The sequence below is a fragment of the Ochotona curzoniae genome, unplaced genomic scaffold, assembly GCF_017591425.1.
Source record: "Ochotona curzoniae isolate NIBS_2020 unplaced genomic scaffold, NIBS_Ocur_1.0 contig_43, whole genome shotgun sequence".
In the NCBI taxonomy this organism is placed as follows: Eukaryota; Metazoa; Chordata; class Mammalia; order Lagomorpha; family Ochotonidae; genus Ochotona; species Ochotona curzoniae.
In genome coordinates, this window is record NW_024466218.1 from 26,651,453 (window position 1) to 26,773,050 (window position 121,598).

The 121,598-nt window shown below is 46.4% G+C and overlaps 2 protein-coding genes and 1 pseudogene across 13 annotated transcripts; 1 reads left to right on the top strand and 2 right to left on the bottom strand.

Moving 5' to 3' along the window:
* Positions 1–48,215: 48,215 nt before the first annotated feature.
* On the bottom strand, positions 48,216–81,906 carry FECH (ferrochelatase). 4 transcript variants are annotated; one of them, XM_040985033.1, is made up of 11 exons: positions 81,775–81,906; positions 77,936–78,065; positions 71,517–71,636; positions 70,810–70,958; positions 63,991–64,125; positions 60,508–60,614; positions 57,295–57,393; positions 53,848–53,955; positions 53,279–53,443; positions 49,875–49,934; positions 48,216–49,465 (listed from the first exon to the last, which is right to left on the bottom strand). In XM_040985033.1, exons 1-11 carry the CDS (start codon positions 81,839–81,841, stop codon positions 49,331–49,333), a joined length of 1,275 nt encoding a protein of 424 aa, XP_040840967.1. In that variant the 5' UTR covers positions 81,842–81,906; the 3' UTR covers positions 48,216–49,330. The 4 variants fall into 4 exon arrangements, with proteins under 4 accessions (XP_040840967.1, XP_040840966.1, XP_040840969.1 ...); XM_040985032.1 differs by having other exon boundaries at positions 77,936–78,068; XM_040985035.1 differs by lacking the exons at positions 57,295–57,393; positions 81,775–81,906 and having other exon boundaries at positions 77,936–78,068.
* Positions 81,907–86,037: 4,131 nt separating this feature from the next.
* Positions 86,038–99,945, bottom strand: NARS1 (asparaginyl-tRNA synthetase 1). 9 transcript variants are annotated; one of them, XM_040985044.1, is made up of 15 exons: positions 99,832–99,945; positions 99,034–99,113; positions 97,037–97,102; positions 96,857–96,949; positions 96,681–96,770; positions 95,721–95,799; positions 94,527–94,597; positions 93,771–93,857; positions 91,572–91,793; positions 91,270–91,469; positions 90,810–90,945; positions 90,353–90,466; positions 87,980–88,111; positions 87,536–87,667; positions 86,038–87,099 (listed from the first exon to the last, which is right to left on the bottom strand). In XM_040985044.1, the coding sequence occupies exons 1-15, from the start codon at positions 99,872–99,874 to the stop codon at positions 86,968–86,970; spliced, it is 1,677 nt and encodes a 558-aa protein (XP_040840978.1). In that variant the 5' UTR covers positions 99,875–99,945; the 3' UTR covers positions 86,038–86,967. The 9 variants fall into 9 exon arrangements, with proteins under 9 accessions (XP_040840978.1, XP_040840977.1, XP_040840975.1 ...); XM_040985043.1 differs by having other exon boundaries at positions 93,771–93,851; positions 99,034–99,116; positions 99,832–99,932; XM_040985041.1 differs by having other exon boundaries at positions 99,034–99,116; positions 99,832–99,931.
* Positions 95,915–96,088, top strand: LOC121159763 (annotated as a pseudogene).
* Positions 99,946–121,598: the final 21,653 nt, after the last annotated feature.

Below are 121,598 nucleotides of genomic sequence, written 5' to 3' on the forward strand. Positions count from 1 at the left end.
GGGGAGAAAATGGGCCATGGCTTCCAGGGTTGAAATGATGCTGACATGGCCTTACAGAGTCTGTGCTAAGGGGGATGGGAGGTGGGGGGAGGGGTGGTTTTATTTCAAGTTTGTCATATTTAAATGGTCTTCAATGTGAAAAGACCTTACAAATTATAATTTACTGCTTTTTAAAAATTTAGAGAGGTTACCCATCTCAAAAAGTGAAGACACCCTCCAAAAATATTTTTACTATTTCTTAAATTGTCCCTTTGGGTTACCACCCAACAAGCTGAGTACCATGAGTGTAATTAATTTATTTAAATTAGTTTTAGGACACCACTATGTAGGACTTGGGTAATTATTTAATCATCCTTCCCTAGTTGCATTTTATTTCTTGTACTTATTTATCAAAATCTAAACCAATGGTGCATCAGAGATGCAAAATCCTATTTAGATAAGACTCTTGAAGTTTAGTGTGCTTTATAAAGCAGTAAAGTTCTGTTACAGACAGGGAAGAACTACAGGTTACAGGAAATTTTAAAAAAAAGCAGAATTGGGGGAATTTCTCCTTCTTGTGTTAACTTTTAAAATAGTTTAACAATTATTAAATTATTTAATTTAAGTTCACAGCCCCGCTGGTACCAGGCGAACTTCATCTAGCTATTGAAGCCCTAAGAGCCTCCATATTGTAACTTATTTATTTAACTTATTCAGCATCTGTGAAAGGTGCACTGTATAGTTTATAGTTTTTATTTAAAACAACAGAGAGCACTGCAGTTTGTTTGCTGTCAGAACAACAGAGCAAAATTTCGTGGACAAGCAATGACTATTCAACCTGAACTTGTGCATTCAGAAAACTTAAATTGAGACCCTGCCTCACCAGCCTGGATTTCGGGGCTTCTATACAGAAACTGGAAAGAAAAATCATAAAGAAAAAGAGAGAAACCCTTACACTAGCTGCTTCCAAGAACGAACTCTGTGTGTGTATGTAAAGCAACAAGACAAAAAAGGAAAAAAAAAAAAGCAGAAAAAAAGAAAAACAGAAAAAACTTTCTATTTCTAGTGAGAACCAAAGGAGGCTACCTCACTGACTGTTTCCTTGTGTAATTTTAATCGTGTTGATGACACCAAAGATACCAAAGATTTCTTTCTCTGTGCGGTCTGCATTTTGCCTGTGCTCTTTTATAATTTGAACTATTCTAACACATGGTATGTACAGCCACAGCTCAGACACCCCAAAGAATTGATTATCTATGCGACGGCGGCTGCTAATTTGGAAAGGGATATTTTCTGTGTTTCGCTCATTTGTTTGCTATCCCCACCTCATACTCAGGGGTTCAAGTTCTGACACTGCATAAATGGATTCCTTAAATTATGATTCCAAATGGTGAAGAAGACTGGTTGGAAATGGCCTTCAGTCCCAGCCATTACCTATGCCCACTTAGGAGAAATCACAGGAAAGAATTCAAACCACAGACACTCTAACCACTGGACAGCAGAGCAGAAAAGAGCCTGAGAAATTCCTGAGCCAACCCCCTCTGGCAGGAAGAGTGACACAGTTGTCACAGTCAAATGACTACCTGGAAGCCACACTCACACAAGCTTCCTGGCTCCACCCCTGCGCAGAGGAGGAAAGGTGGCGGCCCTTTAGCCATCATCAGGAACTGTAGCTTATCCGGCAACATTTCACCCTGTGAGGACAGCTGCAGGCATTTTCTGAGGCTGTCCAGTTGTAACTCCACATGGTCACAGGTGATCAGTTGCTTACTAAAGGTGACCAGCTTTGAAATATGAGGGTTCATCCAGGCTTTGCAGCCTAGAACACTAGGTACTAATCCAAGCAGGGTGACTGCTTTTGAACCTACCAATTGTAAAGCATAGTATAAATAACTTTTTAATTCAGCGGGAGGAAAAAGTTCATTCCTGTCTGATTATTATAGACATTTTTCAGCCAGTATTTATCAAAAAGAATTTGATCCCGACTTACAGGTAGGACATTTTAGCTCCCCAGCTTTTTCCTTTTAGCTTGTGTGTATTTATGTTTCATTTCTAAACCAACTTTGTATTTATGAGAGAAGTTTAAGCCTTACATCAATGTGACACTAAGGGATTACTCATTGTAGACGAAAACTGATCCTAGAGTTTCAGAGGAATTAATATGCCAGTTTAACAAATGCTATTTAAAGTTGCTTCCCTCTTTCCTTCTTACTCATGGAATTAACTGGTCTTAAGTTTCCTTTGATTCCATAAAATGATTAAATCACTATTAATATCCATTCATCAGAATGACTTGGATGTTAGAAAATGAATCCTTCTCAATTTTTGACCAAATGAGTTTTAGACACATACAAAACTCCCCCTCTTGTCCCAACTGCTTTCACTGAGTGCTGGTATTTTGAATTTCTCATAACATAGTTATCTTTGAGCCCATTTAGAAAGAGAAGCTGAGGCAGGAAAGGACCAGTCAGTTCAGTTCCATGCATCAACAGAGGGTAGCTGGCAGAGCTTGGGAGACAGACTGAGAAACTATAGGACACACTCAGTTACTTCTTTCGTAACATTGCCTAGTACCATTGAGAAAATTCCCTCCTGTGTCAACAGGCTCAAAGTTCCCCCTTCTCTCTGTACAAGGGAAAGCTGGAAGACCATTCGTCCAATCAGTAAACTACTTTGGTTTTCTTCCCATATTCCTTTTGGAAACGCAAGTCTCAGACAATCTGAGTGATCCAACAAAGATGACTAAATTCACCGAGCAGCAGAGTGCTCCCCTGTAAGGCAATATAACTTGCCCAGCCTCCCTGAGAGAACCTAGAATGAGCAACGACATCCCGAACACAGAAAACATCCCCCAGTGGCAGTGCCCTCCTCCGCAATTCCCCCTCCCCCAGCCTCATGCTTCACGTGCAAAGTGTGACACAACCACGGGACGAGTGCCTTGCTTGAACCAAAGCAGCGATTTAGCCAGTCTGGACCTCTCTGTGCTTTTTTTAATCCTTCCTGTGAATACCTCAGCTTCAACTGGGCCTCCATATGGTAAATTGGTAGGCTTATTGTACTGTGGTGCTTTGCAACGCAACCCTGCAAAGAACAAGATTTGTACTAATACCAAAGGTTCTTTCTCTGTCTCCTCCTCCTGCCTCCCCGTTCTTCCCCTTTTCTAGTTCTTCATGGTTCCAAAGCTTTAATATGAACCTGGGCATGTTGGCAATGCAGACCGCGCAATTCCTTACCGAATTTTCTCAGATATACCTCATAGATAATAGTGTTTAGAGTAATGTTATTATAGCGTATGTAATAAATTATTCACTGTTTCTTTTGGTAACTGTGATTTAAAAAAAAGAAAAAAGAAAAAAAAAGCTTTATATGTTTTAGGTTGTGCTTTTGTAATAGACAAAAAGGTGCGCTTAAAAAGAAAATGTATGTTTTTTTTCCCCTTTGGATTTTATTTATTCTGGATTGGGGAAAGTTGCAGAATGAGCCCAAAGTTTACAGTTTCATATTTTGCTGAAGAAACAATCTGTGTTCATTTGCTCTGTTGAAAAAAATAATTATTTTCTACATTTGTGCTACTTGTTCTGAACAATTAATTGTTCTGTGTTAGCAGTGTAGTATTATAATTAGCAACTGCCAATCAGTGCTATAATTTTATGCATGGGGCTAAAAATTTAGCTGTGTGATGCATTGTGGTTTTAATAGAAACATTTTCTTTTTCATTTTGAAATAGATCTTTCCCTTTGGTTCGACAGACTTTATTTATGCATGGGCGCCTATTGTTTGTTAGCAGTTGTGGAACAGTTGTGTATCATTAAACTGTGAAAATGTACACAGCCTCAGACAGTGGTAATATTGGTTTTCTTGGGAGATATCTCACCTCAAAAATACCTTCACATCTGTTAGCATTTCAAACTGAGTTAGACTGAATTGGATTCACATTTCATTATGAAAAAGCATTAAGAGTTCATCAACCTGTATTCCCCACATTGGGATCTCCATGATCCAGTTATATCACCATATCCAAGAAGGGTTTGAAAACAACCATAGAAAAAGCAACTCATTGCTTTTTAAATTCCCCCTAAAAAGACTGATTTTGGCTTTGTGTTCATGACCTTAAACCCATGGGGCCATGGACCCTGGGGATGCTAACTCCCTTAGCTCTCTTAGCTCTCTCGGGTCTTTGGCTTGGGAATGGCTATTTTTGACTGAGTGTGATTTCTTCTGATATTTTGTTGTCAGAACAGTTTCCAGCAGAAACTCAAATGGGCATCAACATCACTAATTCTCTGGGTTTTTCTGTCCATTTTTCTGGACATTCCAAGTGTCCCAATGATTTCAGAAAAAAATATATAGACCAGTCCCCCAAATTTACTTCTGTAGCTACAACATGATTCCTTAACAGTGTCAAAGAGTACTGCCACCAACTCATTATCCGCCCCATGATGCTCTATCATTTTGGGCAGAGGGTAAGTAGTGATACTGGAATGCAGTTTGAGGAAAATATCCCTAGTTATCTATAGTTATCTGGGGTCTTAGTTATCTTCTGCCACAGGAGATTGGCAGATTTCTTCTGATATTTGGGTTCAGAGCTTCACTTTCAAGTTCATACCTGTTTCCCAAGCCAATATGTTTGACATAAAGCCAAATCAACTGCCAACCACGTTTTATTTTGCAGAGGGTGTGTAACAATAGTCTGCTATGTAAAATACTAGAAATCACTGACAATACAATTTCATCTGTCAATGAAAATATACTGGGAATGTGTCATTAATAATACAAAGAAAAATGGTTTTAGTTGGCCTTAAAAAGTGGATTGTGATTATGAAAGTTTTGTGATATAGTATTTTAGTTTTCCTCTTATTAATCTGCCAAAGATGGAAATGGATACAAGAATTTTTAAATCACCTTTTGTAAGACAGTTGATGATTGTAATAGTGTTTAACCTTCCAGAAAGCTTTATATGTTCTGCAATAAAACAAATACATATTTGTTTTAGTAAAGTTCTCACAAACCTACAAACTGTTCCTCTTGATGCAGATGTTGTATCTACAAAATTCAAATTCATTAGGTTCCAAAGAATAAGAAGGTGTCTAAACATGAGTGTGCCCAGTCCTTTCTATTACACGTACACATGGGTCTGGCTTACTGGGATATGCCAAGAAGACTTTGTCTTATGAAATTTGAGGTATATTTTGTTATGCCATTTCATGTCCCTTTTTTTTTAACTTTGTGGAAAGTGATATGTTGAATTTAGTGTAAGCTGAGTTTTCCAGACAACGGAAGTAGCTACATTGTGAATGTTATTTTGCTATTAAAGGGTTTTTACTCAACGCTTTGTGCTAATGGATGTCCTTTTCCTTGGAGACACAAAACTATGGAATTATCTTTTTGTGGCCTCAGTGGGGGAATATGGGCATGGCCTGGGATATCAATGAAAGGTCATGAGCTAGAAAGTAGGCCTGGAATACTAGGAAGACATTCTGATTATTTCAACTTTAGAAAGAACTAGGTTCAAACGCTCTTTCTTCTCTGGATCCCAAAGCTTTTGAGATCCCTTAAGTTTGAGCACATGATAGCATGAGAACAGAAACTCCAATTTGTATAAGAAAGAATGAGAACATAGCACTTTTGAATCATCTATAATTGTACACATCCTCTATCTTCCCCAAGTTGGGCTACACACAGCCAAGGCCATGGTGGTCCATTTGACTGGACTGACCTGGGCCATCCATGAAGACAGTCTCCTTCATCCTGACCACTAGAAGGGAATTGCTTCTCCTCAGTCCAGTGGAATTGTTCCACAGCAGGAGCCCCCTTCCCACCCATCTTGTACATCCCATTTAGCTACCCCATCCATAACCTTCTTTGGAGATGATTATTTCAAATACAAATAAAGGCACAAAATCAGGTTTCCCGTTATTTTGTGTTTCCAAACTATATTTTACATAGGCCAAATTCTTCAATTCTCAAAAACACCAGAGGGAAAGGTCCCTCTCTGCCTTGCGGGATCCCCTCTCAGGGGCCCTGCACATTGCCCTTGTGTTGGTCTCTTAGGGGACTGGCTGACCACAGATACTAAGTCAAAAGAAAACATGGCCCACCAATACAGACTTTATCTTAGCATATAAATCCTACTCATAAAATTGTAGAATCTGGAGCTTCCCATATCCTTTACTTTGGCTTCACTGGCATTTTGCTTAACAGCCAGCTCAGTCATGGATTATGACAGGGAACCTGCTACCTGGGAAGAAAAGTGAAGTGACCAAAGACTATTAGGCAGGTAGTCATATTAACAGGTATATCCTTAAAGGTAAATTGTTATTTACTTTCTTTGCTATGTTTTTGGTGGTATATAAATCCAAATGGTACCAGCAAGCTGCACCATGAGAGCTCACAAATTACCTGGCATACTGAATTTCTGAAACAAATATCCAGGCTTCAGACTGACACAAAAATAAGTCAGGGAGCTGATACAGGAATATACCTGCTGTTGATTCTTTTTTAATCCATATCTCCAATCAGCAAATCTTATTTTTCCGCTTCATCCAAGAACAGTTCAGTCTTTTCTCTAAAGGCCTAGGATGCCAAAGGTTTCGTGGGTAAAGATAATTAGAGATTGATTAACATTGTAATTAGTTCTTTTCTTCATTGTTTGCTTTTCTCAAAGAAAGTATTCTCCTGGCCTTCAGAGAAAAGAACCTGGCTAATATTTTTTATCTTTCTATTTGAATATTTCCATCTAAATTAATACTTCATTGGCACAGGTGCTGCCAATTCTTTTTTGGTCAGTGAAATCTTACAAGAGAAACTATCCTTCCATCAAAATAACTGCATACAAGTTCTAGTATCTTTTCTTCCACCTGGTTTTTTGTCTCAGGACATAAGTCAGTCTTGGCTACTTTTTTCTCACTTTGCCCTGGGCTTCAGATGTGTTTATTTGTGGCATTAAAAACACCTATTTTGCATTCTGGCCTGTAGGGCTTTACTCTTGTCTTCCTACCTGTTGGCTGCTCTATGATAATTAAAGGTGACTATAGTGGAGAAAAGATGGAGTGGTAAGGGAAGCCCCAGTTCTGTTTGAAGTTTCAAAATGAAAAATACACCCACGGGGAAATGGCACTAGAGCATGATCCTGTCTAAGAATACCCTTTGCCTTCTACAAAGGGATTCCAGAAAGTCAGCACTTTAATAGCATCCAACCACCTTTCTCACATGGTGCTTCCAGATTCCAAGGGAACAGTAGATTAGAGAGTTGCAGACACATCCCTTGCTCTATTTCCTTGCATCTACAGGAGATCACAGGGGAAGCTTCAAGCTGGTTAATTTTTCGTTATTCCATTTGCATCGCTTCTTGCATTTAAAATTGGGAAAGCATATACCTAAAACACATAATTCCCTTCTGTTTCATAAGAGAAACCCCAACATTGATCCACATGTTTCTCCCTTCACCCTGGACTATGTTCCAAGCATGCTATAACTCAGACTTTGCCCTGTGTCAGACATGAGCAGTCAGATTGTGATGGCAGCTTTGCTGGGGATGGTCAGCAGGATGCATGCCCAACTGTTGCTCTGAAATCCTGGGAGACTGGGGATCAGCTTCATTATCCAGGGCTTGCCCTTAGCAGCTCACCCTCCTTTGGAAGATTTCTTTGAACGTTAATTACATTTTCAATTTTGCCCACTCCCCATCCTGCTGTTTTGTCTGTAACATTGCTTACAATGGATTCTTTCTATTTTTATTCCTATCATTAAATGATAGTACTGTAAATTCTGCAATTAATGTCCAATAAACTGCTTTAATTCATTGACCATGGCTCAGAGACCTTCTTTCTCCTTTCCTGGAAAGAATCACTCTTTTCTCACACTGCCTCCCCTTGCAGGTTCATAAGGTGAGACTGCAACTTCCTTCTCTAAAAGGATGCAGAAACATTCTACAACCAACTAATCTGACATCCTTGTTATCAATCACACAAACTCATGGGTATACTCTAAGGACTATCTCATCTATTCTTAAGCTGTTAAAACTTTAGAGATAACTTGTCCTAACCTTATTCTTGGACAGATTCCATATGAGTCTCCTGTGGTGAACCGAGAGAAAGACTGTGGAAGAATCAAGGCAGACAGACAAACAGATCTGGAGCCACGATGATTCATATGAAATCTAGATTCTGCCACAAACTGGTTGTATGAATGGACAAGTAGTTCAAATTCTGGTCTTCAGTTTCTCCTGTTATACAAAGTGAAGGTCTGGCTAGGTTAAATCTAAAATCCTTTCCATCTTCCCATTTGCCAAGAATTTCTTAAAGTAATTTATATCTTAGGACAGCTAATTGTGCAGATTACTGTTCATAATAACAGGTTTCTTGGGCCAGTGTTTGGTTAAGACACTGCTCAGGATGCCCACACCCCTGAACAGAATGCCTGGGTTTGAGGTCCGGCTCCACTTCCAATTCCAGCCTCTTCCTCCTGAACCCTGGGAGACAGCAGGTGGTGACTGACCCAACACTTGGGTTCCTATTACCCACTTGAGAAATCCAGATTGAGTTCCAAGCTTCTTCTTCAAATGACGAGTCCAGTTTATTGCCAGCATTTGGGGAGTGAACCAGTGGATAGACGATCTCTTTCTGTTTCTGTCTCTTTCAAATAAGTGAAATAAGTATTTAAGGAAAAGAGTTTGTGACTTCACTTTTAACTTATATATCTTAAGCTTCAAAGGAGTCCTATTAAGTCTACCTTTGATGTAATCCATCAGTAACATCAGTAACTCAGCTCATGAAGCACAAAATGCCTTTATCTAAACTAATGATTTTTATCACTGAAGGCAGACTAAAATCACTAAGAGAATTTGAATTATACTAATAGGTAGGGTCCATCCAAAACCAATTATCCCAACTCATTAGGGGTTCAAATACTGGTGTGGCAGTTAGCTTCTGCTACATAACAATACTCTGAAATATAAAGGCTTGAAAAAACAACCTCGGGAGCTGACATAGTAGCACAGCAAGCTAAGCCTCTGTCTATGGTGCTGGCATCAAAAATGGATGTCTCCCTCTTGGGTTACCACTCCCATGGGAGGGCATGAAAACTAGGACAGGGGCTGGAGTGGCTAGACAGAGAGACACCCAACAACATCCATGAGGGCTGGATAGTTGAGCTGGTTAGATGGAACTAGGCTTTAATACCCATTGACATGTATGAGAGCCGAATGGGATGTGAGACAGACTGGACTAGTCTGCTACACATACTGGCAAACCAGGGTAGGGGGCGGGCCTGGTGGGGGTTATTTGGGTCACTCCAACTAGGCTGCAGCTCCCACTGGTTATGTGAGGGCCGAGTGTGTGCTGGGCAGAACCAGGCTGGACTGCAACACCAATTGGTTCCAATTGGCTGGAAGCAGAACCAACCCAGCAATTGCAACCACCAGCTGATCGGGGCGATGGACTATGCTGGGCCCTGTACTTGCTAGTACATATAAGAAACTGGTCTGGGAACACCTCAAAGTGTCTTTGGGGATCCCCCCAATCAAACTGCCGAACTCAGAACCCTAACCATGAAAAGATAGAGGACAGAACAAGTCAACCAACCACCTCAGCTATATGTTGGCAGTGAACAACTGGGCAAATGGAAACTCTACGATGGACTATGTCAATCAGTGGATTCTTCAATGACCTCATCGTGCTTGGAGTGGCGAGAGAGGCAGCAATTCATAACTGCTGAACTATCAAAATCACTTCAGTAAGACCCTCGCAGCATGCCCCACATCAGGGACCTGGGGTGGGTGGGAGACTAGGTGGGGCTTTTCCCTTAAAATCCCCCTTTACCTCAGATATATGAAGGAAACAATATGTAAATAATAGTCATACCCATTTTCCTATAGCCCTTGAACCCATTTACCCTAGTTAACTATGCAAAGATTATCAAAAATATAATAAGAAAAAAATGGATGTCAGTTCAAGTTCCAGCTGCTCCACTTATGATCCAGCTCCCTGCCCCTGGCATGAGAAAGCAGCAGAGGATAGTTCAAGTCCTTGGGCCCCTGCAACCATGTGGAAGACCCAGAAGAAGCTCCTGGCTTCATACTGGCTCAGCTCTGGTCACTGCAGCCATTGGAGAGTGAACCAGTAGATGGAGGCTCTTTGTCTGTCTTTCCTTCTCTCTCTGCAAATCTGCCTGGCCAATAAAATATTCTTCTTAAACAAGAAAAATCCTATTGTACCCTATAAACATGTACACATATTTTAGATGAATTAGAAATAAAACAACCTTATATAATTTTAAAAATTTTAAGAAAAAGACCTTCCAGATTTAAGGTTCGCAATTTTGTCAGTTAACAGTTTGGGATGATCTGGGTTGAACTTACTCATGCTTCGAAAGTCAGCTACCCAGGTCCTGATGAGCCAGCTAGTCCAGGGTGGCCTAAGTTTCAACAAGTGACTTCACTGTCTTTGATACCCCTGCAGGCTGCCTTGGTAGGGTTCCAGAAGATCAGCCAAGCACACAAGGTTCCTGAGGCTTACACAGGGAATTGGTGAAGTAAGTCACTTCTGCATGTCTTGTGGAGAGAGGAAACCTGTAAGTCCAGCTCAGACTCACAGAGAAGGCAGCAGAAAGAGGCTCCATTTTCTGATGGGAAAAACTGGGAAAGCAGTCAAGGATGGCCCAAAGCCTTGGGACCTTGCACATGCATTGGAGACCCAGAAAAGCTCCTGGCTCCTGGTTTCGGATCAGCTCAGCTCTGGCCATTGCAGGCACTTGGGGAGTAAATCATCGGATGGAAGATCTTCCTCTTTGACTCTCCTCCTCTCTTTATATTTGACTTTGCAATAAAAAATAAATAAATCTTTACCAAAAGAATAATTAGGATTTGCAAACTTGTTTGCTTGGTTCTGAAATGACTACCCACAAAAATTTTTGTGAAATGACCCACCCAACTTGGCCCTACACATCATTTGGGTTCTTTCTGGTAGCTAATGGTTGCCATTTAAAGCTTTTGAGATGGACAGATGTTATCTACTTCTCCTTAATTTCCTGCCATTTTTTAAAGAAAGTGAGTCCAGCACCAAATTATTGCCACATATACTTCTTTAACAAATCACAATCGGTCATGCATGTCATCTGCCATGAGAATTCAGCAAAGTCTTAAGTCTCTGTGTTGTTGGGAGTTCTAGACACATATGCCTTGCAACGTTCCAGATGTGAGATCACACAAATCCTTGGGCAACAGCAGACAATACCTAGTATAGAGTGGGGATTTAACCCAGGGTCAAATCTCTTGTTCCTTCCCCCAGTAAAGCAAGACACAGATTTCACTGGAGTATTAGATCTAGTACATACACAAGAACAAGGTAGGGAGGGTCTCCCCAGCCTATATAAAGCCCCTCAAATGTTGCAAATCACCAGAGCCCACTTACCACTTTGGGTGAAAACAATACAACCTATCAGAGCCAGAAATGATTGGTCAATGCTTGGTTCTATAGATAATTGATCTGCCATTTATACTTGTTTCACTTAAAATATGCTTGTGTTTCGCTCAGAATATGCTACAGAAAAAAGAAGTAAAAATAAGGGAAGGAAGGAGGGGTAAAGGTAAAGGAAGAGGAGGAAGTAAAAGACAATAGCAGGAAGTGGAGGTGGAATGCCAATCCCTGCAATGTGCTAAGAAGCCTGGAGTCAGTGAGAAAGGCTTGGGTTTCTGCAGATTTTTTTTTATCAGATATGCAAAAGAATAGTTGTATTCCCTGATCTGTCTTCATTGTTTCTCAACGGTGAAACTCAAGATTATCCACATGGATTAGGTGTTAAGAAATTGTAACATTTGTAGCACTTAAATTTCCCCAAATCTAAAGTAGGATTCTGGGAAGGGACATGAGGATAGACCCTAAATCTGGCATATTCTATCAGAGACTTTCTTTTGCTAACAAAAATGACTCTATGTGAAGTACTGAGGTCCTGTAAGATTTGTTGTAGGAAGGTTAAACCCAGGACCATGGACAGCTTCCCAAACCCTCTTCTGAAACCACTAGATACCATGCCCCACAGGCCTCCCTTCTGGTTTGGTCTTGGTTGGCTCAGACATATTACAAAGTCTAGCAGAAAGAAGGGGACATTGAGTAGCTGATGGGGAGTTTCTGCTGAACCACCAGGCTCCCTTCTAGTCACAGGGCAGAGTGAAGTAGACAGAAGACCTTGAATCCCTTGTTCCTCACTGAGCTGAAGTTGTTCATGGATCACTGTTACAGAGAGGAAATCATTGTCACCCAGAGAAGCAGCAGTATCTTCCATCCAACTGTGACTGAGCCACACTTAAATGTTTCTCTCCAAAATAACTTCTTTTGTAGCACAAGCCTAAGAAACAAGGAACGATTGTGCCCCAGAATCTACAACAGGAAACCTCACACACAAACCTGCCCCTTGTATGACCCGCATGAGAATATCTGTGGTACATGGACCAGGAAATGAGAACCATAGAGTGAACTCGACCAGATACGCAGTAGCTTTCATGGTACATGAAATGAAAAATCCTATCTGCTTTGACACTCTTTTGGGTTAAATATTGCACTGTTTGGCCATTCCTTTTTGATTACTTCTCTCTTAAGGCTTATCTCTTACAAATACATTTTCATTCATTTCTTTTCATCTTTGTTGTCTGTACCATTAGTTCTCAATCAGGGATGACTTCTCTCCCAAGGAACGTTTGACAATGCCTGGAGACTTTTTTAGTGGTCAAAACTGAAGGGAGTCACCGGCACCTAGTGGGTGAAGGCCAGGGATGCTGTTAATTTCACCTAAAACACACAGAGAATCCTCTGCCCCAATGTTAGTGGTTCAAGACACTTTGCTCTATACCCATTCTTGTCTTATTGCAATTTTATAATTTTGTTATCATGCACCCATAAAATCCATATGTCAGGTATACGCTTTAAGATTGATTTTATTTGAAAGGCAGAATGACAGAAAGAAAGGGAGAGGCAGAGATCCTTGACCTACTGTTTCACTCTCCAATAGCTGCAACAGTGCTGCTGGCCTATGCCAAGGGCAGCAGCCAGGGACCACTATCTCAGTATTCTGTGCAGGTGGCGGGGACCCAAGCATTTAGATTATCTGCTGCTGCTTTCCTAGGTGCATTAGCACAGAACCGGAAGCAGAGCAACTAGAATGCAAACTGGTACCTGATGTAGGTTCTAGTGTTATGAGTGGTAGTTTAACTTACCATAATTCCAGCCCCAAGATCATATGCATTTCTAAATTTATGTGTTGAGTATTGTACAAAGTTATCATTTTTTCTCTTACCTCTTTATATTCAAGATCCCTTTTTATATTTCTGTGTGTGCTCTGATCCATAGCATCTAAGTGCTGTGTTGTTCTCTACAGAGAAAGCACCAGCCACCCACTCAGCATCCCCAGGAGCAGGCCCAGGGTTGACCCCCACTTCCTGCCACCACCAGCACTGCCACAGTGCATGTCTCTGTATGGCCGCATGTAAGAGCAACTGTGGCGAAAGTACCAGGAGTGGAATTACTGTACGAGGCAGCTACATAGTGAACTTGATCAAATCTTTCCAAATAGCTCTCCAGAAAGGCTACCCACACCACACTCACACCAGTAGTGCACAATAGATCCTAAATCCCTTGCTTAAAAGGTTTCCTCAGGGTAATCAACTGTGCAGTAGTTAAGATGCTGCTGGGAAGGTCTGCATCCCATAGCAAAGCACTGTGGTTTAAATCCTGATTCTGCCCATTTCCAGGTTCCTACTAATCTACACAATGACAGGCAGCAATTACTTGGGTTCCTACCAAACATGTGAGAGGCATTCTAGGCTGAGTTTCTGACCCCTGGCTTCAGCTTGGCCCAGAACTGGCCATTGTGGACATTTGGAAAATACTCCAGAAGGAGGAAACTCACTCTTTCTCTCTCTAAAATAAAGTTTCTTTTAAAACTGAGATACTCTTGAAAATGTACTTAATCTATGCTAAAGAATTCACCTCCGATTTCTGGATGGATTTGTCAGATCATCTGCCTCACAGAAAGAAGTTTAAGTGACTTGCGTCAAGAGCCTGGAAAAGGAACTAAGAGAAAAGTGTACCACTAGTAAGGGAAGCCATTAGAAAGATGAGAGGACAGGACTCAAAGGTAAAACTTCCCGTTGCAATCCATCAGGGGCTGGGGAGATGGTTGGGCATCTTTGATTACAAAACTTTAAAGAAAGAAAATTATTAGAACAGAAAGAAAATTATTAGAATTAGTCTTCCATTTGAAGACTGTCTTTCTTTCGCAGAGTTTCCACCCAAGTGCAGAGGACAGCCTACAGAAGCAGAAGCATGCAGCCCATCCCTGCAGCATCGTGCTCACATCAGGTCATGCTGTAGGCCTTCAGCTAAGCCAGAGGGACAAAGGATGCACCAGCACGAGGGTATAAAGGAGAAAATTTTAAAATATTCAACAATGGTTCATCAGCTGGGTTTTGGCACACTCAAAAACAGGTTAAATAACATTTTGCTCCGAAGTTGGACAATTCCAATATCCTGAAGCTAAGCAGCAAGGTAGCAAATGGTGAAAAATGACCCAAACTAGCTGGCAGACACCAGCTGGCCAGACAGCAAGGGGCGTCTTGGGATAGGACCGTGACCCTGAATGCCTCAGAGGACCACCTGTTCTCAAAGATGCACAACTTTCTCCTAGTTGAGCAGCTCCCCATGTTAATTGTCCTCTAAGTGTGCCCTGATTCTTCCAACAAAACAAAGAATGGCAGCTGCAAGACTCCCTTATGTCCACCCCCCTGTGGAAGTCCATATTTTATTTAGATCTCCTTGGTTTTTACCAAGCGTGCTCTTCCTGTTTCAGAACCCCACATTACATTTTGGCCTCATGTGTCCTTAGTATAAAATTCTGAAGCAGCTGGACTTGCTCTTTGAGGTCTTCTCTCATCAGAACAGTCTCATTCCAGACTCATTTCCCAGGCCATTTGTTTTTTCTCTTCAAAGCCAAGACACAATCACAAGTGAATAAGCAACTGAAGCTGCAAACTACATCCAGGGCAGGCAAAGTGGGCTGCAGGTCTCAGATCCTCTCCAGGAGAGGGAAGAGGCCAGGAAGCTGGGTCAGCCAAGAGCAATGATTGCCAATGCATTTCCCTGTCATGGCCTGAGAAGTTTCAAAGTTTCCTACCATTCTGCGCTCAACCGATGGAAACCAGTCATCATCGAATAGTGAAAAATTGATTCTGCCTCTAGGTGTTTCTATTCAGCTAGGGGATCCGGAGGAAGCTTTTGATTTGCATTTCTATCACTCTCTCCAAGTTTGATTAAAGTAACCAGTGCTTCCCCGCTGTCCCATTAGTTTTCACAACCACCTTTGGCTTCTCTCCGTCCCGATCAAACTCCATTTTAGAAATACTAGTCATTGCTCAGAAACTTGAGAATCTTTCTACTTTCTCCTTGTGTGAAGTTTTAGAGAAAGATTTATTTTCCCCTCTAGGCTTATTTCGCTTAGCTGAAGTCATTGGAGACAGCAGAAACTTTGCATTTTTATCGGGCTTCTTTCAAATATGCTGGCACTGCAGCTGAATTTCAATGATCGCATTCAATGATTTGCAATACGGAGTATCAGAAAGGCCTACTCCCATGGCCCTCTAGTTAGCAAAGGGCCGGACAGCACAGCACTTGCTGCTTCTCAATACAACTGCATGGGTTCCCATTCCCTTCACAAACCAGAATGTGCACCTTCATTTGAGCCAGCCTCTCAATCAATAGACAAGAAGTTTAAGAGTATCCACTAGGCTTCAGAATCCTCACAGCCCAACTGAGACTCAATGCATACACATAATATGGTTTAGATAACATCATAAAGTAATGGGAGGTCTCAAGGGTGGCAGAGCAGGTTAAGCTGTGACCTGCAATGACAGCATATGGGTGCCAATTTGAGTCCTGACTATTCCACTTCCAATCCAGCTCCCTGATAACAGACTGGCAAAAGTAACAGAACATAGCTCATTGTGGGCCCCTAACACTCATATAAGAGTCTGGGATGGGGCCCAGCGCAACAGCCTGGTGGCTAAAGTCCTCACCTTGAATGCTCCAGGATCCCATACAGGCGCCAGTTCTAATCCAGGCACCCCACTTCCCATCCAACTCCATGCTTGTCTTCTGGGAAAGCAGTAGAGGGAGGCTCAAAAGCCTTGGGACCCTGCACCCATGTGGGAGACCTAGAAGAGGCTCCAGGCTCCTGGCTTCAAATCAGCTGAGCTATGGCCATTGCAGCAGCTTGGCAAGTGAATCATCAGATGGAAGATCTTCATATCTGTCTCTCCTCTGTGTATATATCTTTCTAATAAAAATAATCATAATAATTAAATTGGGCCCAACCCGGTAGCCTAGCAGCTAAAGTTCTCACCTTGCACACACTGGGATCCCATATGGGCGCCAGTTCTAATCCTGGCAGTCCTGTTTCCTATCCAGCTCCCTACCTGTGGCCTGGGAAAGCAGTAGAGGACAGCCCAAAGCCTTGGGACCCTGCACCCGCATGGGAGATCCAGAAGAGGCTCCGGGCTCCTGGCTTCAAATCGGCTGAGTTCCAGCAGTTACGGCCACTTGGGGAGTAAATCATTGGACAAAAAAATCTTCCTCTCTGTTTCTGCTCCTGTCTGTAAATCTGCCTTTCCAATAAAAATAAATAAATCTTTAAATAATAATAATAATAACATAATTATTAAAAATGAGACAGCCTAGTCATTATAGTTACCTATGGAGTTAACTAGTAGATAGAAATCTCTCTCTGCCCCATTCTCTACTATGTAAATAAATAGATGAATATTCTATTTTTAAATTATTTTTTTTAAAGATTTATTTTATTTTTATTGCAAAGTCAGATATACAGAGAGGAGGAGAGACAAAGAGGAAGATCTTCCATTCGATGATTCACTCCCCAAGTGAGCTCAATGGGCTGGTGCTATGCCGATCCGGGGCCAGGATCCAGGAACTTCTTTCCGGGTCTCCCACGCGAGTGCAGGGTCCCAACGCTTTGGGCCGAAAGCTTTGGGCCCTCCTCGACTGCTTTCCCAGGCCACAAGCAGGGAACAGGATGGGAAGTGGAGCTGCTGGGATTAGAACCGACGCCCATATGGGATCCCGGGGCATTCAAGGCGAGGACTTTAGCCACTAGACCACACTGCCGGGCCCGTAAATTATTTATTATTTTTAATGATTTTATGTAAGTATAAGGATTTCATACTTCCCTCCATTTCTCCCTCCCACCATTTTACTCCGTATTATTACAGTAATATAGTCCTGTGTAACAGCTACAAGATTAACACGCTATTTAAACGCAGCCTAGCATTGTATGTATAGACAAAAGCAGAACATTTAGCATGATATTGACACGGTGTAATTAACTTTCACTGGGCTCCTCCTTGTATTTGGATACACATGCCTACTGCAATGGAACTTCACTTCCCTGTACGCTAGTCTCCATTGCACAGTTTATCCAAGAGAATATATGTATGTACTTCACCTATACATCAATTTGTTTTATATTTTGCATGAATGCTGCCTTACAACAGCTGTATATACGGTGTTTGTTTTGGGGGACTGGATTACTTCCTTGAGCACTTGAGTATACTTGAGTATACTTGAGTACTTGAGATGGGCCCACTTTGTTGCAAAAGATAGAATTTCTTTCTTTCTCTCTCTCTCTCTCTCTTTTTTTTTTTTTTTTTTTTTGTTGTTGTTAAATGGGAAGGCAGATCAACAGAAAGAGAAACAGAGAGAAAGAGCAGCTAGGATATGACCCAGTGCCCATACTGGATCCCAGTGCTTGCAAGCTAAAGATGTAGCCACTGATACATCGTTCCGGATCCCAGAATTTCATTCTTTTTAATGGCTGAGCAGTATCCCATGAAGTAGATGAACCACAGTTCCTTTTTCATTTTTTTTTAAAGATTTATTTTATTTTTATTGGAAAGGCAGATTTACAGACAGGAGCAGAAACAGAGAGGAAGATCTTCCGTCCGATGATTCACTCCCCAAGTGAGCACAACAGCCGATACTATGCCGATCTGAAGCCAGGAGCCAGGAACTTCTTCCAGGTCTCCCACATGGGTGCAGGGTCCCAAGGCTTTGGGCTGTCCTCGACTGTTTTCCCAGGCCACAAGCAGGGAACTGTATGGGAAGTGGAGCTGCCAGGATTAGAACTGGCACCCATAAGGGATCCCAGCACGTTTAAGGCGAGGACTTTAGCCACTAGGCCACAACACCCGGGCCCCGACCATATCATTCCAACACAAGTCCTGAAGCCAGCTACAAGGGCCTGGACTTCACTTCTCATGGGAGGGCTCAGAGCCCTGCCAAGACACAATGACTCTGAGTGACCGTGCTGTTGAAAACAACTACAACGGGGGCTGGGTGCAACCACATAACTAGATAGCTTCTGGAAGATTTGCTTGGACGCAGGTGCACAAGCCCAGAGTAGCCTAGGAAACCTTGCCTTTTCTCCTATTTCAAGGAAATGAATAGGATGCTGTAAGTGTCCCCGCAAAGTTTTCCAAAGTCACAATGAAAATGTGCTTCCTTGGGATGTCCATCTCTTTGATGTATAAGTACGCAATGATCACGACAAAAAGTCCCTCTTTCATCTGTGGACGCCCATCTCTTGTCGTACCATCCCCCACGAATGTTGATACAATATTTATTGAGGCTTAAATAGCGCCGTTAAGTGCCCAGGTTGATTTAGAATGATGGAGTGTGTCAATGCAAAGCACGGGAACGCAGCCGCAGAGCAGGGACCCCCAAAGGACAGGCAGATACATCATTAGCTAAAGATCCACACTAGCAAATGTCACCAGCAAGGAAGAGCTATTCTTTAATTAGGGCTTTCTTTACGCCTATTATTAACACCAAATTTTTTTTCAAAAAAAAAATTTCTTCAAAATTCAAAATGATACAAGCACAAGGTTAAAAATTTCAAACAAGAGACACTGGCGCTGAAGAAAAGATAAGCTCTCCATTGCACCTCCCCCACTGCCGTCCTGCCCTTCACAGGAAACCCTTTTAACCTTTTGTTGTTCCTTCTCATGATAAATTACCACCATAATCCTTAACAATGGGCTTGGATCTCAGTTCTGCCCTAGACAATATCCAGGCATTTCCACTCTTCAACCATTCATTTCCATTTCCCACCATCTTCCTATTCTTGGGTTTGTTAAACTAATGCGCGTAGTTCTTCAACTGGCTGCCTGAACACAGTCAGTAATTACACCTTTTTACCTTTAAATACCAGAAACTTACACTTTCTCCACCTTTTCTACAGTGTTTCTTGTCTTATTCCAAAGTAAAATGAAGCAAATTGTATCCCAACACCGCACCACGATGTCAAAAGCCACACACACATTCTCCCCTCCACCTCCGCTGTGTCAAGTACACACACAATTCTCCCCTATAACTGTAAACAAAGCTTGCTTTGATATTAAAAACAAACTAGCAGCCACTTCATTATGGGATATGATCACAGGACTGATAGTTATTGTGAAAAATCAATATGGCGCAAAGGTCCGAACTGTGGAAGAAGAAACATCATCCTGTACCAACCAACAGAATCAACAGAAACCCCGCACCAATAGGTCAAATGAGGTCTTTCTACTCACACTTTAGACGGCTCAGATTCAAGCACCATTTTTACTGGTCCTGTGTTTAAACAAGAAGTTTCTTCTCTAGTTTTGCCACTGCTTTGTTGGCATTCCTAACGACGTTTTCTGGGTCCTGGCAATGATTCCCTAATAGTCACCACTGTTTGGCAGAAACAAGTACTGTTCCCCCAAGCTCCCCAACTGGGCCTCCAGAACGGGACAGCAGCTACCATCTCTCCCACAGAACTTTCCTGAAAGACTTCAGTCCCACCAGCTAAGCTGACGCCTTGGCCTGAAGAGGTCGAACTTGTCCGCGGCCTCTGAGCTCCGGGCAGGTTTCATCACTGCGAGGAGGCCGAAGCGCCAGGGAAGCGGTTAGCGCCGGATCTTCCTGCTTCCTGATCCGGTCGCCCTCCCCTCACTTCCGAAAGGACTCCCGCTTTCCAGTTCCGGTCTCCAGGGTTCCGAGCCGAGGCAGCAGGTGGCTATGCTTGAAGGCGTCGTCCCCTGTGAAAGCACAGGTCCTGGGGGGTTTTAGGATCTTTGCTACATTATTTCCAATCCACAGTGACTGAGGCCACATCTTTGAAACTCTCTAGGTGCAGTCAGAGCCCGACCGAAACTTTGGGTTTGCGTACTGCCGGTAGAAGCGGAGCTTGCAGGGTCTCTCCTCAGCGTGGAGAGGTTTGGAGAAAAGTGTCCAAAACCCATTTCAAGCTAAGAAAACTATGGTGTGACTGTCCCCACCTAACAGGTTGGAATTTAATTCCCATTGGGTGGTGTTAGAGCCTGGATGGGGATTTTAAAGGAACAGGTCAGGCTGGCAAAATGTCTCAGTGCCTGAATCCTCACCTTGCACAAACCAGGATCCCATATGGGCACCTATTCTAATCCCGGCAGCCCCACTTCCCATCCAGCTTCCTGCTTGTGGCCTGGGAAAGCAGTCGAGGACGGCCCAAAGCCTTGGGACCCTGCACCCATGTGGGAGACCTGGAAGAAGTGCCTGGCTTCTAATCGGCTCAATTCTAGCTATTACAGCCACTTGACAAGTGAACCAGTGGATGGAAAATATTTCTGTTTCTCTTCTCTCTGTAAATCTGCCATTCCAATAAAAATAAATCTAAAAAAAAAAAAAAGAAGAAGAGAGTCAAGAGAGATCTGCCTTCCTGAGTGGATTATCCACTTGTGGATTAATGGATAAATGGGTCATTGTGAGCATCACTGGAAAAGCCAGTTTTTGTAGCAAGTGTGGTCTGTCTCAGCACCCACAGGGTGCCCTGTGCACTTGGAGCGCTACAGAGAGGCCCTGTCAGCAACAAGGTTCTCATCAGACACTCCCTGACCATGGAATGCCCAGGCTCAGGCAGTGGAAGTCATAGTTAATTTCTTTTTTTTTTTTTTTAATTTATTGGAAAGTCAAATATACAGAGAGGAGGAGAGACAGAGAGGAAGATCTTCCATCCGATGATTCACTCCCGAAGTGAGCACAACGGCCGATGCTATGCCGATCCGAAGCCAGGAGCCGGGAACTTCTTCCAGGTCTCCCACACAGGTGCAGGGTCCCAAAGCTTTGGGCCGTCCTCAACTGCTTTCCCAGGCCTCAAGCAGGGAGCTGGATGGGAAGTGGGGCTGCCGAGATTAGAACCAGCGCCCATATGGGATCCTGGGGCGTGTTCAAGGAGAGGACTTTAGCCACTAGGCCACGGCGCCAGGCCCTAATTTCTTTCTGAATTCCTCAGTCTGTGAAATTTATAGCAGCAGAAAACAGACCAAGGCATATCTTGAATCCGCACAAGCACCTGCCGGGACTCCCAGTGTGGAAGAGGTTTCTGGGACTCCGGCTGCCAGTTCCGCTTGCACAGGCCACAGGCCACACCCTCTCCTGGTGACCTCCAAGGCCTCCCCAGCCAGCGTCTGAGCCCATTCCACACCCAGCAACAACTCACATGTCCCCCGCTCTGCACTGCAACCCTAAGGGGCCCCACGCACCCCAGGCTCCTGCTGTCTCCTGGGGGCCCTAGAGCCCTGTCAGGGGAGGGTAATGGCAGGAAGCCATATGTATTAAAACAGTAGATTAAAACAAACCAGAGCATTTTGGATCATATTACACATCACTTTCCTCACGTCTGACAACAGGGGGGAAAAAAAATCAAAGGCGGTAGAAGAGACTCGTAGACCATAATGGTCTAATAACTTGGTGATAAAAGTGCTTGTGGGAGCAGCATGGGCGCAGCCTGCTCCCAGCGCCAGCATCAAAGGTCTGTTCCAAATCTACGGTGGTGTGTGCAATGGCATTACCGCTTAAGTGCGCACTCAAGACTTCCTCCAAAATGCAATGGGAGCTCGCCGGAGAAGCATAATTAGGCCTCAGTTGTGGGCCATATTCACACATTGTGCATCATCCTTAAAGATGACAGGAAAAAAAAATGACCCAGGGCTATGTGGAGTGGATGTTAGATCTCTTATTGTCCTCCCTGGTGGGGCTGGGTGGCGGGCCGAACACCACTTAATAATCCTGTCTAGACTAATAGCTTTCTGAATATTGAACGATATGACTTTGTTTTGTTTTGAAATGAAATGAAAGAAGAAAAGCCCAAGAAAACAGGAAGGCAGTGAGTCCAAAAGCTCAAGGTTCACTTGACAGCCTCTGCAGGAAGTCCAACCCATAGGAGAACAGAGCAGAAGGCGTTTCCCATGCCTGGGGCACTGTCAAAGCCTGCAGGAGACAAAGCATCCAGAAAGTCACAGCTCAAGTTCCTCCAGGGCATCACAACAGCCCAGATCTGATGAACTTTCTGGGACATGTAAATCTGTTGAAAGCCACTGCCAGGTGACAGCCTGCAGGATGAAAGAAAGCTCCAACCATTCCCATAGTCCCTGCTCTTCTTTCTCCTTTTACTAACCCCACTCACTCCCATCCCCCAGTATTGGCTCATGGAAAATGCCTTCCTAGGAATGGACCCCAATCCTGCCGTTTGTTACCCAGGCTCTGCAGTGGTCCTGGGCTTGCCGCTGCCTCTCCCCCTTCCCTGGCTCACAGCACCCTCCCGTGGAGAGGAGCTTCCTTCAGGTCAGCACTCCAGGAGAACAGACTTAAATATGATTCCAAGCCACCCTTGCTTCTTCGGATTTCTTAAGTGGACCTCTAGAACAGTGGTGTAGATTTGCCACTTAGGACTACTTCAACTCTTCATGTCCCCATCTCGGCCCTTGGTTGGATGTTCTCTTAGTTCACTCAGCATGTTCATAGACAGTCTTCTCTCCATAACCACACAGCTATCAGATCCATTTCACCGTATGCATTGATCATACCAGTAACCCATAGCAGAGCTTCAGTAACCACTTATCTAGCTGACTACACTGTCCACACATCCAGCACAAACCTGCAGACCTGGGGGATGAAACTAATGAGAGAACAAAATCACTAGGCAACGTGCAAATCTCTCAATTTTTCTTGTTCTCTAAAAAATGTCTGAAGAAGAGGATTTAAGGGCAGGTGTTTCACTGTGAAGGTGCTGCTTGGAATGTCTGCCTCCTATATCTGCATGTCTATGTTCAGGTCCCATTCGCTACTTCTAATCCATAACTCTGGGAGTGCTTGGGCCACTGCCACCCATGTAGGAAACCCAGACAGAGTTCCAGGCCCCAAGCTTTAGCCTGCTGTAGTCAGTCTCAGCTGTTGTAGGCATTTGAAAAATGAGCAGACAGGAACTCATGCTTTCGCTCTCTCTGCCTCTAAAATAATTGTTTTTAAAAATATTTTTATTTGGGCTCAGTGCAGTGGCCTAGCAGCTGAAGTCCTTGTCTTGAATGTGCCAGGATCCCACGTGGGCGCCAGTTCTAATCCCAGCAGCCCCAATTCCCATCAGCTCCCTGCCTGTGGCCTGGGAAAGCAGCCGAGGATGGCCCAAGGCCTTGGGACCCTGCACTCATGTAGGAGACGGGGCAGAAGTTCCTGGCTCCTGGCATCAGATCGGCATAGCACCAGCCGTTGCGTTCACTTTGGGAATGAATCATTGGACAGAAGATCTTCTTCTCTGTCTCTCCTCCTGTCTGTATATTTGACTTTGCAGTAAGAATAAAATCTTAAAAAAATGTTTTTATTTGAAAGTGCTACTTTAACTCCCCCTACTATTTGCTAGGGAACTGGGAAAAGGCGGGCACTCAGTTCAGGTCTTCTCCCTGAATGGCAGGACCCAGTTGCTTGATCACTGTTGCCACCCATGGTTTGTCTTAGCAGGAAACTGGAGCGAGGCACTGAAGCCAGATATCAAATCTAGATGTTTCCTCGGGATGCAGCTGTCTCGACCACTAGGCTAAACACCAGCCTCCTGTTCTTCTTGCATTAGCACCTCCATCTCCTCCTAACCACCCCTTCCAAAAGAACCGCTTTCCTTCATTTATAAGAGTTGGGGAAAGAGCAGTCCAATTCTTTTTTCTTTGCAAGACATGGACAGATGCAAAAGAGGGGCAGAGAGAGACAGTTCTGAAGGCAGATAAGATACAGCCCTCAAGGAGTCCACGGCTCAGGTCGGCAAAGGTCGACCACATACCACAAGTTTCTTTAGGAAAATGCTAAACAATTTGCCATCCATTTTCTCCCTCTGTCTAAAATAGTATTGGCCATCAAAACACTTGTAAAATGCTTCAGAGAGATCGTTGTACATCAATGTTTCTCATTCTATTTTCATGACAACTGTAGGTGGTGTGCAGCAGATTATTGTTTCCGCTTCACAAATGCTAAAACCTGCACCTCAGTAAGAGTCCCATAGCTAATGAATAAGGTATTCCAAGTCAGTGCGAAAGGAATGGATTATTCAAATTCAGTCTTAGACAAACTGCCTCTCTTGGTGGTGGAAAGCATGTAAACCCTCACTTCATAACGCAAGATTAACTCCAGACATATTGAAAGTATAATTCCTAGAAAAATACAGAAGCTGGACAACTTAGGTAAATATTTATCTTCTGCTACCATTGAAACCATTTTCCAAACGTAGAATAATAGAAGCAATTACAAAGGAAAACTAGCAGATTACACAAAGATTTGAAGCATGTAGATGCTAAAAAAAAATTAAAAGCAAGGAAGAGACCATAAAAAGTATTATCCATATATGTGAACAAGGTTCATATTATTAATATAGAAGGCATCTATACAAATCAATAAGAAAAATAAATAGAAAAACGCATAAAGGTCATGAGTAAATGTTTTGAAAAACAGGAAATAGAAATAACTTGCTAAAATAGATAAGAAAGCTATTAAGCTCAAAACAATAAAATGAATTAAACATAAAATCACCAGATATAAATTTTTGCTTTCAAACTAGTGAAAAATAGAAATATTAGCTACCTGCCGACACCAGATTTATTTATTTTTATAAAATAAAAAAATACAAAATTAAAATCTTTTTTTAAAGACTTATTTATTTTTATTGGAAAGGCAGATTCACAGAGAGAAGAGAGATAAAGATCGTCCATCTGTTGGTTCATTCCCTTAGTGGCTGCAATGGCCAGAGCTGAGCCATTCCAAACCCAGGAGCTTCTTCCGGGACTCCCACGCAGGTGCAGGGTCCCAAGGCTTTGGGCTCTCCCAGGCTGCTAGCAGGAAGCTGGATGAGAACTGGAGCAGCTGGGACATGAAGTGTGGTGCCCATATGGGATCCCAGTGCATGCAAGGTGAAGACTTTAGCTACTAGACTATCACACTCCAACCCCCTAAAAATAAATGTTTACAAATAAAATATCATTCTAATTTTCCACAGTGAAAGGCGTTATTTTATAACCAGAAAAAATAACAGAAAGGACTCTGAATGTTGCTTTTTTTCCTACTAACAATTCATTTATTTGTTTTTAAGCTTTTTGAAAAGCAGGGAGACAGAGAGAGAAGAAGATGTTCTCACCTGCTGGTTCACGCCCCAACAGCCAGGGTTGGGTTGCCAGCAGCTGACAACTCGATATGGGTCTCTCCCATGGGCAGGTCTCTCCCATGGGCAGGTCTCTCCCATGGGCGGGTCTCTCCCATGGGCAGGTCTCTCCCATTTCTAGAGCTGTCATTTCTTGCCTTCCATAGTGCACAAGAGCAGGAAACCAGAGTTGGGAACAGAGCCAGGAGTTGGACTCTGACACTCTGATGCGGCATGTGTGTGTCCCAAGCAGCATTTTAACTGCTACATAAAATATCACCTCCTCAATTTGTTTTTATTCTGAAATATTCAATTGACAAGATTTAAGTCTGTGCATGGCATGAATATTTTATGTGTACCTTGCTCATTGTGATTTCCACAAGGACATTAACACATCTTAGGTTTATTTTATTTAGTTGTAAGGCAGAGTGAAAAAGAATGAGAAAAAAAGAGAGGAAAAGAGAGAGATCACCCATCTGTTGATTCACTTCCCAGATAATCAGAGCAGCTAAGTCTGGCCTGAGTCAAATCCAGGACACTCATTTCATGCGGGTCTCGCACGTGAGTGGAAGATACCCAGGTCCGTGGGCCATCTTCTGCCGCTTTCCCTGGCACATTAAAAGGGAGCTGGTTAGGAAATGGAGCAACTTGTATGAGCACTCTGGTATAGGATGCTGCTGTTTCAAGTGACGGCTCAACCTATATACCACTACTGTGACTCTGAAGACCATTAATGTGTTACATCCACCAGTTCCCATACTATACATCAGAGCCCCAGAACTTGTTTATCTGATACCATTTGGGCACCTTCTCCCCTGTTCCCCACACTCTGGCCCGTGACAAGCAGCATGTTCTCTACTCCTACGAGTTTGAAGAATTCGCATTAACGAGATCACACACACACAGTAGTAGTCTTTCTGGATCTGGCTTGTTTCACTTAGCCTAACATGCTCTTGGTTCATCCATGCTATCAAAAATAGGCTTCTGTGATTTTAATGAGGACATCTCCAAAGATAACAAGCATAATGGAAGCTCACCTCTGCTCACATAATTCCTTAGCCGCTACTTACCACCCCATCACATTTTCTCATTTCATAGGAGAAAAACAGATAACATGCTGCTACAACACCCACAGTACTCTAAAAGCACTTCTGAGTTGATCACATAGCTGTAATGGTTAGTGGGAATTAGTCCTAACTAATGCCTCTGTGTCCTGCTTTTTCTATCCAGTATTATTTAATATTTCAGTATTCATGTGTCAGCATAATCAACATGTGCACCACGTCACAACAACATTGCATTCACCAAACTGCTGCCCTTTCGCTCTGGAAACGTAGGGGGAGCTACATTTCCCAGTTTCCCTTGCAATTAGAGATACTGACTGCCTTAAGTCTGGTCCCTAGAGCATGGGTAGGATAATATCACTTAAAGATATGGTTCATGAAACTTTTCCTGCAGCCCTCTCTTCCCTCATCTGTTTGTCAGATACAGGAAATGGTGGCATCATGAATTTCAGAGCTTGAGTGCTGGTGTGCGCTGGAGAAAGCATGTCCCCTACCAGGTTAGGTATGGCAAGCCACCAAGGCTGGCAGTTGTGCCAGTTGGGCCTAGAGTGATGGCTCAGTACCTAAATCCCAACATTGAACGCACTGCTGTCCATATGGGTGCCATTTTGCAGCCCGGTGCCCCACTTCCCGTCCAGCTACTCCTTGCTTGTGGCCTGGGAAAGTATTAGAGGACAGCCTAATGTCTTGGGACTCTGCCCATGTGGGAGATCCAGAAGAAACACCAGGCTCCTTATTGCAGATGGGCTCAGCTCCAGCCGGGCTTCATGGCCATTTGGAGAGTGAAACAGCAGATCGAAGATCTTTCTCTGTGTCTCTCCTTCTCTCTGTAAATTTGCCTTTCCAACAAAAATGAATAAATCTTAAAAAAAAAAAAGACTATGCTTTGGTCTTGACAAACATGGTCTCCTGGACCCCTCTCCTGTCTTGGCCATCCTCATTGTTTTTAAATACAATGACATGATTGTCTCTAAACATGATGGCATTTCATTTGTTCCTTCTGGTGTATGAAAGTGTCCGTGCAGTACATTCCCCAGGGGTATGGCCAGTACATCGTCAGAAGACAGTTTGATAGCCTTGTTACTCTAACATGCAACGGTTCTTCAGAAATCTAGCAACCAGTGAGAGCAGCTCCAGCCGTGGGGGTGTTTCCCACATGCCCTGCCACACTGGGCTTTATCATTTTTGGTTTTTAGCTTTTGCTTTTCTTGAGGTCACTGATACTCGCCACACTCAGCGAGAGTTCCTTGGTGGCACAGGATGTGGCAAGAAGGTTCTGGGAGAGCTGCCACACACTGCCAACCCGGTGGTTGCCGCAGGGACATTTGCACGACCTGCAGGGAAAGGATAACTCCACAAAATGCAGTCAAAAGAACGAGGTGTTTGCTCCAACCGTTACAAAGCAGACCCCGGAAGCGGAGAGGAGAGACAGTGGTTTTCATAGGGAAAAAGCATTCTGTTTCAAAGGCTGCCTTTTGAGCCCATGAAGCCTGAGGCCTGAAGGACCCAGGGCATTCCATGTGGGCATAAATAATAGATTTGGGAGAATACATAATCAGTCAGAGCCAGACAGCTCTGCCTCGGGCGAGATGAAGTTCTTCCTGACTGAGGCGGAGGGGAAGTAGAGAAGAAAGAAGGGGGTTTAAACGGTGGGTCCTAAAGACAGAGAGCCATGTGGGAACCATGCCAGGCACACAGGAGCCAGGTTGCACAAGCTCTGGCCCCTGTTCACCCTGGTGCATCATTTCTGGAAGATTCTCATGCAGGCTCTGTTCTGAGTATCATGAGTCCAATAGCAAATGAGGAAGAACAAGGTGCTGCTTCAGTTCAGTGATGCCGTCATGGGGAAAAATGGACATTAGCCACTAATTTGGGAGCGATGTGTGTGGTTTCACCAACACACACGTAATCATGCTTGGATGAGTGGGAACAACAGCAGTGTGGGGGATACTGCTTTAAACAAGGGGTTTGTGGGTCCGGCACAATAGTGTAGTTGCTAAATTCTCATCTTGCATCTGCCACGATCCCATATGGGCACCAATTTATGTCCTTGCTGCTCCATTTCCCATTCAGCTCCTTGCTTGTGTCCTGGGGAAGCAGGGAACAATGGCCCAAAGTCTTGGGTCCCTGCAACCATGTGGGAGACCCAGAAGAAGCTCCTGGCTCCTGATTTCAGATCAGCTCAGCTCCAACCATTGCAGCTACTTGAGGAGTGATCCAGTGGAAGGCAGATGTTTTTCTCTGTATGTTCTTCTCTCTGTGCATCTGCCTTTCCAATTTAAAGAAATTGGAATGTGGTCCATGTTTGATGTAACTGATAAGCTGCTGCTTGGACTGCTGGCATTCTGTATCAGGGCACCTGCTTTTGCAGGCAGGCTCTGCTCCTGTTTCCAGCTTCCTGCTAATGTGCATCTTGTGTGGTAGCAGTAATAGCTCCAGCATGTGGTTTTTCCACCACCTTCGTGGGATACCAGGATTGAGTCCTCAGCCCTGCACTGGCCATTTGGGGAGTGAACCAGCAGATGGAAGATCTCTCTTTCCTCCTCCCTCCTCCTCACCACCTTTCTCCCTATCTGATGGCCTTTCAAAATAGCAAGAGATCAGGTTGTCAGGAGAGGCCTCTCTGAAATCATGATTTGAATAGTAATGGGAAGGCTCCAGGAGCAAATTTGAGAATGGAGCATTGCAGAAAATGATAATGTATAAAGGCTTTGAGATGGGAGTATGTTGTGACACTTCAGATCTATAAAATTAGTGTGGCTGGAACAAATGAGAGAGGGGGAGAAAGATGACAGGAGAGGGAAGCCACAGTGAGTGGGAAAGCCAGGGTACAATGGGGCAGAGCCATGGGCAGCAGGAGCAGGCAGCTTGATTAACACAGGGCCTCTGTCTTTCCCATGGAAGTGGCTGAGTGCACCAGGACACTATAGAGCCAAGTGGCATCTCACCACAGGATCTCAGGCCTCCGCTACGTCCTCCTGGCTCTCCACTGATTAAGCTTGGCATCCACTTCTCCCTGCCTGCCTGTGGGCCTCTGCAATGGCCCCAGCAGACAGTGGCCTTGCCGTGGACCTTGAGGAAGCCACTGTCAAGAGTGGGTGCCAAGCCCAGTCTATCTCCGGGTTCCCACGCCCTGTGCACTGCACCCTCTTTGCTGCCCAAGCTGCTGCTCTCTCCGTGTAGCCATGGCTAAGCCAGTGCTCCATCTGTACCACATTTCCGGGTCTCAGTCTCTTCCTCCAACTCAAGTAATTCAGGCTGAGAATTCAGATTGGTTATGTCTTCTGTGATCAGAAAGACATGAGTGCCTTGAAGTAAGGGCAAACCCTCCACAGAAATCATCACTGACCAAAGTAAGTTTCCGAGTGGGTGAATGTAGGGACATAAGAGATCTTTTTTTTCCTTTTTTTTTCTTTAAATTTAAAATGCATAAAGGGAGAGAAGGAGAGATAGAAGATCTTGCATCCTCTGATCCACTCCCCAAATGACCACAATGGCCAGAACTGGGCTGATCCGAAGCCAGGAGCCAAGAGCTTCTCCTGGGTCTCTCACATGAATACAGGGTCACAAGGCTTTGTGCCATAAACAGGCAGATAGATTAAAAATGGAGCAATCAGATCATGAAACGGCACCCATACAGGATGCTAACACCACAGGGCAGAGGATTAGCTAACTGAACCACCATACCAGTCCCAAGGAAATTTTCTTTCTAATAGCTTGTTATCACCTAATTTTCCAGTCCAGCAGGTGGGTAGTCCATGTGCTGCACAGGCCCATGTGTGTGCATGCTCACACACACACCCACCTACACACACACAGCCTTCCACATGCTCCAGAAAAAATGAGGACTCTGGCTGGCACCAGCTGACAGATGGCCACTCTCATCCTAAAAGAACTGCCGCCCAGGCCTCCTTTGCATCTCTGAGGCTGTTTCATCACTCTGCCTGACTGCTCCTGTGCCCTTCATTGTATTCCCAGCTCGGGCCCGGAGTGTGGCGGCTGAACTGGATTGATTCTAGTTTTAGCCTTGTCTTGTTTTAAATGCAAGAGCTAAACAGGGCATTTAAATGAACTTGTAGCAAGACTGACGCCAGAATTTGGACGTCTGGTTAACATTTCTCCCTTAGCATCCTCCCCTGTCCCCCTCATCCATTTCCCACTTATCACTACTCTGTCTCTAGGTTGGCTTCTGGGTGAAGTTCACGGCTGGTTAAAAATGACATCATCAGAGTGAGTGAGAGTAGATTAATGTTCACCCCCATCCATCCATCCATCACCAGCAGTCCTGGGTTCATTACGTGTGCACCAGGCACGGTTTCCCACCATGCCCCATAATTCATCTACAGGTCTAATGAACGAGGGTTGGGTTTGTCAGTTTTCCCGGGTTTTGGTGGAATAGACAATTCTTTGGTGCACCTTTTGTCCTAGAGAGAGGATGCAAGGAGAATGGAAAAAGTCCTGACACGGGGACATAAATGTCACAGCAGGCCCATTCATCATTTTCGAAGAGCTCCCACAAGAGCAAGGATGTGGAACTCATACCTTTTCTGCACAAGGTCTTCATTTTGATTGCTATTTTTCAGGGATCATCTCATCCCTCCACTCTCTCATTCCACTATAATTGCCTGGGGTTCCTTCCGTGACAGAGGAAAGGGCACAGCAAGGGGAGGAGAGACCTAGGCATCCATCTGCCAGGGCTGTGGGCAGGCATGCATTATCCTTCCACTACATTCTCTAAGGTCTACTCATCTCGGCATCCGTGCATCATCAGTGGCTCATCTCTCCATGCATTTACTTCAGCAAATGTTTATCACTGGCCTTCAATGTAACAGGTACCATACCGGGTGTTGGGCTGTTTTAAAAGATACTTTCTTACAGTTCCCAGGAGGAGGGCACATGCTGTGCCCTACCAGGAAGGGACACTCCTGGGAGCAGCAGTGTGGACCAAGAGCCTTGGGGCAGGGTTAGTTGATGTGAAAATTTAAACTTAGATAGTTTGAGTAACTTCAGTGAGGCCCCTGCCAAGGGTGATCCTTGGATGTGAGCCGACTTCATCCTGAGCTGCCCATGTGGGGCCAGAGGATGGGGTTGGAGCTGCCTGAACCTGAGGAAGGTGTTAGATGGGGAAATGGACCGGGACTGGTTGGTTTGCATATCAAAGGCATTCTTGCAGCTGAATTATTTGTTATCTCTAGGAATCAGCTCAACCTGTCAGAGGCAGCTTCTCCCTAGGTCCAGGTGGCCCCAAGATGTCCCAGAATTGTAAAGCGCAGAGATTGTAATGAATACATAGGGATTTTCAGAGTGATTACCTCAGCCCTTGAAGAGCCCACAGATCTCCCAACAATTACCATGATTTTGATACCATAACAGTGCAAGGAATTGTACTTGTCTTTGAGGATGTCTGTTCAGCACACAACCTTCCCATTCTTTTTTTTTTTTAAGATTTATTTTTATTATTTTTTCATTAGAAAGGCGGATATACAGAGAGGAGAGACAGGGAGGAAGATCTTCCGTCCGATGATTCACTCCCCAAGTGAGCGCAACGGGCCGATACTATGCCGATCCGAAGCCAGGAGCCTCTTGCGGGTCTCCCACGTGGGTGCAGGTTCCCAAAGCTTTGGGCCGTCCTCGACTGCTTTCCCAGGCCACAGGCAGGGAGCTGGAAAGGGGAAGCAGGGATGCCGGGATAGAACCAGTGCCCATATGGGATCCCGGGCGTGCAAGGCGAGGACCTTTAACCACTTGCGCCACCGCGCCGGGCCCCCTTCCCATTCTTGGTAAACACATCCCATAACCCACAGGATAGGTCCTTCATAGCCAGGGGTCTTATTCATGACCCAGCCCCTAACCCTGGCTGATTGGACCAACATGGTCACTTAGTCTCTCCAGCTCAACCAATTATATTTCCTCTCCCATGGACTTCTATTGAGATTCACAGACCGTAAACCACTGTGGGTGAGTACTGGCTACAGCAGGTAAACTCACAGGCTGAGAAGGCTGACTGTACCATATAACCCAGTGATCCCCAACCATGGCCACATGGCAGAGTCCCCTGCAAAGTTTGTAAGAAATGCTTCAACCAGAGCCCCAACTCAGAATCTTTATAGCCATGGCCGCAGGCCTCACTCATTCTTCATACCTTCTCCAATCAGGCCTTTAGCCGGTGTCCCAAGTCCATGTACCTGGGTGCAATTCCTGGCTCTAGCTCCAAACTCCAACTTCCTCCCAGTGCATACCCTGGGAGGCAGCAGGTGATGATCAAAGAGCTGGGTCCCTGTCACCCCATGTGGGAGACCTGGACTGTCTTTTCAGCCCAAGCTTTCATCCCTTCTCAACTATTCCTATCCCCGCCCCTCACTGTCCATCTCTGCTTTCTCTACCCTCTTCTCTCACAGGTAATAAAAACTGAATAAGCCTGGGCCTAGGCTATCTGAGTGCATCACCTGTAGACTCTACCTAGTCTTGCTGGGTGGTGGTGACATGGGACTTGACCATCATAACTACATGTTCTACACATTTATAGGCTCACAGAATATGGCAACAGGATGCTTAGGGGCACTTTAAATCAGCTTTCTTCCATTGAATTTCTATCTTTTTTAAAGATTTATTTTTATTGGAAAGTCAGATAGATATACAGAGAGGAGGAGAGACAGAGAAGAAGAATTTCTGTCCAGTGGCTGCAACGACCGGAGCTGTGCCAACCCAAAGCCAGGACCCAGAAGCCTCTTCTGGATCTCTCACGCAGGCACAGTTTCCCAAGGCCTAGGGTTGTCCTCAACTGCTTTCCATGACCACAAGCAGAGAGCTAGATGGGAAGCAGGGCTGCCGGAATTAGAACCTGCACCCATATGGAATCCCAGCCCATGCAAGGTGAAGACTTTAGCTACTAGGCTCTCATGCCAGACCCATCATTGAATTTTGAATAAAATGTATTCTCACCAGAAAATGTGTAGTACATTCTAGAAGCCATTGCCAGGTGATTCACCAGGAATTATTTTCAGGAAGGGAGCTGGATAGGAGGAAGGATGGCACTCCTGCTCTGCGTGAGCTTTCAGTCCAGCTGGTGAGGGGGTTTCAATGTCGCTGTTGACGTATAAAATATAAACACATATGCATATGCAAGCACTATTTCACTCACAGCATAAAATTGAGCGCAATACATTCTGGATGGACAGAGGCATTCCAAGTGATCAGAAAGGAAAGATTGCTCTGACCTTGGCTGCTTCAAGAAGACATACTAGGGTTGCAAGGGTTTAGCTTCATATTTTAAAGAAAATTGGGTTTTGAACAATTGAAGAAGGCAGGTGGGATGTCACAGACCCATGGACCAGTGAAACCAGCTCTGAGGGTGCTTGAAAGAGAACTAAACCAGAGGCTGGTCCAAGGGCATTGTCTGCTCTCTCCCCAGGCCCGCATGCAACAGCTCCCTCTGACCTCTCTTTGCCACAACTTGAAAGTTTGTGACTTCTTTATCTGCCATGCAAATCAGAGAAACTTAGAGGCCTAACCACCACTGGCCCAGATCCAGATGAGTTCTCCAAGAGAGCAGGTAGCAGAAGAAAAGGAGAATGATCAGAAAACACAGGAGATCTGGACTCACTATGGCATAGGAACCACCTTTCACAGACAGGGTACAGGAGCTGGCACCGTAGACCAAGCCTCTGCTTGGGGTAATGGCATCCTGTACGGGTGCTGGTTGGTGTCCCAGTTGCTCCATTTCTGAACCAGCTCCCTTTCTGTGCCCTGAGAAGGTAGCAGAGGTGAGCCCAGTGCTTGGGCCCTTGCTCCCATTTGAGAGACCTGAAAAAAGCTCCTAGTTCCTGTCAGATTTCTTGACCACCTGTGAAAGGAAACCACCAGCCAAACACAAACAAGCCTTTACTAAACAAAGGGAAGTTCACTTGGGGCCTTTCCTCTGTGCCATGGATCAGCGAGAAGTGGAACAGACCGCGAGCAAGAGGAAAGAGCAGGGTGGGCTGCGGAAACAAAAGCTTTACACCTCTTCTGCTGTAGATACTGCTGCCCTACCTGGGCCCTAATACGGTAAGAAGTGTTGGCCCTTGTCCGTTATTGGCCTGTCTGTTATCTATTAGCCTTGAGAGATGCAGAGTTTGCACCCACCTGCCTCTGATGCAGGACTGGGTTTCCCCTTGCTGCAGTGCCGGGCGGACCTTGACCTGTCCACGAGGATGACCCTCCCCGATGGCCTGGGGATGGGCCCTTCTGCACCAGGGCAGCTCATTTGTAGCTGTAGACTTTCAGCCGTGCTCAGCTCTGCTCCTTTCTGCTGCCGTGGAGCATTTTCTGTGCCACTAGGGAGTATAAATGCTCCTCGCATGCATTTTTGAAAGACCTTGGAAACCTCTACATAAATCAGTACAAGTTCATTTATGGTTTTAGAATATTCTGGATAATTTATTTGGTGTCAAGCATCCTGAGCTGGAGCCTTTGCTTTATCCACCCAGGGCTCTGCTGGACCTTGCTGCATTTCCCTTGCGTGTTTGTTTTGGTTGGCCCTGAAATGCTAGCTGGCCACAAGGAGCCCTTTATCGTTATTCCAAATAGATCTTCCCCTTCCTAATGACATTCTCTTTGGAGATTTGATTCAGAGCCAGGCCTTCTTCCCCTTTTAAAAAAACCAACAGCTAATACAGAGCACTTGCTTCCAAGCCACACAGGTTGTGGCTCTCAGATTTCAGCCTTGCCCTGCTGCCCTTGCTGGGAGTTGGAGCTCTGCAGTGCCAGCGCGTAGACCCAGCGGATGAGTGCTGCTGTCCTCATGTGGTCAGGGCCCAACACTAAATCTGCTTATAGGGACACAATGAAAATCCTAATGTTTTACACCCAACAGCAGGCTGCCCAGCGAATGCGCATCCTAGCGACCTGCTCCCAGGAACGCAAATAGAGAGATGCAGTTGACATCTGTAGCAACTGGCCCAATGCGTGCATCCTGTGACTGACTGACCTTTCCTGGCTACAAAATGAGATACGGGTGGGGACGCTCTCTGGTTTTTGTTGCCTCGGTATTTCTGCCACCCTGAATAATCATGTGACCAAGCTTCAAACTCTCATCCTGTGAGGACAATTCGAATGACACCTTTAGTGTTTGGACTTTATTTTATGGCCTCAAGATCTCGTGCCCTTTAGAGTTCAAAGGTCACATCAGGCAGCAGGCCAGGAGGTTTTTGATGTAACCTCTGAACGCTGGGCACAAAAGAACAGAGGTCCGCAGAGACAATCTATCTAAAAATGATCCCATAAAGAAAGCAACTCAGTCAGCTCAGAGCATGCAAATCACCAAAGATTCCATGGTGCACCCTGCCAAATCCAGAGCTTGAGCTGGAAAAGGAATACAAACTCCATGATCCCAGCTTATAAATCTAAGTCTGAGAAAAGCAAAGAAATGGATTTACAATCCACTTAGAATGGAAGGATTTGCAAGATGTGACTCAAAAATTGGTTCCCTCCCCTCCTTCTGTCTGCATACAAGCTCACACACATGCCAATCAATAGCACACCGCCTTGGAAAACCAGCACCTTCTCAGTGGACAGACAGGTGGAGAGGGGAGACCCCTCAAAGGCGAGGTCCTTTCCCTTGGCCATCAGCACCCCCTGCTCAGAGACAAGGTTGAAAGTTAGGAAGGCTGGCAGCCCATCAGGACGATAAGGACCTGTCACAGAGGGGTAAGGGTAGCCCCACAGAGAAGGCCACATTCTGTAGAACAGATGTCACCTCCCACACCGCACAGATTGTCCCTCAACAGCCCTTAATAGCTGACACACATGCCCTGGGGCAAAAGGTCAGATTAATTTCCGAAGTGATGAGAAGCACTATTCAACCAGTTAGGGGGCTACACAGGGGGTGCTCCTATGCATGTAAACATGGAAATGTTGTTTTCCTTTTAAAGAAAGACTTAAGTGTGTGTTTAAGATAAGATGCTGCTAGGAAATGAGCCTTGAGAACTTAGCCAAAAAAGTTCGCATGAGGGAATGTTCTGGTCAGAAACCAGAGCTGTTGGGGAGAGAAAAATAGATAAGGCTCTGCTCTTTTAAATGCAGACTGGGTTTGCAAAGAAAAGGTGTATTTCTCCTACAGTGAAAACGAAAAGCTGTGTAGGCACATCTGAATTCTCGTGGCAGGTGCTGTGTAGGAAAGAGAGCCTGGCTGCTCTGGCTCACCCAGGCCCCCTTTAGTTTTGTACTGGTTTCTAATGTCCCTGGGACTAGAATACACATTTTAACCCTATCTGAACAACAGCACAACTCTATCTAATGAAACTGTGCCCTGGACAGAGTGGGTCCTAAAGGCATTTTAGATCGCAGACCCTCACCTTGGATTTGGAAACCAACTCTGGGTGGCTTTGGACGAGTTGCCTCACCTCACTGAGCTTTGAGTGCCTTGATCTGTAAGTTCAGCAGTGCCTATGCTTTCTGCTCCCCACTGGCTCTACTCACAGGCCGGAAACCTCATCCTATCAAACTTGCAGCTGCATGATCTCTGTTTGGGAAATCCTTACTTGGACACAAGACAGTGGACCCTGGGGTTTCTTCACTGTCCCTGTTCTTGAGCTCAAGGCTTTCACCACCCACTTCCTTCTTGAGAAGACATGAGCTACAGCCCACTGCAAAGAGGCACTGTTTTCCAAATGATGCCTGAGCAGCAGACAACATTTTGAAAACTTCTGCAGAATTCGGTGTGCTATTTTGGAAGCCCCACACTGGTGGATCTATGCAGATTGTGCTGATGCTGGGCAAAAAATCCGAGCAGCCAGAATCTCAGACTCTTCCTGGAAAGTTTCTGCCATGAGTGGGCACCAAGGCGGCTATGGCCAGAATGGCTGGAGCAGCGCCAAGGCTGATCACCACCTCTGCTACATGGCACAGGTGGCATGAGTGGGCACTCACCAGAGACTCCAGGGTTGGCTGGTACCTGTCATAAAGACAAGTACAGGTTCCTGTGTTCCTGGGCAACCGTATTAGCCACTTCACTGAGAGATTGCACTGACCTGGAGCATTTGCTTCTTTTTGTAATTAAAGATTTTTTAATTCACAAATAATACATGTGCATTTTAATAAGGTGAAGTATAATTCTTTAATACGTATATGGTGGGACTGGTGTGGTAGCTTACAGGCTAATCCTCCACTTGCAGTGCCAGGATCCCATATGGGCACTGGTTTGAGTCCTAGCTGCTCTGTTTTTACTCAGGCTCCCTGCTTGTGACCTGGGAAAGAAACAGAGCAGGGCCCAAATCCTGAGCCCACACGGGAGTTCCAGAAGAAGCTCCTGGCTCCCAGCTTCACAGCTTTGGACTAGTCTAGCTCTGGCCATTTCAGCTATTCTGGAAGTGAATGAGCGAATAGAAAATTTCTCTCTTTCAAATAAATAAATTTTTAAAAAACACATATATGCAGCACAAATCAATCAAGCCACACAACATCCTCTCCATGTCTTCAATCTCCTTGCGTTTGGAACCCAGTAGCTCCTCTCCCCCAGGGTTTCAGTAGGGAACACCTAGCTGTGAACTGCAGTCACCACAGTGCTGGGGAGCACTATAACCTGCAACGATTTTTAAAGATTTATTTTATTTTTATTGGAAAGCCTGATATACAGAGAGGAGGAGAGACAGAGAGGAAGATCTTCCATCCATTGATTCACTCCCAAGTAGCCGCAACGGCCGGAACTGTACTGACCTGAAGCCAGGAGCCTCTTTCAGGTCTCCCAAGTGGATGCAGGGTCCCAAGGCTTTGGGCCGTCCTCTAATGCTTTCCAGGCCACACACAGGGAGCTGGAGGGGAATTAGAACTGGCACCCATATGGGATCCTGGCGCGTGCAAGACAAGGACTTGTCTTACTCCTGATGCTCCTTCTTGCTGTTGGCTTTTGGTCCCTTGCCCCTAGAGGGTCCCTGGCAAAGGGCTACAGAGCTATGGATCCTCATTCACCACTAATTTTGCAGTGAGCCTGCGAAATGGGAAAAGTTTCCATTTCAAGTTTGAGCAACTTGGGGGGCTTACATGTGGCTTTTCTTATCCTTTGTGCATCTGTAGGTATCTGAACTCTGCCTGCGTGTGTCCCACATGTCCTCGTGTCCCCACACGGCTCTGAGCCAGCTCCCAGAGGGCAAAACCATCCATCAGAGCCAGGTCTCCGCTCCAGTAACGACCGCACTTACACAATTGTTCCTTAACAAGGATCAGCAGGGGTGTGTGTTCCTTCCTGTTTCCACCCTCCTGAAGGTTTTCACCTCTGCACTAACCCACCGCGGACCTGGGCCATGGCCAGGTTGCCCATCAATATTTTAAAGTAGTGGTGTTATAAAATTTATGGAAGACATACAAAGGACAGTTCCCTGAAGTGACGAGCCTGCTGAGAAGGGATACTTAGTAAAAGGAGATTTCCCACTTTGAAACAGTGTGAAATCAAGTGCCCAGCCAGAGAGGCCCTTTATATGCACGGAGCTCAGAGCTTGGTGGAAAGCCTGCACTGGTTTCAAATCCCACCTACAACTGTTAATTTATCTGGTTATCTATTAACAGTCTCCTGGCAGCTTACTTTTATGTTTAAAATTAAGTGCTTGATTGATTATTTTTGAGAACTGTGATGGGCTGTTGTTCTATACTTAAGCCAATCCATTAGTGGGCTCTCTCATTACTGATCTCTCTTGCTTCCTTGCTTGGTTCATTGTGCACGCGTGCTTGACTGTACGCGCACATGTGTGCACCTGAAGGCTGGGGGAGTCAGACAGTGGAGGAAGGGAGTCTTTGTTCTGAAACTGGAGAAAAATGGGGCTTTTTAGTCTCCAAAGCACAGGATTTGCAATACCAGGGACAGGCGGTGGCTTCCCAGCAGAGGTTGTAGAGGAAACAGCCTCCTGGAGACCTTTTGTTCTGGTGAATTCATTCTAGCAAAAATCTTAACATAAGCTTCTCATTTGAAAAATCCTCTGTTATCTGCTTTGGAGGTATCTTCAGAAATGTCCATGTTTTGAGATTTGCTTCTAAATATTTGGATTTCATGACTTTTTGAAAAATTAGGTTTATTAAATATTGAAGAGCTAGAAAAATAGGGCATACATAAGGCAGAGCTCCTAACTCTTTTTTTCTTAATTTTTATTGGAAAGGCACATTTACAAAAAGAGAGACAGAGAGAATAATCTTCCATCTGCTAGTTTATTCTCCAAGCGGCCACAATAGCTGGAGTCAAGCCAATCCAAAGCCAGGAGCCAGGAGCTTTTTCTGGGTCTCCCACGTGAATACAGGGTCCCAAGGCTTTGGTCCACCATCCACTGCTTTCCCAGGCCAATACAGGGAGCTGGATGGAAAGTAAAGCAGACAGGACATGAACTAGCACCCTGGCACTTGCAAAGAGGGTGAAGGGATCAGCCAATTCAACCATTGTGCCGGGTCCAGCTCCCTACTTATGGCCTGGGAAAGCAATGGAGGATGACCCAACGCCTTAGGACTGTGCAGCTGCATGGGAGACCCACGAGAGGCTCCTGGCTTTGAATCAGCTCAGCACTGGCTGTTACAGCCATCTGAGGAGTGAGCCAGCGAACGGAAGATCTCTTGGTCTCCCCTTCTCTGTATAAATCTGCTTTTCCAAGAAAAATAAATAAATCTTCTTTTAAAAGCAGCAAAACAATCTGTAATATATCCATCTTATACTTGTACTGTGTGGTCATTTAAGATCATGTTGTGGGCCTGGCATGATGGCCTAGTGGCTGAATGCTTGCCTTGCACATGCCAGGATCCCATATGGGCACCACTTCCTGTCCCAGCTGCTCTGCTTCCCATCCAGCTCCCTGTATTGGCCTGGGAAAGCGGTAGAGAATGGCTCAAATCCTTGGCCCCTACCCTCATGTGGGAGACCCAGAAGAAGCTCCTGGCTCCTGACTTTGGATCGTTCCAGCTCCAGGTATAGGAGCCATTTGAATAGTGAACTGGGGGATGATTGCTCTCTCTCTGTAATTCTGCCTTTCCAATAAAAATAAACATTTAAACAATAAAAATATGTAATGACAAGATATGTCCATGAGATATCAGGATTACTGAGGACTAACAACAGAGTAGTTTAAAAAGTGTAAGTATACATGAAACTTGGGGGATTAGATTCATTAGTGTCCTAAGACTGTTGCTGTTTTCTCTATTTACCTTACATTCTAATTTTTTCAGATAAATGATACTAAGAAAAGTATTTTCAGAGACAGAGGTTGGCACAATGGCCATGATGCCAGGCAGGAAGTACATACCCCACAATGGAATGCTTGAGTCTCGACTCCACTCTCAGCGCCAGCTTCCTGCTGATGTTGGTTCTGGGAGACAGCCGCGGTGGCTCCAGGACTTGGGCTCTGCTCCAGATGGAGGCTCTGGCTCCCGGCTCTTGCCTGGCCTGGCTCTGGCTCTTGCTGATATCTTTGGAAGTAAAGCAGTAGATGTGATAGCTGTCTCTCCAACTTCCAAATACATTAAAAAAATTTTTTTAAAGCACATGTTTTTACAAAGCTATGTTCAAACAGATAGATATTACTTAATGCAGCAATAAATAGCCCATTTGACATATAAAGATTTTTTCATCACTGATTTTATACACATTGTCTTAGATGATTCTTAATCTAACTTTTTCAGGGGTGTAGAACAGACTTTTGATAAGTCTGAAGATTTCCACAAATACAAACACAATAAACGAGAGTAACACCAGGCATCTGCGCCTCCCTCTGTGTCCCCAGGCAGGTGACCCTAAGGAGCTCCAAGCTCCCAATACTCCCTGTGGCCAAGGAAACGCCAAACTCTCTCTGAGCTACCTGCATTAGTTCTGCTTTAGCTGTTCTTCCCCTTGGTGGGCATGTTTGCTTGGACTCTGCTCTGCTTGGTCAGGTGGGAAAGCATTTCAGCATACAGGTAATCAGGGTGGTGTGCCACAGCTGGCTCACAAAAGCAGAGGCTATGGGCTGACACGCTCCAGGATACCAAATGGGCGCAAGCTTGTGTCCCAGCTGCATCACTTCCCATCCAGCTCCCTGCTTGTGGCCTGGGAAAGCAGTCGAGGACGGCCCCAAACCTTGGGACTGTGCACCCACAAGGGAGGCTCAGAAGAAGTGCCTGGCTCCTGGCTTCAGATCAGCTCAGCTCCAGCTTGCCATTATGGCCACTTGCGGGCAGTGAACCAGTGGACAGATCTGTCTCTTCTTCCCTATGTATGTCTTTCCAATAAAAAAAGTAAATCTTAAAACAAACAAACAAACAAAGGCTGTGACCAGTGACACCCTGCTGTAGCTTGTGGTCAGTCAGGGTTTAACACCATCGGAATTAGCAAATGCCACAAGTCAGGGTTCCTCCTCTCACTCTCTCACAGCCAGTCGTGAAATGCTTCCCAGAACACCCCGCAGTCTCTAAAGGAAAAAAGATCATATATTGAAATGAAGGTCAAACTACCCAGACTCTTGCTTTAAGCAGGATTATGCCTGTATAGACTAAGCAGGCTACAGATGTGTTAGGTAATGATGAGATATGATTCGGAAATTTATGTCCTCTTCAGAGTCAAGAAAAGGCCATCCATGTCTTTCATGTTTGAACTTGATGGAGCTAACCAGTGATTGGAACCAGACACGAGCACGGGGGCTGCTCCCTGCCTAGGGGCCCTGTCCAGGTGAGGCAGGGTTAGGGTGAGTGAGACTCCACTCAGCTGAGTGACTTGGCTCTTTGAGCCATCCCCACTTGTGGACAACTCTGCTGGGAGTGAAACATGATCAAGAGAGAATTCAGCCCAGGCAGCATTAACACACACAAAAATGACAGGTAGAAGCAGCCAGCTGTGCCGGGCATCGGCAGAGGGGCATCTGAGCGTGTCAGAGAAGTGATCGTAGCCAAGCTGCCACGACCTCAGAATGGTACCTTGGGAACGCAATGCCAGGTGAGCCCTGAAGATATAACCAACTCCTAAGGATCCAGGCCTTGTGGCAAAGAGTAATCCTGCGGCCGGAAGCCCAGGAAAGCTTAGCAGGCACGCGGGCTGAAGGGTGGCCAGGAAGGAGGAGCACAGGGAGGCTGAGCCACACCGGAAGGGTGTCGTGGCCACCACGGTGGCCGGTGGCCAAGTTCCGGGGCAAAGGAAGAGGCTGGAGCTCACTGGTAGATGCCGCCTCTTCTTTCCTGCCATGAAATCAACATGAGAAAGACACAAGTGACAGAAGCTGCTTGTCCACAGAGCCCAACTTAAGGAGTGCTTCTGGAAAAGCAGGGTGAAGCTGGGAAGGTAGGAGGGCGATCTTGTGCTGACTTTCTGGCAAGTGTGAAAAGACTGGGCTGCCCTCTGGGAGCTGGCATGGGGGCTGCAGGCCTGGACTCTGCATCTGCTCAGCCTTGTTCTCACTGGGTCAATCCAAGGTCTGGGCATGAAAGGCTGGCTCCTGGGAAACCAAAGCCATGTCCTCTGAGAGCCACTGCCTCCTGCTGAGAACAAACGAGCAATTCGGATACCACAAACTGCTGGCCATGACTGAGTGTTTCGGCTCTCGGGCAGTGTCCCAGGGTGTGAGGGGTGTGCGGCACAACCCACTTTCCAGACAAATCTTCGCCACCCGCAAGTTCTCCCATCTAGCCCTCTGGTCTAGAATTACTGATTGGGATTCACCTTCCACATTCTGTGAGTGAACAGGGGTGGACAATGTCAGAACTACACAGGTCATATAAGGTTCACAAAATTATTTGTTCTGGTCCTGCCAAGGCAATGGCAGGTGAGTCTCAAAATTAAATTAATCTGTATAGCAGGCTAATTTATTTTGAAAGTATTTATAGCATGTTATTTAACTTCATATTGTTGTTAATTTAACTTTATTCCTGTTATTGATTTTGTCTTATGGCTTCTCATTTAAGGGAATGTGTAGAAACTGTGTAATGGAGACTATCATATCCAGATGTGAAGATACAATGCAGTATGCATCTCTATTTCCAAATCAAAGATGAACTCCCAATGAAACTGTTATCTATATCTTGACAATAGGATGCTGGGTTTTCTGCCATTGTCCATACCTGCAATGTCAGGATACACTTAAATAGCAGAATAATGGACTTATGACTGCTTATGAAGGACTATACAATTATAATAATATAGGGGAAGCCAGGGAGGTGGAGGGAATCTTTGGGAGGGGAATAAGGGAAATCCCAGAGCCCATGGAATCGTATCATAAAATTAAAAAAAAAATTTTTAAAGATGTTTTTATTTGAAATTCAGTGTTACAGAAAGAAAGATACAGAGAGATTTCCATGCAGTGGTTCACTCCCCAGATAGGTATTATAGCACAGCAGGTTAAGCCATTTGTTGGGCTGCCAGTATCAAGGCCACTTCAAGCCCTGGCGACTCTGTTTTCTACCAGCTTCCTGCTAGCATATTCTAGGAGGCAGACGAAGGCCCAGGTGCTTGGACCCTTACCACACACGTAGGAGACACAGATGGAGTTCTCGGTTCTGACTGCTAATCTTGGCTACTGCAGGCATTTGGGGAGAGAACTAGTGAATGCAAGATCTCCCTTCCTCTCCCTAGCTCTGTCTTTCCCTAGCTCTCTCATGTTCTTTCAAACAGATGGAAATAAACATTTTTTGAGGTTCATGGAAAATCTGTATTATGAAATAACTACACACAGATCTCAAATACTTTGCGCCAATGACCTTATCATTAATTCCATTTTCCGTGAATATAGAGAGCTTCTTGTACACAATGAAAATGGACAGCAATTCAAGCATAAATCCTCTCCACGAACCGAGTGATGAGCCCTTTGCAGCAACAGTGGAAGGGAAACGAACACCAACCGGTGACCCAACCTTTCCACATGCATCTGATGTGGAACACACAATTTATAAGTAAGAATAAAATGCACAGTACTCTTCACTGTCAATTCCACAAAATCAACTGAATCGCAAAGAACGCTTTTGCAGATTTCTACCAAGTACTTACTATCTGTGGCAAACCTACGGGTGCCACTGATCAGCAAGTGCTGCAGACATGATACACCTTCTAAGTCCCGGCCTCACTGGATGGACTGGATCAAAGTTCTCCAACAGTTGCAGTTCTTTGTAAATGTGCTTTTCACACTGGGATGGCTACTGAGACAACTTTTAAACTGTGCAGGTAACATTTTACCACTGCTTTCTCTAATCCAGATCAGCCAACAGCAACATACATAGTAAGTGAGCAGGAAGCAAAGGCCTTAAATAATAATCCCATTATAATATGTATCATTTTTTGTGATTGTTTTGCTTAACAATCTGAAATTTGGAATCATCTTCCAAGCCAGTGTGGATTCCACTGTACATGTAGAAACTATTCTTTCTAAATAAAAAGGGTAAAAATGCAGATTACTACACACACTCTGTACAAAATCCACTATTTTTTTAAAAAGATTTCTTTTTATTAGAAAGTCAGATATATAGAGAAGAGCAGAGACAGAGAGGAAGATTTTCTGTCCGATGATTCACTCCCCAAGTGGCTGCAATGGTCAGTGCTGCGCCGATCTAAAGCCAGGAGCCAGGAGCTTCCTCCGGGTCTCCCACACAGGTGCAGGGTCCAAGGCTTTGGGCCGTCCTCGACTGCTTTCCCAGGCCACAAGCAGGAAACTGCATGGGAAGCAGGGCCGCTGGGATTAGAACTGGCGCCCACATGGGATCCTGGTGTGTGTAAGGTGAGGATTTTAGGCTACTACGCTGGGCCCCAAATCCACTATTTCTTAACATGACAGGTGGCAGAGATTTGGCCCCTAAGGAAGACTGGAATTTAGCTTGTGGGTTCCATTTTGGGAATGGGCTGCTAAGAGTGGGTGTTTAGAAATGAAAATTCAGCTTGCAAGGACCAGAAACAGTACTCAGGTTGAACCCATGGGCTTCATACAAAGACTCCAACCAGGCTTTTTTTTCCAAAAGTGATTTTAATTCCAATAGCCTAATGGCCTGCTGTAGACAAATTTAGCCAATAGCTGTTGCTATACTAAAAATAGAAGCTAATGATTTCAGCTGAAAACAAATAGGCCAGTACTATCAAAGAATATTGTCAGAGAGCGGCTAGCAGGAGCACATTTGTTGTGCACTTCCTTTTCCCTATAGGAAGGCTTAATAAGATTCCCACATCAAAGCAGATGCATTTCTTCCTCTCTAGGGACCTTGGAGCACTAGGAGTGTGTCCTCCGAGGGAGCCGTCCTCCACCCTGGGTGAGGAGGCTCCTCTTTGGTCAGCCCCTGGCAAGCAGGGAACTTTGGCTGCACTCGGGAGCAGCACCTGCTCTTGCTGGCCATGGCTATGTCATTCAACCAACACCAGAGGCTGCAGGATGTTCCCAGGAAGTATGTGTTATGAAAACTCTGTACATTGGTTTCAAACTTTTTTTGCACCAAATAAACATTGTTTAAGGTCTGTGACCTTTCGAAACTGCTCTCATAGAGCTTCACACGTGGCATCCCAACAGGAAACAGCTTTTATGTCAAAAATCACACGATAACCACACGTCACTCACCTGGCTGGAGGAAACCTGGCAGGAAGAAAATACGGAAATGTTTCCAAGCATGACTGTTCAATCAACTGGGGATGTTTGAGAAAGGCCTATAAAACTGAAACACAATTATGACACCAGGACCTGCTGCAAGTAGGATGAGTAGCAATGAGTGCATGTTGCCTGTGCTGTCCTGCATTATCGTCCATCTCATATTAAACATACTGTGGTTAGCTACTGTGAAATGAAATTTCAGTGTCACTGAAAGTGACCTGAACTGGGAGAAGTTACTGAGCAGCCTTGTGAGTACAAAACCCCTGTCAGTGACATCTGCAGTTTTGCCTTTTTTAGAAATAATGAAATGGTTAGCTTCTGTCACCTGAGGAAGTCCCCCCTTGATGAGGAAGTGAATCATCTTAACTGGTTCAGGTCAACACAGAATTCTCCCTCTCCTGCTGCTGACATCTCCAGCAAGTTTCCCATGCCCACCACTTGGGAAGCACATCCCTGTGGCATCCTCAGGATTCTCACAGAGGAGGACTTTCCGGTGAGGCAGGTGGTGAGAGAAGCTGGGACACGCACCCCCCCCACACACACACACGGCCTCCTGTCCTTATGGCTGTTAGCTACAATTCTGTCCCAGCTGCAACTGCCAAGGGGGTTCCACCTGCACCCCTACCTCCCTCACCTTCCGCGCCCTTCCCACCCCATGCAGGGAGAAACAGCCATGCTGCAAGTCTGTGGGTACCAGGTGACCAGCTGCCCAGCCTGGGCAGGCTGCAGGTCTCACTACTGGCCCCAGCCAGGTGGAGGAGGGGCCTGTCCTCTGCCCCTTAAGAGTCAGAGTTTGGGTAAGCAACCATGGCATCACACGGAGCAAGGTTTTCCCAACAGGCCATGGCTTCTACTTAGGAGCTGATTAATCGATGAGCACAGAATAGATGAGGAAAGTGAATGCAACAACCACCGTGCTACGTGACCTCCATGTCTGTGTATTTTGCCTAAAACAAAGTCAGAAGAAGAAACAGGTCTGTTTTTCATACCAACCGGAAGCGCCAATGACTTCACATCACTGAAGGACTGTGGATGGTCCCTGGCATCGGACAGGGGTGAGGTGGACAGCCTGGAGGATTCAAAGCTCCGTTGTCTATGCCGACTCTGCCGTGAATACTAGCTAACCAGCTTGTCCATACAGAACAAGTGATGGTGGACATGCAGCAAAACACTTCTCAAACACTGTTAGCTCTGAGAAGAGTCTCTCCTGCCAGATGCTCCTGTAGGACCCCTCTGCAGTCAAGCATAAAGCTTCCTACAGCAACAAGCACATGGGTGGGGTCTGTACTCCTGACTCTGTATCCATCAGAACATAACACTCCAGGTGGCCCAGTCACTGCCAACTCTCAGTTCCCATAGCACATGGGGGGCTTCAAAAACGCTAGCAGGGGCTCCTGAGCTGGACTCACCTGCAACATGGCCATAGCGCAAAGGGCTGAAGCGCCACAGTCCGGCAACGAGTGTCCACAGGAGGGAAAGGCTGCTAGAGAACCTGCCCTCCAGCATTACCTGGACCCTCCATCTCCTCTGAGCCTAATTCCCACAAAGGGTTTGGAAAGCAGAGTTCAATTCTAGAGTACCTGTGCCTTGTATCTAGAAATATAACCTAATAGAAAAGCCAATAGGGGACAGGGATGCAATGTATATGTGAGCCAGTCGGAAAGGCACTGATAAATATAGGCAAACTATCAACCCAAGCAGATGACACACTTCCTGTCTTGCACAAGTAAATTCCTTCTACTTAGTCATGTTGACAGAGGGAGGTCATTTAGCCTAGTGCTCGCGGCATTAGCTATGACACCCTCATCTGCACCAGCGTGCCTGCGTGGCACTCCAAGCTCCGGCTCCCACAGACCCCGGGAAGTGGTGGTGACGGCTCACACGATGCGGTTCCTGACCCCCAAGGAACCAGGCTCGGGGACAGACAGCATGAGTAAGACTGGCTAACACACCTTAACGATTTCATAATATTATCAATGGTAAATCCTGAGTATCGAACACCTCTGAATCCCCTGACTCTTCCACTTTACAAACACGCTTTTCAAAAACACAGAATCAAAGAAATGCTCGTTGGAAGAACAAAGTTTCATGGCTCGTATGAAAGAGATCATTACAAATGCATCACGGATCCGTCAGAGACTTTTAATCCATTTAAATCCAAATATAGAAGATTGAATTCTGATCTGGGATTATTTTTACATTTGTTAGAAGGTGATAATGACATTGAAAATAGCCACAGGGAAAAACTCACAGGAAACCCAGTAATGCAAAGACTTGCATTTGAATAGTTGTATTTCTGTTCTGGATTTCTTAAATGTTCTGCCATATGGCTGTGTAATCTTCATAATGAAAATGTATAAACAAAGAATTCAAGGTTACAAAATGTAGTTGATGCCATAAGATAATTCATGAACCAATGTGCAGAAATGAGACAAGGCAGTCAGATCTAGAAGTCACTGGCTGGAAAGGCTGCCAGGACTGGGAGGCCAAGTCCTCTGTGGAGTGTTTCCCAACAATGCTGTTGTTGGGGATGGGAAATGCTGATGGAAGCCCCCATCGCTGGACACTGGACTTCCACCAAGGCATGAGCGGCCAGCATGGTGACCAGCCTCACATGCCAGCACAGCCACAGAATGCCTCTAAACTCTGTACTTGATTCCATTCTAGGGTGAGGAAGGGGTGCCAACTTGACCAATGAATATCCCAGCTTCCATCTGTCCTGGGCCTAGGACAAGATCCATTAGGTTCTTTGTCAAGCTACATTTCATAAACCCAGTTACATTCGCTCCTAAGAGTACAACTAGCTGTACATGGCTATAAACAGATCCCAGTCACACTAATAGCCCACATAGAGCACTCTCTGGGCAGGTGGTTTAGGATCAAAAGAGTAAAATTTGTATTTAAGATAGGCGTGTTGGGCAGAGGATAATTCTTTCCACTTCAAAGGAGTAACTATTCCCAAAGGGAGGGAACACAAAGGCTTCCTGGGGAGAATGACAAAACCCGGAACCCTTCAGTAACAATTTCAGAGTCAGTCCCTCTAGAAATGGGTGAGGGCACCCCATGGAAAAAGGGAATTGGGTTTGCTTTGGAACAAAGACAAGGCTCAGAATCCTATGCATAGTTTTGTAACAGACATTTCCCGTGAACTTTCTTTGGACCCCCCCCGGCACATGTCACGTGACTTCCATGTTGTGCAGGTAACACTTCCGTGATATGTGGAAAGGGCCCCGGTCAACAGGGTCACAGCTGCTGGTTGGTGAAGAAGGCCTTGGTCTCTCTGCAGATGGGATTCACGCAGAGTGGGCAGCCCAGGGTCAACTGCTTGGAGCACAGCTCGTTGGACTGCATGTGCGCATGCACCAAGTCAGCCAGGGCCTGGAAGACAGAGCAGAAGCGCATCAGAGGCCAGGGGTGGCTGCCCCGACCCGCCCTCAGCACTGCCTGCCACAGCTGGGAAGCTTTCCACTGAGTCTGGCCTTCCCGAGAATCTTCAGCCTGGACAAAGTTCAGAGGCATTTGGGAGACAGGATCCCCCTGTTCACCCACTCAGCCTCTCCTCTGAGAAGCAGATTTTAAATCAGACCGAGTTACAGGTGGGTAGAAATAAGAAAATAGGGGCTCTCAAAAGGAAACAGAGAGCGCAGATGAGGAATTCGATTTTATTTTTGTAATTAATTGGAACTCCAAATGTTCTCATATAAGAGAAAACCAATATTCCGCAGGAGCTTCTCAGAGGATTACTCGCTGGCGTGTTCTACTAAAACGGTTGTAGCACCAGAGGTACCTTGGAGAACAGCGGATTTCCATTAAGAGACTCTGCTCTTCTGATGTTTTCCACTCCACACTGAATCAAATGAGAAAAGGGAGGAAAAACAAGACACACGTTATTTTCTTTTTGTTTTGTGGTTCTTATTTATTTATTTTTTCCTAGAGAAAATACTACAAAAACCCCAACACACACCAACACATTCACACAAGTCAAGGCTGGCTTCGATGTTCACAGAATGTTCTCCAAGGACAAGGCTCGGCCAGCCCAGAGCACTGGACTGCCCGCTGACCGGCAGCTGCTGGCCCAGCTTCTGTGGCCTTCCCCTGGCCCCTGACCTGCCCATGCCTGGTCTGCTTCTAGGCAGTATTTGATGGAATCCTCAAGTCATTTAAATCTGCCCAGCACTGTTCTTCAGTTGACTCTTCTGGAATACACCTGTCCGGACTCTAGGTAGAATACTGCCTTAATTAAGCCAGCTTTCCTACTTGCTTTAATTCCCAAGTGCGAAGTGAAGTAAATTAATCTGTGGATCATCAAATGTATATTGAACTTCGAATGGATCCAATTCAGAGGTGGGTTGTTAACTGTTTTCTAACAGAGAAAAATGTAAGAAAAAAATTTGGTAAAAACCTGAGGATCATTTCAGTACCTTCCATTCTCTAAAAATATCAAGTTAACTATCATGTGAATAAGTAAAAACTGTCTAACTACAATTATGCAGGTAGTTAGGATCTGGCCTCTTCCTTTCTTGCCAATTAGCACTAACATCAGGGGGCGTGCATACCTGGCAGGCACAAGGCTGAGGTTCAGCCAAACCTTGGGTCTCAACTAAGGACGAGGCTGGATTCCAACAGTCACAGAAGCGTTAGTCACAACAAGACCCCCAGTGTTGGCACGGGGTCCTGTCCAACACTGACCAGTACACTGCTAGAGGCACTCTGGGGCAGGGCAGTGAACATGACACTACACTCCTGCGAATCCGCCCAGATGAAGCAGTTGGAACACAGTGATGACAGCCCCCTCAGTGGGCTCTTCTCTGGGGGCACACAGACAAGGAGAATGCACTGCCTGTTTCTCTAAAAGGACTCCGAATGTTCTTGCTATGCAGAAATGCTACAAATCTGAAGAGACAGCTATCCTGATGGGCTTTACGTAGTCTATGCATGTGGGAAACGTCACACAACTCTACCATTTCTATATATCAACTAAAAATAATCTTAAAAATTGGAAATATCTTAAACATACATGAGTCATGCTTTTTTAAATCATCATGTAGATCCAAGTGCATTTATTGATTAGGATCCATTGTGCATCTTTAAGAAAGAATAAAAGGGGCCTGGCCTAGTGGGTCAAAGTACTTGCCTTACATGCACTGAATTCCCATATGGGTGCCAGTTCTAATACCGACTGCTCCACTTCCCTTCTCTCTGCCTGTGGCCTGGGAAAGCAGTCGAGGACAGGCCAAAGCCTTGGGACCCTGCACCTGCGTGGGAGACCCAGAAGATGCTCCTGGTTCCTGGCTTCGGACAGGCTCAGCTCTGGCCACTGTGGTCATTTGGGGAGTGAACCAGTGGATGGGAGATCTTTCTCTCTGTCTTTCCTTCTCTCTGTAAATCTGACTTTCCAATGAAAATAAATAAATCTTAAAAAAAAAGACTGCAAAACATCATGGATAAAATATCATTTTGTAGGGCCCAGTGCTGTGGCGTATCAAGCTGATCCTTTACCCACGCCACCAGCTGAGGAGCTCCAGTTTGAGTCCCATTTGCTCCAATTCTGCTCCAGCCTCCTGCTTCTGGCCTAGAAAAGCAGCAAAGCATGGGCCAAGTGCCCAAATGTGGGAGACCCAAGAGAAGCTCCCGGCTTCAGGATGGTCTAGCTCCAGCCATTGTGGAAAATGAAAAATCTTTTTAAAAACATCATTTTGTTACACAGGTGTGACAATCCCATTTCTATTAAAATAGACACACATTTGGCGAGATAAGATCTATTTTTACCAAAACCTTCACAGATGTTAGCTCTAAGGGTAAGCTCCTGGGTGTCTGCTATCTTCTGAACTGGCTAAGATCTTTATTGTTTTCATGATCAAAAAGTAATACATTTTTTCTATAGGGGAGGAGGAAATCAAAGAACTTTTTAGAGTTCAGCAGCAGTTTTAAACACACTACAGTCTCCCATTAAAATAATAAAATAGATTGTGGCTGGGTGGTTTTCTTTGCTATGTGGATTAATTTATTCATCACTAATACTTGCTTTGACTGCTCAAGAATGACCTGGGCACAGTAAGATGGATGAATGTGCACTGTCACTCAGGACAGACAACACTTCATCTCCCAAGCACTGGTATGGAGTTTCACTGAAGTCTCAGCAAGCTCACTTAGCCAAGGTCAGGATGGGATACAGCAGGCATCATTAAGTGAAACCCGGAGGCATCACTGTAACCTCACCGTAGCCAATTACAACAGGCCTGCAAACCCTTCATCAGACCCACCAACAAGTAATTTCAGGACTCCCCAACTTCCTCACTGTCTGATTGATAACTGGTGTGCACACACAGACTTGGAGGTTGGAGACTGCCTCACTTGCACCTCCCATCCACTGTCTCCCCCCTTTATCTTGCACCTGCCACCCTGTCCCAGAGAGGATACAGCATTCTCTGAGGCCAGGCTTCTATCATCATGTTTGGAAAGATCCAAGCCAGGAATCCTGATAGATGAGACAGACATACTGACACAGACACAAAGCTGCAAATGGGACACAGATTTCAGACTGACCCCCAGAGGCCCTGAGAGGTGAGCAGTAGTTTTCCTCTAGTCTCTCTGAGAATCCGCATCCATCCTGCATTACAAGACACCCAGGATATGGTGTCTGTGACTTCAATAACTAGATTGATCACCACACGGTTGTAAGCAGCTCATTAAGTGAGTGCGTAAAATAGGTCAAGGAAATCATCACACGCCACTTCCGTGTTCATCCCGTGCTCTTCTCCTAAATGACAATGCCTCCTATCTGCCTTGACCCAAAGAGGAGCAGTGGAATAGTCCTAAGGAAAAGGGGACACGCTCAACTTAGGCAAAGAAAAGGAGACAGGACAAAATGTTTTGTCTCCAAACTGATGAGGCCCAGTCTTGCCTTAAAGGAATGTAGGCATTGCTACATCCAGGCATCACAGTGATGCAAACAACACACTATGATGCTGACCAGGGTGATCCAGAAGTGTAAATGTCCCTTGCTGACCAGAGTGACCCAGAGGGGCAAACGTCCGTCCCACTGCTGAGATGGGCTGAGATTATCACCAAAGACTATTACACAGACAAGGACACAGGACACACACATACAGTAAACGACGTCTGGGAATGATACCATCGGATAGCTGCAGAGGAAACGTCCTTTTAAACAAGCCAGACAGGTGCACTCACCTCACTGGCTAGCACCTGCGAGTATTCGATGTCCAGCTCGTACAGTGTTTCGATGTGGTCACTGGTAAAGGCTATGGGGACCAGAAGGATGTTCTTCCTCCCCCGCTCACACAACCCTTTGATGGTCTCGTCTGTTTGAGGCCCCAGCCAGGACATGGGACCCACCTAGGAAAGGAGAATGCTGGTGTCAATGGACTATTCTCGCAGAAAGCCTTCTGCTCACCACTGCCCTCCACTACGCATGCACACGAGCCCAGCAGGGACAGCAGCCACGCTTGCACCCACTTGGTTGGGTTCTAACATCTTGCAGAAGATGGCTCAAATACAAATAAGTAATGGCTTCTGGCATTACAACTGAAAATGAAATCTTAAACCACTGGAGCCCAACTGATCACTTGATTTCCCCTTCCACCTGACCTGATGGCAGAGTGCTTTCTGCCCACGGCAAACAATCAGGCTACAGAACAGCCTGTGTGCCAGGAGAGCTGAATCCAACGACTTTACAACCAAGTCCTCCAATGGGCTTTCTGAGGGAGCTGGCTGGTGGCAGACGTGGGGGAGTCACCTACCTTGGACTGCCAAACCAGCCGGTAGGGGTTGGAGTAACCCAGCCTTTCCATGACTCTGTGCACAGTGGCACCCACCTCCTGAGGGTAGGGGTCCCCTCGGTTGACCACCTGCAACAGAGAAGCAATGGGTATTCAGTGGCCAGCACCGGGAGGGGCTCCTGAAGCCTTGTGTGTGTGTGTGTGCTGATGTGGGATCCTCCCATATGAGGAACAATATGACCCCAGCCCAAAGCCAAGTGTCCTAGCTCCATTTCTTCACTGGCTGAAGGAAAACATGGCACTCCCTCGTCTCTCAAGTCCTAAGGAGGAGCGGAGTCCACGTGCCATTGCTGTCTGTGGCAGACTGAGGCCTGCCGCCAGGATGTCAACCTCTCCCTGAACCTCCTGCCTGTGGGAAGACTTCCCAGCATGGGATGGGAATGGCCCCTGGGTGTCCCGTGGGCGGCCGGCTGACTGCGGTACAGAACTGCCGAGTTTAAGGTAAACCCTGCGGGGGCAAGAGGAGGCCCAGAGCTTGGCTACAGCATCATGACCTGTCTTCTACAACCTGTGGCTCTGCGCTCTCCCCACAGCAGTGCGTGTGGGCAAACACGACATGCCAGGGGGTGCGAGAGTCTCATTCCTGAGAGGAAGCAAACACGACAGGCTGTACTTTGCTTCAGTATTCAGTAGGGCCCTCACGCTGCTCCAGTTTCTCTACTACCTCCTAATCTTCCACGCTAATTTCTTATGCTTGTCACCTTTTCTGCCTGCTCACCAAGGACTAAGATTTTCTTCTGTTTTGTCATTTCTGTATCCTATGGGAGTGGGTACAATTTAGCAGATGTTAGAACACAGCAGGTGCCTAATAAGTGTCACTTAAGTGAGTACTGACAAACTACCCTGCTAGTGCCAGTGGTCAGTTAAGAAGCCATTCGACACACAGATACACAAGGCAGGCAGGAACTGAAAGTTGCCGTTTGGAAGCACAATTAGAATCATTACTAAGACCCCAAAAGGATGCCAAAATCAGTGGGAAGAGCTTGAGTAATAATAAAACGTTTGCCTGGTTTCAGAGGGTCTCCCTCAATATACTTTTGACTAAGAGAAGAAAAACAGTCATTTTAAAATGGGTAAATCCAGCCATTTCCACTTTCAACACAAGCTCTGGGGTCCCAGCCAAGTGGGCCCATAACCTGTGCTGCTGAGCTGAGAACATGCTGCAGCAGGCTCATTGCATGCAGACACTGCTCAGGGGCACACAGAGATGTGAGACCATCGACACTGGACAGATCGCCATGGCAAGACCAAGAGGAGCAAGGATGGCCGAGGAGGCCCAGATGGCCAAACTGTGGGCCCCTGAGCTGGAATCGGGAAGGGAGGAGGGACTTGGGTGGGAAAATGAGTGAACTCCACAGACAGGCTGGGAGTTAGCCAAGAGGACTGTACTAGCTTTCCCTTCTTTGGGATAACTGTGCTAAACTTAGGTAAGGTGGCAGAGTGGGCAGGAAAGCACTTTATACTCCGTCTATAAGTCATCTTCGGGGCATGGAGTGCCGGCATCCCTTTGGACACTGGTTCAAGTCCCAGCTCCTATACTTACTGTCCAGTTCCTTGCTAATACTCCTGGGAAAGCAGAACATGGCCCAATGCTCAGGTCCACGTGCCCATGTTGGAGACCCGAGTGAAGCTACTGGCTTCTGGTTTTGGCCTGGCCCAGCCCTACTATTGTTATTTAGGGAATGAACCAGTAGATGGAAGATCTCTCTTTCTTAGTCTCTCTCTTCCCTGTATCTTTCGCTTTGCCTTCCAAATAAATAAATACATTTTTGGAAGTGATTTCAAAATAAAAATGTCAGAAATCACTAGAAGTGAACATGGGGGGGAAGAGTGAGCTGGGTCCGTCTTCTTCCTCCCCACGCCAAGTGAGCTCGCTGCCCTCCGGTCGCACTGGAGCAGCATGCTCAGGCCTGAGGCAGGAAGGGGCTGGAGGCCAAGGGTGGGCCCGGGCAAGGGGGCGCCAGGACCTCCCCGTGAAGCCTCTGCAGCTGCCCCTGCCCCACTGAGGAGCACCACACATAGGGCCTGGCAGGAACAGGAGGAGGACCAGATCGAAGGAGGATGTGCTGACCACCAAAAACGGGAGATAGGAACCTGCTGAAGTGAAACATGCAGGCTCCCAGGAGAGAGTTGCGCCAGGTTCACCTACTTGCTCAGCCACTGCCTGCATAGTTAAGATGCCAGAAGAGGGAAGCACGAAGAGCTTGCTCCCAGTGACCACCACTAGGTGGCGGTAAGGAGCAGGGAGCAGAGGGGACCTGAAGTCCTAGTTGATGCTATTCTCAATGGCACTAAAACCTTCATGAAGTCCAGCAGCAAGCTGACAGAACTGGTTACTCAAACAGTGTGTGTCTTCTCATATCACACAGCACCATGATGCAACAGGCAGAGGCAGTCTTATAAGGAACAGGCCCACCACAACTGGGTACACCCTACATTCACTGCCCACAGGTGAATGCCTCGCTTGAATGTGGATTTTAAACAGCTACCATTGACGCCTGAGGATGAGGAGGGGACGAAGAGCTTGGTGTGACTGGGGATCCCACATCCACACCACAGCCAGCAGCCCGGGCACCAACAGGGCAGGCAGGCAGGCACCACCTTCAGATAATCAGCTCCTTGACTTCAAAGTTTCCTCTGTTATATAAATACTTTTTAAAAATTAATTACATTGCATTATGTGACACAGTTTTATAGGTACTGGGATTCCCCCCACCCCTCCCCAAACCTTCCCCTTAGGGTGGATTCCTCTATCTTGCTGCATTGCCACAGTTCAAGATCAGCTGAGATTCTTTCATTGCAAGCATATAAATACTTTTTTTAAAGGATTGTTCATTTATTTGTTTAAAAAAAGTTACACAAAGAAAGGAAGATACAAAAATGGGAGAAAGAGAGAGAATCTTCTATCTGCTGGTTCACTCCCCAAATAGCTCCAATAGCCAGGGCTGGGCCGGGCCACAACCAGGAGCCAAGAGCTTCTTTGGGTCTCCCTCGTGGGTGACAAGGACCCAAGCACTTGGTCCACCCTCTGCTGCTTTCTCAGGTGCAGTAGCAGGGAGCAAGATGGGGACTGGAGCAGCCGGGCCCTGAACCAGCATGTATATGGGATGCTGGCAGTGCAGGTGGCAGCTTAGCCCATTGTACCACAGCACCCGGCCCCCAAAACTCTTATTTAATGAATGCATCTTCAACTTGTCATTAAGTAAGAAAAATAAAAAGGCAATTTGCAATAAAACAGGATTCAAGAAGTAAACAGAGTCTAGGCAGCACGGGGCAGGCCTGGAAATTCAGAGTTCACCCCTTCAAGGGCTTGGGGTACATGGGGGAGCTGAGCTCCCTAAGCCACGCCCCTGCCCAGTCCCCTCGCAGTCCCCTCCCAGCAGGCCACGTGGCCACGCTCTGACTTACCGACATGGGCAGGGAGTGCGCAGAGAACAGAATGACCACCTCGCTTTGCTTCTCTGGGGGAAAGTGGTCCAGCTCCTTCAGAATGTGGTCTGCAAAGCACTGTGGGAAACCCCCGAGAGCAGAGGAGTGGGTAACGGGAAGGAAGGAATGGGAGAAGTCTTAGAAAGAGAAAAGAGCTGCCCCTGAAACCTCAGCAGGACCCTCAGACCCCAGAACCCGCTCTTCTCAACACTGCCAGTGGTACTGCCTGTCTGCCTTGGCTCACCACCAGACTGGAGCCCAACAGTGTCGGTGTGGGGGGCCTGGGGAATTTGACGGGAAACTTCTAACGCTGGCTAATGGCTCGGTGCAAATGATGGCTGTGGCTGCGTTTCCCCTGGGACGGGCAGGAGTGCACACTTCCAGATGGGAAGCAGAGGCTGTGGCGAGGCCTGGGGTGTGCTGTGCAAGCAGGAAAACGGCGCCCAGGGTCTGTGTGAATCCCTTGCAGGCTGCTCTTGGGCACAGCCCTCTGAAAGATGTGAGCCCGGGATGGCAGGAGACCAAGAACGTGCTCGGGGGGTCCAGCACCCTCCCCGAGTCGGTCCCGACAGAGCATGGCAGGCTCTCTGACCCCCATCTGATTCACAGAGCTGGGGGAGGGGGAGATGTTGGGGCTCCAGGCCAGGCAGTCCCATCTGATCTGCAACTGCAAACCTCTGTCCACCAGACCGGCTCGCCCCCTCTGTCTACTTGGTGCTCTGCAGTGCACGCGGCTAGGTGCTGAAATGCCAGATCTGAAGGGGCTTCCTTTCATCTCACACTTCATCCTTCTCTGCCACTGGACTCCTAAGGAAAGCGCTAGGGGGACGGGTCACTTAACAGGCCGGAGGAGCAGCACCAATGGGACACAAGTCAGCACTGACGCTGTTTTCCAAAGCTGAGTGTTGCATGGTGGTTCCATGACAGAATAACCCTGATCTTAATAAATACACACTTGGGCCTAGCGCCATGGCCTAGTGCCTAAAGTCCTCGCCTTGCATCCACAGGGATCCCATATGGATGCCAGTTCAAATCCAGCTCCCTGCTTGTGGCCTGGGAAAGCAGTCAAGGATGACCCAAAGCCTTGGAACCCTGCACCCATGTGGGAGACCCGGAAGAGGCTCTGGGCTCCTGGCTTTGGATCGCGCAACTCTGGCCATTGCGGCTGCTTTGGGAGTGAATCAATGGACTGAAGATCTTCTCTGTCTCTCCTTGTCTCTGTATATCCACTTTTCCAATAAAAATAAATAAGCCTAAAAAAAAAACAAAAAAAACACCCTCTGGGGTCCACGTGGTGATACTCCATTGGGTGAGATGTTTACAGTGCTCTTAAAAGGCTCAGGCAAAAGCCTGCACGTTTCCACACATGTGTACACACGGGGTGTGCACAGAACACTAACACTGCAGCGCCTTACACTGGTCTGAAGCTGCTCCTGAAGACCAAGACGCTGTTTAACTACAAAGGCTAATTTATCAGAACCACCAGAATTTGCCTTGTGATTGGCCTATCATTGGTCACACTGTGGCAAGCAACAAAACAGTACTTATTGTCCCAGAAGCCTTGAACGGCGCTAAATAAAACGCCGTAGGCCCCATGATGCAGCTGAGTGATGATCCCTGTTCAGAATTTGAAATGTGCCGACAGCCTTAGAGACCAACACACGTGGGATGCCTGGTGCAGAGTGAGGAGGCCAAGCCAGTGCAGGAGCCCGGGAGGGAACTTGGCTCCAGTTAGGCCGGGAGCTGGACAGTGTCACAGCAATCTCTGGTTGGTGCTTACTTCAAAACTGCATTTGTAGTTGTGATTTAGAGTTTTATTGTTGCATATTTAAGAAAACAAAACAAAACAAAAAGCCCTATCTTAGGTAGAGCCGCGAGTTTCCCCCTTTGTTGGAGCGCAAGGTGGCCACAGCCCCTGGCCGGCTCCAGCTGTCCCAGCTCCCTCCGGTGCACACCAGGCAGGGCCACGTCCATCCCCTCCGGCCCATCTGCAGGACTGCAGTCCCTCTGCGGAATGAAAGGCCCCGCGCCTCTCAGAGCCTTCAATCACCGGCCAGGAGGGCGGACAAACGCCTCGCAACTTCCCTTTCATTTCATGAACAGAGACTTCCTCAGTTAAGAGACCTTTCCATCTTTCGGCTTTCCCCCCTTTTCAAAGGGCTGAATTTTAATGCAAATCTAATTACTCACTCCATCAGGGCAGGCAGATGCTGTGCAGACCCTGAGCGCCCGCTACCACATGTCGGCCGCCGGGATGCGGGGGGCTGCAGGTGGCCGCAGGGGGCTGGCCCCGAGAAAGTGGGGGGAGTGAGGGATGCAGGGTGCACAGCCACACCCATGCGTAAAGTCAGCTCCGGCCTTTCCACTTTTTAACCTAACACTGGATTTCGAGGCGGGGTGTTAACCCTTCCCTCGCCGGCCACGCCGGGGAGAGCGGGCCTGGTTTTCATGACGTCCAGCGCCATCTAGTGGCCGGCGCCGTTCAGCAACCCCGGGTCAGCGGACGCCCAAGGAGGAAAAGCAGCCTGGGTGGAAATAAGTCACTTAATGATTCTCCTCCCTCAGGTAACTGAGGGAACAAAACTCCATCTGCAGGATTTAGGGTACTGTTTTACCAACTGCACTCTCGTAACTGAAAGGCAGAGAAGAATAAAGTAACAGTGAAACTGCTGGCTCTAAGATGGATTCTCCTAAACTCATGTGCTGAATTTGCATATACTATTCACAGAACAAGTTGTTGTTGTGGAAATTACAATTCAAGTCTATGAAACTTTCTCAATTGAATTTTTATATTTACTTTCATGTCTCAGAATATATAGATGCCTTAAATTAAAACATTAAAAACAAAACAAAACAAAAAGCTTCTGCCACTTTGCAGGAGTGAGAAAATGGGGCACTGAATTCATCTGCAGGTCGTTCAGGCTGTGAATACACACTGGAACACCATGCACAGTCTAACATGCACCTGTTCATGACCAAACACAAAACTTCTCAAAAGAGACTTGTCAACAAACTGTCAGCACTAATCTCAAGAAAGAGTGAACTCATTTCATCTTCATTTTCTCTTTGCAATAAAATCATGAATTTGCTACTGTTTCAAAAAACAATCCTCTATTACATCATTCAGGTTAAAAGAACAGTGGCTGTCACAAACCTGGGACGTGCCCACAGCACTGGCGGCTGCCGACTCACCTGGATGAGCAGGGGATGTGTGGGCCACCTGTCGATGGTGCTCCACCTCATGCCAGGCTTCTTGCCCGTTCCAGTGTAGTATCTGTAGATGGCATTCAAGCTGCTGCCTGAAACATACAGGGGACCACTCAACAGATGCATTCCGGGGTGGCCGCTTACAAGTCCGACACAGGCAGCAGATACACGTTCAGAGTAGGCCAGGGCCCCTCCACTGCGACAGTGGCATCCCACTGATAGCTTACAATGCACACAGATCGACCCAGGTACCCTACAAAGATGTGATCCATGGCAGATGTGCACAGATGCCGGCCACGCCGAGCGAGGAGCAGGCCGGCCACTGGCTCGGGAGAGGGAAGCAGGTACTGTTGGAAGGGACCCAGTGTGACAACCGAGAGCATGTTAAGCATGAAGGCAAATGGTCCCAGGACAGAGAGGGGAGGGGATGACGAAGACATGAAAACAAGGCAGCTGCCAGCCCAGCGAGCTGGCTAACACCACCACTGTTCTGTCCCAAAGTCATCATGCTGTTAGTTTTTCACAGAGGCTTTGTGGTACAAACTTGTAGTCTCAGTATATGCACAATTCCATAGCCGGAAGGGATTACTTTAGGGGAAGAGACATTCTCAATATCTTGAGGTAAACCTCCTCCATGTAAGGCAACCAACCTCCCAGCCCTCTGTGACTGAGCCCTCCGTGACTGAGCCCTTGGTGATGGGCCCTCTGTGACTGAGCCCTCTGTGACTGAGCCCTCCGTGACTGAGCCCTCCGTGACTGAGCCCTCTGTGACTGAGCCCTCTGTGACTGAGCCCTCTGTGACTGGGCCCTCTGTGACTGGGCCCTCTGTGACTGAGCCCTCTGTGACTGGGCCCTCTGTGAGGGGCCCTCTGTGACTGGGCCCTCTGTGACTGAGCCCTCCGTGACTGAGCCCTCTGTGACTGAGCCCTCTGTGACTGAGCCCTCTGTGATTGGGCCCTCTGTGACTGAGCCCTCTGTGACTGAGCCCTCTGTGAGGGGCCTTCTGTGACTGAGCCCTCTGTGACTGGGCCCTCTGTGACTGGGCCCTCTGTGACTGTGCCCTCTGTGACTGAGCCCTCTGCGACTGAGCCCTCTGCGACTGAGCCCTCCGTGACTGAGCCCTCTGTGTCTGAGCCCTCTGTGACTGAGCCCTCTGTGTCTGAGCCCTCTGTGTCTGAGCCCTCTGTGACTGAGCCCTCTGTGACTGAGCCCTCTGTGACTGGGCCCTCTGTGACTGGGCCCTCTGTGAGGGGCCCTCTGTGACTGAGCCCTCCGTGACTGAGCCCTCTGTGTCTGAGCCCTCTGTCACTGGGCCCTCTGTGACTGGGCCCTCTGTGACTGGGCCCTCTGTGACTGGGCCCTCTGTGACTGAGCCCTCTGTGACTGGGCCCTCTGTGACTGAGCCCTCTGTGACTGGGCCCTCTGTGACTGGGCCCTCTGTGTGGACCTGTGTCTGAGCCCTCTGTCACTGGGCCCTCTGTGACTGGGCCCTCTGTGACTGGGCTGGAGCCCTCTGTGACTGGGCCCTCTGTGACTGGGCCTCTGTGACTCCTAGGGCCCTCTGTGACTGAGCCCTCTGTGACTGGGCCCTCTGTGACTGAGCCCTCTGTGACTGGGCCCTCTGTGACTGAGCCCTCTGTGAGGGGCCTTCTGTGACTGAGCCCTCTGTGACTGTGCCCTCTGTGACTGAGCCCTCTGTGACTGAGCCCTCTGTGACTGGGCCCTCTGTGACTGGGCCCTCTGTGAGGGGCCCTCTGTGACTGGGCCCTCTGTGACTGGGCCTCCCTGTTTTTATCTGCTTCTACCAAATGACAGGCACCCCCCTGCAGACAAGCGCCACGGACACCACCTCTTCCGAGGGAATCTACAAAAAGCTTCTGTTTCTAAGGGGAGCACAGGGAGCTAAGCAAGGGCACATTCTCCACGGGCAGGTGGTGGGACCAAAGCCGAGTCCTGTGGAGGTCTCACCTGGGCCTCTTCCCCAGCCTAACTCAGGATGAGGCCCAGAACAAGCCCACGGCTTCCGTCTCCTTCTAAGGGATTCTCTAACAGGAAGGACCGTCAATCAGTCAGCTGGCCTTCCAGTTTAAAGCACGATTCACGAAGCAGTCAAACCAAATGTGCTCTTGTGCTAAAACTCAGCAGTTTGGACAAGCAGAAAACAATGGCTCCAGAGAAGCCAAACTGGGTCCATTTAACGTTCAAAAGTAACATTTTCATAAAATACAAACCACACTTTTCAGGTGGGCATCATTTGCATTTTCAGATGTAAAAAATGGGCTTCTGAAAGCTCCGCGGGCTCGTTGAGGTCACTTGGGGACACCGACTAGAGTCCTGAGAAGTGAGGCAGATGCGTGGACCAAAACGGAGAAGCAGGCCTGCCAACTGGCACAGGGCACAGCAGCGCCTCCCTGACAGACACGGCAGACTCCCACACTCTGCTTCCTGTGTGCTCCATCCCGAGGCTTGTGGGTGAAGACATGCAGTCCTTACTGACAAGATGTACTACACAACTGCTGAGCATGCGCCTGTGCACCCCCCAGTGGTAACAGAGGTGAGAAACTAGCCAGCCCCTTGTGGTCAAACTAACCAACTGAGCACAGCTCCCATGACAGGGCTGTCGCTTGCTCCGAAGGAAGGCCAACAGTCGGTGCTCAGATCCTGTGAACGTTCCAGTGGGACATTTGCAAAAGATCCTGATTCCAACTCTCGGGGTGGCTGAGGACCGGGGCCTTCCGATCAGCACTCACCAAACCCTGCAGGAGCACAAGCCTCTTAGTCTCCCTACGCTCAGCAGAAATCACTGCATCAACCCCAAATCAGCTTGCTGAGTAAAACGTTCGACCTTGGGTCTTGAAACGGAATGCAAATCGATGCATTCAGGGGGTGACAGTGAAAGCTTCGTCTACAATTAATGACCTGCAGATTGCCAAACATAGATTATTCACCAGCCCCAGTTAAACACAGAGCAAATAATGGGCTGGCGTGTTTTCCCAAGCCAGGAGCTCTGAGAAGCTTACAAAAGGAACCCCAAACTGGGTTTGGTTTAACTCCAGAATGAAGCACAAATACCGATACTTCCCGGGTTATATACAAATTGTTTGAAAACACACACAGCTATTGCCTTTGCTACACGAACAGGAATGATGGTGAAAACACGGTTTACCACACACTGAGAAAGTGCCTTAAGTTGCCTTACGCTCCAGTGCACAACTGCACAGGGTACCTTGAACACTCGCTGCCGCCACCTGCCAGCCAGCGACTTGAATTCTCGACCCGCTGGCCAATAAGTCAAGGGACAGCTGAACCGTAAGACTTCAAATGGACCTTCCTCAACCCTCGAGTTTAAAGGAGACAGACTGGATTTGCCATTCAGATTGCGAGCGATTTATCCTCTCCTGCCACGCCTGGGCGCCTGGGCTCCACGTGCCGTCCCCCCCTCCCTCCCCGTCACAGCAACACCGGTACCTGTGGTGGAGCAGCTGTACTGCGGATACTGCGTGAAAGCAATGGCCCGTTCAAGCCCGTCCCTCTCCATCTCTTCAATTGCTTCTTCCGTTAAAGGATGGACGTACCGGAATCCAATATAGTATTTGTGAGGAGCTATTAGGAAGCATGTGTGGAAAAAGGAGAAAGTATTTGTCTTTGCAGTTACCACACATAATGCAGCTCACCAATAACGGGAGCAGGTTCAGAACACACTTCGGATCTCATTCATTCTTCAGCAGCCATGGGCACTTTCGGGTTCTACTGGATCCCATTTACTTAGCACAATGGCTTTTTAAAATTCATGCTTCTGGGCCTGGTACAATAGTGTAGCGGCTGAAGTCCTCACCTTGCATGCACTGGGATCCCATGTGCTTGTGGTCTGGGAAAGCAGTAGAGGACGGACCAAAGTCTCGGGACTCTGCACCCACATGGGAGACCCGGATGACACTCTGGCTCCTGGCTTTGGATGGGCTCAGCTCTGACCATGACTGCCATTAGGGGAGTGAAGCAGCAAATGGAAGATCTTTCTGTCTCTCCTCTCTGTAAATCTAATTTTCCAATTAAAAAAAAAATCTTTAAAAAAAGAAAAAACCCAAAACCCAAACGCATGCTTCTGTCCTAACTTGCTGTTCTTGGCTGAGGTCAGACAGACACAGAAAAACTATATTTACCCGAGGGGTAGGGGTGGGGAGCAAGTGAACATGCGAGCTGGCACTCCATGCTTCGCTGCACTCCCCAGATGCCCACAGTGCTTGGCCTGGGGCCAACTCTGGTCACTGCAAACGTAGTTCAGGTCTGACATGGGTGGCAGGAATCCAGTTACTTGAGTCATCACCACTGCCTCCCAGGGGCTCCATTAGCAGGAAGCTGGAGTCAGAGCTGGGTTTGGAACCTAGGACTCCAGCCTGAGACACAGTGTCTTCAGAGCTTAGCCGTACCAGCCCGCTAAGTCCCATCCTTAAATTGTAACCTCCTCAGGTGTCCTGGACACCATGGCAGAAAATTCACATGATTTTTTTCTCTCATTCAAACCTCCATTTCTCAGATAAGGAAACAGACACTCAGGGTCCACAGGTCTGCTCAGAGCCACACCCAGCAGTCACCTGGGATTATCACCCAGCAGCCCCAGCCACACCCCCTGCCTGCTGCTCTCACCCGGTCCCCTCAGATGCCAGGTCACCTCTGGTTTATAAAAACAGATTCGGGGATGTATGAACATGCTTACTGACAACAGAGGTTAAGAGGACTAGCTCTTTCTAGTGTCATCCGTACATCCTTCCCGTGACATCAACAACCCCATCCCTTCTTCTTTATCCTCCTACTTCTTCTTTATCCTCCTACTTCTTCTTTATCCTCCTACTTCTTCTTAAAACTTTTTATTTAAAGGCATTCCAGAGAGAGGGGGAGGGAAGGGAGAGAGAGAGAGCAAGGGAGAGATCTTCCATTCACTGGTTCATACTTCGGATGGCTGCAACGGCCAGGCTAAAGCCAGGAGTTGGGAACTTCTTTCAGGTCTTCCATATGGGTTTCAAGACCCAAAGACTTGGGCCATCCCCCGCCCTTTTAACAGATCCATTAGCAGCAAGCTGGACCAAAAGTAGAGTAGCCAGGACTTGAACTGATGCACGTATGGGATGACAGTACAGCAAGTGGCAGTTTTACCTACCATGCCATAATACCAGCCCCTCCACATCACACAACATCTTAGATTTACAAAAGCCTAAAACTGAAAGCTCGCTGAAGTTACCTGGTCTTGTCTTCTTGCTTTTTCATGATTGTGTGTACTGTCTGCTCAAGGATGATACTGAGAATACACCATCCAAATGTAGAGTAAGAATGGAACCAATGGGGCTGGTGCTGTGATGTAGTGGGTTAAACTGCCACCTGCAAGCCCGACATCCCATATGAGTGCTGGTTTGAGTTCCGGTGACTCTGTTTTCAATCTAGCTCCCGGGCAATGTGACTGGGAAAGCAGGATGAGATGGCCCAAGTGCTTGGGGATCTGCCACCTGTGTGGGACACTCAACGGAGTTCTCGACTCCTGGCCCAGCCCTGGTCATGGCAGCCATATGCAGGAGTGAATGAGTAGTGTCCACACATGTGGCAAGCCTGGTTTGACTCATGGTTCTTGGGGAGGGGACTGCAGAAAGTGGAAGGAAGGAGTATGGATGGAATCATTTCTGCTGGCCATCCCTTCCAGGCCACCAATCTTTCTGCTCTCTTGCAAAAACACATGCTGAAATACAGTGAAAACATGCCAGAGGACGTGACCCCATAGGCAAACTCACGGTGACGGATAGCTCGAAGATTATGTGCTCAACCTGCCAACTGTCACAATGCCATCAAGTCCATTTCGAAGCAACTCGGGGATCTGAGCTAAGGCTTAGCAACCCGGTGGAAATTGCTTTCTAATCTATTTTGAGACAATACAATTATCAGATTGACACAGTAAGGTCCCGTGATGACACCCATCAGCAGGCTTCTCTCGTTTTCTTTTCCCCTGTCCAGGAGGTGCAAGTTGAAGTGGAGAGGCCTGGCGCCTGGAAGCCCCTCCCATGGTGCCAACTCAGACAGGGAGAGGCCACCCCAGGAGATAAACATGGGGCGGGGGAGTGTATTTTCAATATGCTTTCTTAAGATAATGCTTCTGAAAGCTGCCCTGTATGCTTTAGGAAAGCTGACAACATACTGTGTGAGCGGGACCAGCCACTGGGGTGGATTTCACCCTAAGCGGCTGCCCCCGGCAGGACACAGAGAGGGAAAGGTGCCTGCCTGGTGTGGATCAGCAGCACGTCTGGCCAACACGAGCCTGGGCCCAGCTGAGCGTGCTGCTGAGGGGCTGCTGTCCCTCCACTCCCCGACCCCCTTGAGCCCACCATGCACACTGGCAAGAAACGACAGAGAAACCCAACATTACAACTTCTCTGACTTGGCAAGGATGGTATTTCCAAAATCTGATATGCCCCTGACTCTTTGAGAGAAAGGCTTCTTGGGAACAGCCTATGGCGTGGTGGGTAGGGGTGCATCTGCCCGCAGCACAGGTATGCCCTATGGACACTGGTTCCCGGCTCGGCTGCCTCAAAGCTGGTCTGGTTCCCTGCTAGTGGCCTGGAAAACAGTGGAAGATGGCCCCTACTACCCACCTGGGAGGCGTGGGTGAACTCCAGGCTTCTAGCTTCGAACTGGCCCAGTACTAGCTACTGGTGCTATCTGGAGAATGAACCAAAAAACGAACTCTCTCTCTCTGTCCCTGTCTTTGTAACTCTTTCTTGCCAATAAATAAATAGATCTTTAAATACACGAGCGTGCATACACACACACATTCATAGAGACTTCCGAATTTCCATCATATCCTGAACCTACACCCAAGGTGGCCAATTCTCACACGGGCTCCATGTTCCAGGTGAGCACCGCTAGGATGACCTCACTTGAAGGGCATCAGGCTCCGCAGAGCTGAGTTCTTCAAGCTGCCCCATTTCCAAGAGGAGGCCTAGTCAGCAAAGCCACACAGGCAGGACTGGAGGAGCCAGGGTCACCTGAAAGCCACGCCCTGACCCGTTGGCACCCACGAAGAACGGAACCATGCCCCCGAGTGGCACTCACACCTGGCAGACAGCGGGATGATTAAAGGAAGGGGGTATTTTAGACATGAACTTGTGATCTGATGACATCAGATGTCGACCTGGCTGTTTCATTCTCTCTTACCACAATGCAGTGTCACCAAACGAAACCACAGACTCTGCATAACTTGCAGTCTTACTTAATTGGCCAATTTCACCCAAAGCCAGTGCCAGTGTCAAAATCTGAATACTGGTTACCAAGCAAAAACTATTTCTCTTTTTAAAAAAATTTGCAGCATTTAACATTTTTATCTGTTTGTAACCATCACATTTTTTTGCCTAATGAGAAGTTTTCCTAATAGAAATTAACAAATGGATGCCACACAGATGTTAAAATTGTATAGTGGGCCCATTGTGGAAGCCTAGTGGTAAAAGTTCTCGCATGCACACACTGGGATCCCATATGGGTGCCAGTTCTAATCCCAGCTGCCCCACTTCCTATCCAGCTCCCTGCTTGTGACCCAGGAAAGCAGTGGAAGATGGCCCAGGGCCTTGGGACCCTGCACCCAGTGGGAGACCTGGAGGAGGTTTCAGGCTCCTGGTTTGGATCAGCTCAGTTCCGGCCATTGCGCTCACTTGGGGAGTGAATCATCAGACGAAGATCTTCCTGTCTCTCCTCCTCTCTGTATATCTGACTTCCCAATAAAAATAAATAAATATTTTTTTAAAAAAAAAGCCCAACTGGTTCCAATGTGTACCCTGGATTAGGACCTGGACAGATTCCCAAGCTCTAGAGAACGCGCGAGCTCTCCCTGCCTGCCTGCCTCGGTGTAAGCCAGCAGGAAGCTCACTCTGTGAACAGGAGGCTGCCTTGCTGCTCTTTCCTTGTACTTTACCCGAGACAGGTGCTGACATTCAGCTGCTGGCTGGTGGGTGCACGTGAGATCAATGGGTCAAAGAGCAAGTAAGTGAGCAGGTGAGCCGAAGAAACGAAGGCGCAAAGGCAATTCCTTGCCATGTTAGGAGAGACGGAGTGATTACTCAGGCAAGCCAGAGCTGATCCACGCTTCTCAGAGACCTGAAACGTATCCCCAACACCGCGGTGGGCCAGATATCTGGTGCAGTGGTTCAGTCGCTGTTTGAAACACCTACGTCCAATACTGGAGTATCTGACTCAAGTCCCAACTCCAGCTTCCTGCTAATGCGCACCCTGGCAGGCAACAGATGCTGGCTCAAGTAGTAGTGGCCCTGACACCTGTGCAAGAGACCCAGCTTGAGATCAAGGTCCTGGCTTTGACCTGTGCCAGTTCAGGCTTCTGAAGGCATCTGAGAAGTGAACCAGCATATGGAAGATCTCCTTTTCTCTCTGCCTTTCAGAAAAAGAGTGTATAAATATTTTTAAAAATCACTTTCACGATAAGGCATTATTCTTCTTTGGCCCCATTCCAAAGTAGAGAATAATTAGTTCTAGAACTTACATGCTAGTAACTTCTCTCCTTGCACTAAGCTGTCACATATTAAAATTATCAGACATTTGATGGTAGATGGGGTGCCTGGTCAAACCTGGGTCGTTCCGTGGGACTCTGTCCAGCTAATGTTGCAGGTGTCAACTACAGCTGGTCTGAAGGGTCTGGACCACGCAACAGACTCACCAGGAGACCAAGGACACAGATGCAGGACACAAAGATGTGCTTCCACCTGTACTCCTTTCCCAGGCGGGGCCACACCACAAGGGCTTGTGATGGAGCTGAGTACCACAGTAATGGGGAAACAGTAGGAAGATCTTTGCATCTCCTATTTCCACTGCTTACAGCACAGCAATAGCCAAACGGATTTACCTTTTACTAGGAAAAACCAATAACAAGCGGGAGAGTTTGTTCTCTGTCAAGCAGGAGTGAGCAGATGGCAGCCAAGGTCCCCACTGCTGCCACTGCCTGTGACATCTGTGACATGTGTTCCTAGACAGCAGACCTGCTGAGAGCCACAGCTGAGGTAGGCAGCAAACCTCACACTCAACAGGACAGTATGGCCACATTTCAGCTGACAAAATAGGCCTTCCCCACCACTAATGTCACACTGCTGTCTTCATTCTGATGCCCTTTATTACAGTGAGCATAGTTTAGTTACCTGAAGATGCACCCTTTTCTCCCTTTCTCTCTTTCTTTTCTCTTTCTCTTTTTCTTTTTCTCTTTCCTTCCTTCTTCTCTTTATTTCAATTGGTTTATTTTTATTGAAAAAGCAGATTTACACAGAGAAAGAGATACAGAGAGAAAGATCTTCCATTCGCTGATTCACTCCCCAAGTGGCTGTAATGCTCAGAGCTGATCTGAAGCTAGGAGCCATGAGCTTCTCTGGGTCTCCCACATGGGTACAGAGTCCCAAGGCTTTGGGCCATCCTCCACTGCTTTCCCAGGCCACAAGCAGGGAGCTGGATGGGAAGTGGGGCATCTGGGATATGGGACCTCAATGCATGCAAGGTGAGAACTTTAGCCACCAGCCTACCATGCCAGGCCCAGGTGCATCCTTTTCAATTTTAACATCCTTGACTTCCAACGTTTGTATATGCGCTGCCATAGTGAGCACCCTCTTGGTCTTAGCTGATGTGCACCATAGACAGTACATACAATGTTATGCCCTGCAATCACTTGTGTCTTGCATAAATTAGATACTGAACCTGCAGCTCAATGGAGCACTTGGTGCTTTGTGCTGCACGCAACTATTGTGCGTGGACATTCTCAGAGGATGGGCACAACCCTTTCTGTGGCTCTCGGTGCTATCAAGAGCTGAAAGCAATGGCCTTAGATTGCCTAGTGGCTTGTGGCTTTGTGACAGTTGGCTGCTTCTGTTCTAAATGCTGGCTTAATTATCTGACTAGAAAGAAAAGGTAAGAGCAGCAACCCAAATCCATTTCCCAAGGATTTTTTTTCCTGTGAGATCATGGGCATGAATCTTTTCATTCACGGTGTGTTACTTCTGCCCCAGAATCTAGCTCAACTGATCACATACCTTGCGCCTCTTGTGAACCTAACATTAGCTTTTATTTGTAATGGGAAAAGCACATGCTGACAGGATAATGCCTCCAGAACAAAGGGAAGTGACCAGGTAGTATGCAGAAATCCCCACGATTCAGGATGCGCTGGTCTACGTCACAGCACGTGGTACCGGAAGTGGTTTGGAGTTTCCTGATTCTTCTGAAGAAACAGGCCTAGGACCACAGGCCAATGACGGAGCACCCTACCTGTGTGAGGAGACAGTTCATCCAGCAGCTTCACCATGCCTTCCCCTTGCTTGGAGGTCCACATCTTGATAGGAGAGCCACCTCCAATCTTGCGGTACTGCTCCTGAATTTTGGGGGTCCGGCGTTTGGCAATGAATGGCCCCAGTTTGCTAAATCATTGAACAGGTAGAGAAGTGGATTTTATTATTCCACTTTAGCAAAGTGAGAGATGTTTGCTACTCAGTTTGAAAGAGAGAGAGAGGGAGAGGGGGAGAGAGAGAGAGAGAGAGAGAGAGAGAGAGAGAGAGGGAGAGAGAGAGAGAGAGAAACTAAAAATTCAAACACATGAATGGGAAAAAGAAAGGAGGAGGGAGAGAAGGATGAAAGAAAGAGAAAGCAAGCAGCCAGGATAACGATTTAGAACCTACGTGAATAATGCGCATTGCTTGCCCCAATGCTAATCAGCCATTAATGGCCAAGTCCAAATAGATCTTTAGGTATCTTTCAAGGTACTTCAGCTGTGGCAAGACAGCTATGACTTCCACAGCCCTGGAGAGGAAAGAGTTCAAGGAGAATCCCAACTTGCCATCCCCTACTGTGGCTGCCCAATATTACAGCCCTCTAACACACAACAGCAAAGAGTGCTGCCGCCATAACCACTGCCATGTGTGCATCAAGACTGCGTCAGACAAGTTGCCAGGCCATACAGGTATCTCTGTGTTTCTTACTTTTGGACAGGAAGTGTCATGAGATCTCGGTCCAAGAAGAGCCTCAGGAGGAAGTCATGAACATCTCCAAGGGTCTCAGGGCCTCCCATGTTTAGCATCAATATACCAGTTTTTGGCTTCCTACGAACAAAATAAGAAGTGAAATTCAGTGGCTGCTTGTCATCCTGCTTCTTTTCCAAGCTGGCAAACCCTCGTGTCACCTGTCTGGTGTAAGAGAAGAAGCCTACAACTTGTGCACAGCCACCACAGGGAGACCTCCCTAAGGACACCCAAGACCTCTGAACCCCCACAGTCCCAGCTCATACTCTGACCGTCTCTGAGTTCCCTTCAGATATAGGTCTTTGCTGTGCTTGGAACCGTTTCCTGCTAAACCGTCAGCTCTGCGCAAAGGTCCAGCTCTCTAGGTTCTGAGAGTCAAAGAGGAACAAGAAAGTGGTCCTGAGGCTCAAGCTCCTAGGAGGGCCTTATGCACACTCAGGAGACTCCTTCTCTCCAAACCTCATGTCTCCTCCTCTGTCTGGCAGGGAGCCCACTCCCTGCCTCCACTCGGTCATCTGAGAGCCCTGGTCACTTAGAAGGGACTGACACAGAACAGAGTCTCTGACAGCTCACATTCTGCAAAGTATTCATCCGAGCCCACCTTTCCTTCTCCTTACTTTTTATAAGCATTTATTTGAAAGACAAAGGAACAGACAGAAAGATATTACATTTGCTGGTCCACTCCCCTAAATGCACACAACAACTGGGCCTAAAGCAAGGATGCAGAACTCCATCCAGGATCTCCCTTGTGGGTGGCAGGGACCGAAGTACTTGGTCCATCATCTGCTGCCTTCCCAGGGCCTCTGGTAGGGAGCTGGGTCGGAAGTAGAGGAGGCACCCACATATGGGGTGTAGCTATTTCAAGTGTCAGCTTAACTCAGCACGCCACTGTGGCCCATCTTTCTTCCACTCCCTTCTCTTTAGTCATTTGTTCTTTCCTGCTGCTCTGTCTCCTCCACTAATTCAGAATGTGGTGACAATGACAGAGAAACAAAAGGACACAGTACTCCTTTCCTTTGTTCCCTGGTTAGTTTTACTTTGTGCATGTTTTAAAAATCGAGTTTCAATTCACAAAGTGGAAAAGTCACCTTTTTAAACCTTTTTCAGGCAATCGGAAATCTGTGAAGCCATCCCAATTTTCTCCTTCCAGATACCTTCATCACACCCCCAAAGAATCTTTGCATCCCTGATGGATACTTCCTGCTCACTCTCTCACCCCTCCTCACTGCTCATCTACTTTCTAGTGCTACAAACCTGCCTATCCATGAAACCTGAACTGTGGAACCCCACACCGGGGCCAGTCCTTCCACGCAGCATACAATGTTCAAGATTTACACACGTTGCAGCATGACCTATTATGTCACTCCTTCCTTTTGCTAAATAATATCCCATTATACAACCAAGTCCTCACTCATGCCTGATAAAGTGAGTGAAATAACCTACCACCATCATCACAAATACAGACGGTGGCCACTTTCTAACAGCCTGCTGGAATGGCTCCCCTGGGTGAAATCGTTCTTAGGACCTCCTAATACCCATGATGTTGTTAGGATTCTGTTTTTAAACAAGTGCTGGCAATACCTGGCCACAATGTTAGGCTATGTTTAATGTCAAATCTGCACAGAAAGAAACCAGTTTCTTAAACACTCTGTCGATGAACACGGTGACAATCTGAACTCTACTGACATTTTCAGATTCCTGAGCAAGGGAATTTTCTAATGGAGCTCCCATCGCAAAGATGAACTAAAACCATCTTTCATGTCGCTGTCACTGCTGAGCCTGTGGGAGCATGAGGGGAGTACAGGGAGCCAAATTGCCCTGCCTCCCCGTTGAGCCCCATTGTCCTAGAGGAAGAAGACTAAATCCCCTTTTTACTAAACCCAGGAACTACACGAGACTGTCCTATTATACAACCCTCCCACAGAGAAGTCCTACTGCTAAATTAACGCAGGTGTTGAGTCCTCTTTTCTTGATACCTGAAAATTCCAGACGCATTATTTTGTGAAGCTGTAATATTCTCTTAATCTTTCTACTTAGGCCACCAATCTTTTCCTGGGATCCTGTCTTTCGCCCTCCAAATCTGTGACTCACAATAAATTAAGTGCGTTTTCCTGTGGATGGCTGCCAGTTAACAGATTACTGGTTGAGAAAGCCCGGGCTGAAGGACTTACCTAAGCCACAGAGGGTATCAGTGTGCAAACGGGATTTAGGCTGGTGTTTTTCATCTGCAACACCTGAGCTCTGAACAAGTGCGGCTTTACGGCGGCTGTTGCTGTGCCCTACACACCATGTTGATCTCACACATGAAAGGGAGGCACGCGATTTGAAGACGCTGCAGTACGCATGCACTTCATTCAAAACTGTGTTGTGCATGATCAATGGTGCATTAGCAAGCTCTTGGCCAACTCCCCTCTACTCCAGAATGTGAAGTGCAAAGCGTTAGTTAAGGGTCTCTGCGCCTCTCCTCTCCAGACACGGCACACCTGAGGCCAAGATCAGACAGGGCAAGTTCCCTTTGTTAGAGCACAAAACAGCAAAAACATATTTGTAACTTCTCACTTGGAGGGCTACAGCTGAACGGGAGGAACGCCTTCTGGAATACTAGAGAAGAGAAGCGTGTGGATGGCTGACGGCAATTAACTGAGCTTTTCCCAGTCACTGGTAGAGAGGAATTTTGACTGTTACTAGCACAGAGAAAATGCTAGGTCTGTGGTGATGGATATGCCCAGTGACTCTGATCATTGCACACCAACTCACTACTGAAATACCACATTTTACCCTAAAGATATATGCAATTATTAGGTGTCCAAAAAACCCCCACACTAACTCTTTTCTTAAAAATGCATTTGGGGGCCTGGTGGCATGGCCTAGCAACTAAAGTCCTCCCCTTGAACACACCAGGATCCCATGTGGATGCCAGTTCCAATCCCGGCAGTCCTGCTTCCCATCCAGTTCCCTGCTTGTGGCCTGGGAAAACAGTTGAGGATGGCCTAAAGCCTAAAGCCTGAACCTGCGTGGGAGACCTGGAGAAAGTTCCTGGCTCCTGGCTTTGGATCAGCGCAGCACTGGCCATTGTGGTCACTTGGGGAGTGAATCATCGGACAGATGATTTTCTTCTCTGTCTCTCCTCAAAGTATATCTGACTTTGCAATAAAAATAAAATCTTCAAAAAAAACCACATTTGAACAGGCTTCAATGTTTTCCTTTTTTAACTTTTATATTCTGAGGTTCTTAAAACATGAACATTTTCCTCTGAACTAGTAAATATACATACGTAACAGCTTTAAGCTCATTAATTAATAATCAACTCTATTCTACTGTCTATATTCAATATCAAGAAATAGAAGCTGAATACCAGCTCTTCATTAAACCTATAAGAAATAGCTGGCTGGTGGTCCATCCTGCCTCCAGAACACAGTCCGGCAAACCAGCGCCCAGTGTGCACATGCACACTCCCATTACATATTTTGTGCATAAGCTCAGAGGAACACAGCTCCCCTTACCAGTTCATACAGAATCTATGATTCACTCACCACAGAGGTGAACGCAGCCACAGAGAAAGATGGCTGCAGAGTCTAAAAAAATTTGCTTCCAAGGTAGGTGTTATTACACAGGGGTTAAGCCACCACTTGGGACACTGGCAACCCATGTGGGAGTCTTGGTTCAGGCCCCAGTTATGCTGCTCCAGATCCAGTTCTCTGCTAACATGCCTGGGAATGATGATGGCCCAAGCGCTTGGCCTCCTGCCACTTAGGTGGCAAAAATGGATGGAGTTCTAGGCTTCTGGTTTCAGCTCAGCAAAAGTACCCAACCCGGCTATTCTCAGCATGTGGGGAATGAACCAGGAGGTAGAAATTCATTCTCTCTCTCTTCTACTTCTGTCTTGTCACTCTACTTTTCAAATAAATAAATAAACCTAAAATAAATTTACAAGTAAGTAATTTACTCTCTTCCCCTTTACAATTAAGTCTGAGAGCCCCTAATGCAGTCTGGTGTGTGGCCTAGCACCTGTCTGGACCAGTCCAAGCACCACAGAACAATGGGGAGGCCTGGCATTGGCATGATCAGAGACATGCATCACTTTCCCAACTTTTAACATCCAATAAAGCAGAAATAATCTAGGTACGCCATATTGTAAGGCTGGAAAAGTAAATTATGACTTAATACATGACTCTTAGCCTGCTAAAAATGTAGAAGAACAAATTTATATGATGATGCAGCAAGTAAAGAGATGATGCTATACAAATAATACACACAGTATTAGCACACTGCAGTAAACTTATACCGGACAAACATTAACAAACAAAATGCTAGGATTATAAGGGATTTTTTTTAAAAGTTTTTTTTTGTCCCATCTGATTATTCTAAAATGAACTATTTCTTTAATAGAATTGGGGGATTAAGATTTTTACTTCAATAACTTAACATTATGACTCTAGGATAATACAGCATCAAACTAACTCTTCTTCCAGGGTTCCATACAGAACCAGTTCTCCCAGTTACACCTGTCATTCCTGCCAAGCCCTCAGTGCCCACGGTTGAAGTGGGAAGGATGGCAGGGGAGCACGGAGACTGTGTCCTACTCAGTACAGTACTAAGATCATCCTTTAGGGGAACAGAGGCTGGGAAGAGAAGATCAGGGGCCCTAGCCCCAAAGCCCTGTCCCCAACAAACCTCAGCTTGCTTAGCATTCATTCTGTGTCCACCAACAAACGAGGAAAATATGAAGCACAACAGTAGAATATTGCCTTTTCGTGGCTGGATAACTTTGATGACAACTTCAGGTGTAGCAGAAATGTCAAGGAGTTAAACAAGTCACAGCTATTTTCTTTCACTCTGCCTGGTGGTAAAGTATGCTCATTCCATGTACTCATCCAAGTCACTTCCCTCTGGGGTCGCTGTACCTGTTGTGGTACAGTGAATCTAACCGCTGCTCTAACACCAGCATTCCATATGAGCACTGGTTCAAGTCCCAGTTTACCTGCTTCAAATCCAGTTCCCTGATGGTGCAACTGTGAAGCTAGTGGAAGCTGGCCCAAATACTTGGGCCCCTGCCAGCCACATGGGGATCTGGATGAAATTCCTGGCTCCCACTTCAGCCTAGCCCAGGCCTGGCTGTCGTGGCCATTTGGGGGAATGAGGTAGCAGATGGAATCTTGCTCTCTGACATGTGCACATTTTCTCTATCTCTCTCTCTCTCTGTCTACCTCTCTCCCTCTATCATTCTGCCTTTAAAAAGTCTTTTCAAAAATACATAACTTCTGATAGCACTTTCCACAGCCACTGTGTAAAGCAAGACTGAGACCACCTGCCATGTGCAAGAAAATGGTCCCACCTGGAGACCAGCACGCTTAGCAAAATAAGCCGGATCCCAAAGGACAAATACCATACGTTCTCTCTGATATAAGGCAGCTTTATGTAAAATTAAAAATAGACAGGTATAGATAATCAAGTATACACATATAGTCGCACAGATGAACTATATAATGGAGACTAGCATAGTGGGAAGTAAAGCTACATTGCAGTATGCATCTCTATTCCCAAATAGAAGCAGGACTCCCACCAAAACATGTAAATAAACCTGTACAGTATGATACTAAATATTCTACCTTTGCTTATACCTACCATGTTATGTATGTTTAGGTAGCAGAAAGTTAATCTTGTGACTATTACTAAGGGCCAATGTTACTGTGATGATTCGGAGGGAAATGGGACAAGGGAGAAACAGAGGAACAGAGGGGTGCGGGAGGAAAGAACCCCTATACCTACAAAACTGTATCGTGCTAAATAACACATATACCTGACCAATTGGAATAACAAACAGACTGAAAACAACCAACACCTGTCTCGAAGAAGACCCTCAGCAATGTCCTGGCTCCCCTACCCCAGAAGTGGCGAGAGTGAAGCATGAAACAACTGACCCCGTCTCTAACAGATCAGACATCACACCCACGGTCTATAATTACGTTCCCTGTGCGCAGATGAAAGGCAATGATGCCGTTTGCTACAGAAACTCTGGGTGGATCGGTTATGCTTTATCTCGCATAAGACATGGACTGTGTAGGTGTAACTACATTAAGTTCCTAAATCCTTTTCTAGCCAACATATCATTTGTATTACATGACATGTTCCAGAACAAAATTCTTATGGGATCTGCAGGCTGGCCGTACTCAACAGCATGTGCTCCGTCGCAAGCCCTGGTGTGGGGTGTGAGGGGAAAGGAGAGCACCCGAAGGGTAACAGCCTCCGGGAAGGGAGGGCATGACGAATGCCACCCCTGTGTGCTGAGTTTCTCCGCACTTCTCCTCTATGGCAGCTGTTGCCACCAATGCTGGCATCAACAAAGACAAGTTCTATTTGTGCCTAAACTAGACTCCTACCTCTTCTCCGGGTGAACTTGAGGCTTTGCACTTTTGGCACGCTCAGTTGTCTCAGAGGTGGCAGTGGCAGTGGCTGCTGCTGTACCCAACTGACACTTTCGTGGCTGATGGGCCCTCAGGCCGCCATGTGCTGCTGTAACAAAACAAAGTGTTAGCATGCAATCCAGCTGCACAGTCATTTCCTCTGCAGAGGTCCTGGGGCGGGATTCCTGCAGTTAGCGCTTTCAGAGCTGCCACGGCAGAGGGGAATTTCCTAGTATTTCTGCCGGGTGGATAAAGACACAAAGGCCTCTCAAGGGGCTGGGGTGTAGGTTCACAACCTCTTGGATGGTCTCTTAGGAGCTGCAAGGAGTCTTCCCAGAAACCACACCTACTCCTCTCTGTCTTGACCACAGACTTTGTTCTGATCCCTCTTGGGAACCACAATGCCTTTTGAATCCTGGAGGAAAGGGGCTGGGTGTCTTGACCAAGGGATGAGCCCCAGAAATTGGGCTCATTTTTTTCAACAAGTTGGTGATCTTATTTCTGCCACCAAGTCTTCTACAGGGAAAAGCACCTGTGCCAGCAAGCTCAGTACCACCCTTGGTCCTTAACAAGAATGGCCTCTGCTTTATAGGACCTACTCTGGCCCTCCCACTGCACCCATGCCAGGGGACCCTGCCTCTGAGTAAAATATCTCGAAGAAGCTCCTGGCTTTTAATCAGCTCAGCTCCAGCCATTGTGGCTACTTGCAGAGTGAATCAGAGAATGGAAGATTTTTCTCTGTGTCTCTCCTTCTCTCCATCAATCTGCCTTTCCAATAAGAATAAATAAATCTTAAAAGTAAATGAAATGGTGATACCTTGCCGCTGGAACTCATGTGAGGGTAAGATAAGGGGAGACCAGTGTCTGCCCCATAATGTACACCAGCACTCATTTCATTTGGAACTTTCTAAAGTATAGCAAGGGCACCTGTCACCTCATTTCCAGCTTTCCAGAGGGGGTACATTCCCAACAGAGCTAATTACATAAGACTGCGCTGAGCAATCCTTACTAGCTCAGAACACACATGCAGACACTGACATCAGGAAGTTCAATTCCACTTGAATGAAGTCTCAAGTCAACAAGCTTCTTTTATCTTCAACAAGTGTAATTCTGAACTACATGCTGAGATTTCACCAGGTTGTTGTCGGTCTGCAATGTCCCCAGGTATGAATGAGACTACACTGGATTCCATGAGGCATGAGAAGAAAACTTAGACATTCCACAATTTGCTTGTTGCTAATGAGATTCCCTTCTGGGAATCTAAAAAAGAAAAAACGAAGGGAAATAAAGGAAGAAGATGGGGTGGGACTGGGCCTTCCAATGAGAATGTCGGGATTTCCTGTAACAATTTCCGAGCCACTTAAACTGTCACTATGCCCTCCCCTTAGAACATTCTGATCACTGTGGTCAGCGAGAAGCAGGATGCCACTAGCAAGGGGATCCTTTCCAGTCAGAGGTCAGTGTGAACACGTCCAGCCCTCTGGCCATCTCGGTGCCCTCCTCCAAAGGGCTTAAGGGTCTAGATAGAGAATGTCTTCTCCCAAAGGATCAGTGACTGCCAGGGTCACTCCAAGGATCAGCTGAAACCCCTGCAGAGACCCCACTCCCACTCCACGAGACTCAGCAGGTGCAGGCAGCACAGCAGAGCAAAGACGGTGTGGGTTCCACAGCCAGAGATCCCAGCAGAAACCCCACAGGGGACGCACAAGCCAGCTGGCTGTGCTTGGGCAACACACTGGGCCACCACACTGGGCCACCACGAGTCTCCCTTTTCTCATCTGTAAAGGGAAGATAAGCCCCACCTTGCAGGGTTGCTGTGACAAGTATAGGGTGGGGGAGGAGAAACCTACATCCAGCCACAAGCATACATGCTGGTGTGCACACACTGCATGAGGTTAAGCAAAGAGGTTAAGAAGGCCCAAGAGCACAAACTAGCCAACTTAAGAATTAAGCCTGGGGGGCTAGGGGGCAGAGGCCTAGCAGCTAAAGCCCTCACCCTGAATGCGCCAGGATCCCATATGGGCGCTGGTTCTAATCCCAGCAGCCCCACTTCCCATCCAGCTCCCTGCTTGTGGCCTGGGAAAGCAGTCAAGGATGGCCCAAAGCCTTGGGACCCAGCAGCTGCGTGGGGGACCTAAAAAAGTTCCTGGCTCCTGGCTTCGGATTGACGCAGCACTGGTCATTGCAGTCACTTGGGGAGTGAATCATCGGACAGAAGATCTTCCTCTCTGTCTCTCCTCCTCTATGTATATCAGACTTTCCAATTAAAAAAAAAAAATTAAGCCTGGGGCTAGCATAATGGTGTAGTAAGTTAATCTGTCTGTAGCACGAGCATCCCATGTGGGTGCTGGTTCAAATCCTGGCTCCTTTACTTCCCACCCAGCTCCCTGCTTGTAGCTTGGGAAAGCAGTAGCCTAGAATTTTAGTAGCCTAGAATTTTTTCTCTTTATCAAAAACATTATCAATACAAATTTTCAGAAGAAAAAGTTACCAAAAAAAGCAACAGGTCCTATATGCAGAGGAGCTTCAAAAGTTAGTGGACAATGGAATTCAAAGAAAATTCATCTGGGGGGCCGTGCACACTAATCCTTAGCCTGCAAGCCAGCACCCCACAGGGCAGCTGGTTCCTCTCTCAGCTGATCCATTTCTGATTCACCTCAGTGCTGCTGGCCTTAAAAGGTGGGAGAGGATGGCCCATGGCCTTGGCCTCCTGGACCAATATGGGAGACCCAGAAAAAGCTGCTGGTGCCTGGTTTTGAACTCATCCAGCACTGACTGTTATGGCCATGGGGGGACAAGGGACAAACCAGTGGATGGAATGTCTCCCTCCCTCTTGCTCTGAGTAACTCTGAATTTCAATTAAGTAAGTCCTTTAGAACTTTTTCCTACCAACCAAAATTTCTAAAGCATTGCAATTAGACCTAGAAATCAGAATGAAAGAAAACAATGACTCAGTCCTTCCTTGCAGACTCTGTCTTCCTTCTCAAGACAACACCCTTGGCTTCCCAGCGCCTTAACGAGCCCACCCTCGGTGTTCGCAGGCCCTTACTCCTTTTCTAACACAAGATAACGTTAGAAATAAGCTGTAATGTTATGTAATGTTATGTAATAAGGTGCGTTCATAGTGGATGCCCTTCACCCCCTGGACGCAGGTGCCAGATCGATGAGCGAGGCAACTTGGAAAACAAACTCAGATCCGTGTTTACCCAAAGTCCCAAAAGTTACTGCACCTTATTTGCGACCGCTGTTCCCTTAGCAACACTGTGAACACTGTGTGACACTGCACCAGACCCTGGCAGCTCCATGGCAAGGCTGGGGAGGTTTTCACTCCCCCCCACCCCAAAGTGCACCAGCGTCACTGGGCGCTCAGGTGTTCCCCGCTGGGAAGGCCGCCCCAGCCAGGTGTGTCTGATTCAGACGAGCCTCAGCTCACCTCACAGGCCCAACCCACCCAATTCACAGCGGGCATCAGAGGCTGTTCGCCCTACCAGTACCTCCAGCAAACGACAGCCCTGCTGCCCAAGTGATGCCACGGGCTAGCGCTGCGCAGGTGCGCTGTCACCAACACGGGCAGAGGGCCTCGGTGGTGGGTGGGCCGTGACTGCGTTAGGGGCCTCCCCTTGGCCTTCCCTCGGTCTCCCCGACCATCTAGTTACTGCAGGGCTCTCCCTGCCTGCGGCTGCTCGGGGCCCGCAGGCGTACGCGCTCGCAGCGAGCCTCCCGGGGAGGGCCCATTCCAGGACCGAGCAGCCCATCGCCTCTCCCGGAAGCGGCAGGCCAAGGAGGGGTCCGGCCTCGGCGGCGGCCACACTTACACGGACAGCGGAACAGGGCGCCCGCGCCTCGCAGGGCCGCTGCCATGTTGGCGCCGGCTGGAAGCATTTCCGGGGCAGCTTCGGCCCGGGCCTGCGGTCCTGGCGGCGGCGAGCGGAGGCACCGGCCGAGCCAATGCCGAAGCCGCCGAGGGATCCCCGCGGACTCCCTGCCGCCGCCCCGGCCCTCGCCCCGCGCTCCCCGGCTCATTGGCTGCGGGGCAGGGCCGGGACACGCCCCTCGCGGAGAGCCCGCCCCCGGCACGCTGTCCCCGCCCGGGGTGAGGGGCTTGTGGTCCCCAGGACCCCCCGGGCCGAGAGCCTGGCCAGGCTGGGGTCAGCCACTGACCCCTCCACCGCTACCATCAGAGGCTATAAACCCAATATAAAATGTCAGATTAAGTTAGATTAATTGGATTGCCTTTCATACACCCTACCTCATTATAATTCAAGCCACGGGAAAACTATTGCTCCAGGTATCAAACCACCTAGCATTTTACTCATTTTATATTACAACGAAGATTATATGTAAAGGATTATCTTTTAAGGACAATGTACTTCTTTACCTAAAGCCTGAACATGAAATGGAAAAGCTGTAGCTTATGTAATGCTGTGTTAGCAAAAATGCAGCCAGGGCTAGGGGGTACAGCAGCCGGGGAGCCCTTGCTTTTGAGACCTGTGGGCTCTAGGGGGTGCAGCAGCCGGGGGGCCCTGGCCTGTGAGGCCCCTGGGCTCTAGGGGTGCAGCAGCCGGGGAGCCCTTGCTTTTGAGACCTGTGGGCTCTAGGGGGTGCAGCAGCTGGGAGCCCTTGCTTTTGAGACCTGTGGGCTCTAGGGGGTGCAGCAGCGGGGGGGGGGGGGGGGGGGGGGGCCTGGCCTGTGAGACCCCTGGGCTCTAGGGGGTGCAGCAGCCGGGGGGCCCTGGCCTGTGAGACCTGTGGGCTCTAGGGGGTGCAGCAGCCGGGGGCCCTGGCCTGTGAGACCTGTGGGCTCTAGGGGGTGCAGCAGCCGGGGGCCCTGGCCTGTGAGACCCGTGGGCTCTAGGGGGTGCAGCAGCTGGGAGCCCTTGCTTTTGAGACCTGTGGGCTCTAGGGGGTGTAGCAGCCGGGGGCCCTGGCCTGTGAGACCCGTGGGCCTTCTGGGTCCTCTTCGCCCTCCGGCTGTTAGGCCTTCCTGCAAGGAGGAGATAACCGGGACTTCTGGCCCTGCCCAGGGAAAGGCTAATGATTATTGATAAGGCAAACACGTCAAAGTCAACCCTTACAACAAGCCAAACATGCTTTATTAACTATATCAACATCTTTCAGATGATTTTTTAAAGATTTCTTTTTTTTTTTAATTGGAAATTCAGGTTTACAGAGAGAAGTAGAGACAGAAAGATCTTCCACCTGCTGGTACTCTCCAGGTGGCTTCAATGACCAGAGCTGAGCTGAGCCGATCCAAAGCCACAAGCCTGGAGCCTCCTCCGGGTCTCCCTGGTGTGTGCAGGGGCCCAAGGCTTTGGGCCGTCCTCGACTGCTTTCCCAGGCCACAGGCATGATACTGGAAGGGAAATGGAGCAGATGGGACAGGAATTGGTGCCCATATGGGATCTTGGCACCTGCAAGGCAAGGACTTCAGCCACTAGGCTCACACCAGGCCCATCAACATCATATCTTTTTAAAGGCCACTCAACACCATTTCATTCTTTTTATTCACAGCAGATGTGTTCCTTTTTATTATCCTTTTAAAATCCATTCAAAATTCTTGAGTCTGAGGCTTCCTAAAGCACGCAGGACTCAGAACTGAAAACAGAATTTTGTATTTTTTCCCCAACAGACAATATCATATTAATTGCTATTTCTTGTCTATTGCTTCTCTATTACACACATCAAACAGACTAGTCTCCCAACAAGTATCTGTCTGACAATAGATAAGACTTGAAAAGTCCTTGAAAACCTAAAAAATATGTGAAAGACAGATTCGTATACAAGTGTACTTATTGCAAAAGGCTCATGAGAAGACAGAATCAAAGGTAGGGTTTGGGGGAGACACTGTGGCCCAGTGAATTAAGCCATCTTTACTGGGATGCCTCCTCCCGCCCCCGGCCCCCAAATCTCGTATTAGAGTGCCTGCTTGGAGTCCTGGTGTCCTGCTTCCAGTCCAGCTTCTGCTGACGTGCCAGGGAAACAGCTCCAGCATTGCAGTTCCTAATACCTGTTGGGTTGGGGGGAGACAGGGAGCCTGGGCTCCTGGACCTAGCTTAATCTAGATACATGGAGGAGAGGGAGAGAAGTTATTTCATGTAAAAATTCTTCGAAGTCTATAATATGCATTTTCCACCAACATTTTCAAGATAGATCTCCAAATGTGTGCATCAAAATATTTTGAATTTTTTCATCTTATTTTCAATTTACTTGAAAGAGAGCAAGAGAAAGAACTCTCCATCCAGGGGCTCATTCCCAGGGAGCCGGATCAGCCAGCACCTGGCCAGGCTGAGGCCAGCAGCCCCATCCTTTCTCCCATGTGGGCGCCTAGGCCCAGAGATCGGGCCCTTCACCTGCTGCTTCCCAGGGCATGCGTTGGAAGTGCAGCCACAACTTGAACCAGACATTCTGATTCCACAAACCCACCCCAAATGCATTTCAAATTCCATTTTTCACAAACTTCTGGAACCACTCTCATTGTTGACTGCATTTTCTGACTTTGAAAACAACATGTGCCAATTCCATTAGCAAACAGAAACTTAAAAGGCACAGTGCCTGGCGGGCTGCAAGCACCACTGCAGCCCCGGGGGTGGCCTGTGTGCCTGCGAGACTCAGCGAGGACAGCATTCGCCTGTCACAGCGCAGCCAGGGCTGCTGAGAATCCTAAACAAAATGGATTGTTGGTTGCGGCTCAGTGCTTCAGGGAAGGTAGGGGATGTGTTTGCCCTTGTTTGTTAGTTGCTGATTGGCAACTCTGAGCCACAAAAACTAAATTTCGATTACCACTCCGTCTCCTTAATCAGAAAAATAAGCAGGGGGTGGAAGGGGCAGGCATGTTCAATGTAAGAAAAACGGTAGTTGCGTGTGACAAGTGGTGAGCTATGAAGACTACTCAGAGAAATCTGATCCATTGTCCTCACGACTGTTTCACAACACAGGCCACCAAGTGCAGGCCCGCGTGATGTGCCTTCAGCTTCCATGATCATGAGCTGGTCACTCCAGTCATGCACTCACCGAGTGTCTGTGAGCAAAGCATCACAGCACACTTCAGGAAAATATGCACCCTCAAGTAGCTCATCAGCTTATGAAATAAACACTCCTGTGTGTAAAGAATCTTAAAAAAAAAACAACCTTATTTTTATTTGAAAAGCACGGGTATAGAAAGATGGAGTGGTCTCCCACCTACATTCACTCCCCGGATGGCTGCAACAGCTGGAGATGGGCTGATCTGAATAAGGAGTCAGGAACTTCTTCCCAGCCTCCCTAACATGAGTACAGGTGCCTAAGGACTTGAGCCATCACCCACTGCTTTGCCAGGCCATAAGCAGGGAGTTGGATGGAAAGTAGAGCAACCAGGACACAAACCGGTACCCATCTATCAGCCTGCTATGCCACAGTGCCAGCCTAGGAGAACCACTTTGTCAGACACGAATCACGCACTGGCTCAGGGCAATGAAATGGCAGTCTGACAAAACAGTCAGTCTGACAAAGGTTTATTTTTATTGGAAAGGAAGATACAGAGAGGAGGAGACAGAGAGGAAGATCTCCTGTTCGGTGGTTCACTCCCCAAGCGGCCGCAATGGCTGGAGCTGCGCCGATCCTAGCCAGGACAGGAGCTTCTTCCGGGTCTCCCACATGGGTGCAGGTCCCAAGGCCCTGGGCCAACCTCAACTGCTTTCCCAGGCCACAAGCAGGGAGCTGGAAGGGAAGTGGAACAGCCAGGACACAAACTGGCATTCATATGAGATCCTGGCATGTGCAAGGCAAGGACTTTAGCCATTATGCTACCATGCTGAGCTCTATTTTCCTATTTAAAGATGCCCCATTTCCTTCTGTCATTGCTCTTGATTACAAAGTAGAACAAAATCTAAGGTATTCAGAAATAACACACCAAAAAAAAAATCCACATATGTATATCTTAAAAATGCATTTCTTTTCACTACCATGCAACTTCTGAAACACCAGTAATATCTAACTTTAAGTATCTACTTCATGTAAAAGGAAACAGATTTAAGAAATGTAAAAGTTCTGACTATTGAGACACTAACCATCCCACCTGAAAAATTTCAGCCAGCAAAGAGTTTTTGCATGTGTCCATTTATTGATTGCTGGGAATACAGTCCATTGAGAATACATGCATGCGTCTGGGGAACCAGGGTGGGGCAGAGGGCATGGAATTAACCAAATTGGAAGCAAAGTCACCCCAAAGGCTGCTGCGGTTCCTAAGGTGGCACTGAGCACACCTGAGACACGGCGGGGACTCGGCCAGTCACAGAGCGCTGAGTCACACTCAGAGGCAAGCGACTTCATCCTAACCAGCTGGGAATCGCAGACAGGGATCCAGCTGGCCGCTCGGCTCACAGGGAGGCTGGGAGTCGGCCGAACGCACACCTTCCCCATGCTGTTCTCACCTCACATTCTTCCAGCAGTTCCATTTTTTACAATTTCTTCCATATCAATTCACAGGCCTCAGGATTATAAGCAGCTATATAACAGCTATCTTGATTGGATTCCACCTCTACTGTTCAGCTACACCTGATCTAATGTTAGAGTTTTATGCCGCATCACTAATTTTCTCACAGGATGTTTGCTGTAACTCACTGATACTATTAAGTAACAGAAATTAAATTCCAGTTACCCTTAAGAGGACAGAAGCATTAAGTTACTGGAATGTCTTAAACCATAATTAAAAACTGTTTTAATTTTATATCTGCTACACATTCATTAACATAACAATTATAACCTGTAACTGAATAAAATGTTGAAACATATCAATAAACTAGTTACATGCCACATGTTTCTCCCAAATTTTGCAATGAATATTTTCTTAAAATTATATCAATGTCGCTCAAGTTCAAGAAACACAGATTGCTTTCTATATGGTAGGAGAAATAAAAAACAAAAAGACAAATAGGTAACGCAACAAAAGAGGGATGATTTAGCTTTTTTCAGGAGGCAGTCTCTTCCTTCCATGGATGGTTTCCTTCCCTTTGTGATTCAGGAGGCATCGGCTATGGCCTGCAGCGCTGGACAAACCGAGGGTATAAGCACACGTCTCGGATGTGGTACCGATTCAGAATCCAGGTTAAGAACCGCTCCAAGCCCAAGCCGTAGCCTCCATGAGGACACGTGCCGTATTTTCTCTGTTAAGACAAAAGCAAGGAGGAATAAAGGCCTAGCATAAGATTTCATTTAACTTAAAGTATCCTGCCATGAAAGGAGTGCTAACTCATTATGGCTAAGAATTACACTTCTAACTCTGTGGGGGCTCCAAGAACCAACAACCTATTTTTCAGAGAAAAATGAAGCATAATACCAGGCACTGGTATGCTTCAGTGACTTTCCTAAAAACCTGGGAGCCATAAGCCACGTCAGCAGTTGAGGTTTACAAGTGAACTGAACGCATCTCTCAGCCAAGACAAAACTGGGCAGAACCACATGCCGCAACCCCAAGCAGGAAACGGAATACTGTCCAACCACCAAGGACCGCCTCCAATTCCCTCTTTCACAAAAGCTCAATGTACAGACAAATATTTCAATAAAGAAAATTTGGGAAATGTTTAAAAAACAATTGTTTACCTGATCTGTGTACCAGTAATAGGGAGCGGGGTCAATCCCTTCCCTCTTATAACCTGCCAGCATTTCTTCACTATCCCAGATACGCATTGAGCCTCCCACAATCTCACCAACATTGGGCATCAACACGTCCACCTTGAAACACAAGCCAAAATGAAGACACACAGTTAATACCAGGTGTCAGACATGGCAGTCCTCTACAGAAGAAATGCAGAACACATCAAGCTCCCACAGTAAAACATTATCCAAAATTTCAACACTAACCAAATTCTCTCAGTTAACAAAGCACACCAACCCTTATCAGGGGATGAGAAATCCTACTTCTTCACATTCTGTCATTTTACACTGAATATTAAACATTATTTTGCCAAGAGCCACAGCTAATTGTAAAAAACAGTCCCCAGTCCTTTAAAAAAGTAAAATTACTACTATTGTATCAGAACTGACAGATTCCGTGAGGCGGGGGTCCTCTGGACATCGCTGCATATAGAAGGACTTGATCTCCACGGGAAACCGACACAGCAAGATTGGCTCATTAATGGTATCTGTCATCAGTCTCTCAGGAGCTTCTGGGATATCCTGGGGGACAAATGAGACTTCATTAACATGTGCAGCTCAAAATGCAACAAGACAAAAGTAGCTCATTCACCACACACCAATATACCCCTATCCATAACCTATATGCATTTGTGTAAGGAACCATTTCTTCAAAAAAAAAAAGTCTCTGTATTTAAAAAACAAACAAACATGGCTGTATAATTAACTGTTAAAAGATCTTCTCTTCTAGGGCCCAGCGCCGTGGCCTAGCAGCTAAAGTCCTCGCCTTGAATGCGCCAGGATCCCATATGGGCTGCCAGTTCTAATCCCGGCAGCCCCACTTCCCATCCAGCTCCCTGCTTGTGGCCTGGGAATGCAGTCGAGGACGGCCCAAAGCCTTGGGACCCTGCACCCATGTGGGAGACCTGGAAGAAGTTCCTGGATCCTGGCTAGGATCAGCGTAGCATCAGCCACTGCGCTTACTTGGGGAATGAATCATCGGACAGAAGATCTTCCTTTCCTCCTCTCTGTATATCTGACTTTCCATTAAATAAATAAATCTTTAAAAAAAAAATCTTCCCTTCTACAGAACAGTTCAAGCTCTTTGAGGAAGGGAAAGAGAAAACCCCAGTTCACCCCAGCTGTGACAAAATCCCATGTAGCTGTTTTCCAGTGGCCCAAAGTGAATGTGGGCCACTTAGTTCCTTAAGCAGGTTACTGGGGAACACTCCAGAACATCACTAGCATACATATGGTGTGTTATTAATCACACTGATCTTTAGACTCTCTTGTTACCTGTACTTCTTCTCTGCTGTAATAATTCAATTATGCCTTCACTGCTAGTAAGACAGTTGTAAAACCAATAACCCATGCCATACTCAGAAGTATGCCCACACTGGAGCAGTTACCAACTGCACGCTGGATGACAATAAATCAAGTTAATCAGGTTCTTTCCCAAAGCCGTTTTCAGTAAACCACACATAAACTCAAGTTAAAACTAAACTCTTGTCCTGGTAAAACTGATGGTGAGAACCAGCCAAAACTCAGTGACTGGTGTCATGTATGGACTGACACGGAGCTGAGCTATCTCGTGGCGTGGCTGCCTTCTAGCCCTGGCCTGGGAGCCTGGTGCTAGAGCCTGGGCCCTCAGAGATGGAGACAAGAAATAGCAGTAAGTGGGAGAGGACTGGACTCGGCTTGTGCTCTGATCGCTTGAGACACCAGAACTGTGCCTGAGCTTTAAAAGGAGTCTTAGGGCACACCCTGTGAAGCCCGAAAAGCAGTGACAGGCTCTGGGAGAACCACAATGAACAGGCGTGCTAACACAGCCATTGGGCTTCCTGAGCCACAGGCGCATCAGACACTTGACTCATTAAGTCCCTACAATGCTGCCAAATACTAGAAGCTGATTGGCAAGGCAGAGATAAGGAGCCAGGGAGCTGCGTCTTGGCCCTTTGGTCAAGGTACAATTGGTCATGGCATGGGTGGGAGCTGGAGGCCAGAGGGAACAGGGAATTCCAACTCTACAGTTCCTGTTCTTCCCACTCAGTCACACTCCTCTTGCAAAACACTTGCGCAAAGTACTCATTTTCAAGACAAAATCCTGTTTCTATACCCAAACATTGTAAATGATTTAAGCAGACCTGATGTATTGCTGTCTTCTCTGAATTACGCAGCAGCTACCCACATTTCTTCTATAAAACAATTAGATATGCAAATTTTACATAAGGAATGGATAGACACATAGGAGAGAGGGCCTAGAACTATGGCACCAATCTCTACCCCAGTGCGTGGGGGCAGGTGGATCCCAGGCACAGCCAACCAGCTGACAGCACCTTCATCTAGGCTTCCTCTTGGTTTTGCACTTCACCCAATGCATATCAGCTCTCAATAGCCTTTCCCATGATGGAGTTCTAAATCACCATTTCAAGGTGGAAGGGGGTGGTAGGGAATGACCTGGTCCTTCACCTAGAACTGTTTCCCCATCTTCTCAATCAGCCCTGCAGACGAAAGGACCTTCACCGTCAGGGCCCACGAAGCATCACAAAAGCAGAACCAGGCAAAGGTGTAAGAGAAAGAAGCCAAACCCACTGATGCCGACTGGGCACGACAGAGGAGCCACTGCTCACAGGCCAGGCTACCCTGCCAAGGGACCTGAGGGGCTACGACGGTCATTCCTCCGAGGACCAGCACACAGGCCTGCGTTCCTTGTCCACTGGCTGCAAGCAGTCAAGCTTTAACACAATGCCACCTCTGAAACAGTGATCAGAAAGACAAACGTACTTCCCCAAATTCATAGAAAGTTCCATCTTCTTTCTTTATATTGTGTTCTTTCAGCCACACAATAGCATCTGAATAGTTCATCCGCTTGAAAGGCCGCTTGGGGGGCTTAAAATTCTACAACAGAAAGGAAGAATACAGCATATATAAAGAAGCCAAACACTGACACTCATATTTCCATCAAGAAAAAATGATTTACCACTAGTAAATATGTTAGTAAACTAGATGACTGATTACATTTTCTTTACTACAATCTTAAGTTGCAAAACACAGACCTCTTCAAATGTAAGCTAAAATATTACAAAATTATTGGCAATATAAAATTTTAGTCTTCACAATATATTACTTATCAGCTTGATAAGCTATCAAATCTATAAAAAAAAAAAAGTCGAGGACTAAGATTTCATGGTCTGTTCCAAAAATGAATTATCACGCTTAACTTCCAAAGCGTCCCACCTACCGGGTTGAGGTCGTACACTATGCTTGCTGCGGGGGACTTCAAGACTCGGTCCACTACATCACAGACCAAGTCCTCCAGCCGGTTCAGGAGGTCCTCGAAGGTCAGGAAGGGGCACTCGGCTTCCACGTGAGTGTACCTGAGGAACCAGACTCTAGCTCAGAGCTCTGCTCTTAGTTTGTCACAAGATGTAAACACTGGAAAATCGTCCAGAAAGGTAACATCTCAATCCCGTTCACCAGTTTCCAGCTCTTTTCTTACTTTTTTACTCCCCTTTTTCCTTTTTATAGTATTTCCTCAACATATAAAGGATCAGAAAAACAGGTATGATCTAAGAGACAAAACATACTCTCCCACTATCCTCTTAAATATATCAAATTTTTGTGTAAAGATACCATTTAACAACATAAATATTCTTTATTGAAAAGATGATTAAAATAACAAAAATAAGACAATTCCATACTCAGCCAGATGCCTTCGCGTTCTGGATTGTTCTGCCCTGTATGACTGTGCAATGCAAAAAACATCTCCCATGGCTGGGATGCAGGTCTCCAGGTACAACTGAGAGGACTGAGTCAAAAACGCCTCTTCTCCAAAATAGTCGAGCTTGAAGAGGGTAGCGCCGCCTTCAACCTGTGTCTGCACTAACGTTGGAGGAGTCACCTGCCCACATGCAAAGGGAAGAGTAAGGAGAAGCCGCTGGGACTGCCGCTGCTCAAGCGGCAAGAAGGGCAGCATTGGCACGAGATGACAACACACACTTACTTCATAGTACCCCCTGTCAAAGAAGTGGTCCCTGAAGCACCTGGTGACCACCGAGCGTGCTTTCAGGATTTTGGACATGTTTTCTCCCCGGATCATCATGTGTCTGTTGTTGAGCTGGACGTCAACGTCAGACTCCTCGTTGAGCAAGTTATCAGCTCCTCCAGCCGGGGCCAGCCCAATGAGTTCCCAGAAGTCACAGCTCAGCTCGTGGCCCCCTGGAGCCTACATTTTTCAAGTGAGGTGAGGGGAAAGAAATATTGGGAGGCAGAAGGAAACAAAGAGTTAACAGACCCAGAGACTGCAAGTCAACATGTTTGGTCAAGAGAAATTTCTAGAAATCTCGTTGCTATTAGTTCTACCTCTCTAAAAACAACAACACAGCAGTTCGATGTCATATCAAAATTTCTACATTTTCTAACCAGAGTAAACACACACCCATACATCTTTTAAAACATAAAAATAAAATCAATTGTTAATCCCACAAATAGTTAACTACTAATTGTTTAATAGTCACATTATTTCTAGACAATAACTTAACACAGCTATCTGCACTGAAAAACTTTTTAAATATAAAGCTTTTTCTAAAAGTTATTTATTTTTTGGAAATACACATACATGGAATAGAAATTCACATCCTCCCATATTAACCCATTAAAAGTGACCTATTTTAAAAACACTGCATGGAATACATAATTATATTGGTACCAAACACCAAGTAACATCACTCTATTTTGCATGCTAATTTCAAGTTACACTCAGTGACTTTCACTGATACTAATTTTTAATACAATATTTCTCAGAGCTATTAATGTACTCTCTGAGATACTAATTTTTTACACTAACTCTTCAAGCAATATTTCAAGCAGATTAGAACTTTAACTTGCTCCCTCTTGTGGCTACATGTTGGATTCCTTTGTTTACTTTCATAGTAAACAGAATCACAGTGGTTACTTGAACAGTTACAATTAGCTCTAATTGGTGTAGGTTAAGTGCCTCCTGGCTAACTACAGGGGCCAGTATTTTCACATAGTGGTAAAACCATGGCCAGCAACATTGGCACCTGTATGGATGCTAGTTTGTGTCCCAGCTGCTCCACTTCCAGTTTCCTACTATTGTGTAGGGAAGCAGCAGAGGATGGCCCACGTGTGTGGGCCCCAGCCATCCATGTAGGAGACTTGTGCATCCAACTTGGCTCAGTCCTGGCTCTTGTGGTCATTTGAGGGTGAATCAGAAAATGGAAAATTCTCTCATGGTCTCTCCCTTTCAAATAAACCTACTGTAGTTACATTTAGTCATTTTTAAAGGTTTATTCATATATTTGACAAGAATGGCAGAGGGCTCTCATTTCCTCTCCACATGCCCACAATGTCTGGAAATGGTTGAGGCTAAAACCAGGAGGTTCACCAGCATCTGCCACGTGGGTGGCAAGGGCTTGGGCCATCAAACACACAGTGGAGGCAGGACTCAGTCACAGGTACTGCAACATGGCATGTTGGTTCCAAGTGGTGGTCCAACTGTGCGACTGCAGGTCCTGTGTCTATTATGTTTATAAGAAGTTTTCAAACTCCTCAGAAAGTTTCAGGTTTAGATCGCTGTCTTGGAATTTTTTGGTGGCTGGCTTTTATTTCCACCTCACTAACAAGTGATTCAAATACTCACACCAAAGGAACTACAGTACAGCCCATGAGGATGACCCAGGAATTCTGTCAAGGTAGAAATTCCTGAGGTCTTTTGATTTTGGGCGTGCTATCATTTGAATGTCTGTCTCTGCCAAAACTCATGCCGGGATACGGGCCCTCGCGGGAAGTGTCCAGGTCAGCCACCCTCATGAATGGATTCACGCCATACTCCCAGGAGTGAGTGGGAGCCAGGAGCCCTGTGGATCTGTCTCGCCTGTAACCATGCAGGAGCCAAGACCTCATTAGAGGCAGCCCTTTACCTTAGACTTCACAGTCTCTAAAAATAAACTTCTTTTCTTTATACATTACCGAATCTCTGGTGTTACAGCTACAGAAAAGAATAAAAGATAAGTTGTATCATGTATGTATGTCCCTAGAAATGTTAAAAAGCTTAAAAAAATGTAACAAGCGGTACACATTTGTATATTTATATGCGAAACACCAGAAGTACACAGACAGTGGAAAATCAGCCAAGAAAGAAATGCCCGTTCATTCACCAGCAAGGAAGTCAGTCCCTTACCTGCTTGCCTTTTGGGGTCAGATTCAGCATCCCATACACGGCCACGCTACTCTCGGTGGACAAGACCACTCCGTTGTAGCACTGACACTATCAAAACAGCAATGTCCAAATTCAGTTATTCATACTGACATTCAAATATTCTTATGGGAGTAAACTAACAGTATTTAAAAAAATAAATTATCTAATCAAATCCTGAATAAGAATTAAGACTGCCATTGATTCTTACCTTAAGAGCAGTTTCTCTCGGTACCAGAGATTTAGCCACATACACATTTATTTATTTCAAATACGTATAAATAACAAAATCCAGAATGTGGGAAGTCCCACAATACAAATGGCCAGATTTTTTTAAATAAATGAACAGCAGGTGGGTGGGAAGATGGGAGAGAAGGAATGGGAGGAAGCAATGTGAAAGACCAAAATAAACTTCAGAGTGTTGTCAACTAACGTAGCAGGTGGATTTTATTTTGATCCTCATTCAAACCCGTCAGCTAAGTAATAGGACATGGAGAATCTACTAGACAACACTCAGGTGTTGAGCTAATTCGGGCAAGGGAATGATAAGCAAGATTAATAACCTGTATGCCAGTAATTCCTGAAGCCCAGTGATGGCCACATGAGTATTCTTTTGCCACATCTGATTTTTCATGTGTTGGAAAATTTCCACAATGCATGTTTTTTCCCCTAGCTTTATTATGCTATAATTCAAATATTAGTGAAATAAATCCAATTTTCCTCCATAAATGAAATATTTACCAACTCATCCGACAAGACACATTGAAGATAACCTGTACCATCCCGTAACACCAGAAACATTAAATTCTTTCCTAAGAAAAATGAGAAACAGAAATTTAGTCACACAGGCACTTACAGAGTCCTTCTCGCAGTTTTAACTGTATACAGGAAACTGTATACAGGAAAAGGTTAAACATTAAATGTTCAAACCTCCCATTTGGCCCTCTCTCTACAAAGTACCCTTCATGTGACTACTCAGAATTTGAAAAGCATTTTCTTCATTGCACTTTCAGATTATTTAGAGTACCAATCACGCACACAATCAGCGGAAGGAAAGACAGGAAGCAACAGGCGTTAAGAGGTTATATCTAATCCACTTCAAATCCACTGGTAAGTCCAGTATAGTGCCAGGACACAGCAGCAAATACAGCAAGGTTGTTGAATGCAGTCTTTTTCCTATTTACACGTTGACTTAAATGAAAGATTCCATAATCACTTACAAGAAAACACACATGTAATACGATTAGAGACAGCAAAATGTCAGGACCAAGACAGAAGTAGAACGCACACACACAAAGAGCTACAACTACATCCAAGGGGCCGATGTGGTGGCACAGCGGGTTACTTGCAACACCAGCATTCCTTATCAGCATGCCATGTGAATCCTGGCCCCTCAGCCCCAGCTCCCTGCTAACATGCTTTAGATGGCAGAGGAAGATGGCCCAAGTGCTTGGGCCCCTGCCACCAGACGGCAGATCTGGATGCAGTTCCAGGCTCATGGCTTTTGCCTTGGCCAACCCCAGATGTTGTGATCATTTGGGGAGTGAAGGATTCAGCAGGTGAAAAATCTCGCTCTGTTTCCCTGTCTTCCAAATAAACAAATGTTTAATAAACAAATTGAAGAAACCAAACTGTGGTCAAATGCCAGACTTGAATCTGAACTTTATATAATACAATATGTTTTATTAAATAATTAAATGTGGTACTGGACAGCTCTTAATCACTGTAGCTGTTAACAGTTAAAACAGTATTCAAGTAATTATTCAACTCAACAGTTCTGTTAAATAAGAGCATATTTAGTATATAAATCACTATATCCTTTAAAAAGCCAGCATACCAAAATCGTATTTACTCTTAAGCAATTTTAAAAGTGTTCTTCTTCAGCTAAGACCAAGGGTATTTAAAATTAAGAAAAGAAAAGCTATACCCATTCACCTTGCCTCCGCAGCCTATGGACCCAACCAAACACCTTTACTCTTTGGCCTCTGTATCCTTCCAAAGCATGAATCTTCACCTGTCAAATTAAAACAAGTAATATTTGACCAATTATTTATGTCATCTGTCACATACCAACATGTTCACAAACACTAGACAGACAAAAATAAAGTGTTAAAAATGATAAATCATGCAAAATTAAAGGGCATCACTCTACTGTGGGTCAAAACCACACATCATATCATACTGGAGTGGTTTAAAAAAATCCATTGCACTCTGGATGTACTGACCCCTGTGATTTCCCCAAATGTGGGAAACTCGACTGCATAATTTGTGATAATGGGGGACTGCGTTCACTCTGCCCTGAATAAAAAACAATCTAAGTCTTTAAGTCATTGCTTTTTTTGTGCAAAATTGGCAATGAAAATCAATAAATAAATGACTTCAGGTGTCACAAGTGGAGTACCTGCTTTCTGAAGTAACAATCCCAGTCCACACTGACCTATGGCCCCTCAACACCCCAGGATATGAAAAAGAACCAAGGCCAGCACTTTCTACGGGGCACTAAAAAGAAAGATGAGTAGAGACAACAATAGTTGGGGCAGTGAAAAACCCCAATTCCATCACTAGCAAAATGGGAAAGTATAATGACTCATCAGACGACACACACTGATAGCTCAGCAATCTGTCTGGGTTCCAGAAAGAATAGAAGGAAGAAGAGTGAAGCCAAGCACATGCAATTCTAAGTGCTTTTTGTATGGGAAGGAATGGGTCCTGGAGAGGACAAAATCCCCTGAGCATCCCACAGCACAGCCAGACCTGGCCCCCAAGGCCAGTCAAGGTTTACTCCTGGCCCCACCACAAGGACAGTAAAGGCAGACACTGTAAAACATGTGCCCTCACACCCAGGAAAAAGAGCCCATGTAGCCACGCCCAGAATATGAGAATTGACACACGTACACATTTCGGCTCTGGAAGACTTGGATCATTTTTAATGATAATCTTCTTTGCCTCTTCTAGGTTCTTTTCTCTTCTCAAGTTATCTTCTGCCTGATATTCAGGATAAAGTAATTCATTAGCATGGCTCCCAGTGCTCTACCTTCAAAAATGCCCACAGTGGCGAACTCACAGCTCACCTCTTTCTTTTCCCGGGATTCGTTCTTCATTTGTTCCCTATGCCACATTTTTCTAATGTTCTTCATCTGTGATTTAGAAATAACATCCCACCTCTAGAGAGAAACAAAGAAATTTTTTCTTCAAGATTTCTGTCTCGATGAAAATTTGCCAACAAAATAAAAATTTCTGGTTCACCCTACCTCATTTTCCTTTTGTGAATCCACATAAATGGTAGGAAACGGTTCCTTTCCTACTGTCAGCAAGGCCTTGAGTAAGGAAACGAAAGAGAAAACAAATCAACTTTACACAAGACTTAAAAATGAAAAATCAATGAGAGGGCAGCTTTAACACTCTAGAATACATTCAAGAGCCAAGAAGAACGCACAGAAGTCCCAACAGCCAAAGTCAATGTGTAAAGAGTGGCTGAAGCCACCAAGAAAAGCTTCGCTCTGTCAGGTGTGAGTGGGGAACCTTGGCCACCGGGATATTTACAACACACAAAATTCGCAACTTAAAAATTAGCCTGCTACAGAATTAGTGAATTTAGTCCAGTCTGCAGTTTGCCTGGATAGGAACAGACCAAATGATTTCCCAAGGCTGTAGACAGGCTGTGGGCTGGGTGCTCCCTAGCACGGCTGGAAGCCTTCAAGTGTTTTCACAAATAATTCCAGCAAGTTCCATCATGCAGCCCCGAGCATAGACACAACAACTGAGGAGACAGCCACCAGCAAATGCTGACTGACTGTGGATGACATGTAAAGCCAAGGAAGCAGCGAAGATATCGATTCTCTTTCAACAGCAGATTGGTCAAGTACATCAAAGGCTAGGCTTCATGCTTGGTGAAAAATTCTCCCATGCACAGGATCTCTTTTCGCCAATGCTGGGACAATCAGGCAGTGATATTTATCCACCACTTCCTAACCCACAGCCCATGTTCCTTTTTCAATAGTTGAAGTACATAAAAGGTGAATACTGTGTTACTGCCACAAGCACTCTTGCAAAATTATCCCCGAATTCCTAGGTCAAACAAGAAATGCAATGAATTATTATTCTGGCCCCAGGATCTGAAGCTAGCAAAAACTGACCCTTCCTAAAGCAACATTTAGTCACAACTCAATAGTTAATAGAGAAGGCAGGCGTGAGGCTCACCCGCGAACATCTGAGAGTTGGTCACCCGCGATTCGACAACACAGGTGTACACCCATGTACTGCCTGACGGTGCTTCGGTCCACATGGCACAATGTGCATGATCACACTGCCCAGGGACTTGTAACTCTTTGTTTCTAAGGACACTGCGAAGTTCCCACAATGACAAAATCGCAAGTTACACAGTTCTAAAATCACAACCCTGTTGCTAAGTGATGCGTGCCTGTACTTGTATTCCATTCAAACCATTTACTTTGGGACAGCCTGTTCTGATCCCTCCTGACACCACTGGAACTGGAAGGACCAAACAGCCATTGCCCAGCTCTGGTGCCCAACCAACTGAGAAATGAAAGTCTTCCTTCTAAGAATTAAAAAGCAACGCCCAAGTAGGACACGCATGACTCCAAAGAGTGAGTGTGTCCAGGTTAGGAGAATTGACATAACAGGGACCCAGCAGTCTGGTTAATCAGGCAAGCCCATGGCTGCTTGCGGAGGGCTAGGCCTCACCCTAATCTGAGGCAACAAGCCACCTGACACTCGTGGAGTGAGGTCAGGCTCTCCAGGAAACCCTCTGCAGCTGTACCTGGTTTCCCACATCAGTTAGGGGAACATGCTAACCTCGTGGGAGAATCTGAGGTCCTGACAAATCATAGCACATTTATAAGCTGATTCCAGCGGCAAGTTCCAGAGTCACGAGCCTGCTTGGCTCACAGCTGTGTGAGGGAGAGCCCATAGAGGTCACACCCCCGAAGCTCCCCCACTCTGGACCACACTGTGGCCTGCCATCAAGTCAGCAGGAGGCCTGCTACGAGTCACCTGGCCATTGCTCAGCATCACTGAAAAGGCGCTCTGCAATCTTACCAGACCTGGAAACCTGATGTAAAGAAGACACCTTGTTCACATGTTCAAATAAGCAGACAAGCCTTAAGGGCTATCTGTCTGCATTCATTCCCTTTCCTGGAAATTCCCTTCCCAAGCTAGCTGACCAGCCCAACAGTAACAGGCAAGCCCACGGACTTGCGCAGGCTCTGTCTGCTCCAAGAGCTCCTACCTTGAGGCCTGTTTTGAACGGCTTCTCCTTGCTTCCATCTCCTGTGGCGTCGCTCCCCTCTCGGTCCGAGACATACAGCTCTGCTGTTCTCCCAGGACAAGAGTAAGTCACTTGTCTGGCCAGTAACGGTGGGCCTCCCAGCATACGACCACCTGACCCGTTTAGTCCCTTTGTAAACTGAACAAGCTCTGACTTGTGAAAATGCCCACAGATCAAACCTGACACCGCGAGGATCTTCCCACTCCCCTATTTCAAGCTCACTCTTCTCCTAAGAACATATCCATTACCACCAGGCTTTGGAAAACTAAGTTTTTTTTTCCCCTTTGAAATTTGTGCTACTGCTTCTGTCTACCTGAACACCCAACAATAAAACGAGGGCTCTGAAGTTGGCCCAACTCGGTTGGAGTACTGGATGTTGTACTTAAAGAGCCAAGTGATTCTTGGTCGTGGGGGGCGGGACATCTCCCCATCTATAAAGAAAGGAGAGCCACTCCCATCTGAAAACTGAAACCAATACACCAAAGCAGGCAGGTGCACAGACGGCATATTGAAGTATAAATATATATATATATTCGCCTCTGGTCTGCGGCTGCGCTCTGACCAGCCCCAGAGCGGACACGACACTTTCTGTGGGTGCTCAGGGCCAAGGATGGCCCGCCCGGGGCCCCGGGCCCCGAACCCCGAACCCCGGAGAGGCCTGGCCGCTGGTCCCGTCCCTCCGTCTCCCCGCCGTAGTCCAGCACGTCCTCATGCCAGGCGCGCCCACTTTGCTGGCACCGTACACAGAGCCTCACTCACCTAGCACCATCCCTGCGGTCGCCCTGGCCACCTCCAAGGACATCACCCACAACACCACGACCTCCCGGTCACCCCAACGTGCTCCGCAGCAGGCTCCCAGCACTGAGGCGTTGCATCAGACAGCGCTGTGCCGAGGTCGCACCCGTGACTCAGCCGAGCGTCGCGGCTCCATTGGTTACTAGAGCAGGGCGAGTGGCGCCGAGGACGCCATGTTTAGTTAGGGCAGAGGCAGCTTCCGGTCAAGGACCAGATGTCTTGCCTCGCTCCGAATGCTGGCCAGCTCTGAGACAGCTTCCTCTCCGGAGCTCTTCTGTTCTGAAGTGGGCGCAAGAGCTCAGCATCTCTTTCGGTATCCACTTTTCCTTGAGAATCCAGTTCTGTTTCCAATTGTAAGGTGCGCCTGAGTCCCTTAGAGACCAGCCCCAAGGATTTTGTCCTAAATACATAGTGGCTGGAATACTGTTTAAATTAATGCTGCAAACGTATTGAGACCGCCCCCTCCCCGTCCCCCCCACACTCCCAATGAGCGGGGGATGAAAGATGGTGGAGAAAATGTTTCTACTTTTAGAGACCGCTGTTAGGAAGACCATGGCAATATTATGTGCAGGACTAGGGCTTTGGGAGCAAACATGATAGGGAATTCTAGGTCTGCCTTCTTACTGTGTTCCTTGGGATAACTTGACTAACCCCGAGCTTCAGTTTCCCTAACAGCTACCAAACACAAGGGCGTTCCCCCTCATAAAGGAATCCCAGAGTTTGTCATTAGGGCAAAGGATAATTTCTTTGTTAATGAAAGAAGGCCTGAAAATAATTCCATCCCTACTTTCAGGGCCCATCCACAGTATGAACCCCTTTATTCATACAGAATGCTTTGTTCAGAGAACGCTTCTCTGGATTTTGTAGGCATTTTCGGCTTCTGTTTGCTTGTGAGCTCTCTATTGCTGAAAAGAACTACCCGCACCTGAGCAGCTTGGAACAACCAGGGATTTGGTCCATGAATCATGCTGCGGGCGGATATGGCAGTCAGCTCAGGGCCTGGCTGGGTGAATATCTGCTCCCAGCCTCCACTGGTGGTCATTTGCCTGCTGGGCTCCACGTCAACAGCTCCTGACATCAGCCAGTCACAGCAAGTGATGGGAGAAGACAAGCCCTTATTGGTTACCGATGGTGCAATGTACTACCCCACACTTCCAACACCATGGTGGACCCTGTTCTCCACGTGGCTTCGAGTCTGCAACGGCTGCCAATCTAAAGGTGTCACCTGGGACTAATTCGCCCTGCTTGAGACTCCCTAAGCTCGTGGCCAGGCAGCTCTTTCACTGGAGCACCTGACAGCAGGCAAGCCCCTCACCCTGCTGCGTGGGTTCTCCGCATACAGCAGCTCACTTCCTCAGAGCGAGAGAGCAGCAGAAAAAAAAAAAAAGGTAAAAGCCACACACTTCCTTGTCCTGCCTCAGAGGTGGTGCGCTCCTGGATTCAGTAGAATTGGGCCTCTTGGTCCTGCCTACATTCAAAAAGAGGTAGCGGCCAAGGCTGTGGGTACTTTGAGTTCTGGGGCCCTCTTAGGAAGCTGCCTGCAACAGGCTACCGAAATGGAAGCTGTGGTGCCTTTTATAATCTGGTTGGTTAAGTGACATTTCATAATGGCTGTCATGCTTTGGTCACACAGACCAACCCTGGTGCACCTGGGAGGAGACAGCCCAGGAGACGAACTCCAAGAGGTGGAGCTCAGTGGGCCCTAAGGAAGGGGGTGCCTACTGCAGCCCCTTGGGTGGACTTCCCTTCCTTCTCCTCTGAGCCCAGAGGCTGCCTTAGAGGGACTGCCTCAGTGGGCTCCCTTGTTGCGTGCTGCCAATAGGGAACACCTTCAAGGACATGCCCTTACCGAAGGGCCACAGTTCCTCTCTGATGGCATCAGGAGACCCTTCATGAGTCTGGTTTTATCTGATGCTTCACATTGGATGTGCACAGCAACAGCTGTAAAGCATAAAAGGGCATCCATAGGACTACGCCCAAGCAAAAAGCTACGCAAGAAGGAGGGGGAGATTATTGCCGCCTCTTCTATCCACACCAGTAGGCTCAACTGACTTCTCTAAGTGCAGTTAGTGGAGAATGACAACGCTGGGCTCAGATCTGACAACTGCCCAGTGTGGAGCTGCTGTGTTCTCATCTCGCTGGTGGCTCTGAAAAGATATTGGCAAAGGGACATCAATTTGAGCAGTCATACTAAGAAGCGTGATTGAGTTTTTTGTTTCTCATATAAGTAGTATTGTTAAAACTGTGGGTCAGCATAGACTTGGCATGGGCACCTGTGTGGGGCCCAGCAGACCAAACCAATGTGGAGTTTAGTCACAGTTGCTGAGCTTGAGCTGTTTGCTTTGGCTGTAGCCAATGAACTAAACTATGAAAGTACTTAGTTACGCTGCAACCAGCTGAGCTGGGACTAAGTTATAACCAATGAAGTCGATGTCCACACCTCGCTTTGACAAATGCTCTCTGTGTTGGGTGGGATTGCTGGAAGCAGCTCTGATGCTGGGTGCTGTGTGAATTGCTTTTGTTTGGTGGTCTTTGCTCAGCTGTCCCGGATAGCACTGATGCTCTCCCTTTGGACAGGCAGAGCTGGATCTCAGGTGAGCTCCACCCTCAGCACGAGGTAAGGAGACCTGATTAAAAGGAAGATCAGCGGAACCCCTCAGGCGCACTCTCTTTGCTGGGCCCAGGAATTGTGGGTAAGCTTTCTTAAGTTCCGCATCTTCATGAATTCGCTTTGGGGCTGAGGTTGAGCACCTTCTTTTTGGCATAGACTAGGTACTGTCCAATGGCTAAGGTGTCCTACGTTGAAAGGGATTCGGTAGGAGCAGGAATGGCAAGTTTCGGCCCCTGCCCAGCTCTCACGCATCGGGCCTTTAAGATAGACAAGCCTCAGGTGCCTTACTGCCTTCAGTGGGTACGGTGGATGGCTAGAAGATTGATGCATTCATCCGGGTGAGTTCATGCTGTAAGAACATGTAATCTTGGGGTTTGTGCGATAATGATGTTATGATCATTTAGGGGTGCTTGTGGTGGCTTCCTGGGCCAGATGTCACCTTGACTGAGTCCATGTTGTAAACCGTCTTCATTTGAAACCAGTCCACTTGCTGTGGGTGAACAACAGGACCTATCTTGTAGTTTGTTTTGAGAGATGGATGAATCTTACCTGGAATTACACTGGTCACACAAAGAAGGTTTAATTTACAACTGAGTTATGAGTATTTATACAATGGTAGAAGGCTAAAAGGTGTGAATCTATACAAATGTTCATGGAACTAGGAATTAAAAGGTAAGTATATTTTGATTTTAAAAAATGTGAAAAATCGAAGTTCATGCATAGTTTTTTCACAATAGGTATTTCCATAAGCTTTTGGAGACAAAAACCTGTGAGCATTTTTGTCTCAGCCAGTCTGTTTCTTACCTTGTGGCCACTGCTCATCAACCCAGCCAACACCTGTTTAGAGCAGTAATAAGGCTGATTAACCAAGGGTGAGGGTCCCTTGCTGAGCTGAACAAAATGGTGAGAGGGCGAAGTTGTGCTCTAGTTTCAAGGGAGATGAAGGGATCCCTGGAAGTGGGTACGGGTCTGCTTTGCTTCCCTACCCTATCCCTGTGATAGGAATTATTTTTTGGAATGTGACTTTGGTGACTCTGTCTTTAAATAAGTGGATGGGAACTTGGACTTGCATATTGATGTTTTCCCAGGAATTTCAACTTAATGTTCTAAAGCAATTGTTTTGGGGTGGTGTTTCCCGGACTGCTTCAGTGACAACTTTTGTTAAATGAGGAATTCAGGTATAACTGTAAACAAAGAGTAAATTTGGTGACTATAAACAAGGTGATGATTTCCTGGACCAGCTTATCATAGTTTCAGGAATTTGTTTTAGTGACTTGAAGTTATGTGATTTAAGCAGTGGATTCTTGTGAAATGTCTGAGTCATTTTTAAAGATGTGGAAACTTGCTTGAGGTAACCATTATGTATAATGGAGGAAGACAGTTTAATAAAGATGATAGTCTAATAAAAACTGTCAATATGATCTTGACTAATGGGAAGCATCTGGTTGTTATGGGCAAAGGCATATTCTAATATTTTTCCAGGTTTTTGTCTCACTAAGAATTAAAAATTTTGTCAGAAAGACAGAGTAGGGAGAGATGGAGATCTTCCACTCACTGTTGCTTTTTCCCCCAAAAGGCTGCAACAATCAGGGCATGACCAGTCCCCATGAATCTACTTTTTAATGTAGTTTAGAGAACTCTTTTTTACTTTATTTATTTGGAAAAAAAAAAGTTGCAGAGAGGGAGCTCAGAGATCCTCCATCCCCTGGTTTACTCCCTAGATGGTCACTATGGCTGGGGCTGGGTCAGGTAGAAATCAGGAGCCTAGAACTTCTCCCCAGTCTCCCACATGAATGCAGGGGGCCCAAGGACTTAGACCAACTGTTTGGAGTTAACAGATTCTATCCCCAAAATGATTTTGGAGGCAGACTCTTAAGAACTCAGGAGTCTTTATTCACCTGCCAGTGGACTTTCCCATACCTCTGCAAGTGGCCACTGTCGGGGATTTTTAAACTCACACTGGCATGAAAAACTGTCCAATCAATTAAGTTAACATTGGCTTGGGCACAAAAGATCCAGTCAACTAGGCTAACATTGGCACAGTGTGACAAAGGGGAACTGTCAGGAATTCTTGTCTACTCAAGGTTGGGCACTCCTTCCTCCCAGGATCGCTCTCGGATGCATGGGAACACCCAAGTTCTGAACCGGCTAGCTGGCTGGTAAAGTAAGTGATAGACACAGGAAAACCTGTGCTTTGTTGGTCTGAGCTGTCAGGGGAAACATCGTAGCTGCGAGCTAATCAGAATAAGGGGAAGGCCAACCAACTACAACCCAACTACTATGCTAAGAGAAACAGACTAATAATTATGCTACTGTGTCTCTGAAATGTCTCTTGTTCTCCCAAAGGCCTGTGTCAAACAGGATATGACTTGTTGAGGCTCTGCCAGGCAAATAAAAGTAAGAGCCTATCCTGAAATGAGATATTTTCTTGAGCTATATGCTCTCACTCTTGAGGTTGTGGCAAGGGTCAAGCTATGGACAAGTCAGAATATTTTAAGGGATCTAGCTTACCTGGATCCATTTTCTATTGTCTGGGTTGCCGCACAACTTCCACTGCTCTTTCAGGTGTACTAGCAGGGAGCTGGATTGGAAATGGAGCCACTTGGTCTTAAACCAGTGCTCACATGGAATGCCAGTGGCAACTTTACCTGCTATGCCATGATGTTAGAGCCAGGAATGTAGTATTAATAGCAAAAAAAAAAAAAAAAAAAACCATGGAAAAAATAGAATTCTTACTCTCTACACTAAAATGTGCAAGAAAATGGTCCATTTCCAGTACACAGTGGAAAATTACTGTTAGCTGACTTGGAGATGTAGCAAAACTCACTAGGCAAACGGGATGTTATGAAGTAGCAAACTCAAAAGAGGAAATTTAAGTACAGAGAAGGAATGAGGAAGATAACTTTGTAACTTAGGCAATGTCCAGGAAGACTGTATATCCCATACTACTCAGGCAGTGGGGAACCAGAGGGACCCATATGCTAGCATGTGTAAAGTGCATGTTGTAACTGCTACTGAAGTGCCTCCTCAGCAAACACCCCATCTAGAAAGTCTCGCTTTGACTGCTCTTCCAGAGTCCAAGTCTATTCTGGTATGGGCAGATGAGCCTATTTCTCACAAAATGACCACGTTTTCTTGGGGGGATTAATCCACTACTGCCAGAATATAGAGGTTTACTAGGTTTTTTGATGATTTAAGACAACAGTCTTCTAGTAAAGTTACAATTTACCCTTCTGGCTCTGTGACTTTGTGTGATTGTTTTTGAAAGGTTTTGTCATTTTGGATTGATAAATGACTGCTTTTTCAGTGGTCTGTGGTTTTTTACTTGGGTAGAGTTTTAAGTATTTTTTATATATATTTGATGGAGTTTCCAAAATCAAGTCCTGCATCATATCTTGTGACCTGAAAGTAATTTGCAGACATTCCAGACAGGACCCTTGGAATATCTGGAAGGGAAAAGATAAATTCATTAGGCTTATTTGATTTGAGAAGTTGTACAGGAGGCATTGGCAAATGAATGATGCTGTCTTTGAGTATGGATGTGTTTATGTGCATTCTAGAAATTCCATTAAATTCGTAGAAAAGACACACTGCTATAAATTTTCTGGTTATAGTCCTATTGTCTTAAGATGTTTCACACAATCATGATGTGCCTGGTTTTCTTGTTAATTCTGCTTATTATGATGAACTGTCATGAAATGTTTGGCATAACTGTTCTAAGTCTGCCACCTGGTTGTTTGGATTTTTCTGCAAACTCTGCAAATGACTGTGTTCTGAAAGGCATGCTTGTCTTTACGAAAATTTGACCCTCCAAGTACAGCCTTTAATCACTTAGAAATCATATCATTGGATTGCTTAAGAATTCTTAGAATTCTGATGGGGAGATTATTCCCCACCTCCCCAAGACTTAATCCAGCATCAGGGAGAACAAGAACTGAGTTAATCATGGGGAAAGGCTGTGGCAGAATCTCATGGTGGCTTTGCCATGCTGCACTTGTTGAGATGTACAGTCTGAACTAAATTGATCCAAATCATATTCCCTGTTATCACAGGACATGCAGTGATGTAACCAAGTTCTCTGTGTTAATTACTTTCAAATACGCACTCAAGCTTTCCTTAATTATTTATTCTAAAGGCAGCATTAGAGAGATCAATCTTCACTCCCCTGAAGAGGCTGCAGCAGCCAGGCCTGGGCTGGTCCAGAGCAGGAGTGTTTTCTGGTTTTCCCATGTGACAACGGGGTCCAGGCATTTGGGCCATTTGTTGCTGCTGCCCAGGCACATTAGCAGGGACTTGAACCAGTGCATGTATGAGATGCTGGCGCAATAGGTGGTGGCTTTACTTGCAAGGCTGCAGTGCTGGCTCCTGCTCCCTGTTCTTGTGTTGGAGTAGTATACATCCGTTCTGCATTTAGGTTGGAGTTTCTTATAAGAGATCAGCAGATGTGAAGTAAGCCAAGCTTTAAAATTTGCTGTCCAGTTGAGTTTGTTTTCTTGTTTCTCCTGTCTCCATGGAGAGCGTGCCCTGCTCAGGCCACTGGTCCAAAGGTGATGAGAGACACATAGAAACACATGAGCCCATCTGCAGCTTGGAGATAAACCCTGTCAAACTCAGTGTAGCTGGGGGTGGGTCCTGGCTAGTGGAGGGTGAGATGAGGCATCTGAGTTCGGAGGCAGTTCTCCATTGTCTCTGTGCCATAGTAGACAGAAACGTTCCTCGTCAGGCCAGTTAGGACAGCTATGAGCTCACCCTAGAAAGAACCAAAGCTTGTAGTTACTACAGCTTATAGTCTCCAGTGTAGCACAGTACATGCTATTTTTTTTTAAAGAGATTTACTTATTTTTACTAGAAATCCAGATTTATAGAAAGAAAGATCTTCCATCTGCTGATTCACTCACCTAGTGGCTGCAATGGCCAGAGCTGGGCCAATCCGGAGCTAGGAGCCAGGAGCCAGGAGCCAGGAGCTTCTTCCGGGTCTCCCATGCAGGTGTAGGGTTCCAAGGCTTTGGGCTGTCCTCCACTGCTTTCCCAGGCCATAGATAGGGAGCTGGAAGAGAAGTGGAGCAGTGGGGACATGAACTGGCACCTAAATGGGGTCCTGGTGCAAGGTGAGGACTTTAGCCACTAGACTACCACACTGGGACCCTGAATGCTATTTTTTTAAAAGATGCATTTATTTTTGTTGGAAAGGCAGATAGAGGAGAGGAGAGACAGAAAGATCTTCCATCTCCTGGTTCACCCCCCAAATGGCCGCAACAGCTGGAGTTGTTCTGGTCTGAAGCCAAGAGCTAGGAGCTTCCTCCAGGTCTATAGATACAGAGTCGATAGGCTTTGGGCCATCCTCCATTGCTTTCCCAGGCCACAAACAGGGAACTGGATGGGAGGTGGAGCAGCCGGGATATGAATTAGTGCCCATATGGGATCCAGTGCATGCATGGTGAGGTCTCCAGTTGCTAGGCTACCGTATTGGACCAATTACATGCTATTTCAAAAGTACATGTGTACCTGCGGTTTGCATGTAATGATTGAGGCGTGTATGACCGTCATTGAGGCCAGTAGGCAAGAATCTTTAAAGAATCTTCATGTTGATGAAAAACCACCTCTTCTGATACCAATGATGGGACAGTGAAGGGGAAGTGGGGAGGGGGGGCGTAGAATTAGGAGCTCTCCCAGCCTCCGTTATTCCTCTCTCATCCCTTGTGGTAAGACAAAGCAAAAGGGTGTGGGGAAGCACCCCCTTCATTCCAGGGCAGCTTCTGCATGTGCTTGTTGCAGGCGTCTTATGGCTTGGCATCATTGGCCAGATGCCACTGACTGGCGGATCAGAATTTTCTGGAAGCAATTTGAATCCAGACTGCAGGTATATAATTTTTTTTAAAATCAATACAGTTATGATAACTACCTACGTGACAGTAACATTGTACTAAGTATTGTAAGTAGAGGGGATTGAGAGAAGAGTAAGTTAGGGGAGGAGGTACACAGGTTTGATCCAAATGACCCCGCAAGTTTTGCTGTCCCCCAGGCCGCAGGGAACCGGGGGCAGGCAGACCGCTGCGTCACACGGGTGGCTCTTGTGTATCACCAGATTGTAGGTAAATGCCTCGCTGATCTCTTTGCCACGGTCACTTCAAGTGACAGGTGTTCCTTTCACTAAATGGCGTTCTTTTCTCTTATCAGACTCTGGCCACTTAGGGGTACCCTCCCTTTTGTATCTTCACGGGCTGCGTGCATGCCCACAATTTCTCTAGGTTTTTTCACTGGCCGCTCCTCTGTTCTTCCCTGTGCTGTTTTCTGTAGCAGCCCCTACAGGCCACCGTAGCTGGTTTCCCCAGCGGAGGTCAGGGCGCGAGACGGCGGCGCCGTCATCTTACTTTTGGGCTACTTCCTCTTGGCTTCAGGTTTCCAGCTCTGGCATCTTTTGGTGTGGAGGGGATGCAGTCTCCCGCCTGTGCGGTGCGTTCTCAACAAACCTGGCGGACATGCTCAGAGCTTTCGTGTGCGCTTGGCTTGTTACTCCTCAAAACTTTGGAGAAGGAAGGGACACAAGTGCCTGGCTGCCCTGTCGCACTGGGCTGAAGTGGTATTTACTTTCACTTTCAATTTCCCGGGTTCTTTGTATTTCTATCTTCTTGCAAGCGGTTTTTAACTCACTCTGAGAAGATGCAAATAAAGCCATTTCGAAGTGTTGCCAGGTGCTTCCACTTTCGGGGCGGTGAATGACAGGGCTCCGAGGCCCGGTACCTCGGCCCAGAACGCGGGTTTTCCTTAATTTTGGGAAAGTTGCCGAAGTTCTCTGAGCTGTAGTTGTTTCAGCTGGAACGTGCTTACAGCCTTCCCGTGGAAGCGTTGTTGTGAGAATGGTGTGAGATCTGAAGTTTGTAAAACGCCTAGTGTGCACCTGTCATCTAGCGGGCCTTCTGAATTAGCATGTATATGGCTTTTGTTTTGCCGTCATGTGTGAGTTACAGCCTTCAGACGTGTAAACAGGCTGCTGGAGGTGGTGGGGGACCGCCACTCTCCGTTCCTCACTCCCAGGGTACTCCCCCCCTCGGTGGGCAGGCTTCCTGGACAGTGCAGTGACTCCGCAGGGCCTAACCACTCTCCTCTAAGCAGGTGACCTGCTCACTGTCCTCTAAGCAGGTGACCTGCTCGCCTGGGAGCTGGCTGAAGCTTATCTGAGAGGGAACTTTGTTGTTTTTAACACCTCAGCCTTTGCAAGTAAGATCCTCCCTCGTGCTGGCCTGGGAGAACAATTTTTACATTTCCCACAACAGTCTAATTCAATGTCCACACTCCAGTCAGGGCAAACCCTGAAGAACAGGATCATTCCTTTGTTTATTCTGGAGCCTTCCATGCTTCCTGTCGCTCTAAGGATCCACTGCAGTATCTTCATGGGCACCCTGTGATCTAACAGCACAGCGCAGGCAGGGCGTTAGGAAATGAATGAGCAGACAAGTTTTCTGCAGTTTCTGTGCAGTTTGCCTCGCCTGGCATCTTCACTCTACGCCTTGCATGTGCAGCACACCTCTTGTCTGATGTACTGACTCCCCTGCAGGACACCATGATGAGCATCGAGTTTTCCCAGATATTCTCACGTGCACTAATCCCCACCCAAACTGCCCCATTTATGTATTCACTTTGGGCACCCCCTCTTTCCTGTGTGTGGGGAACCTGTTTTAGGCCAAGGACCATCTGGGGATTGATAACATTGTTTGTGGGCCACATAACATTAGTCAAGTTAAAAGTTAGCCTGCAATGGATTTATTGAATTTCAAATCCTACCTGTGGTTGCCTTGGCAGAATCAGGCCACATGGGCCAAATGTTCCTTATGCCACAGAGAAGAGCATGGAACATGGGAGCGTCCGTTCGTGTTATGTGAGCTTGCTTCCTTGTGGGCTGGTCTTGGCCGTGTCTTGGGGAGCTTCTGTCTTGGGATTGCCTGTGCTCACACCTGGGTGTATATAAGTGAATCCTGCTCTCTTTACTGCCCTTTATTGATGCTTCTGCTTTGCACTATCCTCCCATGTGGGGCAAAAGCCTGGGATATAAACCAGGAAACACATTCTTAGAATGACTAGGATGTGTTCATTGCTCTTTAAAGGCACACCCCAGCCAATTCTTTCCCTCTGTTCACCTGGGTATGCTGTGGTATTTGGAACAGCTTTTTAAAAAAAAGTTTTTTAAGATTGATTTATTTTTATTGGAAAGTCAGATTTACAGGGAAGGCAACACAGAAAGATCTTCTGTCCACTGGCTCACTCCCCAAGTGGCTGCAGTGACCGAAGCTGAGCTGATTTGAAGCCAGAAGCTTCTTTTGGGTCTCCCACTCAGGTGCAGGGTCCCAAGGCTTTGGTCTGTCCTTGACTGCTTTCCCAGGCTACAAGCAGAGAGCTGGAAGGGAAGTGGAGCAGTTGGGAAGTGGAGCAGCGTCCACATGGGATCCCAGGACATGCAAGGCCAAGGACTTTATCCGCTAGGCTACCACATGGGGCTCTGGAATAACCTTTTAAAAATGTGACTCAGATTCAGAAACTTTCCCTCTAGAGGTGGAGAAACTTTGAAAGCAGAGTTCTTCGTGTCCTTGTCAAGCAGTGAACTTGGCCTCTGCGTTAGCTTAAAGGACAGTCATATTTGAGTTTGGCAGTAGAAACTGCTGGGACAGTTTTGAGTGTCTAAGACATCCAACTGATGGTTCCTTAGTTTCTCCTTTGTGTGTTTTTCTGGCTGGCAGAGCTCGTCACTGAAGTATTTTCACTTCAGGCCACAAAACCTCAAGTAGCCCAGTCTTAGACCAAGCTAGCACCTGTAGAGGAGTCCCTCTGGGTCCGTGTTTACTTAAGAGAGTGGCCTAAGATCTTGATACAAGTCTCTGGAAAGCTTGGAAGCAAAGCTCTCCTTCAAGAAATAGCCCTTTGTGTTGTTTCTGTTAGATTCTTGGGTGAGCATGTGGGTTGCGTGTTGGTGACACGAAATGTAAATAAGGAAGCTGAAGGTAGGTGGGAATCCCCAGCAGTGGTAACCGGAAGCCAACTCTGTGGTTTCCACAGACTGATTTATTCATTACGGAGCCTGGCTCTGCACAGCTGCTTCATAATGAACCTGCAAGATGACTCCCGGTGGGCAAATCGACCTCTCTTCTAAAGGTTGATTCTTATCACCTGCGAGAATCGATTCCTGATGAGAAATGCTAGACAGCAAAACCTTCCCACATTGATTTCACAAGCCAGAATGAATATTTGTAATCCTCCCATGAAAAAGAAACAAATGGGCAGCCCAAGGTTTATGGCAACGTTTGAGATTGAGCGCTGTTATTTAAAAGCATCAAAGGCCAAAGAAACAGTGATAGTTCCAACCTGAGAGCACCAACAGTTTATCTGGAGTGAAGTAACTGTATCTTGTATCTGTTGTTCCTCCCTGGCTAGGTCTTGCTTTTTGCTCTGTGTTAGAATTTCCTTTTCTCTTCATATGTAAATATTTTAAGTATAATTTTTTAAGATTTTGAATCCAAAACATATGAAAAAAATCCATACCCTATAACTGTTTCTTCCTATGCATTGGTGCAGATCATCTTAGCTGCTAATTGACTAGCTAGTGTCAGGCAAATCCTCCTGGGTCGTTGACCCTGGAACGTGTGCATATGAATGACATAACAACATCTACAGTCTGACTCCCCACAGGCAAGGCGAAGCTCTTATGTCAGAGATGCCCAGCTCATTCCCAAGGGTAAAGTAAAGAGCTGGGAATTCCTCTTTGAGGACCAGTGTGTGGGCTAGAGACGGTCTCTTTTGAGCTAGGAAAAAATGATATTCCTTCCCCACCATCCCTTTTTTTTCTAGAATCAGTTCCATTTTTAATAATGTATTCAATAGATAATGTATTCAAACTGTGTGACTTTTTAAAAATTTAAAGGTTTATTTTTATTGGAAAGTCATGTACAGAGAGGAGAGAGATAGAGAAGAAGATCTTCCTTCCGTTGATTCACTCTTCAAGTGGCTGCAATGGCCTGGGCTCAGCTGATTTGAAACCAGGAACCCAGAGCTGCTTCTGAGATTCATGCGTTTCTTTAATGCCGAAAGATGTTAACCATAATTCCATATGCCTTCTGTTGTATGAAATCTTTATTGTTGATATGTTCAAATCTTTGGTGCCAGGCATGAAGTATGAATGCAAGTTAATTTCTTGCTTACGAATACCCAAATGTTCCAACATCAGTTGTTAAGGGTATTCTTTCTGCTCTTCGTTACGTTTGTACTTTGTCAAAAATCCGATGTCCTTACATCTAGATTTATTTCTGGACTCTTTTCCATTGATCTGTTTTCTTAGGTCCGTTCTATGCTGTTTTGAATACATAGCTTGATGATAATTTACATATATCCAGTAGTGGCAGCCAGTATTGTGGTGGTACCCTGGCATTGGGTACATATACATTTTTACTATCGTTGCTTATTGTTGAATTGATCCCTTAGTCATTATGTAATACTCTCTCTTCTGCACCTCTCATTTGTGTTAAAAAGTCTATTTTAGGGCCTGGCACAGTAGCCTAATGATTGGAGTCCTCACCTTGAACATGCTGGTTCTAATTCTGGTGGCCCTGCTTCCCATCCAACTCCCTACTGTGGCCTGGGAAAACAGTTTAGGATGGCCCAAGACTTCAGGACCCTGCATCAGTGTGGGAGACCCAAAAAAGTCTCCTAGCTCCTGGCTTTGGATCGATGCAGCTCCGGCCGTTGTGGCCGCTTGGGGAGTGAATCATCAGATCGAAGATCTTCCTCTCTGTATATCTCACTTTGCAATAAAAATAAATAAATCTTTTTTAAAAAGTGTTTTGTTTTATATTAGAATGGCTGTGCCCATTAGTTTTTCCTTTCCTTTACATCGGCATGGCATGTCTTTTTCCAACCTCTTATCTTCAGTTTGTGCATATATTTGTTGATAAGGTATGTTTCTCATACCTAGAAAATATATTGATTTTTAACTTAGGTAACTGGTCTATATTTTTTGATTGGAAAATTTAGGCCATTTGTATCTAGTTATTATTGAAAGTTGATGACTCAGTCCTACCATGTTAACCTAAATATTCTCATTGTTTGCTTTAGGTTTCCTTTGTACCTTTACTAGGAAATCCTATATTTTGTCATCTTTGATCATAGTAATTATCATTCTATATTTCTGTATGTAGCACGTCCTTATGCTGCATTTCTCTATGTGAGAGAATGTTCCATATTCTGACAGAATGTGCATTGGACAGCTGTTGTAAGGAATTCTGAAATGTCTACTAGGTTCCTTTGGTCTATAGATAAACTTTGAAGTTTTTTCGTTGATTTGTTGGGTCTTTATTATCAGTCCATTGCTAAAAATGGGTGTTGAAGTCCCAGGATACTGCTGTGTTATCTACTTAAAGGTCTAATACTGTTTGTCTCATGAAAGTGCTTGCAGCATTGTATCTTCTTGCTGATTGGCCCATTGGTCATTATTTCATAACTTGTCTCCTTTTATGTTTTTTGTCTTAGTCTGTTTTGTCTGTCACAAATATTGCTAATCCTATTCACTTTGTTTGCTTTGAAAATCATTTTTAAAATACTTTCGTGTTCAGTCTGTGTTTGTGTCTTTAATGGCAAAGGTCTTTTTTTGTTTGCTTTTTGTCTTGTTTTTTGACAGTGTATCACTGGTTTTGTCTTGTTTTCTGAGTCCATTCAGTTGTCTTTTAGTTGGGAAACTTAGTCTCTTAATGAGTCACTCCTGATGTTTAAATATATTTCTTTTGTTTTTGAATATTCTTTGTTCTTTACCTTTTTGTTAATCTTCCTGGTTTAGTGGTTTGCTTTGTTGATAAAGTTTCACTCTTTTGTATGTTTGTTTTTCTAGTGAGTTTATTCTTTCACATGTTTTTATGCTGGTAACTATTAAAACAACTTGTTGGCTGTGTGTACAGCTGACTCCATTAGGCATCTTTTGTAACTGCAGTCTGGTAATAATGAATTTCTTCAGTTTTGTTCTTGCCTGAGGAAGTATTTGTTTCCCCAGTTATGAAAGATGGGTTTTCTGGGGATAGTATTCTTAGTTGGAAGTTTTTTTTTTTCTCCCAGAACTTAGCATAGCACATTGTTCCAGTCTGTTATTATTGTGAATAAGCTTTGGATCCTGAGTCAGACCAAAGCCTAGAGCCTAGAACTTCACGTCTCCCACATGGATGCCAGGGCCCAAGCACTGGGGCCATCTTCTGTTGCTTTCCCAGTGACATTAACAGGGAGCTGGATCAGAAATGGAGCAGCCAGATCTTGAACCAGTGCCCATATGGGATACTGGCATTTTAGGTTGGAGGCTTAACATGCAATGCTGTAATGCACACACCTCACCTGTATTTTTAACTTGACTAAGTTCTTCACTTCGAAGAATTATTTGACCTCCTCATTCATATCATGTACTGTTTTGCTAATTTCAATGAATTAATTGCATTCTTGTGAATCTTTTGAGCACTGTAATAATCATTCTCTTGAAATTCTTCATAGGAACTTTGTCAAGTTTTCTTACTTGGGAATTAAGTTGTAATGTGTGGTCCTTTTAGGGGTTACCCGCTGCTTTGCTTTTTTCAATTTCTTAGGTTGATTTTGTGAATCTGTGCTGGATCAGTTCTCATGATAAAAGCCTTTTTCTTGATGTTTTCAGATGTGAGTTTGGTAGACTGAATTGGCTTTGAGCCTTATTGGATGCTGTGATACTGTCTTCCCTGTATCTTCCACTGTAATTGATGGCATCAGTGGTGGCGAGGTGTGTGGTACCCTCCTTCCCTGTGGTATGTGTGGTGGCTGTGCAGTGAAGCGAGGCTTGCAGAAGCACTGGCGTTGGTCTGTAGTGACTGAGGGTATGGAAACACTGTCCCAGTGGGTCCTGGTTAGGGTCATGGTAGTGCCAGCCTGAAGCCTGGTGAGGGTCCATAGGTCCCCGTGGTGACATCCCCAGGTTTTGGTGCAGTGGTTTGACTCCTAGCTGCCTTTTTCTCCAAGCACACACAATTACTCTCTGTTGCTGCCTGGGTTTGAAAGAGGAACAGAGTGAGTAGTCCAGTGGCCACAGCACCACAGTGCTAAATGATACCTAGCTTGCCCACAGTAATATAGCCAAGTCCCACCTTGCTATGGACTGCTGTGGGCCTGCTGCTGAAGGCCACTAAAAGCAACCACAGATGATTCCAACTGGGATATAAGTTCATTCAACTGGGGCTTTGGTGATCTGCTTGGCACTGGGCCAGGTCCAAAAGTCCTATCTTAAGGTGCTGCCTTAGGGACAAACATTGTTCAAATCTGCTCAGTATCCAGTTGAAACAAGCCTGGAGCTTAGTTCTCAGACATAGCTGTGTGCTCACTCTAGTGCCCTGTTCTCCCTTAGTTGGATTCTTGCTGCTTATCGTCTGCCAGAGTTGGGGGGAAATGATCATAGTAGTTTTTTGGCTGCCTGGATTGACATTAAGTTGGCTTTCACTTGAGTTTCAAAGTCACAGGATCTTGTGCTCTCTGTGGGTGTGTGCCAGGTTTGCATAGGTTGGGAGGTGATGCAGTTCAAACTACAAGGCTGTCTTAGCTGGACTCAGGTCTCTACCTGTTGCTGGGACTATGTCTATAGCCTTTGTCTGTGAGGGTGGGCCCAGAAGTTAAGGTGTCAGGGTTCTGTCTTGTGCCAGCTCTTACCAAAGGGGAGCTGGTGCTGAGCTGCATGGCCAAGCCCTGTGCTCACTTTCTGCCTCATGCTTCTGTGGCTGGAGTCTTGCATACTGCTTTTGCCTGAGGGTTGGGAATGGATGGTAGAGGCAGCCTCTTGGCCGCCCAGCATGATGCTGGACTGGGTCCTGTTTCGGTCTCGGTCCCCAGGCCCTGTGTAGTCTTTGAAGTGCACACCCAGCACACATGTGGCTAATAATGATTCATGGGGAAATCCCTGCCTCGTTGGTGCACAGGTCTCGAATGCTAGTGAAGACCTAGAGCCTGCATCTGCAAGCACTGGCCTTTGGGCTTTATGTGGTACCAGGTCTCTCAGGGCAAACCTGACACTGACCTTCAAGACATTGTCCTCAACTCCCCTTGCTGTCCTCTGTCCCAGCAGTTGCAGCCATGCTGCACTGCCTGCTGGAGGGTGGTGAGAGGTGGGGTCGTGGAGGTGGTCCCTGTGTTGCCTGCATTAAGAGGGTCCAAAGACTCAGTTTGCAGGTACTGGCTCTGTCCATCCCTGGGTTTCACTGTGGTAGGTCTGGCCCTGAGTTCCAAATCTAAAGTCTAGTCTTAATTCCCCCTCCCTTCCCTAAATGGGTGGTGAGCTCTTTTGACAGTGCATGGAGCTGAGGGAGGGTGAAGTGGGCAACTTCTTCATGCCTTTCAATTATTGTACTGAAACCAGGGACTGTGGGCTCTCACCCAGCTTCCTTAGCATTTGTGAATATGACTTGGTGTGCAGATAGCTGTTGGCATTAGAGCCTCTGAGGGGAGGCGATCTGTGGCGGCATTCTCCTCTACTCAGCCACCCTTTGGCTTCTGGTCCTGGGGAGGGATTTTTAGAATATATTTGACAATTTTTATTGAAGCACCCTGTGGGACCGAGATCGCCTTGATTGTCTGTATCGGTTCCATTCATTTCCTGCTCTTTCATGTGTATGTTTAAAAAATAGCAGCCACCATGCACACAGCTCTGTACCTTGGTCACCTTGCTTCTCAAGGAATCATGGGGCTCTCTCCTCTTCTCCCCTCATCCCCACTGCAGTTTTGTTGTGTTCTGTCGGCAGCAAGTGCCTTTATGTCAATATTTTGCTGTTTCAGACAATATTACTTCTAGTCATGGGATATGTAATTTGCCTTGTGGACAGATATGTTTGTGGGATAAATTTGAGATGTGTGATTTTTTGGGTCAGAGGGAATATGTGCTTGAAATTTTAATGCATTTTGTTAAATTGTCCCCTCCCCTCACCCCTGAGCTTCATCAGTTTACATTCCTATCAATAATAAAACAGCTTGTTTTGCTACACACTCAGTGGTGCACTACCAAACTTTTTCTTTTTTTTACCAATTAATAATAAGTAGAGATGGCCTATCAAGGTCATTGTTACCTGCATTTCTTGATTACCGGTCAGTTTAAACATATTTTCCCATCTTTAAGAGCCCCTTACATTTTCCTCTGTGACTTTCTTGTTCCTGTTCTTGGCTGCTGTACTCTGAATGATTGCATTCCAATGCCCCTGCCCCCACTGCAACCTAATTTGGATATTGAAATCTCAACACTTCCTTCCCCCCACCCCCGGCCTCATCCCCAGTAAGAATTGGGTAAGATGAGTGTGGGTACAAGATAGACCCAAGGGAGGCTGTTGGCCTCCTGCACCAAGTCTGTCAGCACCTTGTTCCTGGATTTTCAATCCTCCAGAACTGTGAGAAACAAATTACTGATGTTTCTAAGCCATCCAGTTTGTGGTGCTTTCTTATAGTCAAAGTTTGTTGTATTGTCAGATCTTTTCAGTTTCAAGGATGCCCCGGTCTGTTAGGCCCTTTGATACAAATTCCAAATATCTTCCTAGTTGACCATTTGTCTTTGCGTATACTTTATTATTCTGCTATTAGAAAGGCTTTGTATTTATGCATTTAAATACTTTTCTTTCCCTATTGCAATGTACTATTTACATTTTAATTGTTTTTCCTGATGTATATTATTAAAGATTCAAATCTTTTACTTGTTGGGAGTTTATTTTACAGTGTGAAGTATCTAATTTGTTTTCTTGTCCCAACACCAGTTATTAAAAATTCCCTTTCACTGATCTTTGATACCACCTTTTTTGTATATGAGCGTTCATATGTGTTTGCATCTATTTCTGGATTTTCTGTTTCATCCCAAAGAAAGTGCACCAGAACCACACTGTTGAAACTACTTTTAAAGTTTTAATATGCTTTTATATCTGGTCAGAATAGTTTCCCCTTTTAGTTGTCTGGCTCCTGTTAAATTTTCCATAGAAAGTCGGCCTACTGAAGCTTTCCAAGCTATTGCATGTGATGTAAATCCCACATGGGAGTGCTGGGTTTGAGCACCAGCTACTCTGCTTCCAGTCCAGCTCTCTTTTAATGCACGTGGGAAAGCAGCAGAGGTGGCTTACACGCTAGGACTCCAGCCTCCACATGGGAGATTTAGACAGGGCTCCGGGCTCTTGACTGCTTGCCTGACCCAGCTCTGACTGTTGTGGGATTTGGACAAGTAGAACAGCATCTGAAAGATCTTTCCCTCTCTGCCTCTTCCTCTCCTTTTGCCATTCTTCCTTTTAAATAAATCTTTTAAAACAAAAATTTTGGGCATTTTAATGAGGATTGGGTGCCATCTTTAAGCTATCTTCAGGAGCATTCACTTTTTTTTTTTTAATATTTATTTGAAAATCAGAGAGGAAGACAGTTACCATCCACCCACTTCTCCACGATAGCCAAGGCTGGGATAGGCTGAAGTTGAGAGCTAGGAACCCCGTATGGCTGGCAGGGGCCCAGACACTCAGGCCATTGGCAGAAAGCTGGATTAGAAGCAGAGCAGCTAAGACATTAGCATGTCATATGTGGTGCTAACATTGCAGGTGGCAAATCTATTCTCTGTGCCACAGTACCAGTCATAGAAGCACTGACTTTATGGTGTTTTATCAAAGATGCACCTTTCATTTGCTCAGCTCTTCATTTGCATTCACCAGTGATTTAAAGTTTTGCTCACACAGCTGTTCCTCAAGTTTATTCCTAGGTATCTTATCTTTGTTTGCAATTGCGAATGCAGTCTTTCCCCTGTTATCCATTCTGCTTGTTTGAATAGATGTAGGTTATCTGTATTTATGTTATTTCCACTCTTTAATTCTTATAATTTCTAGTTTAATTTCCTGGGTTTTCTAAGAAATATTTCTTTAAGCTGATATGTGTTTAAAAATTATGGGCCAGGTGCGAGAGCATAGTGGTTAAAGTCCTTGCCTTATACACCCAGGATCCCATATGGGTGCCAGTTTTTTTTTTTTTTAAGATTTATTTATTTATTGGGAAGTCAGATATATAGAGAGGAGGAGAGACGGAGAGGAAGATCTTCCATCCAATGATTCACTCCCCAAGTGAGCGCAATGACTGATGCTATGCCCATCTGAAGCCAGGATCCAGGAACTTCTTCTGGGTATCCCACATGGGTGCAGGGTCCCAAGGCTTTGGGCCGTCCTTAACTGCTTCCGCGGGCCACAAGCAGGGAGCTGTATGGGAAGTGGAGCTGCCGGGATTAGAACTGGCGCCCATATGGGATCCCGGGGTGTTCAGGGTGAGGACTTTAGCCACTAGGCCACGCCGCTGGGCCCATGGGTGCCAGTTCTAATCCCGGCAGCACCACTCGCCATCCAGCTCCCTGCCTGTGGCCTGGGAAAGCAGTCGAGAATGGCCCAAAGCCTTGGGACCCTGCACCTGCATGGGAGACCTGAAAGAAGTTCCTGGTTCCTGGCTTCAGATTGGCTCAGCTACAGCTGCTGCAGCCGCTTGGGGAGAGAATCATTGGATGGAAGATCTTCCTCTCTGTCTCTCTTCCTCTTTGTATATCTAACATTCCAATAAAAAATTTTTTTTTAAAAGTATAAAAATAACAAGAAAGGAAATTAAGTATTTTTCCCCTAATGACATGTAAACTATTCTTTTCCTTTAAACTTCTCCATGGGAACTGACATTATGGCATAGTGGGTTAAGTTGCCACTTGCAATGCCATCATTGTGTCAATTTGAGTTCTTTGCTACTTCTGCATCTAATCCAGGTTCCTGCTGATATGAGGGAAGACAAGGGATGATGGCCCAAGTACTTGGGGTCCTGCTGCCCAGGGTGGGGGATTCTGATGGAGCTCCTGGCCTGGCCCTGGCTGTTGCAGGCATCTGGAGACTGAACCAGAGGGTAAAAGATCTCTCTCATGGTGTCTCCTTTCTGAGTGTCTGTATTTCAGATAAATAAACAAATAAATCTGTTCTCAGAGATCTGTAATTTCATGCCTTGCATCGTTTAGAGCTACATTAGGGCACATGCATCAGAAAACTCAGCATAGCTTAAACAAATAAGGATTTGTTTCTCCCCCAAGAGAAGTGGTGTGGAGGCTGTAACTGGAGGAGTTCTCAACTGTCTTCTCAATCATCCTTCACGTGTTGGCTTGTTTTTCCCTTTTTTTCACAATTCAGCTGATATCATATTTGTTCAGGGTAGGACAAAGTGGGTAAGATGAAGAACACAGTTCAGGTATCCCAGGAAAGTGGAAGCTTTCCCAGTACAGTTCGCCTTTTGTTTCCTTGGAAGCAAGTGTGTCCCAGTGCTGTCTGCAGCTGCCTGGCCTCTGTTCTTTCCGAGGGTGTGGGAAAAGGGTACATGGTGTGAGCCAGTCAGGGTCACGTGCAGGAGTAAAGGCCATGGAACTGATCCAAAGGAAGCACTGTTGATTGATAAAAGCATACTTGAAGGCCAGTGGTTTTGCTTTGTTTCTGTATATGATTTTTCTGGTTTATGGAAATTTACATGACATTCACTAAGACTGAAATTCTCCAAGGACATAACTTAGTGGCTTTTAGTATAATCCGTGTGATGCAATCATTACATTTCTCAACTTCCCAAATCTTTTTATGTTTCCAACAGAAAATCCTATACTCGTGCTTTCATGCCTGTGGCACGACCACACTTCTTACATGGGTCACAGCACCGCTTGCAAGCCCGTGTTCTTTATCTGTCGGCAGTAAACAGCGTCAAGCAAGGCTCCCTGCAGCCCAGCATCTCAGCAGCCCCATCCCCTCCTCAACCAATCTGTTCTCCCTGTACTTTTCCCGCCTTCCCCTTTGCTCAGTCTTCCACTAACTTTTTATCCTGTCTGCTTGTTTCCCAACCCCTACTTTTGGAAGATTATCTTTTCTGTTTCCAGAGTCACTTGGAAAACTTGGCTAAGTACAACAAAGGGAGCAGGCTCCATCTTCCTGCCCGGAAACCCAAACTCTGCAGAGTTTACACACTTTTTCACAGACAGGTCTCTTCTAACCCTTGGTATCCTATCCCTATTTTTGTCTCTCACCATCACAAGACCCCTAAAGTCCTTTAGAACCTTGAAGCATTATAGTTTTCTGTCATA

What these genes read in the sequence shown, in the direction of transcription:
- FECH (XM_040985032.1), bottom strand. Translation starts at nt 81,841, where the DNA reads ATGCTTCCAGCCGGCGCCAACATGGCAGCGGCCCTGCGAGGCGCGGGC. An exon ending in CGCCCTGTTCCGCTGTCCGT is followed by an intron (nt 78,069 to 81,774) that starts GTAAGTGTGGCC and finishes GTTTTGTTACAG; the next exon opens with CAGCACATGGCGGCCTGAGG. An exon ending in TGAACTGTCTCCTCACACAG is followed by an intron (nt 64,126 to 70,809) that starts GTAGGGTGCTCC and finishes GCTTCCTAATAG; the next exon opens with CTCCTCACAAATACTATATT.
- NARS1 (XM_040985036.1), bottom strand. Translation starts at nt 99,177, where the DNA reads ATGCTGGGAGGCCCACCGTTACTGGCCAGACAAGTGACTTACTCTTGT. An exon ending in CCATAGGCTGCGGAGGCAAG is followed by an intron (nt 94,598 to 95,720) that starts GTGAATGGGTAT and finishes CATTTTTCTTAG; the next exon opens with GAAAGAATTTAATGTTTCTG. An exon ending in ACGCGAAGGCATCTGGCTGA is followed by an intron (nt 90,946 to 91,269) that starts GTATGGAATTGT and finishes CTGGTTCCTCAG; the next exon opens with GTACACTCACGTGGAAGCCG.